At 33.8% G+C, this 144,179-nt stretch overlaps 4 protein-coding genes across 10 annotated transcripts in view; 1 reads left to right on the forward strand and 3 right to left on the reverse strand.

Moving 5' to 3' along the window:
• LOC111051911 (multivesicular body subunit 12B) overlaps nucleotides 1-19,936 on the reverse strand; it is a 52,282-nt gene extending 32,346 nt beyond the window's left edge. Inside the window, exon 1 of the mRNA XM_039432740.1 lies at nucleotides 19,459-19,936. Coding sequence (XP_039288674.1) covers nucleotides 19,459-19,557 — 99 coding nt within the window. The 5' untranslated portion in view covers nucleotides 19,558-19,936. The remainder of the gene's footprint in view (nucleotides 1-19,458) is intronic.
• LOC111052303 (craniofacial development protein 2-like) lies at nucleotides 13,726-15,521 on the forward strand. 2 transcript variants are annotated; one of them, XM_039432739.1, is made up of 2 exons: nucleotides 13,726-15,056; nucleotides 15,388-15,521. In XM_039432739.1, the coding sequence occupies exons 1-2, from the start codon at nucleotides 13,983-13,985 to the stop codon at nucleotides 15,403-15,405; spliced, it is 1,092 nt and encodes a 363-aa protein (XP_039288673.1). In that variant the 5' UTR covers nucleotides 13,726-13,982; the 3' UTR covers nucleotides 15,406-15,521. The 2 variants fall into 2 exon arrangements, with proteins under 2 accessions (XP_039288673.1, XP_022194631.2); XM_022338939.2 differs by having other exon boundaries at nucleotides 13,726-15,059; nucleotides 15,391-15,518.
• Nucleotides 19,937-25,849: 5,913 nt separating the features above from the next.
• On the reverse strand, nucleotides 25,850-70,147 carry LOC111062900 (protein ovarian tumor locus). 3 transcript variants are annotated; one of them, XM_022350593.2, is made up of 15 exons: nucleotides 69,666-70,147; nucleotides 65,656-65,784; nucleotides 58,298-58,381; nucleotides 56,946-57,043; nucleotides 55,073-55,227; nucleotides 52,053-52,176; nucleotides 51,343-51,497; nucleotides 49,097-49,256; nucleotides 47,159-47,491; nucleotides 40,676-40,763; nucleotides 37,252-37,456; nucleotides 33,831-33,871; nucleotides 31,411-31,582; nucleotides 29,268-29,426; nucleotides 25,850-27,509 (listed from the first exon to the last, which is right to left on the reverse strand). In XM_022350593.2, exons 2-15 carry the CDS (start codon nucleotides 65,782-65,784, stop codon nucleotides 27,142-27,144), a joined length of 2,271 nt encoding a protein of 756 aa, XP_022206285.2. In that variant the 5' UTR covers nucleotides 69,666-70,147; the 3' UTR covers nucleotides 25,850-27,141. The 3 variants fall into 3 exon arrangements, with proteins under 3 accessions (XP_022206285.2, XP_039288675.1, XP_022206298.2); XM_039432741.1 differs by lacking the exon at nucleotides 69,666-70,147 and adding an exon at nucleotides 67,782-67,805; XM_022350606.2 differs by lacking the exon at nucleotides 29,268-29,426.
• A 1,372-nt stretch (nucleotides 70,148-71,519) lies between these two features.
• Nucleotides 71,520-94,183, reverse strand: LOC111062920 (thymosin beta). 4 transcript variants are annotated; one of them, XM_022350614.2, is made up of 7 exons: nucleotides 93,764-93,953; nucleotides 85,644-85,833; nucleotides 82,087-82,200; nucleotides 79,055-79,168; nucleotides 77,136-77,249; nucleotides 73,865-73,978; nucleotides 71,520-72,712 (listed from the first exon to the last, which is right to left on the reverse strand). In XM_022350614.2, exons 2-7 carry the CDS (start codon nucleotides 85,792-85,794, stop codon nucleotides 72,687-72,689), a joined length of 633 nt encoding a protein of 210 aa, XP_022206306.1. In that variant the 5' UTR covers nucleotides 85,795-85,833; nucleotides 93,764-93,953; the 3' UTR covers nucleotides 71,520-72,686. The 4 variants fall into 4 exon arrangements, with proteins under 4 accessions (XP_022206306.1, XP_022206311.1, XP_022206319.1 ...); XM_022350619.2 differs by lacking the exon at nucleotides 82,087-82,200 and having other exon boundaries at nucleotides 93,764-94,183; XM_022350627.2 differs by lacking the exon at nucleotides 77,136-77,249 and having other exon boundaries at nucleotides 93,764-93,940.
• Between the last annotated feature and the right edge of the window lie 49,996 nt (nucleotides 94,184-144,179).

A 144,179-nucleotide genomic window follows, 5' to 3' on the forward strand; every position in this document is an offset into this window, starting at 1 on the left:
GCACTTTCAATGTTATCTGTTATATCCTGAAAAAGGACGAAGGAGTGAGTCAATTTCGTTGTCCAACGAACTTGACCTGTAAAATGTTCGAAGAATACGTGTTCAAATTTGAAGCTGATTGATCTATTCTTTCCTAAGTCAAAAGTGAGAACTCGCTAACGCTCGTTCAATTAAAATATGTGTCTATCAAATTGCAATATTTGTAATTTTGCAATATATACTCAAGCACAATCAATCTTTTTCATGGATGATGAAATTATATCACAAATTGAATCTTCAACATTTCAACCTATAATTCATACCTTGAACTCATCATAAAAGGAACAATGTTCATCATCACATTTTACGGAGTGCTGAATCTTTTGTTCCAGAATGGATGTATTATTACACAGACATAGGCCTACTAGGTGGTGGATGAACCGAGTAAAGTATTTTCCCACAACGATTAAAAATGAATCAACAGTAGCCGAGCCATTTTACTCTAACAATGTGATATCACGATCTACTGCTACACTGTTATAAGAAAAAAGAAAAATAATGAAGAATCGAATTGAGAAAACTTCTTTCTTCAATTTGATATCTTGACAAGGTCAACTTTATTAGAAAAGTAGTGACACACGATTTCGTTTCTATTTTCCAATGCTTTACAAAATGCAATTTCCATTTTGAACACTGCTCACCATTCATCACTACCTGACAAGAGACCGTCACAATCCTGATTACAAGAATAACTCGGCCATTTTCGATTACATAATGAACTATCTACCTACAAGAATGGAAACAGATCAACAAGAAGATGCGCTTCAATTGAGTTCTGTTGGTAATTTCTCAATGTCATTTCTGTTGTGTAATTTGGAACCTTTGTCAAATAGCTGGAAAATAGCGTAATGTATTATAATGGAAACTTCTGCGACTGATTCGACTTTTCTGAAGCATCAATAATTATTGTATGATAAAAACAACTGTCAATTTATCTTGTAAATATAATGCAAACATTGTTTGATAATGCGAGAAATCAATTCCGAATAAATTCTATTCTCCGTAATGATGATGATACAGACATTAACTAAAATACATTATAAGAATTTAGTAAAACTTTATTTTCATAATCTTCAATTTGCATCCAGTAATGTTATCACAACACATCCATTTTTAGTGTGGACTCGCATTGTTTTTCTGTAATAAATTATTGATTAACAGTTTATCATGACATGATGTGGCATATGAGTTCGTAGGAATTATTGATTTAAGAAAAATTGATCTGCAATTATATCAATATTGAATTTGTCTGTATCCGTCCAACAGTAGTTATCTAGTAGTCTGGTGAATGGAATACTGCACTCTATCAAGAGAGTCAAGCCAGTTCTATTTATAAGTAGGTTTAGAATATTATTTTTCCTTCATCAAAAACCTTCTTACAATCAAATTATTATTTGAAAAATATAATAGTGAATAGTAAAGGTGAGAGTATCAATAATAGTTTTACCTGCACTAGAGGAGAAGTGAAAAACTCAATTTTGCATAGAGATTCGTGTATTAGAATTTAATAGCGGGCCTGATTCAAATTAAGAAGAAATTTATTGAATTTTTATTCAATTATAATATATATATATATATATATATATATATATATATATATAAAGTATCATACTATTTCGATCTGGAGTATCCAGACTTCTTAAAAGCTCATTGATGTCAGCTATCATATCTGTTATAATCTCAAGTATTGAATTGATAAGAGATGGTCATTTACAAGTGCTCATTTCTTTTCATGATGGCAAACTAAACATCTACTAACATATTAAGCATAAGCAGATGATACACAGAATGCATGCTGCATAGTCTAGGCTAGATTACCAACACTTGAAATATTGTGTTTTAAATATGAGAACGTTAACCTTTTAAAATTATTGTGTGATTGAAGATCAACTCCATTAGCAAATAACCTGGCCCCTCAGAATCCAAAATTTGATAAATGATTGGAAATTGGAATTCCATTCCATTCAATTTGTGCCTAATCGTCTTTAAAACGATAATTGAATTCTGTGATCAAATGTTGAAATATTGGTCGATTTTTTTATCACTGTGCCAAATGATTTTAGAAGATGAAAATGTTCCAGCGTTTGATTCCTTTCTTGATTTTTCCACAGCCTCAATATATTCGTTTCAAAGATTTGAATGGATAAATAAATTTGTGAGACAACCAGAATTCTAATCTGTAACTTTATACTCACATCAGTCCATAGAAGAGTTCAGTAAAGTTCAATGGTTCTACAATAATGATTTTTGTTTGTGTGACTCATAGCGATTGTGGGCCGTTCTGATATGGCTAGACAAGGGGGTCCTGATAAGGTACGGATCACGGCCGTATCTTTCACTGGAACTAGAGCAACAGTATGTTCGAGGAAATCACTGAGCTGATCAACTAATCATTTCTATCGCTTCCAGAAAATACCGAGTGGAATAATACGTGTAAATAAGTACCTACTTCATACACTTTACTTTTTATAATGATAATTTTAAAAGCATCCTTCATTTACAAATTTGCATACAGAAGCACTGTGGCATGACCCACCTCAACGGAGAAAGTTATTGTTAAAAAGCAAACATATATAGCACAGACAAAAGCTGTCAGTCACTAAACAGTAACAGAGTTCCGTTAGCTATTTTTAGTAACAGAGAGAATTTAACACGCTAAAGATCACTGAGCTAAAATCGCACATGGTGGTCACTACTCACTCACTCTTTTCTGTCTCTCTTTCATTCACCTCTCTCTCTCCCTCTCTCTCTCTCCCCACCCACTCTCTCTTCTAAATCTATCATATTTCCACAGTTTCTATACTTATGCAACAGCGAGGACACTTATTAGCTTACTTATCTAGTTTCCAGTTGTTCCATTTCATTGAGCTATTAGTTACCCAACAAATAACATTATCAATCCCCGTTGTTATTATCTTGTATAATGTTTCAAAATATTATTAATGAGCTGTACTATCTAAATAAGTGACCAATACAAATAAAGTCCATCCATTAAACAAGCAGACAAACAAAGGAAAGATAACGTGCCATTATAATAAAGATATTCACTTCCGTATCCGTTCACTTGCTTATTGAGGAAAGCGACGACAACTGAGTCATAGCAATTTGCGAAGTTGCCGTGCCTCCTATATTCACAACAATGAAAGCTTGATACAGTTATTCGGGAATGTAATAATCTTATTAGAACGGTTACAGCAATTTTGCCTACTTTAGTCAATTGTTTCCTCGAAAAAATGAAAGAGAAACTTCACATGAGTGATCCAGACTTCTGAGTGAATTTTCTTCCTGGAAAGCAATACATTTTCCAAGGTGTTCATGTTTCTTCTATAGTATTAGGATTTTAACAGTATCAATTGGGAATGTTTTAATTTTAATTGAGAATAGAGAGTGGGATGAATATTTTTGTTGAATTAAACTCATCTCCCACCTTATCTCGAAAGAGACCGTTTGATTCTTCTACTACTTTATCAACATTCACCACGAGTTTTTCCACCTAGTCTCGTTTTTTTCAATAGGTCCCTTCCTTACTTTCTTTTACTTATACTTCTGTTCTCCTTCTTAAGATTTTCACTCAAACTTCATTCATTTTGACCATCTTCTTCTTTCTCCTCTACTTATTTTTTATCTTTAATCCTTTAATCTATCTTTCTTCTTGTTCTTTTCCTACAATTTCCTTTCCACTACTACTCTTCCTCATTCTTTACTTTTTTTCAATGGAGCTTCCCTCTCATGAGTATTTGTTTGCTTTCAAACTATGTTACTTAGATAAAACTGTGATTTAATTAAAAGCTTCATGATAACAGTTCCCTAAAAAGCTTATTGAAAAAGGTCATAAAAGCTTCCAAAGTAGAAATAGATGTTTCATTTTTTATTACTTGAACCTTGCCTTTTTTGGATGAAAAAAGTCAATAGTCATAGTCAACGCACTTGACTATTCAAAATAAATACGGTAATGATCATTATAGACTATTGAATAAAAGGTTCAATTATACCTTTTATTTTATCCTATTGTATCAATAGAATCAGTTTCAATAATAGGATCTGTAAATAATTTTGATCACATGATCTTAGATAATCGATCGTAGATTAGCTATTACATCATTATTCAATAGAATGAGCTGGTTATCAACATTCAGCATAATGAATTACTGAAAAAGTCCACAATATCTCAGCATAGGAAAAAGTCTTTTGTTTATAGGAGAATCTCTCAATAACTTACAAGTCTCTCAATTGAATAATAATATAATAGGCCTAACACTGATTCAGTTACACCAAGATATATTAAAATAATATAATATAGCTCGCCATTTGAAATTAATTTCCAGATCAAAGTTGATATAAAGCTGCACCTTTTACAGACAGAGGACAATAAATTTTCATTAGCCTAATGATTATTGTATTGTATGCCATATTGTACAAAAATCAACTCACTCTTAAGATAGGGGACTATTTATTCATTTATTTATTTATTCATCACATTGTGTAAAAATACTTAAAATGAGGAAAGGCACAACAGGCTCATGCCCAAAACTGTCCCATTTCCAATTTATACTATACTGTCCAAATCAAAATGTTGGTTATGTCACTTTCACTTTTAAAAATACAATTTACGCTCTTCAGTAATTATCATGTATAACTACGCTGTTCTTTGGAAATGCTCGTTTTTGTTTTTGTGAGTATTTATTTCTAAGTATTGCTAGTTTTATGACCAAGATAGAAAAGTAGGCTAAAGATTCTTTCATTGATCTGTGATTTGTGATATAAATCTACTTGAGATCTGCCAAGTAATCAAGTCAACAAACACAGCAGACTCTCATAATAAATTTAGTATGTATAACATTGAACATTCTATACTCTGACTTATAAGAAGCCTTTCATTATATTCCATTTGCCATCTCTCCCTGATAAAAGACATTTCACAGAGCTGAGCAAGGCAAATTAAATTTGAAACCGACAGAAATTCCGCTCAAATGATCCGTTACGGAAAAGGATCCGCTGAAAACCAGTTACAAGCCGAAACAGTGACGTAGTATTCTTGCGTCACTTACAATACTATCCGTGCTCAGTGCTCAGTCACTGGAAGCTGGTGAATGATTGTGAGTGTTGTGATTGTGAAGCATGATTAATCTTGATAGATAATCGGGAAATCCACACTGCCGAATAAAATGCAACTGAAGGTTACAGACAGCCTTCAAACCATCTGGTAGTTAACTATTCTGTTGTTAGGTACTTGGCTCGTACCGCAATAGCTTAATATTCTAATAGTTCAAAGATAGATGATACAACAACAGAAAATACAAATTCTACTACGTGAGAATTACTACGAAGTCTACTACATCTACATCATTGAGAAGATAAACTCATTTCTCTGAAAATCATAATTATTATGGTAGGATTTGATTGGTCTTTTTCTTGAAGTAAAACATGATTGAGTATACATACAGACAGTATAAACTCTATCCTTCAGGATACTTGAAGGAATGCCCTCCTATATGTGTGATTAGGCTACTGCCCTCTATTGAGTAATGCAGAGAATAACAATGAGAAGAAACATCTGCTTGGAAGCTAATATATTCAACCCGATTGTAAGTCAGAATAGAAATATACGATCAATTATCAAATAATAAGAAGATCGAAGGTCATTATTATTAGAAAATTATTTCATTATTCATCATTATTGTGTTGAATAATGCTACTATTTCACACTTTTTGGGATATACGAATCCGACGGAGGAAGTTAATGCTCAAGGAATCAAAATTTAACTAGGTAGGTCAAATTGTGATAAATATTCAAAATATATTTAACTATGGCAACTAGTGCAGCACAACTCCATCTCGGCTAGGGAATAGACTGGAAATACCCACTCCCCAGACGTGTCTATTGCCTTAATTAAGTCATGAATCACATGTTAGCGTGCCCCTGAAATTAATCAACAGAGAGCCTTGGAACGTTAATAAATCCTCAACAGTAGTATCGTTCAAATATATCATGGATGATCATGAACAACCACGGTAGTATTTTTATAAAATTATTTTTCAATAATAAAAAACTAAAATTCCTAGACACTACACATATTACTCTAAAAAACACTTTGTTTGAATTATTACTGATAACGTACAAAAAATATTATCACACAGAATAGTATGTTATTCTCTCAGTTAAAGGGATATCTTGTTCATTCATTAAAAAATTAATTAATTTTTTTATTTGTTGCTTCAAAGGCAGAGTAAATATTTTCCAATGAAAGACTTATTCTCACAATTTTAGAAAACATGAATTTGAGAAGTGCTCAGTGAAAATATGACCTCTAGTGATGTACAGTAAAATGCAAACCATTAAATAACAAGAAAGAACACACTAATAAGAATGTTAATTCCTTAAGATCACCAGAGCTTCATGTTTATAGAATATTTATATTATGGTAAAATGTTTTTATGGAATAGTTACAGATACATTGAAGTATGCTCTCGGAATATATTGAAGGATTGAAGATTGTTTACCCCAGCACAAGATTAAAATAGATTCGTTAAATCTACCAGTCCTTTTCCTGCATTATGCACAAGTCGGAAAAATGAAAAAGAGATGGGGATTAACAAGTTATTGATTAGTTGAAAGTTTATGGGATCGAGGTGTATACTCTCACGAGCTTTCCGACTTTTAACTGGAGAAATTAAAAGTTTACAAACGTTTTTCAAAGAAAAAATATTGAAACAAAAAAAATACAGTTATAATTTAATCAAATTCTAACACATAAATAATATAAACATAATTCGGATTTCTTGTTCAATAGTTAATTAGATATTGAAGAAGTGATCTGTATGGGGATGTTTCACAGAGACAAGTTCTCACAGAGACAAGTAGTGTTTTTGAACGATATTAGTGTCACAGAGACAAGTTTCACAGGAGCAAGTACTTCTATAAATGGCAGTCTCACAGGAACAAGTTCCCACAGAGACAAGCAGTTTCATAGAGACAAGGTCTCCGTCCAAACTTGTAGCACTATAAATGGCAGTCTCAAAGAAGCAAGTTCTCACTGGAACAAGGTGTCTCACAGAAGCAAGTACAGTGTCGTAGAGACAAGGTAGCGAATGTAGGAAGAAGTTAGGCGTGTTGCCTACATCTGAACTTGAAGGCACTCCATCATTTGTTCTAGTAAATTAAATGTCTGCTGTTTTTTAATCATGTAGGTATATGATTATGATTAAAGGTTTATCATATAAGATAGGGATGGGTTGGTAACCTATTAGAATTAGATAGAAGATAGATAGAATTATGAAGATAACTTAAATAAATAAATTGAGTTCTATGCAAATGTAATATATTTCTACCAAACTCCAAGATAACTATTCCAATATATCTAATAAGTATATATTAGGCCTTCAACAGCTGATTTTTTACTAAGTTACATTGAGATATTAACCTTCTAGTCGTGACCCTGGGTCCGAGGGACCCAGCAATTCTTTTTTGAGTTATAATTTTGCTTCCGTTCACTTTACTGTATTTTGTGATCCATGTAAATTCATGTTAGTAGACACTTAAACTTGATGTAGAGTGTTAGTGCTCTGTGACTTGTTTTCGTGAAATGATGCTTTTGGGTCATGACTAACGTAACTTTTTTCATTTTTTTCAAATGCACATTTTCATGCAATAGTGATTGGATTCAAGCAGTCAACATGTACATTTTGAATAGAGACTTCGAGAAATGACAAATTGACCTCTAGATCTCTATTTTCAATGACATTAGTGATGATAAGAATAAATTCATAGTTCAAGATAAGTATACTGACCCTGAGTAGGATGATAGTGAAACCTATGAACTTCAAGTGATCCTAGGAGTACTAAACCTCCCCTAAAAGTAAGCTTTATATGACATTATATATTTTTCATGTTTCTAGTAGTGTTTCATGTATGTTTTAGGATTTATAGTAGTATTCATCACTATAATTTCATAAGTTTTGAAAATATTGTGCAACATGAACTTGAGGGTAGGGTAAAAACTACCCTAAGAGTGGACCTTCCAATTTTTCTCCCATCTTTCTTGTAGTGTTGCATGTGAGATCCATAATTGTATTCATCACTATCGTTTTTTGTTGACTTTATATAAAATAATAGCCGAACATTTCTTTCTACCACCTTAAAAATGCAAGGTTTTATAAATTTATTTTTAAAATTATAATAAAGATCGATTTCTGCTTTACATTAGTGCTCGTTGCGTTCATCAATAACCCTTGGACATATTAGAATCATGGAATAACATTATATCTTGAAATATATTGAGATATTCAATATGAAAGAAGCGGGTCCCTGGGACCCAGTGTCACGACTAACGTCGGAAAAAATAGGGTCAGGACTAGAAGGTTAATTGCATGCGTTATTGTATGCAATTGAAAATCCACTCGACAGCTGATTTATGAAGAATTATTCTATTCTGATTTTTACTGTAATATTGGCGTTCGAAGGAGACTTTTCCTATTGTATTAACCTTAAAATGCAAAATTTTCAAAATTCTTGTATGTACGTCAAGGCACAATTTAAAAAGAAATATACCTGTCAAATTTCATGGAAATCTATTGCTGCGTTTCGCCGTAATTGCGGAACATATAAACATGAAGAGAAATGCAAAACCGTTGACTTGAATCTTAGGACTCACTTCGCTCGGTCAATAAATCGAAATTTTAAGAAACCACAAATATCCTGGATGAAAAGGGGAATTAATTGTTATGTAGATTTGAATCTAAATGTCTAGGATCCACTAAATTCATCATTTTTTCTCCACAGGAGAAACGTTTAAAGCTGGCATTAAAATGATGTCACCACATTATTTACATATGTAAATTATATATTTATATATGTATGTCACATGGATTGGAGGAGAATTGTTTGTTGATTGAAGGAAGATTCTATTTTACTATTAAAATAAATCATAATTTAATTTACTTATCCACTTCGAGATTTACATAGTGATAATAAGTAGGAAATGAAATGTATAGCAAACACTTCAGTTGCTATGTAGGCCTACAGTATTGTATTCTGTAGTGTCTTATTTTTTACTAAAGTGATGAAGTATCGGAAAATACTATTATTCAGCATTGTTATGTATTATTTTCAATGTCTTTTTTTCTCTATCTTTTCAATAATTTAAAATTTTTTACCATTATTTTAAATAAGTAGATAACTTAACTATTGTTTGTTTTTAATCATATTATTTGTATTATTTTTTTGTATTGTTATAATACTTGATAGAGAGTTGAGTGTAAGAGAGGGTCGACTGCGCTCTCTAAGAAAAATAAAGGCAGTCATTCTATTCTATCCATGTCATCATAATATATATTTATATATATTAAAAAACAGATGACATCCAATTTATTAGAACAAATGGAATGGCTTCATCTTCATGTGTAGGCAAACACACCACACCAACCTTGATCCTGTGAGACTCTGGACAAGTTACATAGGTATGGCATCAGGGACAGTGCATGGAGCATGGTGGCAGACTATCTAAGCAACAGGAGGCAGGTTGTGTCGGTGATGGGTGCCAATTCAGAGGAAAGGAGAGTGGTAATCCCGTCCTGTCTCCAAACCTATGGATTGGGGTACAGTTAAGATTTAATTCACGAAAACGTCGACAACCCCAAAAGTAAGTCTTTAATTTGCACTAACCTTGGAACTGGCGAGGAAGTGGACTGTATCTCGTGTGTAGAAGTTACTGCTGACGATATCCTGTCTTTATGCGTAGGCCTATATGATATTGCACATATATCACGAAACGAAACGAGGTAATTGCGTTCAACTCGAACGCCACGGAACGGGAGACATGGAACGAAAAACGATGCTGACTTCTCGAGCACAATTCTTGAAGTGGTGGGTGGAAAGATAAACGGGAAGGATGAAGGAGGGGTGAGGGAGATAGGGTGAGGGAGAATTCTAGTCTGCTGTTTGCTGATGATACTACCATAAGGTAGTAAGGTAAGACCAGTGCACCCCTGTTGGTAAGGGCAGTGGACCCCTGGAAGCTAGATGCTGTGCACAGGAGCTGTTTTCCGTGGCTAAAGAGTGGTTTGCTGCAAACAAGCTCAAGTTGAACGAGGCCAAGACACAGGAGATGCTTTGTATTCTAAGCACCCACACTCCAGGGGATGAAGCAGACATTTTGCTTGGCTTTGGAATTGATGCCAAATTAAGTTGGGAGCTGCATATTGACCAGGTACTTATAGTACTGATAGTTCCAGGTTGGAGACTGTCTAGAGAAATCTTCCTGTTCAGAAAGCTGAGAAGCCTCCTGAGTCTTAAAGAGACTTCTAATGATGTATCATGCGGTGTTTGGCAGTCGCTATTACAGTGTCAATGATTTCCTTGGGGATAGCTTTGAGGGACTGTGATGCCACGCCATCTTGATTAACAAGTTTAAAGTTTTTTTATTTTTTTGACGCGATCCATCCGGGAACACCTGGCTAACGATCAAGACTTTGGATATATTGGACTCTCATAACTTGTCTCCGATTGGCTGATAATCAGTTGTTGGTTAAATCAAAGGACGATTCTGAGAGTCGGCCAACAATCTGTAGTTTTAAGAACATCCATTCGGTGAACATTCTGTGTGTCGTGTAGTCGCATTTGATGTGTGTGAAAACGACCATTGGAATCAAAGTTTTTCTCCATATAAGTTAGTGGGAAGTTGATTTAAGAGAAATGTGGAATAATAATAATGACTAAAAAATGGAATAGAATACATTTTAATACACTTGCAAAAAAGCTTATGAAAGACAATATCAAGATATTCATCCATTCTCATGGATGTATCCTTTGCCATTGTGATTTCTCCGTTTTCAACGTGTCTGGGTGTGTGTGTGTGTGTGTGTGTGTGGTGTGTGTGTGTGTGTGTGTGTGTGTGTGTGTGTGTGGGTTTGTGTGTGTCTTATAATATTATTTAACTAGCCATCAGGCTCGCTTCGCTTGCCATATCCGTCTAGCCAGGGGGCTCCGCCCCCTGGACCCCTGACTGGATCGTCCAAAAATGAGATCAGCGGGCACGCTTAGCTCGCCTGCATGTAGACCTCAGCGGGCTCGATTCGCTCGCCTGCATGTAGACCTCAGCGGAACCTCTGTAACGAATTATGGACCCCCAACTGGATCGTCCAAAAATTAGATCAGCGGGCTTGCTTCTCTCGCCTGCATGTAGACCTCAGCGGAACCTCTGTACCGAGTTTGAACATATTATGTCAATTTGATCTCAAAAAACACCTGTTTCTATATTGGCGTATCTTTGGCGAACAAAATTCTTCCACCTCAGCTAAACCTGTGTACTGAATTTTTTGAAATATATTTCCATGAATTATTTAAAAAGGTGAGGAAATGCAGAAAAGCTGAGAAAAAGCTAATTGAGGGCGTATCTTTGGCGTTATTTCAAATTCCTTCTAACACAACATTATTGCACCCCAGCTGAGCTGTTGTAGTAAATTTGAACATTTTCTGTTTATTTGTTCTCGATAAAGCTGAGAAAACGCTAAAAAACGCAGATTTTGGGCGTATCTTTGGAAATTTTTCCAAATCCGTTCTTATTGCGCCTCTAAAAGGCCAACTGAACACACCTACCAAATTTGAAATATTATGTCATATTTTTATCATATGTTAGGACGATCCAGTCGGGGGTCCAGACTAAACGTCTGGCTAAACGGATATGGTGAGTAAAGCGAGCCTGACGGCTAGTAATATAATATTCCCAGGAATAGCTCTGATTGAAGTAGCAGTACCCAATCAATTTTTCCCCGATAAATCAGGACCTCCTAAATAGGTATTTAGGAGGTACTGGATAAATTGGTATTTAGGAGGTCCTGCTTAAATGCATTTCAATCTTCAACTTGGTGCCAACCTAACAAAGTCAACTCAACTTGACAACCTGACAAAATTTTTAATTCACTTACTAGAACAACTGTTTCGAAGAGGTACTCTCTCTAGATTATAGTTCTATATTAACATATAGTATGGACATTTTCAATTATAATTTTAAGATATTTGAATAAGAAGAATATACATGCTAAAAGACGAACTTTAAACCCTTAAAAACCACCCTAGGGTTAAAATATCGCCAAAAGATTTCTTAGTGCGCCTCTAAAGGGCCAACTGAAAATACCTAACAAATTTGAACGTTTTTGGTCCGGTAGATTTTTAGTTCTGCGAGTGAGTGAGTCAGTCAGTCATTCAGTGAGTGAGTGCCATTTCGCTTTTATAAATATAGATTAAGATAACATAAAATACTATCAGTAGAATAAAACATATTATACAGTTCTGAACTCATTGACCCACGAACAGGCCTAATAGGCCTATGTGGGCAATTATTATTTCATTATTAGGGTTCAGAAATTTTGCTATGCAGTGCAATAATATTGTAATCAGATGTTAGACTAAACTATAATAGTCTGAAGCACTTTATTTATAACACTATTTAAAGATACCAATCTTTATTATTCTAATAAAATGTACCTATAACTATTATATCTTTATTACTACTAGTAGTTCTGTGAACAGTAGACCTCGCGCAGTTATAACGACGTCCCAAACCATAAGCACTTCCACACTGATACACTAACCATTTATTTGATCAGATCATGCTTACACAAGATTTAATTATCTCATATTTATAACACTTTCCAGAATTTAGCGCGAGAAAACCAGAAGACATCTGGGCGCCCAGACGAGCTGTTATAAGTTCTTTGCATCCTATTTTCAATAGTGCATAAAAATTGCATTCAATGAGGCATGCAATTTATAGTCTACACAGCTGTTAATTTTTTACCAAGTTACATTGAGATATTGAATTGCATGCGTCATGGCATGCAATTTATAGTCAACTCGACTGCTGATTTATGATGAATAATTCTATAGTCTCATTTTTACGGTAATATTGGCGTATGAAGGAGGCTCCTTTTTCCTTTTATATTATCCTTGAAATGCAAAATTTCCAAAAACCTTGTATATACGTCGACGCACAATTTAAAAAATCTGGTGTGGTACACTCACACAACTTTCCTTGCTCATATTTGAAACTACGATCAGACTTCTGTATAATATGTTTATATATAATTGTTTTCGGAGTATAAGAATAAGAATAAGAATGAGAATGTTTATTTCGCCAAAATTACATAATAGTTACAAAACATGAATGATTTGGCACAGCCAGCAAAGTTAAACTTGTGCGCTAGCTGTGAGTTCATAAAGCAAACAGTACGAAGTAGCCTATAGCAATACTGAAAAATGGAAAAAAATATATATACCTATGTAATAATAATATTATAGTAATGCTTCTTATAAATAATACAATGATAAGGATTGAATAATTTCGTGTTAAAACCAATTATACAGGTGATAACCAAAAACAAGACATACAGCCTACATTTAAATCTTCTAAATGCAAACTAATGAAGAAGAATACAATAAAAAATGAAATTTACAGTTGTGAGCACATCCCAGTGCTTAATCAATTTTCATAAATAATACAAAAGATAGAAAGACATTCAAAACTCAAAAGAATCATGAATAGATTTATTAACATTTAGGCATTGTAAAATATATATTCTGCTCAACCCATACATTTATTTCCTTGATAAGTGCTTTAGCCCCTCCTAGGGAGTACAACACCTTGTCGTTGGTGGAGGGGCTTGCGTACTCCTGCGACCCAGAGAGCTATGCCGGCGGTAGTGTAACTACCAGCAGGGCCACCCAAGCCGGACAGGTCGAAGGGTAGGAGGCAGACAAAGAAGTACTCCAAAGAAGGCGTCGTTGGGCTAATCCCCCACACGCTGGATAACCTCGGATTCAGAGAAATCAAATCAGCCTCGGAACAGGACCGGACTCAAGGACAAATAAAAGGAACAAGACTAAAATCAGATTCGGAACATGGAACGTGACTACTTTGAATGGAAAGGAGGTGGAATTGGTGGAGGAGATGAGAAAATACAGGGTGCAACTGATGGGACTGAGTGAGACGAAAAGGAAGGGCCAAGGGCAAGTGCAATTGGACGGAGGTTATTGTTTGAGATATTCAGGAGTGGATAAGACAAGACGAGCAGGAGAGGGAGTTGGAGTGGTGGTGTCAGGTGAGCTGGAAGGAAAAGTGACTGGATGGAAGGCGGTAAGCTCAAGGATTATGTATGTGGACTTGGAGATGGAAGAGACTGTTACAGTAATTCAAGTCTATGCCCCAACAGAAGATTACGACATTGCAGATAAAGAAGCATTCTATGAAGAATTACAGAAGGAAATGGATAAGGCACGAGACAGAAGTAGGCATGTTATCATAATGGGAGACTGGAATGGAAGAATAGGGAGTGAAGTGAACAGAGGACAAGGCTGTATGGGAAGGTTTGCTGGGGATAGAATCTTGAATGATAATGGAGAAAGGATCATAGACTTTTGCCTGGAAAACAACCTTATGATTGGAAACACTTTTTACAACCACAAAAAGATACACCAAATTACATATTCAGCTTTGGGTAGACAGGCAGAGAGTGTAATTGACTACATGGTGTACACAAGAAACACAAACTATGCTGTATGCGATGTGAAGGTCATAAGGGGGGCAGAGCTGGCAACTGACCATAAATTGCTTGTGCTGGACACAAACTTCAGTATCCCTAAGGCAAGGAAAACCAAGGCATATGTAAAGGTCAAAGTTGAGGAACTGAGGAAGCCTGGAGTTAGGGATGAGTTTTCCAGAAAAATGGAAGAGGAATTGACATGGCAAAATGAGGAATTGGAAAGAAAAGGGATAGAAGATATATGGAATGCACTTAAAACTACAATAAAAAGAGTTGCAGAGCAGGCATGTGGCAGTAGACAAATTAAAGGGCAGGGTAAGAAACGTACAAAATGGTGGAATGATGAGGTGAAGATCATGGTTAGATACAAAAAGGAAGCATGGAAAAGATATCTCCAAACAAGAACAGAGGAAGACAGAAGAGCATATGTGGAAAAACGGAACCAAGTGAAAGAGACTGTGAGACGGGCTAAAGCTGAAACTTGGGAGGAATTTGGCAAGGAATTAGAGGAAAATTTTCGTTTCAATAATAGAATTTTCTGGAATACAATTAGAGGCCTGAGACGAAAAATGGGTAAAAAGATAAGGAATATTGCCAATGAAGAAGGGAAGGTGATATCAGAGCCCAAGGAAATATTAGCCACGTGGAGACTGCATTATGAAAAGAAGTTTGGATGGGAGGGGGATGAAGGTGAGGAAGTGCGGGATGGAGGAAGAGCAGAGGCACAAGAGGAGAATGATGAGATAAGCATGCGGGAAGTGGAAGAGGCAATAAAGGATATGAAGATTGGAAAGGCACCAGGGATGGATGAAGTGGCCCCAGAATATATAAAATATGGAGGATCTGGAGTCAAGCGGTATCTATGGCAACTATTCAGAAAAGTTTGGAACAGCAATGAGGTCCCCAAAGATTGGGAGAAGAACATAATAATCCCAATTTATAAAAAAGGAAGAACTGTAGAATGTGACAACTACCGTGCAATCTGTCTATCTTCAGTGGTACTAAAGATATATTCCAGGATAATTGAAAAAAGACTAAGGAGAGAAGTGGAGGAAAGACTGGAAGAGGAGCAGAGTGCATTTAGAAAGGACAGACAAACCCAGGACCACATATGTACAATTAGAAGGGTGATGGAGATATATATGGAGGAAGGAAAAGACCTATTTATGGCATTCTTAGACCTGAAAGCTGCATTTGATTCGGTCCCAAGAAGAGAAATATGGAGTGCCATGAGAGAGTTGGAAGTCAGCGACAGATTGATAGGAGCAGTACAAACGTTGTATAGGAAAACGGTTGGAGTGGTAAGGATAGATGGGGAGGTATCTCAGGAATTTGATATGAGAAAGGGTATGAAACAAGGAGATAGCCTCAGCCCCCTGCTCTTTATAATCTTTATGAACAGCATACTAAAGTATTGCAAAAGAAACACCCCAAAAATGAAAGTGGGTCATAAAAATCTTAGACCAGTATACTTACAGGCCTTGGTATTCGCAGATGATATTGTTCTGATGGAAGACAGTACAAGGAAACTCCAGAAGGCAGTTGACGTATGGGAAAAGGTTTTGTCAAGAAGATCAATGGAGGTGAATACGAGCAAAAGCAAGATTATGAGGGTAGCGGTGGGAGAGAGAGAGAGCTGTGGAATAACATGCAAAGGAAAGGCCCTGGATGAGGTAGACCAGTACGAGTATCTGGGAGCAATTATCTGTGCAGATGGAAAACTAGATAGAGAAATTGCAAACAGAGTGAAAAAAGCAATGAATGTATATTTCCAGCTGAACAGCACCGTGGTTGGCAAAAGAGAGTTAAATATGACGACAAAGAAAAGAATATTTAATTGTGTGTTTGCTCCAACTCTCATTTATGGCAGTGAAAGCTGGGTAACCCTCAAGAAACACTGGAGTAAGGTTACTGCAGCAGAAATGAGGTACCACAGAAGAGCAATAGGAAAGACAAGACATGATAGATGGCGAAATGAGAGAGTGAGAGGAGAAGTGGGAAGAAGAGCACTGATGGAAGACATAAAAGAAAGGCAACTCAAATGGTTTGGACACCTCACTAGAATGCAAGAATGTCGACAGTAAAGGAAGTGGTGGAGGCTAGGAGGGAAGGAAAGAGACGGAGAGGTAGACCTAGGATGAACTGGGAAGGCTATCTGGAGGAATTGGGGAGGGAGAGAGGCAAGACAATGAGAGATATGAGAAGAATGGCTGAGGATAGGACTGCATGGAGGAGATGGACCGAGTCTGGTACCCCTACGCTGTAACGGCAGAGGGGGTCAAGAAAAAGAAGAAGAAGATAAGTGCTTTAGTAATTTTTGAATTAATTAGTTTTATCGGAATTTTGTTTGAAAATATATTGCAAAGATAGGTGAATTGGTGTCGACAAACTACTAGTTTTATTAAGTTGATATTGAAATTATTTAATGCTAATGAACGAGTTTGGTACGGTATATTTCTAATTTCTAGATTACTTCTATTCTTATTTAAGTGCAAAACAATCCTAGTTACATACATCTGTCTTAGTGTGGGAACACTTAATTCTTCAAAAAGTTTCTTGCTTGGGTATCGTCTTGGTTTACCCAGTGCTGCCCTTATAAGATGCTTTTGTAGTGTGAAGACTTTATTAAAGTGACAATCATATGCACCACCCCAAGCTTCAATCGCATATTGAAACAGCGAGAGTACTTTTTCCTTTGTGTAAACTGTGAAATTCGATGATTTTTTTAGTCGTCATTTTTTTAAAGTCGTCGAAACAGCTGTTCTACAGATGAAATAACTCGACTTTGTGTTCTTTTTATGAACTGCGCTACCTACCTACCCCATGCACGAGAAGGAGGTTACTAAGTTTATTTCTCAAGGATGGGGTGGACCCCCCATTAGTTTCCCAGAAAGAAGACTCATGCCAGTTGATAGAGCTGATAAATAACTATAGGCCTACAGGGTATGAATTTGAAAAATATCGGTCCAGTTATTTTTGAGAAAATCGTGGAAAACATGGTTTTTTAGTAATTATCCGCCATTTTTCTCAAGAATATTACGGAGCTCCTGAAATTTTCCCAGAAATAAGACTCATTTCAGTTGATAGGGCTTATAAATAGCTATCCATGGTATAAATTTGAAGAAAATCGTTTGAGCCGTTTTCGAGAAAACCGTGAAAAACATGGTTTTTTAGTAATTATCCGCCATTTTTTCCGCCATCTTGAATTCAATTTTATTGAATTTCTTATTGTCAGATCCTCATGGTATAAGGACCTTAAGTTTAAGATTTCAAGTCAATCGGTTAATTAGGAATGGAGTTATCGTGTTCACAGACACACACATACACACACACACACACACACCACACACACACACACACACACACACAGACCAACACCCAAAAATCATGTTTTTGGACTCAGGGGACCTTGAAACGTATAGAAAACTTGAAATTAGGGTACCTTAATTTTTTTTGGAAAGCAATACCGGTACTTTCCTTACCTATGGTAGCCTAATAGGGCAAGGAAAGTAAAAAGGAACATACCTGTCAAATTTCATGAAAATCTATTACCGCGTTTCGCCGTAAATGCGCAACATAAAAACATATAAACATTAAGAGAAATGCCAAACCGTCGACTTGAATCTTAGACCTCACTTCGCTCGGTCAATTATATAATATAATTATTGTATCACTCCTTTTGTCATGATGTCTTAAGTTTTATTTCAAATAATTATTATGTTGTGCTGCATGCATTTTACGCCCTTTCAAGATAATATAATCATGTATCAAATTTGGTGAAATAAACTCAATTCAAATTCAATTCAAATTTATCCTGAATTATCATTAAGATGTTATTGAATAAGACCATAAATTTGGGAGTCGCGGAGTCTCATGAAATCGTTCGGATGAAGGGCCAAGTCTCAACTTATTTTATACAGACTATAGAGGGAAAACTATCAATTTTGAATGTTTAACCTCATATGGTAGCATCTCCTTCAAGTCTACTGACCAAAAACTGGTTGAAACTTTGTCACTGCTAAGTTTTGTCCATTTCAAAAATGAGTTTTTGTTTTTAATTAATGTTAAATTAATAGTGGGGAAAATTGATACAGTACTCTTGAAACACAACACAATAAATAAAGAGATAGGTCAACTGGCCTTGCACAGAGGAGAATAGAAACCGGTGAATTTATAAATGCCTACTGTTTCATTACCAACTAAATTTTATTTTACGATTGAGTAGGCACTATCTTTAATTTTAAGACTGAGTTGTGACCTGCCAAGTTTACAGCGCAAACTCTGATATCACATATCTACCGGCATTACAAAAACTACAAATTTTTCATTCTTTTACATAGAATAACAAATATGTGCCAATACTCATAGAAAAATATGTATTTCTTTTAAGGTGCCATCCTAGGACATGGGATTAAAATAACACTACATTTGAATAATTTGATAAAAAAAAGTTGGATAGAAAATTCCATGTCCATTGTTTCTTTAAACATTTTTTGGATTCTATTGCAGGCCTAATTACAGTACCTATTAATATTCCTATTTAAAAACTTATAGCAAGTAAACTTATTGTATTCCCTACTGATTAATAAAATGCTAGTTTAGGTAATTGACAAAAGATTGAAAGATAAATAAGTTTATGGCTCATGAGTAGGCCTATTGAAAGTTCATGGATTCTAAATAATTCATAAACTCATAAATAATTACTTTATGACGCCGGCATCATTTCAGAAAAGTATAGGCACAATTTAATTATTAAATTACATTTACAGTTATAATTTGATGATAGGTATACAATTGTTTAAAATTATATTCTTACAATACCATCAGCAAAATGGCTTCATTTTCATGAAGATAGTGTGAATCTAGTAACCTAAAATAACTTACAACATAGAATCCTGGTGGACATTTCGACTGATCCTCCACTACGCAAATTGAAGTAATTGGTTTATCATCAGGAAAAGATTTTAAGACTTGCTGCATCATTTTGAAAGGATTTTGAGAGTTCACAATATTTTAACCTCACGAAAATCTAACTACCTATTCTTTGTCAGTAGCCGTTCAAATATGATATGACTAGAATGTACTAATAATTGGTTGTATGTGAGCACAACACTAGTTAAAAAGCACAAAGAATCGACTACATTGGAAAATGAAAATAAATATTTTACACAGGCCGAAAAATAATAACATCCATTTAAAAATTAAACTTAATCCTCCCTCACTGACAACAACACTGACTCACTGACACTCTGACAGACTGAACCATTCATTCGTTTCCATCCCATCCATTGCCAAGTTCGACAGTTCAAAATTCCACAGCAGTTCGATTTTAACCAGTACATCAAAACCTCACACACAGAGTACCTAATCTATCGACTCGGTAACGGCAACGGTCAGCTGTATCGCTGTATGCGACCGAGTATCGATCAGCTGATTGCGCGACAGTAAGATTCAGCTTGCGATATTCGACTCACATCGTAAAATAGATGCTAATCTCTACAAGGTAACAGAAAAGGTTAAAGAGTTTAGTTTTTTATTTCATGACTATATGTTGATATAACTCGTAATGTCTCATCACAGTGCTTAGTAACCGCTACATTCAAAGAATTGTTGGTTTGAAACGTTACCTATAGTGAGGTCCACGTTATAATGGCAGTGGATGAAGATAGGAGAATATCAATGCCGATTCTCTGAATCAATTAATATTATTTCTACACTGTCAAAAACATAATTGACATCGTTGTGGACCTAGAAAAGGATAGTACCACCGGCTTTGTCGAATGATAGACAAGGATAGCAATTCCAAAGTTGAACAATTACTATAACGGGTAATAACATGAATTGGGAATATCTGGAACTCAAAATATCTTGCAGCTAGCCGGAATTGGAAATATATGGAACTCCGAATATGTTGACAGGCGGAACTGCGAATATCGTGCAGGCCGGCGTAACTCAAAATATCTTGTCAGCTGTGGAATTGGAAGTATGTGGAATTAGAAATATATCGAACTCAAAATATCGATCGTTATTAGCGAGACTGTGTTTATGTGGGATGAAACAAATTTATCGCAAAACAAATGAAGGGTTCTATAGTTAACCTAAAATAAATTCATCAACAGTCATCAGTCTTGTTTGAAACAGAAACAGAGTTTTGAAAACTTGCATAATATGTACATGACTATTATTTTATAAACCAATATAATTTTAATATATAATGAGCTATGAATTACCCTAAGTGGGTAACTATAGTGAGGTCCACGTTATAATGGCAGTGGAAAAGGATAGGAGAACAGTGTTTGTGATTCTCTGCCTTGACAGATTATATTTCTACATTGTTGAATAGATATTTCCAATTCCGCCATCTGACAAACAAATAATTTGAGTTCCAGATACTCCCAATTCCGCCTAGCAACATATTTCGAGTTCCAGATATTTCCAATTCCGCTGTCTGACAAATATTTGGAGTTCCACCCAGCAACAGTTTTCAAGCATACGACATTTAACATTGATATTTTGAGTTCCAGATATTTCCAATTCCGCGGCCCCATTATAACGTGGATCTCACTATACGCATGCGTATTACGGTGCTGTTTTAGGATCAGATGGTCTTTTTCTTATACTACTTTAAAACGGTGTACACACGTACGTTTGCCTCGGGTGAGCATACGTGTATGGGCTCGCATTCGCACGTGTGGACACTGTTCGCTGAGGCATGTGGGCGAACCGGAACCCTGTCGGTATTTTGGCGTGCTCAAAGGCGCCTCGGGCGAGCATTGAATGTACGTGTGGACGCGATTTTGCCATACGGCATACGGGTGAGGCAAAACGTAAACATTGAAGGCGTCATAACCTAATTCCAATGAATGAATGAATTAGGTTAATGATTGACAAATCAAATTGTGATCCAATAACTAATTGTAAATTGTGGGATTTTTGTAATTTTGTAGGATATGTGGATTGTCAAATATTTAAATAGAAACATGCATGGAATAAATAATAATTTGTATCATGATTAACAAATTTAGAACTGCATAATTTAAGGGAAAAAGCTTCTCTAAAGGGTTCCTACAAGAAAGTATAGCTCAAATATTATTTTACTGTGGCTATCAAATCATCTTGTGTTTGTTTCATGTTATCAATCAGAGTTGTTAATTAAAATTGTAATCTTCAATATGATATTATACGTTTTAGATAGCTAGGCTATCTATAGAGAGATTTATTCAAACTTTGAACTAGTATTCCCTTAAAGGTAAATCTTGAAGCTAATCTTTTGGAGAATCCTGTTTTGTCATGTGTATGAGCAGAGTTATTTTAAAATGGGCAGCAATTTAGTATTTGATTCAATTTATGGCTAATTTCCTTAGAGAAGACTGTCAATTTTGTGAGACAGTGTTAAGTGCTTTGATTAGGTCATCAAAACTTCTGGAATTATTGTAGAAATTTTCTTTTTTTGAGATTCAGAATAGATATTGGAAACCAACAAATGAATCGCCAAATGTCAAGAATCTCAAAGTTAGAGCCAATCGTTCTTGTGGAGCTATTCAAATCAAATCAAAAATCAACTTATTCCCAAAAAGTTTTTACAAATCAAATAACATTTTACATTAATTTGTACTTAGTATATAAGGAATCTCCCTACAAGACTGCACGTCTGTGTGTAGGGGGGAGTTCAGGAACAGTCTCTATTTACAATTATTGAATAGTTACCGTAATTACAATTATGTTCATTTTCATACATTTTAAAAATAGAAAACAATAATACTACTAATAGTAATAATATTAATAAGAATGAAGACTTCCAACTGTGCATGGACTGCGGTGCTTGGGGTCCAGGAAAATCCAAGAAATTGATGAGAAAAGACAAGAGAAAGAGTATTTTTTTTTAAAGGGAAGGTGAAAAAAAAGAAATATATATATATATATATATATATATATATATATATATATATATATATATATGAATAGTCAAAGGAGACTGAAAAAAAAGACTTCATGTAATTGAAAATAAAGAATTGTAAATGAAAGTTTCAAACTAATGTTTAGGTTACGGATGGTTGATCACTGTGCATAACGGGATTGGAGCAATCGTTCGGCCATCTCCCAGCCAATACGGTATAGCCACCTATCCACCCTCTTCCTGTACACCAGCAAACTGATGTGTACTGATGTGTACAAACTGATGATTGATTCCCTCATGATGATATCATTCTTGTTTAGATAACTAGTTGAATTAGATTCAGTATATTAACAAGATAATGTTTTGACAACCTAATAAAGTTTGAACTGTCAATCTTATGTCATGTAGCAATTTATTTCCTTACTTTAACTCTAATATTGGCGTATGAAAAAGGCTCCTTGTTCCTTTTATATTATCTTTGAAATGCAAAATTTCCAAAAACCTTGTATATACGTCGACGCGCAATTAAAAAAGGAACATACCTGTTAAATTTCATGAAAATCTTTTACCACGTTTCGCCGTAAATGCGCAACATATAAAGATTAAGAGAAATGCCAAACCGTCGACTTGAATCATAGACCTCACTTCGTTCGGTTAAAAAAGCTTGGCATCAGCTGATTAAAAGTGAATTTCTCACTTCGCGGCGCGTATATCTGTACGCACCTTTACACAGAACTCTATTTTCTGGTTGGGAGGAGCGTTGGCACCACTGTATTACTATTTTCCGCCAAAATTTAATTAGATCCCTACCTCTCAGAGAAAAATAATTTTCATTCCCAAGACAAAATTTTATTTTTACTGTTATTCTAGAACAAAACTTTATTTAAAAAAATAATTTTTTAAATTTTATTTTCGATTTTATATAATCAATGTTTGCTGTCAAAATAACTACTGTAAGAAAGACCAGTGACCAGAATGGCACATGAAAAACAAATAATTTGACTTTGAATACCGTACTTAAATTACGACATGTCAGTAATTTCCTGACTGCTATGTCGTAATGTAAGTATTAAAAAGTGATTATTAACAAGCAGTTCGTAATGGAAAAAACATTGAAGAGAAATAATTTGACTTTTTATACGTTTATTCAAATTGTTACAAGACAAATATAATAACCAGATAGTATTTATAATATAATTCCACTTATACCAAAACATTAATACACAACACTATAACTAGAGAAAATAAGGTGAACATGTATAAAAAATAATGAAAATTGTACTCTTTCAACTTTGCAAATGAATTTGATACTCTTCTACAAATATTTCAATTAGAAAAAAATATAATGATAATACACTAATCCTAATGTACCCCAAACATTAATCTGTGACAACATATTGAGAAGCTGGACGTATGTATAGGTAGGCTAGGCTAAATATTGAAACTACCTAAACATAAAATCTTTCAACATGTAAGAGCTGGACACATGACTAATGTAAGAATAAAGTCGTCTTTAGCAGAACAACATTTGATAAGCAATGCCAACTGTTACTTATAAAATAAAAAACAAAATAAGATCACCTGACTATCAAAATAATGAAAACAAAATATTTTAAACTGATAAAAGAAACATGAATACTCTTTCTGAATCCTCAACCCTTCAACTCTATATTCAATTTAATATTATCACATTCGCTGTTTGTAACACATTGCATAATTATTGTCCATATGAAGGTACTTGCAAGAATAAGGCAAGGTACTAAGAAGTATTAGTGCCGTTTAAATTTTCATCGTGATTAATTCCACGAGAACCAATAAGAGAAGCCGTCTTATAAAAAGGACTTCTCTGATTGGTTCTCGTGAAATTAATCTCTGTTAAAATTCAACCAGCTTTTGTGCAACCGGGCTTTAGAGTTGATAATAATAATAATGTACCCAGCTATAATACAGAATAAGTTCTACATTGTAGGAATGTAATTTAAGAATGAGAAATTTCAATGATACACATGTGACAAATGTATTTAAACACTTCATTACAATGAAAAATGTAATTAAAAAATTACAGACTCAAACGTTACATTATTGTACAGTCTTATATTACTATCATATTGGAGCAAATTATTTGGCTCAATAGAAAGAGAACAACGAATAAAGAATGTTTAGAAAGGAAGTTAGTTCCTAACTTGCAAACTAAAAATATACCATACATTTTAGTTTGGATCATTTTATAAGTGACAAATCAAACCGTTACCTGTGATATTCGTTTTACAGGTAAATTTTGTGAATCCCAGGGAGGGGGGTGAAACGGCTTGCTTTATCATGGTGATGTGCAAGAACAAGTGTTTTACTAACAAAGCTACGAAAAATCAGACTTTCTATGCTAAGTTTGTGAATACCTTCAATAAAAGTAAACTTAATAAATTTACACATGAAAAAATCAACAAAATACACTTACAGTCAAAAACTAAATCATATTATACTTCTTCAACAACAAATAAATCTAACTAATGGGAAAAACAAGGACGTAATGAAAGGCATGACAAAGGAAATTCAGCTGAAATGTTGACTAATTATAATAATTCTTTGTCATTAATCAGTCATCAATATAAAGAAAACTAAAAAATCTGAGGTATCAACATAACTTTAGCTTAGAAGTTATCAACTTGCTATTGGTCTACTTACTTATTAGATAAATTATATAATAATAGACTAGAATATAAAGTTCTAGATTAAGGTAATTGATGAGTTGACTAAGCCTTAACTTGAGAGATCTAATTGTTTGGATGGTATACTCATTTATTCTACTGTACAGCTTAATCCTCTAAAAATGAATTTAATCTAATTTAAGGCACTTGAATATCACACAGTGTCTTAATGAATTTTCATTAATCAGGCGTGAATTGATACCTACTGATAAATTCATACCTACTAATGAGGTGGGAAAAGCTTTAGATTGTTAAGTGATGAAATAACATATTTTTTATTCAATATCTAATCAAAAGGAATTTGCTGATATTGAGTAGACTATATTATTAAGCCTATGGAATAGACTCACTAATTTAGCACCAATCAAACATTACAATTTATATTCCTAAAACTGAAGAATAAACACATACTGAGTTAATTGAAGATAATTACTATTTGCTAATGGAAGCATTTCAATAATTATTTATGATTGTCGTTTCAGATTAAAAAGTAGTAAAAAGGCTACCAGAATTAACTCAATAGGATAGAATCATTCAACGGATGGTATTCGAATATACACAAATTATCTAACAAAAACAATTTTCTAAGAACGTATTGCAACTTCAAAATGGGTTGATAAGACTTGTTTAAAACTGCAACAATTATATTTCAAAGAATATCAGATTTCAAAAACGCTGTGGCTACAGTTACGGTAACCGTAGCTCGTATCGAGTTCCGGTAAACATTTGAGCATGCGCGGCTACCGCTATTTACATGTGCATTGTGGTGCTTGTGGTTTTTGGTCACATGGTTATGATTTCTAAGTAACTAACTAACTTCATTATTAACTAACTTATTTCTAACTAACTTCATTGAAACGATAGGTTATCATAGCCATGTCACCAAAAACCATCAACACCACAATGCACATGTAAATAGCGGTAGCCGCGCCTGCGCAAATGTTTACCGGAACGCTAATGGAGTTACGGTTACCGTAACTGTAGCCACAGCGTTTCAAAAAGTGTGCATGCTATTGTAACATGATATAGATGCAATGATACGTGCTTGTTTTATTCTATTTTGTAGATTATAGGTAGCCTACTATTAGGTAATGCTACAGAGAAAATTTTCTTGTGCTGTATTTTCTCTATGGTAATACATTGTTCCATTATGTAACATTTGATTTGAACTGTATTTACAAACAGGAGATTTTATATTAAACAACTCAGTGGTTGACATAATATCAATTATATTCATAAAATATGAACACATCCAGAGAATGTGTTTTCGATAGTTAGTTATTGATGTGTGTTTATATTCCTGGTCAATAATTGTAGTGTAGCTTTCCTATCATCAGTTAACACGTTAATATTTCTGTGCTTTTTCCTTTGACTGGGCTAATTCCTAGACAAGACTAATTAAGTAATTAGTAATGGATAAATGTTACAATAATTGTTTGAAATTTTGATCAATTTTACTGATTAACTATTTCTCTCCACCCTAAATATATCTGCTTAAGTATGATTATAATCATTATACTCCACATCAAACTAAAGGTAGATTACTAAATGTTTAGTCTACTTGAATAAAAATATAACTCAATAATATAATTATTATAATTATCTGATCAAAATATACTAATGTGATTGGAATACATGAGGCTCAATGGTTCGATTGTAGTTTTGAAATTATAATAAAAAGCAATATTCTGCTTTCGAACTATACCCATATGTCAATCTATCCTGAATAATAATAAAAACTATTACTCCAGAATGAGATCTCATGAAACTGACATGACATTGGTAGGAAGAGAGTCATCGTAGCTAATTAGGAACTAGTTACATAACATTTAGGAAGTACTGTATAAGAATGAAAATGCTTATCTAGTGTTAATTCTGTAAGATACATGGTCCACATTCACATAGCTGGTATGTGACAGTCTTAACTCATTCAACAGGACCTCCTAATGTTAATGAAAAGCCTCATTAGTACTCTAAAGTGGCCGGTTGCACATAGGGCTGATAGTAGACGCCTTCAGCAGTCACGTAAGAAGTATGAGGCTGATAGAAGGTAGTCGGGTAGATGGCAGAGGCGTCATACATAGAGTAGTCATAGTAGGGCTCGACCGGGTGAAAGTAGACCGGAGCAGTGGGAGGGGGCAGAGGCGAGTAGCTGGACTGGACTGGCACAAAGTGGGACGGCGACAAAGTGGACGGCGTAAAAGTGGCCGCAGCCGGGCTCACCGTCGCTGGCGGCACTGTCGGAGTGGCGCACGGCTGCGGCTGCGGCTGCGTCACAACGGACGGACTGCGGTGTCGGTCGTCGGTGCTCATGGATGGTTGTTGGTTGGTTACTGCAACACACCATTCAAAAACAATATTAATCAAAATTATTTTTTGTTACGTTATTCAAAATTAATTTTTTTGATATCGATTGGAATGGGTAAGGTGAAAAATGTAGCACAGGATAGAATAAATCCTATAGTTTTCAATAAATATAGAAAGTGCTTGATACTTGGAATTATTGTAAAATTCACTTGATAAAATATCAAGAGTACAATAAATAGTGGAATTTTACTTGATACTTGGTAAAATTTTAAAATGTCAAGTAAAAAATGAATACATCGCTCCTGGAAAGCAAGAAATGTATGATTTCTGAATAATGCTGGTGAGTTAAAAATAATTTATTAAAAAATATAACTTCTAGTGTTATCAATAATAGAAAAATAGAACTTCTAGTGCTATCAATAATTATTGTAAATGGTACTGTCTACTGAGGAGCGATGGTTTTTTTATAGATAAACTATGGTGGAATTCACTATTTTTACAAATATGAGATTCCGAATTTACAACCATTAACAGTGGTAGAATTGACTATTCGTGCAAAATCAAGATTCCGAATTTACAAACTGAGGAAAACGAACAGAAAATTATAATTAAATTCCTCAATAGCTAGATGCCATAAAGACAAAACCCTCCACAGAGGAATAAATGAGAATTACAAGTTTTTAAAAATAATTATCGGCCAGCAATGCACAAAGATGTAACTGACCGAGTTTGTACATAAATATGAGACTTGCTAAAACTGTCAGATTAAAAATCTGTGGATCTCTTTATCCTCAGTTGCACAATTCTTATCACTCTGCACAACCTCATATAATGAAACAAGACGTACTAGTTTACATTGATACACTAGACACAAGACGCTTCTTGCTTTTTGAAAAAGAATGATGACCAAACATCCAGTTTGTTACTCATTTATTCAAGTATGTTTCTCTGAACACACAAATTAAACCAGATGATTAATTGATTGATTAGCTGCCTTTATTAAAGACGGGCAGAAGTGAATTATACTTCAGACATATGGAGAAATCCTATTATATTAAGCGAGCAATTTCTGTATTTATATATCTGGTTATTTATGTTTTACTGATCTCGAAAGCGGCTCTAACGATTTTCACGAAATTTGGAACGTAGTAGTTTTTTATATAAAGATTCGATTGCACTAGGTCTCATTCTTTGGAAAACTCGCTGAACAACATTAAAAGGATAATTTATCCTTGGAAAACAGATGATAATTTCGTCGTCTCTCAATAACAGAAGATGCATGTGCCTGTGTGGGAGAGAGACAGAATTATTTCCAGCTGTGTAATCATAATCAATCAGCGAGAAATTTTATTTAGCTAGACAATTCAATCTATTTAATCAACATAATCTTATTTGTTGACATGACATGATAATCCTCCTTAACTAGAGTATATCATAATTTTCAAACTTGATCATTATTTGACAATTTCAAGTGATTAGTGAGTGTTATTTTGTTATTCAATTTGGTTTGTAAATAATCTAAATTATAATTTTTTTGTTTTCAAATGTTTGAACTGACAATTAAACCGGAATTCAAGTGTATGGAACATAACCTACTTTCTGGACTATTTATAGTGTATAAAACAAAATTCGGGAAAGAAACAGTTTTGGGCTGTGCCTTTTAGTACTTCCCCAAACATTTTAAAGAATTGTGTTCGGTTCAAAAGTCAATAAATAAATAACGAGCGAAGCTCGGTGCCCCGATATTAATTAATAAGAAGAGGAACTTCAAGATTTATTCTTACTTTGCGGAGGTGACGCGCAAACATTCTGCTGATCATTTTTCCTCTTGTTCTTGAAACGAGGAGCTACCGGCTGATTTTGTGGAGGAGAAACATACCCCGAGGAGTCCGGCTCATTGGCGGCTTGTGCTGGAGGGCCAACTACAGTTATAGGCACTGCTTCTGAAAACCATCAATTGAGCATATTGATAAAATAATACAACATTTCCTTACTAATATTATTTACTTTATTCAACTATTATTTTTATTAATGCTTAAACTTGTGATTGTTTACTTCTATATTTGAACAATAGCATAGAGAAAAGATAGTATAAGAAGATGTAGGGCGTTTATGTACCAAAATTTCACTGTTAACTCAAGCTGATAGTCCTAGTAGTTCTTCTTCGTGGAGCTATGTGACGCTGGTAGTCTCTCATACTGTGCCATTCTTTGTCATTCTATTATACTGCAATGCTATAGTATAACAATGTTGTTGTTTGGTACCACTCCATAAAGAATAGAGCTTGAGACACATTCCCACATCAGAGACACGTCTTAAAGTTAGTGATGATGAAAATGAGCAACGCCTTAATGATGTTATTTTTTGTTCATAGAAAAGTCAAGTATGTTTAGTGGAGTGTCCTTCACTTGCGAAACATCTGTTTATATAATAATATCTTTATTGAAATTCTTCTCATATTACAATATCGGGGGACCGAACTTCTCTCTGGAGTACAAAAGAAGAAATTATAATATATTAATAGTTTATACAGAAAGGTTCTATCTAATCACAGTAGATTGAGATTAATTCCTAGAGGAATACAAAAATTCCTCTCATAAAGGCCCGGTTGCACAAAAGACGGTTAAATTTTACTCCTGATTAATTTCACGTGAACCAAATCAGAGAAGACCATTTAAAAAAGATGGCTTCTCTGATTGGTTCTACTGGAATTAATCAGGATCAAGATTTAAAGGGCTTTTGTGCAACCGGCACCTGATTGAATGATTACAAAAGTTCAATAGCTGAGTCATAATTTTGTCTCAGTCCCACACACATGCACTCGCTCACTCACTTCAATCATCAACAGACGACGAAATTATCAGCTGTTTTTCCAAGGATGAATAATACCGTAATTATTATTTTAATGTCCTTCAGCGAGTTTTCCCAGGGATGAGACCTAGTGCAATCGAGTTTTTATATTATATGAACCTATTATGTTCTGAATTTCGTGAGAATCGTTAGAGCCGTTTTCGAGATACGGTGACATAGAACATATAAACATCTAAATATTATACAAACATATAAACAGAAATTTCTCGTTTAATAGTAGTATCGGGGTACCGAGCTTCGCTCGTTATTTACTTATTGATAAACAAAACACATTTCTTTAAAATGATTTGGGAAGGACTAATATGCAATGCCAAAAACTGTTGTTCCCCGAATTTTGATTTATACACTATAATTAGTCCAAAAAGTAGGTTATGTTCCATACACTAAATTCAGGTCCAATTTCCAATCCAAACAGAAAAGTACCAATTTATACTGTTTACAAACCAAATTCAATAAAAAATAACACTCACTAATCATTTAAAACTGTAAAATAATGATTAACTTTAAAAATTATGATATACTCTTATTTAGAATGATATACCATGTCATGTCAACAAATAATCAGATTATTTTGATCAAGTCAATTAAAATTTCTATATTAATATTTCTCGTGAGGTAAGCTGATTGATTACACAGCTGGAAATAATTCTGTTTCTCTCCCACACACGCATATTCTGTTATCGACAGACGACGAAATTATCATCTGTTTTTCCAAGGATGAATAACTATCATCCTTTTCATGTCCTTCAGCGAGTTTTCCCAGGAATGAGACCTAGTGCAATAGAATTTTTATATCATAAACCTACTATGTTCCAAATTTCGTGAAAATGGTTAGAGCCGTTTTGGAGATCCGTTGAACATAAATAACCAGATATAAATATACAGAAATTGCTCGCTTGATATAATAGGATAGGATGCCATGTATAAAATGGAAAAATCAACATAAATTACACCATAATTCACATCATAATAATGATTTTTCAATACCTTTTTTTCAAATTAAAGTAAAATTTTCTTATTGAATAGATGTAATTTTCATGAAAATCGTGAACTGACCGGCGGCAGGGTAGACGGCAGGAGCCGGTTGTGCTTGCGCAGGCTCATAGTTGACGTAGGAGACAGCTGACATGGAGGGGTCTGCTATGTAGGGAGTGGGTGGGGGCACATAACAGTGAGTGGTGGCTGCTCTGGCCGCAGGCTGCTGCATCATGTAGTTCATGCGCGAATACTGCAAAACACACATCATCGGCCTACATTGCTTCTTCATTCACATCTAAGTTGTAGTATAATATTGAAGAGACCCATTGAAAGTATATACTCAATATATATTATAATTATATATGTACTAATTATTTAGCCTTTTTACAAGCGTTTTTAGAGTCAGTATATGATATGATGCTTTGTGCTGAGATAATAATGCAATTTCATTTATTATTAATAATCTTCATTTCATCTTCAAGTATAATCTTCAAAAATATTTTTTTCTCTTATATAGTGTGCAAGGAAGTTTAGTTTTTTGTGTAGAATAAGAATAAATTTGAATCATTCAATAATGTTAGTTATTGCAATCTAGTAAATGTTTTTGGTATTTTTTGTTTAATATCCCTCAAAAAGCTAAAAGCTAGAGGGATTAAAATATATATGTGAATTGCTTTTATTAAGATAGTGTATTGAAAATAAATTTAAATTGAAAAATTGAAATGATTAAATCAAGAATCAAACATAGCATGGAAAATTATTGTGATGTGATGAAATGTTCTATAGTGAGGTCCACGTTATAATGACAGTGAAGAAAGATAGGAGAAAAACGTTGCCAAGTCTCTCCATTTTGCCACTGACTGTACACAGCTGTTACTCAATTCATCCCATTAAATTTAATCTAATAATAATTATCATTTCCTTGATAAAATAATCAATTTAATGTCAAATAAATAAAGAAAATATATTTTTTCATAATTTGATTCAAAAATTTGCTTTCATACCTGAGATCAGAAATTAATTTTATACAAACCTGAAATGGCGGCTAATTTAAAAAGCTGTGATACAACAATCTGAATTCCAAAACAATAGAAACTAAGTTATTTGGTAGGTATTCTATTCCAATTTATTTTAAAAATAATAGAAAAATGGAAATCCTATTTAAAAATAAGTAATTTGAATGGATTAATTCTGAAATGAATATTGAATATTATTTATACCGGTACGAGTAGATCTAATCTATACGGGTAGGCTAAATGAAGCATGGATGAAGTCAAGGATGGTTAGTTATCAACTTTTAAAATATCATTTCAGGTATTTTAATTTGTGTTTCTCATACGGTAATGTTTAAAAATTATTTCATTGTTTTAAAAATACATTTTAAATCAATTATACAACTTGTGTACTCAAGTATTTTGATAGAATGAAGAAAAAAAATGGCGGCTGAGAATTGTTTGGTCAGTTTTGTACAGTTACTGTCAAAAGTGAATATAAAATATTCTGGCAAATGGACAACATTGCAAAGCGAGAGAGAGATAGTGTTATCTGTTTTGTTGTATGATAGAAAAGAACAGCAACAGTATTGTCAATCGTACACTGCCATTATAATGTGGACCTCACTTTTTTATAAGAATGAAATTTTGAACTATAATTTATTTATTAATGCAATTCGATTTATGAAACTATTAATATTCTTACAAGCCAATAAATTATTCGATTAAATTTATTTTTATTTACACACACACACATATATATATATATATATATATATGTAAATAATTGTAGAATATTTTAAGAATATTAATAGTTTCATAAATCGAATTGCATTAATAAATATATTATAGTTCAAAATTTCATTCTTATAAAAAAGTGAGGTCCACACACACACACACCACACACACACACACACACAACACACACACACACACACACACACACATATATATATATATATAAATATATAAAGCATATATATATATATAGGCTTATGCCCTAAATTAAAATATAGTTTACTATTTAATGAATTCTATAAAATAATAGTTTGCATACTTTTGATCGTTCTGTACATGAAATACAATTTGAAATAGGATTATTCGAGTTCGGATCTCAAATAATATAATATTGTCTTGTATATACATAAATAAGCGGAATTTGAATTTGAACACAATTGTCCATTCATGGAAAAGGATATGGAAGAATATTTTTCCCATCAACACTACTGAATGAGCATGATGATTATGGGAGATAATCAGAGGTTGATAAGCGTGCGTGAATGATAAAATACACATTTTCAAATATGAATGAGTTGAGTACCACCTTTTGATTAAGGTTGGAATGGAAGGTTTTCATTCATACCAGTTAGAGTTTACACATAATATTATTTCCTATTGTAATCATTACTTGTAAGATTGGTGCGTATCAATGGAGGATAAGAAAATAGATTAAATATAAACCTAGCAGAATACCAAAATGTTACAATTTACAACAGTCATACTTACATCCAATCCAACGTTGTAGTAGTATCTTAGAGTGGGCAGATCTAAAAAATAATAAATACTGTATTTAAGTGTGATTGAAATACAATACAAATTATTCTTGTACAATTTGGCTTAAATTTCTTGACAGCACTTATATGAAAAAAATCGTAAATGCTGGTTGACTGAGGAATGGAGTCAGAACTGTTCAGGTCGCACCTGAGACCTGATTAAGTTCAGGGCCTCTCACGTAACTTAATGACTAATTTCGACTAATGTTCGTTCACTCACTAACAATACATTTTCAAAGATAGAAGATTTTTTATTAGAAATTGCATTCAACCAACTTCTTGGACAGTTTTATTCTTCAAATTTTCTTCTGCTATTTAGTTCTTCGGTCAATGTTTGCAGTGACAATAGTCCTTAGTTATATTTATATAGCTGTGATTGGACATTTGAAATAAACAGTAATAACTTTTCAATTATCATATGAATATTTAAATTCAGATAAGTAGTCTATCTCAGTTGAGTGTGGTTCTGGATGTATTTTACTCCTGTTGCAAACAAGATGTTATTCAGCAAACAGTACTGTATTCAATTATCTATAATAATTAATTTTTCTTGTGTATGATTGTAAATATTAACTTTGTCATTGAATAAAACTACTTTATTTGATTTTATTTATTAATCAGCCGATTTGTTAACACTACTATTAACTGGATCATGATGGATATTGATGAATCGATATCACGTATGACTGTGCAGCGAAGAGACAAATACCTACAACATGTCTTTTAGTCCAGTCACTATATACATTACTGCTTGCAATATACATTATAGTTCTAATTTTCTAATATATTATTTGGATACAGGATAGAAGTCCAGAATCAATTTTTCATCCAAAATTTCCTTGTAATAGATACAGAGTGGCCCAAAAACCTCGTATTTTCGGTTCATTTTCCAGTTTTCATCTATTTTCGCCTAATCCAGTGAACGAAAAATTTGCTCTCGATTTTTTTAAGATTATAAAATTCTGAATAAAATGAGATCATTTGGAACTGTCTATCTCCAATGAATACCGAGTAATGATTTTTCAAAAATGAGTAAAATTTTAAGAAAAACCTTTGATGAATTTTAGTTTTTGATCAATAAAATCTTCTGATTGTTACCATTTAGATGTATAATTCAAAATCACTCTGGGCGTAATTTTGTGCTCTACAATCTGAGACCAGGTAGAGAGCTCTATCTTATATAGATTTTCAGGTACACCTGATAACAATGCTCCTTGTATTGTGAAAAACACCTGATTTTTAGCTTCAACAATCATCACCAACTGAATAGTACTCACAGTGATATTCCGCACGATGATATAAGTTCATGAGAATCACTCGTTAGATGCACTTCATTTTAGTATTTCCTAGTGGAGAGGCGCGATTGCGAATATTGGTAATTTTTCTGTGTATTGAAATACCGGTTGAAGTACTCTCAACAATAAATTTTCTATTTTTTGACCGAATTTGACTTATGATGCATGATTATGAACCGCCTTGACGAGCCGAGAAGAATCAAGCATAGTACGATGAGATCCGAGCATTGTGTCAAAATTATAAGTGTTTGAAATTTTTATCCTTGAGGTTTCCTTATGCGCGCCTCTCCACTAGGAAATACTAAAATGAAGTGCATCTAACGGGTGATTCTCATAGAACCTAATCTCATGAACTCATTTATCATTGTGCCAAATATCAATGTGAGGACAATGTAGTTGGTGATGATGGTTGAAGCTATTATGAATTATACATATAAATGGTAACAATCGGAAGATATTGTTAATCAAAAACTAAAAGTCATTAAAGTTGATTTTATCTTAACATTTTACTCATTTTTGAAAAAATCATAACTCAGTACTGATTGGAGATGGACAGTTCCAAATGATCTCATTCTATTCAGAATTTTATAATCTAAAAAAAGACGAGAGCAAATTCCGATCACTTGATTTAGCAAAAATAGATAAAAACTGGAAAATGAACAAAAAAAAAACGAGTTCTTTTGGCCAACCTGTATCTAGCACAAGGAAATTTTGCGTGAAAAAATTGGTTCTGGACTTCTCTCATGTATCCAACTAATATATTACAAAAATAGAACTACAATAATATTGTCAATATAGACATATAAAAGGGGGTGTGCTTGCAATATATATTATATATTGCAAGCACACCCCCTTTTGTATGTCTATATTGACTGGACTATTCAATGTTCATCCATTTCTAATCCTTATTCAAAAACTAATGATAGACTATGACAAACTATTCAAAAACTAATGAAGAACTATAAACGAAATACAGAACTAAATAATATGCAGTATGTACTAAATAAAGGCTCTATGCAGGTTTTGTTTGTATTTTGAGAAACATTGATAATGTTAATAGTGTCACAATGTAAAATAAGTGAAAACGAATTGTGACTATCTCGCGGCTTTTTGACAGAGCCCAAATATTACTGCATGGAGTTAATTGCTAGAGGCACTTTGAAGTTAGACATAGTAACTATAAAAGTTATTAAACATTTATCGGATTCTAATAAATTGAATAATAATCTGAATTCTAATGAAAGAAGCACCAATATCAACAATTATAATATGAGATTTGTTTGTATTATACACAAAATTAAATTTCAATATATCACATTAATGAGGTAATCGATTTTTCATTATTTATGATACAGATTGGATATTTTGAAATACATTGCTAATACATATTCTAATGATAATATTTTGTGTTGGTGTTGGTAGTATTGTTCATCTTACATTCCAACTGATGTAATTTTATTCATGAGTGCATTTGGGCTATGCCTGTAGCACTCATATATGTAAGTATCAATAAAAATGATATTTTTAAGAAATATTTTGAATTGATTGCTAGAGGCACTAGAGGAGTTAGACTAGTAACTATTAAAGTTATCACACATCTATCTGATTCTAATAATAACTGGTGAATAATAAATTATAATAATTAATATCAATCTTGCACTTTTATAACAATACTCAGGGCTTTCTTGTTTGACGGCACTGAGCCACATCCTCAACGTACAAGGAGTAGCTAGGTACTCCTAGCTCGAAACGCGTCCGCCAAACAAGAAAACCTTGAGTACTGTTGTAAAAATGTAAGATTAATATTAATTAATTAATTACAAGATATTAATATCAACAATTAAAGTAGGATGAAGACAAAAGAAGAGATACTAATAAATTGAATAATAATCTGAACTCTAATAAATGAAGCACCAATATTAACAATTATATTATGAGATTTGTTTTTATTATACACAAAATGAAATTTCATTATATCAAATTAGTGAGGTAATAGATTTATCATTATTCATAATATGGATTAGATATTTTGAAATACTAAAATATTTAGTAGAGTAGTAGCTGATTGAGAGCTCTTACCAGCCATGGGCAAGTCAGAACCATCGGGGTGCAGAGATCTGGCTGGAACGTAATTGACAGCACAATAGGCCGGAGTGCTCGGAGGCGGAATGTGATAGACATTGTTGGGGTTGGTGTTTACAGCATAATGTGCCACAGGGGGACACGAAGCCATGTTTACAGCTTGCTCACACTCGGGGTTCATTGAGCTGGATATTTCAGCACTCTGAAAATTAGATTAACAAAAATAGTTTTAAATAAAGTTATGGGATCGGAAAATTCTATCAATACTGCATAATACGTGTATACACACACTTACTCCTCAAGATTGATAAGTATTTATTATAATTGAATAAATATTATTATAATCTTTAAGAAATGAATGCCCAGTGATGAAAAATCAATTCTTATTGCTGTATGATGCGAATAAGAGCCTTTATTTGTACTGAGGCAATGAGATGAGGCAATGGATTGATTATGAATAAAATTAGATGCGCTTGGCGGTACTCGAATTCACGACTATTCCTCTCCAGTTTATATAGAAAAGGTATTTATCGCCTTATCTGACTAAGCTATCGCAGTTACACTGCAATGAAAACAGACCAATGTGGACCAATTAAGACAAAATGAGAGACTTCCACAGTTGCGAAATTCATTTATTATTTATTTATTCAGAATCATACAACTTCTAGAAAAGTACACACAGGCTGAATCCCAAAACGGTTCCAATTATAATTTATACAAGAGTCCAATCTAGGTTATATAACTCTCAAATTTCTGAGTTATACTCCAATTTACAATCAAAACAATAACATTTTTTGACTATACTGGCAATAATTGAACGTCAGACAAGTAGTGTCAACATTCGTTCACTTCCGAATTCAAACGATGAAAAGTAAAACTATTTTTGATTGTGATTTTTCAAATTTCATTTTGAAAGAATGTGAACGCTTGTTGAATGATCAAGAATATTTACAAATATAAATAAATTAATATTACATTACCATTTTAAAGTAATATACCATAAAACTTCCTAATTTTGGAAAACACACTGTTTTCCTAAAATAATAAGCTAAAAATATACGGATGATTGCAGTATTTAATAATAATTTTCATCGGCATTTATAAAATACAAAGAACCGTGAGAGATGCAACTCTCCAGCAAGCGAAGCAGACCAGATTACGGCGATTTGTGCGAAGTTATAAACATTATTTAGCATATAAAGTGACTAAAATATTCTGGAAAGTGACATTTTTGCTGAGAGGAAGAAGTATACCTACTAGCGGCGAATTATCCGAGCAGGCTGATAAAAGAGCAGAAAAATCATATTAATTTAGCTAAGACATAATGCGAACAATCAAGTAAATTTCGAAATATCAATATGACTGATGCCATGCAGTTTAGGGCGCAGCTTGCTATGCACTTGCCAACTATTCTACTCAAATCGTTATCGATTGTTCGAGAAATTTTGAATTTGAACAATTTTTTGGCGAGACAACGATTTTCTAAAAATATTGATATAATTTACGAAATACATTAATTTTAACATTAATTTAAGATACCTCGTAACAAATGATTTAATATACGGTAACAGAACAGTTGGATATATTCTAAAAAAGAAACTAAGTAGCAACAGAACAATAAGCCTTCTGTTCTCGTAAAACACGTCCGTTCACCACCGCTGCTCGGCTCTGACTGAGTCATTGTAGTCACTGAACTGGGAATTTCTCTAGTAGGCAACTCAATCATGATTGATAACAATATTTATTGCGGAGCATGGATTACCTGCTAGTCAATAGGCCCGCCCAATAAGGAAGCCCAATTAGGCTACTAATTATTTAGAATATTCTCATCTAATGGAATGAACTTAGGAAATAATTCAAGCAAACACAATAAATGGTTTGAATTTATCGTTTTAATAAGGAAATTAGCACTTCAAAAAATATTATTTACATGAGAGACATATATTATTCTGAATTGATTGATGAATCCACATTTGCTCCATAAAGTTTTTCATGATATTTCGATGACATTTTCGATGACATGATATTTTCGATGAGGAAAATATAAATTGATCTTTCACACTACCTCGGTACCGAGTTAAGTCGCGTGGTTCAACTTATTAGTAAAAACAAAACACAGCTCTGCAATAATAATATTATCTACTATCCTCAATAAGCGTCTAATGTGTTCTCAAAAAACATAATGGATCTGGAGTTCCTCATATCCTAACCATGAAATTTGTATTTCTCAGCAATGCCCATCAAAATTGATCGCTTCAATAGCGGGCTTAAGTAGATTATGTAGGCCTATATAAAATTTCGAAATAACACTTTACAAAAAACTAAAAGAAATACTTGTAGAGAATAAATTATGAGAATAACTACATCATGGACTTGACTTTAACAGAAGTAAGACACGACTACAACTAAACAAGGAGAAAATAATTAATTTATCCCTCCCGTACATATATAAACACTGTTCAGGCTGGTGAAAAAACTCAGTTTTATTATTTTAGAGCGACATAGAATTATACCCCTAATATTTATTTTTTATATAATTTCGTTTAGTGAAAGAACACTACTATTTTAAATGGCTTCGACAAGAAGTCATATCTAAACGTGAATGTTGATAAGCAGTATAGAATAAATCAGGACCTCCTAAATATTAGGAGGTCCTGAATAAATGCTATATCTTCATTCTTTTCTCCTTTCTTTCTTCCTTGTTAAAATGGTCGAAATTCGTTCCAGAACATGCTTTGAACTATTCAACGTTTTTCTAATGAAAAAATTTGTTGAATATGCAATGATTTTGTGAAACTTTTTCGAAATTTAAAAAAACACTGTATTATTTTTGCCTAAATTCAATAATGCAGCAAAAATCTCATGATTTTATAGTTTACAATAGTTTTAGATTATATTTATACAGCTGATTAGTCAAGCATTCATAAATGATACTCAAGATAAATGAATTGATTGATGCAAATCCAAGCAGTGGCGTATATAGATTTTTTTGGTGGGGGGGCAAGGTTAATGTTAGGTTAAGTAATTTCAAGTAAACACCTCATGATTCTAAATATCAGTTTTGCTGCTCGTCAAAAATCCTTTTCGTCAGAAATTCAGATTGCTGTACTTTTTTCTGTATTACTGTACTGACTTTTCTTCATATTCATTATTTCGGGGGCGGGGGAACGCCCCTGTATCCAATTATGATGAAAAGTATATGAACAGATTCAATTTCAACATCCATTAAATTGATTAACAGTACAATATTTCATAAAATTTATTCGGGATAATTATAGAAAATTATTCAATTGATGAATTGATTAGTGCATATATACAAGTCTGATGAAAAACATGAACAGATTCGATTTCTAAAAAATAATCGGGTAAACAAGATTTATTGATGTTGAGAAATTGGAAATTTAGATAATAAATAACTGACCTGAGTAGGGTAGAGATGCGCTTGCTGATAACCACCGTGGATTTCTTGTTGAAAGTCCAACTCCAACTCCTGCTCGTAGCTGTCAGAACTGTAAATGAAGGTTGCATCGGAAAGATACATTACAACATAAAATGGATCAATAACTTCTAAGATGATTTTTATTTATTCATCGATACACAAAACATGGAATAAATTATGAATCAAATTATTCAACAAATTATTTAATGATGGAATAAAGACAGCGATTCAATTTTATTCATTCAGTTGTTTTATCAATGATGTTCATTATTATAGTTTTCTAAAAAACTATTGTTCCATCGATATAATTATTATCAATTTTATTCGAGTAAATCGAAGTACGGTATTGCCATAGTTGAATAAAAATTAGCTGAGTTAGGAGTTGGATTATCTTGACAGCTTGGCAGAAAAAAAAGAAAAAAAGATGACTCAACAGATAAATAAATAGTGAAATAATAGAATAAATTGATGAAAGAAACTCAACAAGGGCTTAATACATGAATGAATGAGTAGTCATACTTGAACTTTCTTATTTATATTTCAAATATTAGTCCAGTCAATGAAGGGGAAAAGTTTGGAAGACAATTTTTGACCCCACAATTCTGTTCAGGGTAGTAAGGAGGTAAACATATAAAAAGTCCCCACCCCTACCCTCTGTGCTAAGGTGGTGGAGGTGGTTGAAAGGTAACATTTTTAATTTTATCGTATATAACTCGAAAACTATGCATATTACGGACATGACTAATCTATACAAAATTGAAGCTTACATCATTTCCTACAATATTCATGTAACAACTTTTTTTATATCTCCTCTAGTTTTTGAGATATGCGCTTTTGAAGGTGTGACATTTTTGAAAAATCACGTTTGACACCAATGATTTTCTATTTTTGCTCTTACTCGAACTTTTTAAAAATCGATGGGAAAATCCATGCTTATTATGAGCTCATAGAGCATTAAATTCTCTTTAATTTGATGTATAATTTCACGCTTTTACGAATTTCCTTACACCTTTTGCAGCAGCTTTAGTGTTGAGTGTGAAATCTCCAATTTGCAACAATAGACCAATTGACAAAGGAATTAATTTAGAGGGAATGTTTTAAACAAAATTTTTGACTTGAGAGAGTAAAATTGTTAAAATAACAGGTTTTTATCTAATGTTTTGCTCTTTCAGGGCTTATAACTTCCAACAATCGTGGAAATGAATGCTTATCGTAAGTTTTATCTATATAATATTATGACCTCATACTGGACCTTCAATTTTTAACTGTCGTACTTTTCAAACAATACTTGGGAAATTCATGGTAATAACAATTTCATTATAGTCTACATTCCTATGCACTATCATTGAGAAGTGTGGCTTCAACTATCTATAGCAGACGCATAGAATATTTTTGTTATTTCCCCATGAATAGTTTCCCACGCTCCAACGGCAGAATTACTCAGATTATATACGTATGTATACCTATAGTAAGCAATAAATGCTTCAATACGATTGCAGCATTATACATGTCGAAGCCAGCCTACAGTTGAATGCTCTCACACTACTGTTGTAGTTCGCGACTTGTACTTGATTGTAAAACGCTTAGTTAGGATGTAATTGTATAAGATCATTGTGCAAATTAATGAATAGCAGTGTAAGCACTAAATGGTGCTACCACCAGAGAGCATAGATTGTGATAGAGCTGCCTTCCCGTAGAGTGGAGCGTGCTCGACCCCCCAACTCTCTGGTTGGGTACCTCGCAATAGCCATCTCAAGGCTTTATATGGCAAGCGTTACGGAAATCGTCCACATCTTCAGTTGTTATAAGAATATCGCAACAAAATTAATTTCCATGTCTTCCTTACATGATCCCCTACAATTGATGTCATACTTTTTTATTTTAGCTGCAACTGTTTGGAAGTTATCAGTGTGCAAGCTAAAATGGTTCGATATTCAACGTTTGCATACATTTCTATTCTCTTCAATAGGCTATTATGCAATCTTTAAACAACAAAATGTTACTAATAAAAATTCTAGAACACAGGAAGACCTTCAAATTGATATGTAATCAATTACGTACTTAATGATCACAGAGCAATAGATTATGCATTCAAACGAAATTAATAGTCAGTGATGGATTAGCCTACTGTGACTCTGTTCTAAAACTACACTTGACCAATATTGCAATTATATTAGATCACAGAATACAATATGCTGTATTCTGTGATTATAGTTATAGAACTATGGAAATATATTGTAAGCTTAGTTACTTTTGATATTCCAGTTGTCTTCAGTTCCTGAAATATGATGTATTCTGGCCAGGTCACACTTAATTCGATCATTTTTTTCTTACAGGCTCTATTTACATATAAATTATTACATTCATTTTATACTTAACACACCATTTAAACTTCACAATACACACATAACTCTATAGGTATATATTTTCTGCATATAGTTGAATAAATAGACCATGTTTTAGGGTTTATTTGTTGTAAATAAACAAAGCACACAGCTTACAATTACACAACTTTCAATTAGCACAGTATCCAATGTCAGTATTTAATTTTCTTTTAATCCAACCCAGCATATATTTCTATTGTCCTTTAAAATGGATACGTTTTTTTCAGTTTCTGCCTGATTCTGTTCTGTTTCTGTTCTTGGATCTGTTGATTTTTGTCACGTAAAAATTTCCTTATTGAAAAATATATTTTCCCTATGGACTCAATGAGCCAATTTTTATGATTATACTCTCTCTTTCTATTGAGTGATTCTTCGAACGAACTGCTATTTTAACAACGTATTCAAAATCAAGCTGGTGTTGAATAGTGTAGAAAAAATACATAATATATATGCAGTACATATATATAAAAATCATGAATAATAGAGGAAAAAGTGTCTGTGAATGAATATCTCAACTCATCAAATCCATTGTACTATTGATAGTATAGTTTCAAGTAAAGATGATTTTATTATTTCGGCTCTTCAAAGCATTGGTATGTTGTTCTGTGACCACCAAGTGCGTATTATTATAAATCAAAGGAAAGGTCTTTTCCATAACATTTTTTAGTTGAACGCTTGCATAATATCATAGAATAAAATGGAAGTATGTGTAATCGATATTATATTATTTCGGTTTGTACACGGTTAACATGCAAACAGTGGCAGCAGCTACGATCACAAGATATATGACTTTAATTTTAGGTAATAATATGAGAAAGCCTTCGAGATAAAATTATGTTTCAATATTACCATTAGAACTAGAGATATGGACAGTTCGCGGACAACAAAACTTAAACGCTTGCAATATAAAGACTTGAGACGGCTAAGGCGAGGTATCCAACGAGAGAGTTGGGGGGTCAAGCACGCTCCCGCTGTGCATTCAGCTATAAGCAAGGCTGCTCTATTACATTCTATCCTCACTGGCTACCACAGCTTAATTAAGCTTACTGTGTTACACCAATCTCATATTTTCAATTCCATAAATGGATTAAATGAATAATCTTGACTAATATCGTAAATGTCATTAGATTTTGATAGATTTTTTCTCTCTTTCTATGCCACATATCAATAATACCGAACTTACAATGCAACGTAAATCTGAATATCTCAACATAGGACATAGCCATAGCCAACTCTAATACAAGGCCCCGGCCTACGATATTGCAACGTCGCAGCGTAGGCCTAGAATCTAATACATTATTGGTGAAAAAGATCAGCTGGTATTTTTTAAAATCGTTTTCACCAATCATGTATTAGATTCTAGGCCTACACTGCGACGTTGCAATATCGTAGGCCGGGGCCTTGTATTAAAGTGCGTACAGACTTTCGCTCTGCTCCGCAACCAAACGTCACTCCAGCAGAGCGATTGATGATCGACCGGCGAGCAACAGTCGTTCGACCGGGGAACGCGAGAAAATCTAACATCTTCCATAACGTTCATGATGGGTGCGTGGGCGGTGCGACTGTGGTTCGATGGTGGTACGAGGGAGAAGCGTGCTCGGTGCTGGTTGGAAGCGCGAATATGTGTACGCAGCTTTAGAGGTGGCTATGACATAGGTATTTAGATGAAAACGGTAGTGGTCATGAAATGTGTGCGCAGTGGCCATCCAGCTAGATTGCGTCATCGCCACCAACCGAGGTTTTTAACACCTATTGGCAATTTATGAAACTTATTTGTTAAAAACAGATGATCGGATATAAAATGACGTCAGCTACACTGGAAATTTATCACAAACATGCGCGTGACACCTACCGTCTTCTTTTATATACCGTGGTTATGATTAGGTTAACATAGTTGAACTGTGCCTAACTCTGTTGGTGCAATGCGCTTTGTATTACTTCCAAGTCAAATACGCAATCTGGGCTTGGGCTCTATTTAATCAGACCGCTGACAAAATCAACTTTTCACTCTACTTTGTTCAACCGATTTTATTTTCATCTATGGGCAATTACTCTTCTAGAAAAAATAATAGTAACGGTTTTTTCTCTCCTGCTTTGTCATAGAAAAGTAGTGAAACAAAATAGAGTTGAATTTCTATTAAAATAATTACTATAAGTAACAGCTGTCATGCTGTGAGGCTGATTATAATACACTAGAAGAAGGGAGAATCGTTAAATGAACTTGATGAATCTTTAATTAGATTCACAGAGTGTACTGATATATTTGATTTTCATTGGAAATTTAGTCATTTAGATTCTCTGGGAAACTGCAGTTGCAAGTGCTACTCGGTCATTCATCAGAGCATACGTAGTATTATAGACTTAACTTGACGAATTTTCAACAGTTTTACTGGGATTAGGGCATAAGTTCAACTGCATAATATTAGCCTGTCTCTCCCTCACCTTTACCAGGACAGGGAAGGCATGCTGTCTACCGCTGCCCCAGCATTAATCTTAATAAATTTGAAAACGCGTTAAACGTATATTGCAATTAGCAATCGCCGGGAGTCGTTGGAATTCTAGCAGGTGATTTCAATTGCGACACGTTATAAATGTTGTTTCTGGGTCTGTCGAGGAGCGCTATCTAGATATTTGAAGCGACGCAGGGTTTGTGCCGTGTATTGACAAGATTACACGGCCAGCCAGTGGCACCTGTATTGACCACTTTTTTTGTTAAACTTCCGCGTTTCTTCAATGCATCTTCTGTTATTCTGCAGTCCTCGGTTACCGATCACTATGCTATTTGCTTAAACCTCTTGAGCCGCCTAACACAGGTAGAGTCATTTTATTAAAACTGACTGGAAGGAAGTGAGAAATTCATTTTCTAGCCTAAATTGGGATAGAGTTATCGAACAATACAAAAGATATCTTCACTGCATCGGTAAAAACATAATTGCTGAAAAATCTCAAGAAGTTGAGGTTTCCTCCAGAAATTCTCAACTGAAACCATAAGTATAAATGCTATACGCCATTGCGATAAACTCAGGAAAAAACTTAATAGACAACCATTCAGTTATCCCATAAGAAATGAGTTTACTCAATAGAAATATGCTACATTCTACAATCAAACGAGCCAAGTATATCGATTACAAAAACAAAGTTGAAGAAGCGACTGGTAACACTAGAAAATTTTGGTCGGTTATATACGAAATCTCACGTCGTATAGATAATAGTAAGTTATTTCCTGTTAGTGCATTAATTCTATAATACCCAGAGTGCACCTGTAGTGAGAGATGAGGAACATGCCGTAGACTCTGAGTTTCAGCTGCAACCTGTTTGATGACAGGAGTTGGAGAAGGTGGACATGAGATTGAAATCAACTCCGGGTAGTGATGGGAATCCTCTAGAGTGAATAAATACAATATTGATGTATTTAATACATCCTATTCTACATATAGAAATATATTTTCTCCTGCATTTTAATTTCTTGTATAGGTTTTCTCTGTTATCTCTTAATTTTCTTTTTCTCAATGAGAAGTCACCGGGCTATCCGCTGGTCTTCATTATTAGGATGTTCCCTAACTTGAATGTTGGATTTTACTATTGAGTTGCATTTATTATTTATTTATACATTCTGTAATTCAACTACCTGGTATAGATACATATTAAGTATAATGTATACTAGTTTGATATACTACCAAAAGTTGCTTTATTTTTAGTTACCGAATTTATTTTAATTTGTAATTTTTTTAGAGTATAGTTAGTAGCATTTAGAATATTTTTATTGCTCATTTTGTTCAAGCTTATACAGACCTCGACAGGCTGACCGGAACTCACCCCTACACACAGATGTACAGTCTTTGTAGGGGTATTCCAAAATTTGTTGTAAATTGTATTCCATATTCGTGTATTACGTTTTTTGGTAAATGAATTTGAATTGAATTAAATTTGATAATTTCAGTGCACACTATTGTATGTGTGGACAATGTTGAAATGTGTTGACTGAGCTAGTATCGGGCATAATTATTATTATTATTCATTTATTCATTTAGATACAAAGAGAAAATAATTAAATTTTGAATAATAGTTGAATGCAACTGACCCGGCGGCAGAAGGTAAATAGTTGGATGACTGCATGGAATGCTGGTCGTCGTAGCTGACGCTGTTAGCATTCGGCTTCTTGGCGTCGGCTTCATTGGTCTCCTTGGCCTTCTGCCTGGCGCCATTCTTGGTGGGTTTCTTGGCTGCAGCTGCTGCAGCTGCAGGTGCCGGTGCAGTGCTCGAGTCAGGCGCCGTCTGCTGTTGGGCTAGCAGCGCCTGTTTGACGGCCTGCAGATGACGCAGCTGCTTGCAGGCGACCGTCTGCAGACATGACGGCTGCGGTTGCGGCGACGGCGGCGGCAACAGCTCCAGGCACTCATACGGCACTGTGATCCTGCACATTTTACAAACATACATCTCAATGCTAAACCTACTTGAATACTACACTCGCTTCAATCAATTTAATAACTAAACTTGTTCATAGCAAAACCTATTGAAATATGCGTTTTTAACCCAACATCTCCTGACATTGGCTTCCTGTATTTGTCTCTCATAAGACAAAGCCTATAACTATATCTTCCTCTAACTAGAACAGATCATTATCAACAAATATCATTGATTAATACTACATCTAGTAGTTGACTGTTGGTTGGAGATGGCTGTGATATGTAATAAGCATTACTATGTTAGAGTACAATCCTATCAAAAAGCTGCGAGAAAAGGAAACATGTACGAAAGGAAAAGTACGCTTTCCAATCAAATCCACTGGCTTTTTAACGTGAATATCTCTAAAACGAAAGTGTAATTCCTTATAAGCATATACTTATATTTTCACATGTACGTCACAGCAATCTACAATAAATTGCTTGCCCAGCAGGTTGACAACACTGTTAATGTAGTTCTGAAATGAGCAGTGCGCTGCAGAATGTGATGCAATGCAGTGCTTGCAATGCATAACTCAACGCATTCTAACGAAGCCTATGTTGGAATCATTCTCTTTCAACTGTTTTCAACTCGGGTGACAAGTTCAATGAGCGTAGGCCTACATGTGCCACATTGTCATTCTCCACGGAACAAGGCATTTGAGACGTAGGTAGCTGTGGCAATGATAATTCATTCGAGTACAGTTATGTGAAGCAGAATATTTATAGAGGAATACTTTGTTCGGCCCCTGTAGTCAGATTATGACATAAAAGGAGCTTCAATAATCCTTATTATATATGGGATTACTTTTTTTTAAATTAATGACAGCCACAGAAGCGTTTAATTGAGATAATACATGCGATTTGCGCCCAAACAAATGTCAATGGTCTTAAATGAGTGAAGGCTTTCCTTGTATTTTGAAAAAAAATACAAATACATTATATTTTGAATATTATATATATATATATATATATATAGAATTTTTTTATTTGCCAAAAACAAAATACAAAAAAGCTTTACAAAAAATAAATATAAGTATATATGCTACGTATATATATGCTACTGCACTTAAACCAAGATTTATTTAATTAGATATAATAACGAAATGATATCCTTTATATTATTAATAATAGTTATAAAATTAAGATTTAATTTATGTTCACATGCATAAGTACAGTAGGTGAGGCAAAAACACCGGCAAAAGGAAGATTCCTTGTGCGCCAGTGTGAGTCGTAAATCAGCTTAATCAGGGATGTAATATATATAAATTTGAATTTAGCGTATGAAGTGTTCGAAAATATAATTTATAATATAAAGTTGATTAGTGTATAAAAGTCAACGATTGGAAATAATTCAAGTTCAGCCATGCCTCTTTTTCTGTGCTTATTATTTCGGAAATTATTAAGTGGAAATTCACTTTCTAGTATATTTATGAGTTTATAAAATTTATGAAATTAGGGTCAAAAATGAAAAAGTATGTATTATTTGAAATAAAAGAGTGTGAAAATAGAATAAAATTTATATTATTATTTCAAAAAGAACCTGGATATTAGCTATAATCCACAGTTGAACTCACTTTTCGCCGAGCTCTTCGACAAAAATAAGTACTGGTCCTTTGTCTGGTTCCATTTCCTGTATGAAGCCGTGGTAGTTTTTGTCTTGGTCAAGTTTGACACGACACTTCACTCCAATGCACAACTCATTGGCCGTCCAAACTCGGTTTCCATATCTCAGACCTATAATCATATTATGAGGGTGTCAAAAACTGGACAATTGAAACTAAGACTTGAGGAAAAATAAAAAACTCAAGAATATGACTTGTTCAAATTCTGCTCTTATTAGTTCGCATACTTTTCATTTAATTCTTGTTAAAAATTGAGTATTAACATCTTCTTTCTATTCTCCCTTCAATGTATTTAGCAGACATGACAGTGACTTCTGTAATTTGTATTAATGTTTTGGAATTGTAATAATACATTTGCATGACAAATTTCTTATTGAAAATTCGCTAACAACATGAATTTCACTGAAAATCTCTCGTAAAATATGTTTATGGAGTTTATTCTTTTAATATATTTATAAAATCGATAGAAATCTGTAAGATCGAATGCATGCAATCTATATCTGTACCAGAATTTAATTTTATCATTCATATTTATTACTCTTTATTCATTAATTTGTTTAAAATACAGAAAACAGCAGAAGAACTTGAAGTATTATGTAATTGTTATTATTTTATTTTCAGTTAGGGATCTTTTGTTTTGTAACGTTGGCAAACTGCTTTGTAATGAAAACAAAAATTGAAATTATTATCAACCACTTTTATTAAATGATACTATATAAACAGGACCTGGTTTTGTGGCTGGTAAATCTAACCTTGATTTTTCACTATAATGAAAAATTTGTTATTGGAAAAATATCTTAGTTATGTAATATTCCATTTTGTAACGGACATGATATTAGCTTGTCTTAGTTTGTCTCAACTATGTGCACTTCTGCTTATCTCAAAAGAGATAAGGTTGTTTTTGAGTTGTTATCTCTTGGTGAAACTAATATATTATTTTCGAAGTAATCACAATGTGATTCATTCAAAACTAAATCTAAATTATTAATTACAGTAATTGTAAGGCAATATTGTTAGTATTGATAATTTATATCTCTTTTGAATTCCTGATTCTCTATTAAATTTTTTATTGCTCTGATTTTGTACTGATATTGTTTTGTGTGTTGTGATTTTTCTTGTAGACTGTGGCATTTTTTGTATGTATTGCTCAACATAGGAGGACATTGATAAGTCTTTCCTGTTGGTGTATTGTGTTATCTGGAGTGAGTGAATGTCGTATCTATAGAGTGAACTGAGCACTACTCAGATATTGATCCTTCTGATAAATCAAGGTATGGCAATGTCTATCCTTGAATTGTTGGCCATTTGGAATTGTTTGAATTTAGCAAAAGGACTTATAATAAAAAAAACAAAATTAATTCTTCTTTTCTGGTACCTATTTGATTTTGTTTCTATTTTGTAGCTTATGGTAGTTGAAAATAGCTATTGAACTAGATTGTAACTAGGAGGAATTTGTTAGTTTTTTGTATTATTTTAGAGCTCAGTTTCGTTCGTTAACTCAAGTTCGTTAAGTCTTAGGAAGGAACGATCGTAAAACTCAGTATTAATTAGTAATATTATTTCTTTTTGCATAACTTTGTCTATTTAAAATAATTTTGGTAATATTGATTTAATTGATAGTGATACTTTATTTGAAATTCAGTTATTACAAAACGTTTACTTGATTAGAATGCTCTTCAACTTGATTAGGTTTCATACTTGACTGTAGAATTTATTATCTCATGCAATTTCAAGAATGACATCCACTTTATATGCCACCATCTATAACTTACTTATTTAACTCTTACTTGATTCTGGGGCCTAATGCACGGTCCTAAGTCACATTTATTGGCCAAGCCCATTATGGGTATAAAATATAACATTTTTTTCTTGAAATTTTTTTCCATTCACTGTTTAATATTAGTTACTAGTTACAGTATCTTAATTCTTGTATCCTAGAACATTTTAATGCATTTATTTCATATGAGCCCTTTTTTCAGTGGCATCAGTATGTACAGAAAAATTGTACAATAAAAGGCTAATAATTATTAACAGTGTAACATGTAAAATGAAAAATAAATCTCACACATTTTACAGAGGATACATTACAATAATGTGACATAGAATTTTAATAATAGTATAAAGCCAAGATTTAAACAACAAGATTTTGTTTTGCGTTAGGAATTTATAGGCGACTGGAATTTAATCAAAATAGTTACCTTTCCTATAATCATTCCATGTATCATACTCAACGTTACGATAGATTTCTGGATCCAATGACTTTGCCACCTTATAAGGGAACGGTGTCACTCCTAATAAAAGTAGTTCTTTCACATTCAAACATGTGTCTCTCATTTCTAGACGCAGAGCCATACTGAAAAGTATACATAAAAACATTAAGTACAACTTGAGTGAAGTACAAATTCATTTATGTACATTTTTTTTTAAATCAGAGAGATTCAGGTTGCAATATTATTCAAAAAGCGAATTGTAAATTGAATTAAAAATCCCCTGCTTCAAACTGCATGAAAAAACATTGTTATAGATTGTAACAAGAATTTCCAAATCTAACAGGAGAATGCAAGGGTTATAAAAACACATTCAATCGATTATGAACGTTAAAAAGCTCATAGTTCTGCAAATACTACATAATCTGACAGTCATATTTGTTTATGATTTTGTATAATTGCATATGCTTTGAACAACAGTTTTGCTTTAAATAATTAAAATAATGATATGTGAATGGGTAGTGAATAGTTAACCGAACATATTGTTCAAAACTAAACTTTAGCTACAGGTTAATACTAATGATATGGAGCAATACAATAGTTGGAGTTGAATAAATTTAACTAGTGCACCAGAAAATGAATGAGTAAGGATCCAATACACCAAGAGTGCCAAGTCAAATACGAGTAATTGAAATACTTACCCACCAAATGACATACAAGTATCCCTTTGATATCTTGGTGCTTTATCGTGTAGCATTTTCTTCACTGCGAAATCCACTTCCACCAAACCGAATCCCCGTTTGTAGAGCTGTTCATACACCAAGGCTGTTGACAAATAGCACATATATTAACATTGATATCTTCAAGTTGACAAAGTTATACCCGAAGAAGGAATGGAAGGGTCACAATTAAATAAGCAGTAAAATATTATTGAGAGTAATTATAAAAAAAATTAATTTGGAATATGGGCGCATTAATTGTGAAAAAATTGTACATACCGTATCTGATATGAAAATAAACAACTTTAAATATATTAGAAATCACAGGAATCAATTTGTGAGTTATATTTATAGGTTTTCTCCTGTATATAATATTGGATAAATATTTTTTTTTTTTTTTTTTTTTGAGACACCAACAATAACATTCCTGTAAAATATTTCCTTGTCGACTGCGTTTACAACAAAGTTCTATATGAAATGGTCTTGATTACTAAGGTGAGCATTCTTTACATTTATGTAAATACTCTCTATAGTTTGTGTTAAATAAGTTGAGACTTTGCCCTCCATCCGAAGAAATTACAGGGTTGTCAAATCGTGTAAAATTGCAACTTTCTCAAATTTCCAATTCAACGTCAGAATTGGATGTAGAATATCATCTCCGATATCCTAGTAGTACTAAAAAGGCTTCAGGGTTGAAGGATTAAAAGGAAATTCAAATTTTATGATAAAATTGGAAACATCGCGAAGATTTGTTTTTCTTTTGAATATCACTTCTCTCAGAATCATGGGACGTCGTAATGCGTAATAATTTCATATCAAATTAACGGGGAGAATGTCTCCTTTCTATTGGTGTCTGGATCATTTTTATCCGACTTATAGTTATTTTTTACTTTCCTTGCCCTATTACCTTAGGTAAGGAAAGTATTGCTTTCCGAAAAAAATTAAGGTACCCCAATTTGTAAATTTCTAGACGTTTCAAGGTCCCCTGAGTCCAAAAAAGTGGTTTTTGGGTACTGGTCTGTATGTATGTATGTGTGTGTGTGTGTGTGTGTGTGTGTGTGTGTGTGTGTGTGTGTGTGTGTGTGTGTGTGTGTGTGTGTGTGTAGGTGTGTATATGAGTGTGTGTGTATGAGTGTATGTGCGTCTGTGTAAACGATATCTCAACTCCCAATTAACGGAATGACTTGAAATTTGGAACTTAAGGTCCTTACACTATAATTATCCGACACGAACAATTTCGATCCAATGCAATTCAAGATGGCGGCTAAAATAGCGAAAATGTTGTCAAAAACAGGGTTTTTCGCGATTTTCTCGAAAACGGTTCCAACGATTTTGATCAAATTAATACCTAAAATAGTTATTGATAAGCTCTATCAACTGCCACAAGTCCTATATCTGTAAAAATTTCAGGAGCTCCGCCCCATCTATGCAAAGTTTGATTTTAGATTCCCAATTATCAGGCTTCAGATACAATTTAAACAAATAATTTCGAGTGGAAAAGATTGAGCATGAGAATCTCTACAATTAATGTTTAATAACATTTTCACCTAAAATTGAAAATAAGCTCGAAATTCGAGAAAATGTGATTATTTCAATTGCTAACTGTTGATTCTATTTAATCATTCACTATGAGGAGATAGCAGACCTCGTGTGTTTCCAGCGTTATTGTCCTGTCACCAGCTGGCTCAGATCTTTGAATAGTAGTAGACTTGAGATGCGCGGGAACACTAGCGTCTGGTGATCAATTTTCATAACGGCAAGGAAAGTTGTGTGAGTGCGCCACACCAGATTTTTAATTAATGATTATGTTCGTCAATGTTGAGACATTTCGAGCAGAAATTGTTTCAAAAGATAAGTAGGTGGTGAAAGCTGAAAGTTTCTCAGAAATAATTGAAATTATTTCTCCAATTGTCAAAAGTAATCGGAAGATCGTTCTTTGGTCTCCAAGGAATTTTAAAGTTAGGAGAGCGGCTACATGGTATGCATTGTGTACCAAATTGTATGCTGAAGGCTGACAATTAACAATATACTAGCAGGAACCCGTGCTTCGCAAGGATCTATTTTCAAACTTGATAATCTGAAAACTTGACGTAATGAAATTTTGAAGAATTTAAAATAGGCCTATAACTATCCTTGGTTAATTAAGAATCTAGCCTATATGCAAAATTTCAAGTTAATCAATCCAGTAGTTCAGACGTGATGATGCTTCAAACATAATTTTCCTATCCCGTACGTGTATAAGCCAACTCTTTATTTTATTATAGATATGGTTAACGACTGCAAGAGATAGGAGTGTGGAACAGAATAGTTGTGAAACTATGATAGCGCCAGAAGTGGCTCAAACACAACATGAACTTTTTGAAAGTGATTTGAAAAAAAAGTTAAAACAACAGAACTGAAAGTTTTCAACCTGATCATTCTACCTCCATTTAGAGAGAGGCTTTTGTTTGAGACGAATGAAATCTTCTATCTTCTATATATATAAAAATGAATGTCTGCTTTTGTGTTTGTTCCCTATGACTTGAAAAATACTACTTGACATAACGGCATGAAACTTTGGGAATATGTTGTGTGAATATAACTAACGACAGGACACTAGTTTTTTCATGAGTGTACACACACGATCGTCATGCATGTTGTATCATCAGTGAGAGGCTTCGAACAGAAAACAGCTTTTGACAGCAGCTTTCAACATAAAATGAACAACCAATTACAATAAATAAACCACTGGTGTATTAAAAATTATATTTATACAAAAATAATTTTATCTCAAATGTAGCAGTGAAGAAAAACTGAACAACAAAAAATCGAAGTTACGAAACCTAACCTCGATTTTTTTCGAAGCCTTTTGCTGTGATGATACAACAATGTATTACGTAACGTGTGTACACATAATTATGTTCAACATTCGTGTAATGTCGTTAGTGGCTACGCTTACATATAGTAGGTCTAAATTCCAACTTTCTAATGTAACCAAAACATGACGGTTCCACCGTACTCACATTGACAATAGGCTGTATCGGAGATGTGTTCCTTGGTGTAGACAGAATCGTAGTGCCTCTCCTGAGAGACACAGAGCATTATTTTCTCGTCGTAGCCTCTGCCAGTGATGTCGTCAGCTGGCTTACCAACTTCTCGAAAAAGGAGGAAGTCACATCTAAAAAAATTAATAAGTTATTAATATTGATAAATGTGTCAATTATATCCCCGGGAGCTCCCAGCTTCTCTAACACATCTTCCTTCAATAGAAGAGCTGGAATTGATTCGCTGGAACATAATTCTATTATGGAGCAGCTGCAGAATATTTAGAAGAAATAAATATTAGTGCTCATAATGCAGTTTTTTAGTTACTTATTTGTCTGAAAACATTTTGATTTACCATATTTTATATTAACTTGATTCACCATATTCCAAATATACTTTTTAAACACTCTAGACATAAAAATTTGTTCATATTTGTTATTAATAATTGGACAAAAAATTGAATCCAAAATGAAGACAAAGGCCCGGTTGCACAAAAGCCGGTTAAATTTTAACCGAGATCAATTCCACGAGAACCAATAAGAGAAGCTGTATTTTCAAAAAAGCCTTCTCTGATTGGTTCTCGTGAAATAATCACGATTAAAATTTAACCGGCTTTTGTGCAACCGGGCCATACACTATTAATACAATTTACATTCGAGACACAGATGTTGAGGAATTCCTCCGTGAAAGAGATGTTGTCAGTTCCACCATAGAGAAACGATAGCATAAGTAGATATCCCATGGTATAGGGCGTTTATGTCGCAACTTTTACTGTTATCCCAAGCCGATAGTTCACGTAGTTCTTTCCTATGCAGCTGTGTGACGCTGATAGTCTCTCAAATTGTGCCGTTCATACACTATCACCCCAACAAAACAGTAAAAATTTACAATAATCGACAGTAATTGGCTTGAGATAACAGTAAAAGCTGCGGCATAAATTCCCTATACCATGGTATATCTACTTACGCAATTGTTTCTCTATGGTTCCACATAAGTATTATATTAATCATGTTTTAAGAAAAAAAAATGGTTTGTTTCCTATTAATTTGTATTTGAGAAATTCCTAAAATTAAGGTGTTGAGGACTAAATATAAAAATTGAGACTACCATAATTTTTTTCAATCTTACTTCTTTTAAACATTGTACTATAGTGAGAAACCAATTGACAACATTTATGCAGGTTATTATCCAAAGAGTAGAAGCAATGAAATAATAAATATAAAATTACTATCATGATGTTAGGATAAAACAGAACATATTGTTTATTGTATGAAATATCAAAGCAATACGAAAACAAATGTGTTTTGTTATGTTGTCAATTAGATTACATACTTTATACTCGCTAACCTGCAATTACCTGCTGCATTATCCCCAGGTAATACTAGATACCCGCTTTTGTGGTAATCACCCAGTTGCCAAAACTGCAGTTGTCAACACTGCCAACAACCTTCTTATATTACCTATCTCCTCAAAAGGAGCTGAGCCACTCACAAAGATCCTATGCATGCTATTCAAATGTGCAAACATCTAGTCCTTGGGGAGAAAAAATATTAATATTTGGCAGGTGGAGGAAAAACCAAGGTTTGCTTCTTGGCAATACAATTCCTTTACAGTGTTGTGACTATAGATTTGTTTCTGATATCTGACTCATTTTAATGTATTTGTTGTTGGTAATGTGGCGAAAATTTGTATATAAGACTCACCCGGGATGGTGTGTGGCGTCTACATGAAATCCCAGACTCGGCAAGCCGAAACTCATCTGGAAACTATCATGACCGTAGCTACTACTTGGCTTCGTGGCAGCATTCAGCCTACTATTAATATACCGTATTAGCCTTACACCGTACTTACTTGTATATCCTAGAAATAACGTCCAGTTCAAACTCTCCTGCCCATTCAGTGGAAATTCTCATTCTGTTCTCATACTCTTTCAAAGTACACGACAATTTCTGAAAAAAACAAATCACAACAGAAATCGTAAAAAATAGAGAATGCATTCATGATAGTCAATTCAAAATTGATTCAATGTGGCAATAATATAAGCAAATGTTATAAAATGTAGAGTACAATGAGCAGTGATACGAATTGAAAGCTTCATGTAAGATTGGTAAGTGTGGACTTGTGAGAAAAGAAAATTCAAAACAAATATCTAACTTTTTGCTAGATGTTTACATATAATATACAGAGTGAGTCATATGTAGACCTATGGGAACCCTTCATTAAATTGGAGACTGTTGTGGATATAATACTGTAACTTTCAGGATAAGTTGTTGGTCAAATACTCTACCTTTTGACGCACAACCGAATTTCAACCCCTCATATGAGGGGGTGACTTAGGGGTTGTAACTCTAATATTTTAAATGGTGGTACATTATTTTAGAGGCCTTCTCAAAACTAGAAAGATGACATCAATAAAAATGTTCTATGATACTTTTATCCAAAATGGCGGCTAATTAAAGTTTTAAAAGAAAGAGTTTTTAAAGAAAATTGATAAATTTTAATCAGCCGCAATTTTGGATACAAGTATCATAGAACATTTTTGTCGATGCCATCTTTTTTGTTTTAAAAAAGCCTTTAAAATGATGTACCACACAATGGGTGTTTACATTTAAACTATTCGAGTTTCAACCCCTAAGTCACCCCTTAAGAGGGGTTGAAATTCAGTTGTACGTCAAAAGGTAGAGTATTTGACCAATAACTTATCCCGAAAGTAACAGTATTATATCTACAACATTCACCAATATTTATTGAAGGGTTCCCATAGTTCTACATATGACTCACTCTGTATATTTACTTGAGGGTGGGTAAACTTGATTCATTTGAAATTTATAACAACAAATATTCAATTATTGAAGATTTATAGTTTCATACACAGGCTGAACCGATTCTACTGAAACGAGTTTATTAATACTGTTATTCTACATTAGGGTAACAAAGACTGTGAGATGTACGGTAGGTCTCAACATACCAAAACTAAAAATGATAAGAATTAAAGGTTCCAGATTTAACCTATTTACGTTATCATTGGAAGTATTTCAGCTTTAAATTCATTCTCTATCAAGACCTAAATAACAAGAGGAATAAGTGAAAAAAAATTGTACAACTGCAACAATATACTTTAAAGATATCCAATAATTCTCTTATGAAGAATTCAATAATTAATAAGTATAAAGTATTGCGAGGAACTTGAAAAGCATACTCACATCTTTGAACAAATCCTCAAATAGTAGAACATAGTCTACAACCTGTCGTCTAAGCTTCAAATGACAATGCTGGGTTAAGCCAAGCTGAAATTTGAATGATACATATAATCCAATCGACTTAAAATTTATGTACACAAAATCCTGTAGAATATATATGACAATAGAATTTGTGAGTAAGATCCAAGAAGAATGTTATTTGTAATTATTGGAAGAGACACATAATAAAACAATTTATCACTAAATTGTAAAATCAAAAGTTTCAATATATAACATTGATGCCATTTGATTATTTACTCCTGAGTTATTGAAAACACTCTAAAGAGCTAGCCTATATCTCCATGTTCTATGTAAACTGAACTAATGTACACCATGGATAATATGCAAGTATGAAACTATTATTGAAGCTTTTATTTTATTAAGCATAGCAACTCTCTTTTCTGGAAACGAAAACTGAAAATTCGCGTTACGATGGACAAATTTTTGAAACCAGACAAGTTTGATGGTGATCCGAATTCTCCAACAGCTCTACAAGAATGGAACTTCTGGCTAAAGACTTTTGAGAATTTCATCGCATCTTTTGACGAAGAAGACATCGATGATGAAAGTAAGTTGCGGTTGCTTACCAACTTTCTATCTCATTCTGTTTATAAACAATTGCCGACAAAAATTCATATACTTCGGCTATTGACGCACTAAAATCTGCATATGTAAAACCAATAAATGAAATATTCGCTAGACATAAATTGGCAACTAGAAAACAGTCTTCAGATGAGACAATTGACCAATATAACCAAGCTTTACAACAATTGAGTAAGAATTGTGGGTTTGCAGATGTTGATTCTGAAACTCATAGGAAAACATACATTCGTGATTCATTTATCCGGGGCCTCAGCTCTCATCAGATAAGACTGAGACTTTTGGAGTTTGACAAGCTAAATCTTGATGAAGCTATTGAAAAAGCACGTGCCTTGGAATCTGCCAGAAATCAATCAGCTTCTTACTCTTCTGAAATAACTCTTAATGTCACTTCAAATAATTCTTCAGAAAATTCATGTAAAGAAACAAATTTGTCAGCTGTAAAAACTGGAAGCTCAAATTTCAAAAATGTTATTTTTGTAGTCGTCAGCGATATAAAACACGTCAGCAGTGCTCTGCACTAAATGACTCATGCGAAAAATGCCAGAAAATAGATCATTGGAAAAATGTCTGCAAATCTACTAAAACTTCTTCATCTTCGGCGCTTATTGCAGCCTCTACTGTTCTTGAAAATGCTACAGTACAAGCTCAGGTAAACAACATCCCTACTTCTGCTTTGATAGATAGAGGAAGCTCTGAGACATTTATTTCACACTGTTTTGCTAAAAAATGTGGACTTGAAATGTACCCTACAACTGGTGCAGTGTCCATGGCTTCAACATCACTAAGAAAGAACATTTCCTTTTATTGTGTAGCTCATTTAGAATTTTCAGGTCAACATTACCCCAAAACAAAATTCAGTGTATTGCCTGATTTGTGTGCTAATGTTATTGTAGGACATGACTTACTTAATCAACACTCTGAACTTAGAGTTTCATTTGGAGGAACTAAACCCCCATTGACTATCAATTATCTGGCTCCAGCAAAGATAGAACCTCCACCACTTTTTGAGTTTTTAACTAAAGACATTAAACCTATAATTACTAAATCCCGAAAGCATTCTCTTGAAGACACTAGTTTCATGGAGAAAGAAATTGAGAAACTGCTAGCTGATGGAATTATTGAAGAAAGCAGGTCTCCCTGGAGAGCTCAAGCATTTGTAGTGAAGAACGAAAATCACAAAAAGCGAATGGTAATAGACTATTCTCAAACTATTAACCGATACACACATCTTGACGCATATCCCCTCCCTAGTCTTGAAGATATTGTTTCTAAGGTCTCAAAAAACTCTGTATTCACCATTATTGACTTGAAAAGCGCTTACCACCAGGTACCCCTACGGGAAAAAGATCGACCTTTCACTGCATTTGAGGCATGTGGCCGTTTGTATCAATTTCGAAGGCTTGCTTTTGGTCTGACAGATGGTGTACCGACTTTTCAGCGAGTCATTGATAATGTTATTAATAATGAAAAACTTGAAAAAACGTATGCATACCTGGATGATGTGACAATATGTGGTAAGAATCAGAAGGAACATGATTTGAATCTCAAAAAATTCTTAGATGCAGTACAAAAATATAATTTTACTATCAATACAGAAAAAAGCAAATATTCACTTACTTCAATAAGCTTGCTTGGCTATAAAATTGAAAATGGGACAATTTCTCCTGACCCTGAACGTCTGAAACCATTGCTCAATCTTCCACCCCCAGATAATAGAAATGCTCTTGAGCGAACAATTGGAATGTTTGCACACTATTCCAAATGGATATCCAATTATTCAGATAAAGCTAAACGGCTTCTTACAGCAAAGACCTTTCCTTTGACTTCTGAAGCTATAGCTGACTTCAATCAACTCAAAACTGAGATTTCTAAGGCAGTAGTTAGTACAATTGACGACTTTGAACCTTTTGTGGTTGAAACAGATGCATCTGATTTTTCAATTTCAGCTGTCCTATCACAGTGTGGACGTCCAGTAGCATTCTTTTCTCAGAAGCTGAATGATAGTGAGCGTGAACATTCATCCATTGAAAAAGAGGCTTTTGCTATTGTGTGTGCTCTTAAAAAGTGGAGACATTTCTTACTTGGAAGATTCTTCAAAATTATCACTGACCAGCGCTCTGTATCATTCATGTTTGATATGACTCATCAAAATAAAATAAAAAATGAAAAAATACAACGATGGCGATTGGAGATGTCATGCTACAATTACGAAATAATTTACAGACCAGGAAAGGACAACCAAGTAGCAGATGCACTTTCCAGAGTGTGTAATGCAACTCAAACCGATAAATTACACTCCCTACACTGTGACTTGTGTCACCCTGGAGTGACCAGAATGATTCATTGGGTAAGAACTCATAATTTACCCTATTCAGTTGAGGATGTCAGAAAAATGACTTCTTCATGTCAAACATGTAATGCCATAAAACCTCAATTTTTCAAGAAATTGAAATCTACTCTCATAAAGGCGACACATCCATTTGAAAGATTAAGCGTGGACTTTAAGGGTCCTCTTCCATCAAAAACTAAAAACAAATATTTGTTGACAATAATTGATGAGTACTCTAGGTTTCCGTTTGCATACCCTTGTCCGAATATGAATTCATCAACTGTAATTCAGTGCCTTGTGAACTTGTTCACCACATTTGGTTTACCTTCTTATGTACATACTGACAATGGAACCTCTTTCAAATCCAGAGAGCTGCAGGAATTCCTTCATAATCGAGGAGTAGCCACTTCCATGTCATCACCTTATAACGCACCAGGAAATGGCCAAATCGAACGAGAAAATGGTACAATTTGGCGCACAGTGTCTCTTACATTGAAGCATAGAAATTTGGATGTATCTGATTGGGAATCTGTGCTCCCAGATTCTCTACATTCTATTCGATCCCTATTGTGCACCGCTACTAATGAGACGCCACATGATAGGATGTTCCGACACTATAGACAATCATCTAATGGTATAGCACTTCCAACCTGGCTTGCCCCTTCAAACAAAGTCCTAATGAAAGTACCTATACGAAGAAGTAAATTCGATCCATTGGTCGAGGAGGTGGATATTCTTCAAATCAACCCACAATATGCCAAGGTACGGCTTAGTGATGGAAGAGAGACAACTGTATCATTGAAAAACCTTGCCCCTCGAGGAGAAGAGAGCATTCAAGAAGATAACGATAAAAATCAAGATGTTACAAATGCAGGATCAAGCCTTAGTGATCACGCAGAGCCTGAGAACAATCAAGAAAATTATCATGAAAATCAAGATGAAACAAATACAGGATTCCCCCTCAGTGATGAAGAAGAGCCTCCTGATGGCACCCTGCGAAGATCTTATAGAGAGCGCAAAATGCCTTCTTATTTGAAAGACTATTCATTGAATCCCTAAAGACGGGAAGAATGTGATGATATTGAATCATCATATGACTAGTGTTTCTTCTTATGTTTCTGTTATCAGATGTTGAACTATTTATTCTAATTTTGAATCTGTTATGAATTCATTACTGATCAATAAAGCCTAGAATGCAGAGGTTTTTCATTACATGGGTATAAACTTTCTCCTTCAAGAAACCCCATAAAAAGTAGTCACAAACAGTTAAATCTGGTGATCATGAAGTTTGTCATTTAGTAATTTGCTTGACATTATTTGCGAAATGAGGTTCAGCACCATCTTGTTGGAAGATTGCTTGATCCATTTCTGGTACCATCAAATGAGGCAATACTACTGAAACGTAGTGTGACATGGGTAGTATTTGATTACTTATTTATTGATTGATTTTTTCGTGTTTTAGATTTAAAATTTTATTCAGGAGAAAAGACTCTGATATTAGAATAATAATTTCCGTAGTTGGACTTTAGTGAGAAAATATATTATTTAGTGAGTAAGTAGTATTTTTGCAGCGACAATAAGATTCTGCTAACTTATGTCTAAACGACTCTGGGAACCAGCAAATTCAGGGATATTTGCTAGTTCTCACGGATGAGGCGGCTCCACGAGGCAAGGACAAGGCGGATGTTTGGTAGCCTGTAGATATTTTTACAGAGGAATACTGCAGACCTGGCAAGTACCCGCTTGCCGAATCTCGTGAGAACTGACTCTTCCAATAGGAGCAGTTAGGCCTTCTGGCACACTGACGTGGAGAGGGGGAAGTTTTCCGGACGGAAAACCTCCAGTCGTTAAACAACCGAGGTATCGAGCGGATCAAAATCCAAACCGTATTGCAAAGAGTTAAGTTATTTTTCCGGCATTATGATATACGTGAGTGTCCTGTGGTTTAGGATTACGGTGGGAGTGATAGCTGTGGGTAAGTGCCAAAATTTCTAGCTCCTTATAAAACATTTTCACCCGGCCGAGACCCTAATTAATAAAATCATTGTTGTAGTAAATTTCTAGTTAGCAGAATCTTATTGGAAGGTAGTTTTGTAGGAATAATATTTGGATAAAATGTACTTGTGATGATATTGAATCATCATATGACTAGTGTTTTTCTTCTTATGTTTCTGTTATCAGATGTTGAACCATTTATTCTAATTTTGAATCTGTTATGAATTCATTACTGATCAATAAAGCCTAGAATGCAGAGGTTTTTCATTACAATTTATTGATCAGTAATCTAAAATCATCAAATCAATTCATCTTATCAAAATACGAGTCAATCAATTTCTATTCTCTATTTCACAATTTCTATTCAACAACAAATGTATAATCTTCAAATCTTTTCTGGAAACGAAAACTGAAAATTCGCGTTACGATGGACAAATTTTTGAAACCAGACAAGTTTGATGGTGATCCGAATTCTCCAACAGCTCTACAAGAATGGAACTTCTGGCTAAAGACTTTTGAGAATTTCATCGCATCTTTTGACGAAGAAGACATCGATGATGAAAGTAAGTTGCGGTTGCTTACCAACTTTCTATCTCATTCTGTTTATCAAACAATTGCCGACAAAAATTCATATACTTCGGCTATTGACGCACTAAAATCTGCATATGTAAAACCAATAAATGAAATATTCGCTAGACATAAATTGGCAACTAGAAAACAGTCTTCAGATGAGACAATTGACCAATATAACCAAGCTTTACAACAACTGAGTAAGAATTGTGGATTTGCAGATGTTGATTCTGAAACTCATAGGAAAACATACATTCGTGATTCATTTATCCGGGGCCTCAGCTCTCATCAGATAAGACTGAGACTTTTGGAGTTTGACAAGCTAACTCTTGATGAAGCTATTGAAAAAGCACGTGCCTTGGAATCTGCCAGAAATCAATCAGCTTCTTACTCTTCTGAAATAATTCTTAATGCCACTTCAAATAATTCTTCAGAAAATTCATGTAAAGAAACAAATTTGTCAGCTGTAAAAACTGGAAGCTCAAGTTTTCAAAAATGTTATTTTTGTGGTCGTCAGCGACATAAAACACGTCAGCAGTGCCCTGCACTAAACGACTCATGCGAAAAATGCCAGAAAATAGGTCATTGGAAAAATGTCTGCAAATCTACTAAAACTTCTTCATCTTCGGCGCTTATTGCAGCCTCTACTGTTCTTGAAAATGCTACAGTACAAGCTCAGGTAAACAACATTCCTACTTCTGCTTTGATAGATACAGGAAGCTCTGAGACATTTATTTCACACTGTTTTGCTAAAAAATGTGGACTTGAAATGTACCCTACAACTGGTGCAGTGTCCATGGCTTCAACATCACTAAGAAAGAACATTTCCTTTTATTGTGTAGCTCATTTAGAATTTTCAGGTCAACATTACCCCAAAACAAAATTCAGTGTATTGCCTGATTTGTGTGCTAATGTTATTGTAGGACATGACTTACTTAATCAACACTCTGAACTTAGAGTTTCATTTGGAGGAACTAAACCCTCATTGACTATCAATTATCTGGCTCCAGCAAAGATAGAACCTCCACCACTTTTTGAGTTTTTAACTAAAGACATTAAACCTATAATTACTAAATCCCGAAAGCATTCTCTTAAAAACACTAGTCATATGATGATTCAATATCATCACAGTACTGCATATTTCATTCTTTAAATTTCAAGTAATTGACATAGTCTAATAAATGAGAAATTCTTTAGGTAATACAATGTTGTTGTCTATCCAGTTCCCATGACTCCCTTGTAGTAGTAATAAGATATCTTCAACCCCCATCAAGGGCGGTTACAGTAGTAAACAAATAAGATAATAACTCATGAAAGTAGTAAGCTAATTGGTAAAATTTTCAATATGCCGCCATTTTGTTTCTAAGAAGGTTAGGGACCTGAAATTTTCCCAGAATATTTTCAGAACCTACTTTGTAAACTGTGTAAAATTAAAAAAAAAATCGGTGCAAGAATAGGCACGTAATATGAAATTAAACGTATAAACCTCTTCGTGGGACACTCGGTACAATCACAATAAAAATGATCAAAACAATTTTTCCATCTCTTATGAAACTATAATATTTACTCGAGCACTAGCCTTAAGTTGCTTTGAGTTCACACATTAGCTTCAAATTTGCTTATTCAAATCAGTGAATAAGGTAACTTGATAGTGCAAATAAATATGCACTTGCTTTGTAATATGAATATGCTTTTAAATATACTACTAATTAGGCAAATTAAAAATGAACAATACCTACATTTTTTGGTTTTTATTGCTTTTAAATTTCTCTCAAGAACTAATGCATTGATTAATTCTGCAGCATGAAGTGATAGATTTACTGACCTGTTCAGCAACAGCCCTAAAGAGACAAGTGCTGTCTCGAGCTGTGTGCTTTCGATAGTAGTTCTGAGTTTCCAACCACAGATCCATTTGATCAGTGGGCTTCAGCCACATTTTTGTTCTATTAGTCATCTGCAATAAATTCATTGGGAGATTTCATTTATTTTACTGTACCTAAGTCTTATTTATTATATAATATTGATACTATAGGCTATGATAGGTATGTACTATATGCTCCTGATCGATAGTCAAAGTATTTACTTTAATTTTTTTACAAAATTAATCAGTTAACAAACCATGACATCATAAGGAATATCTACTTAGCATATGCACATGTTCTATTCACATATTGTTTGGAGGTGTGGGGTGGCGCATATGATACTTCAAAGAAAGTTTTCATTTTGCAAAAATTTTTAGTCAAAGCAGCCTTGGGCAAACCAAGGATCTATCCTAGTAGGGACGTTTTCCAAGAAATGAATGTTCTCACCATAAGACAGCAATATATGAAAAACTTAATCCTTTCTATTAATAAAACTAAACATTTACCAACAATCCGTGCTCTCAATTACAACACTCGTCCATCGATTACAATGAAATTCATGGTCAGATTCTCCAGACTTTCAGTAAGTAGAAGACAGTATGAACACAACTGCAATATGCTGATTAATATGATTCCCTTAAACTTTTTCACCCATAAAATAAACAAAAAACTTACAAAAGATATTGATGAATGGGTAAAAACTGGAATATTTTTCAAAATAGACTTTTAATCATAAAATTACACATAATAGATTGATTTGGTGAATACCTAAAATAAAATTGTGATTTTGTGAATTCCAACGAAGTTCTTTTTTTGTGTTTCAGTCAAGAAGAAAAAATCTTTCAATGATTTGAACTGAACTCATTGCTAGCGATCAGGCACGTGTCTCTGCTAGCAATTACTGCCGGTAAAATGAGTACAACTGGGATTTCAGTTATGTTATATGTAATTTATTTTTATTATTTCTAGAATAGAGTATATTCTGAATTTCTGTATGATGTACCCAATTATTATGTGAATTTGTAATTGTATAAATCTTGTATATATGGCAAATAAATTGAATTGAAAATTGAAATCAACCTTTCTATTGTATTTAAATTGTTCTAGCTTTCAACAAATCAGCATTAAAATACGAATACATAGACAGACAATTCTAGTTCAAATTAGAGCAATGTCTGTTTGGATCAAGTACAATTGGTTGAGCTAAATTAATTATGTTAATGATTATAGGTATGTGCTATATATGTTATGTATGTGCTGTATCTGCTATACAGACAATTCTAGTTCAAATTAGAGCAATGTCTGTTTGGATCAAGTACAATTGGTTGAGCTAAATTAATTATGTTAATGATTATAGGTATGTGCTATATATGTTATGTATGTGCTGTATCTGCTATACAGACAATTCTAGTTCAAATTAGAGCAATGCCTGTTTGGATCAAGTACAATTAGTTGAGCTAAATCAATTATGTTAATGATTATAGGTATGTGCTATATGTTATGTATGTGCTGTATCTGCTATACAGACAATTCTAGTTCAAATTAGAGCAATGTCTGTTTGGATCAAGTACAATTAGTTGAGCTAAATCAATTATGTTAATGATTATAGGTATGTGCTATATGTTATGTATGTGCTGTATCTGCTATACAGACAATTCTAGTTCAAATTAGAGCAATGCCTGTTTGGATCAAGTACAATTGGTTGAGCTAAATTAATTATGTTAATGATTATAGGTATGTGCTATATATGTTATGTATGTGCTGTATCTGCTATACAGACAATTCTAGTTCAAATTAGAGCAATGTCTGTTTGGATCAAGTACAATTAGTTGAGCTAAATTAATTATGTTAATGATTATAGGTATGTGCTATATGTCAGAGAAACTTCCTCGCTTCACTAACCACTCATCTTTTAAAACAAAAAGGTTTCTAGCAAGTCAAAAATTCAATGTTTTCGGCTCAAAATGTCCCGACATTGACGAATATAATCATTATTCGACAAAATAACTATAGCTAGGATGGAAAAGATCCAGACACTAATAGAAAGAAGACATTTTCCACGTTATTTTGATAGAAAATTCTTACTCACTGTGACACTCAATAATTTTGAGAAAAGTGATATTTTGCAATGTTTTTAATTCCATCAAAAAATTAATTTCCGCCCTCTAACCCTGAAACTGTTTCAGCATTACTGGAATATCGGGGATAATATTCTACAAATAACTCTGTAGTTGCCGAATTGGAAATTTTACACAATTTGGTAATGCTGTAATTTCCTTGGATAGAGGGCCAAGTCTCAACTTATTTTATACAAGCTGTATGGTCTCCATTCTGGTGGCTGACCACCAGATTTTGGTGACCTGAGCTGTTGGCTGGTGTCTGAGACTGTTGATGACTGATTGTAATTCAAGCCTTTAGTGAGGTACACGTTATAATGGCAGTGTTTGATTAGGAATTGTATTGCTATCCTTGTCTATCATTCAACACAGCGGATAGCGCTATCTCTTTCTCGCTTTGCTCTGTTGCCAGATTGTTTTTTAACAATGTAGAAATATAGTTAATCAACAAAATATTTAATAGGCTATTAATTATGGAATCATTGAAAAATTAATTTCTTGCTTGATAAAATATAATTGATTATTTTAAACAAGAATGAACAGTTAAATATTACATCAATAAACCGGTATCAGTTAGCCTCCATAGAAGGCCCTGACAAGACAGAGGATCGGCAACGTTGTTTTCCTATCTTTCTTCACTGCCATTTTTACGTGGAACTCACTATAATACAACACATTGGTTCGGACAAATTGAAATTAACTATAAAAATAACAGATTGCTATTTTAAATAACTTACTTACTATTCAATGGGACAGTATAAAAATGTAAACATTTGATACTGATGAATATGATACATATAATTGACTAGCAGTTAATCCGTGCTTCCCAAGGGTCTAATTAAAAACTGGACAAACTGAAAACTTGAGCTACTGAAATAGTGAAGATTTTAAAATAATATGGTCTACAACCATCCTCGGTAAATTTAGAATCTATCTGCAAAATTTCTAGATAATCAGTCCAGCAGTTCAGACGTGAATTTCTTATCCCGTAGGCCTACGTGTATTTATAAGCCAATTCTTTCATTTGGCCTATTATAATAATATAGAAACGGTATATAATATAGAGTACCATATTGATAGTTGCAATATACATAAAGCTGGAGCCGTCATATTGCAAATAATAATAGTCACTTGCACAAAAGCCGGTTAAATTTTAACCGTAATTAATTCCACGAGAGCCAATCAGAGAAGCAGTCTTATCAAAAAGACCTTCTAAATCACAAAAGCCGTCTTATCAAAAAGGCCTTCTCTGAGTGGTTCTCGTGAAATTAATCACGTTTAAAATTTAACCGGCTCCTTTGTGCAACCGGGCCTAAGCATAATCAAGCAGATACATGGGGTTTGGCGCCATGTGAAGGAACGGGTTGCTGGCTGATGCTGGTTGATACAAAGGCCAACTATTATTACCGTATTTATGATCTCTATAATAGGCTAATTATTACTGAAGGCGGTTCAAGAGATAATCAAGTATGAGGATGACAGAGTTAACTTGTTGCGCTAAAAAATTAAGAAACAGTGCCTAACCTTACTCAATTAACTCAGAAATACAAAATAAGAACTATTATTTGAATCAAAATAATCAAATTGAAAAATTTGCCAATTTTCTATTAAAAACCCACTCGATTTATTAGTTCTTATATTTTATGCCGTGGTTTATCTACCGTAATTGAATAAAATTAAATCTTTTTGAATTCAATATCTAATTTAAGCATGGCTTCTATTTCAGATAGAAATAAAATTTTTATCATTGCCATGATAAGATAGTGAATTTCAATATACGGTGATAAGTAATAGCCTATGAATTAAAAGTTGAAAAGTAAAAGTTACTTGATTAAAAGTAAATATGCTTGACTCACCTTCTTGCAAGTTTGTACCAGTTTCTCTTCCAAAAAGTTACAGACTCCAATACAATTTAAAATGATACGTTTCAAAACGTAAGTTGAATAATAATTATTCAATTAACCTGAATAACTTTAAAACTTTACTAAAAACATTGCAATTACTAGTAGAACTGTAAAAAAACATTTTTACGTAAATTGGCATTATACGTAAGTTACGGCTTCTTCATCATCACTGTCTGACTTGAGGATACCGTATGTATGAATTCCTGACATCCAGAAAACTCTGTTTACGTAGATTAACAGAACAAAAGTGATCAGAAGCTTCCAATATCAATATGAACTACAAACTACAACGATAAAAAGTAAAAATGAACACTAAATTGAAAATTTCATGTTGAGAAAAAAATGAACCAGTAAAGAAACTTTGTAAACTCGTGTACTCTCACGCTCACTGCATGTCTGCAACGCAAACACAGCAGACATCAGCTTTGCAAGTCTGCAAGTCAACGGCGACAATCCGGCGCCAGGCGCGCCACTATGATAAGGAATATGCCCAGTACTGACAGACGCACAGATTCGTGCAAGGGACTAAGCCCTGTACACACAAGCGTTTGCCTCGGATGAGGCACGCAGCTATTGGCGTGCGTACGCCCGTCAATATGTTGGGCGCCGATGCATGTGGGTGAACAAGAAAACCTGTCTGTATTTTCACAGAGAACGAAGGTATTTTTTCGTGCTCATGGGTGTCTCGGGTGAGGCTGCCTTGCACTTCAAGTTATTCAGGACGATTTTTGCCAAAAACGTAAAAACAGTAGTAACCAATGTACCTAGTATTCTAGGTACCTTGGTAGAAACCATAGCCCAATTTGAAAAAAAATTGTGATTCATGATTTAGTCAGCTGGAATTAATTGCATACTATTTCTGTAATTTTTCTGAAAATAAAATTGGGTAAATATCTGAATGATAACAATGATAGCAACAATACTGCCATTATAACGTGGACCTCACTATATGTTTTTTCGTGGAAATGGAACTGTTTAAAATTCCTCTTTTTTGTGCCACTCTGTTCCATACTGAATAAATCAATAATTAAACTTCTTATTTCTATACAGTTTTCAATTATTATTATAGACGAGTTTACTTTCAATATTTCTGGCTACATATTATCATATGAAGCGTTTAATTTAAAGAAAACTGTTAGTTCTCTAATAAATTTTAAAGCGAATAATTTTTTCATTTTGTGGGAATCTTATTTCAATGTCTAGCATGGCCCAGCCAACTATGAGCTTGCACCTGGGACAAGTCTTTTTTCACTTGAAAATGCCATGAGTGCTGAAACTAGTAGTGTTTATGTAAAAAAGTTTAAAAAAGGTACTAGTTATTTCTATAATTGAAAAATTCAAGTAGCCCTATTAGAATACTTTATTACATATTTTCTATTTGAGTTATATTTTAAAGCATTGATTGTAATGTTTTGGATATGATATGACGCCTGACTAGCTTTATGCCAAATGAACAATATAACAAAAATTTACTACAACTAATTTTTGTGCTTCTATAAATTTTCCGCCTTGGGCAGTCACCCTCTGAGCCAATTTGAAGACCGGGGCCTGACTCCCAGGAAAAATGTCCAGTAACCTTTGCTCATATGAGGTAAATCTGAAAATTATCTCTGATCTATTGAAAAATGAATTAAGCTACGGTAAAAATTATCAACTCCATCTACAGACCCATGAAAAATTGAATAGTATGAATGAATTTCAAATAATCAATTCAAGTGCAATAAAAAAACGATAACAGACACCGAATGAAAAAAAATGGATCAGGGTGTTGATCAGACTTTGTCTGATAAAGTAAATTATTTTTGATATTCTTATACTTTCTTATAGCTTTATTTTTACAACATTCGAAAGCAAAAAGCTGATAAAATGTCAATTATGATGCACGCTACTAAGGTAAATAATATTATTGATATACATTCTAGTGATCTTATATAGAGTAGGTATCTGATATTATCTATATGACTAAGAATAAATAATAATAATGAATGATGAAGCTCGAGTGTATGAATGATAAATTCTTGAAAAAGTTTAGAAAACAATTGACATGTTTGAAAAGTAGTCCATAATGAGAGACTCAACAGAAAGCAAAAAGTATGGAATGAAATGCAACTGAAGAGGAAAACGTAACTACTTTTTTTCATTAAGTACACATATAAAAATATCAACATTCAAGGAATGATTTATCAGTGAGAATGTTAGTCTGACTATAAAATATATTATTTGAAAAATTATACACATACAAAATAATTTCTTAGTTGACTAACTTTGTATAAATCTTGAACAGCCATAAACGTTAATAGAAATGTATCACCAGACATCTTTTAAAAGAACAAACAAGCATTTTACCAATGAATATTTATAAACAATTTGGATTTATACATTTATAGAAAAACGCATCTTTTATAATTGTAATTTAAATGAAGCTATTGCAAATCCATCAATTCTTCTCTAACAAACTAGGTATAGAAAGTAACTTTTCCCGAATATCCTGAGAACAATAGGATGGTTGGCTGTTTACTATAAAATTGTTAAGAAATTTTATCGGCAGAGAATGGCAACTTTCAAAAATACAAAATTTTTCCAAAGATATTTGCTCTTGGCAAATCCATCTCTTATTAAAGCAGATAGAAAATATTTTAGATTTTTGTCTTTTCAATTAGAAATTTGTATGATTGGTATTCAAGAGAGCATGACAGGAATCCATCCCTTATTATAATAAAGCTCTCAGTCAATCATATTCTATAAAAATATTTAGTTCATTATAAATGGTGAATAACGCTTGTTACATGATCATCAACAAGTTTACACTGGCCGGATGATATGATGGTAAAAGGAATCACTAGTATTCAATAAAAAATTTATAAGTAATAGTGTCAGTTCTTTTTGTCCATCTTCACTTGACAATGATCTATTTATATTTTAATAGCACTCGGAGATTACATCTCAATATTCGCACTCTTACGCGCTCCAGTCTTATGCTGCTTTCTCAGCATCGATTGCTGTGGGGGAAAACAAACAAATAATGAGAATACGGTAATCGAATACCAAAGCAACGTGGATCTATAGTATAATATAAAGCATTTCGGAATGACTATATAAATAATACACAATTAAGGATTCAATTCTCAAGAATCGTAACAATAATTGGTAGACTGCATGTACAGTAGTACCGTAATTAAAAATTCATTATTTTAAAATAGCCTACATATTTCTCAAGTAGTATATTGGCTATTGATTTCTACCAAGAATAAATCAAAAGTTGAAATAATTTATGCAATTCACTGTAACCAATATGATAGAAAGAATAAGCATTGAATAATAAATATATGTCAGATTGAAGTAGCATTACACTACAAGATGCAGACAACCCTTTGTTTGACCATACTTGCATGTTTTACATGAACTCTATTACACTTTCAACTGGTTAGTCTATTTGAAATGGCTCAATCGAAAATCTTCTCAAAATTTGTAGACTTGAAAGGTCGTATCGTATTAGGTTAGGCGTACACCAGTTAATCAAGACAAGACAAAACATGATCAGACACTTTTAGTCACAATACTTCACATAGCTGCTTATGACGCAACTCACACTGACTAGTCATTGCAATTAGACATGTATTCATAAGGAACTATTTGTGAAGTATTGTGACTGAAAGTGTCTGATCATGTCTTGTCTTGACTAACTGGCGTGCGCCTAGCCTTAGTGCCATACTTGAGCTATCGATAAAACTGAGAAAATCAGTGTTTGGGATTAAATTTATATTATCAGTTGAATAGAATGAAATCAGAATTGAAACGGTTTACGAACCCAAATCACAATAAGAGACTATAGGCTAAAGTAAATCTTCTTCAATAGGATACCACAAATCTTCATCTTTCTTTGTACTGTGCTATGTCCAAAATCCAATTTCCAATTAAATGGATTCAATTGCTAAGTATAGGCTACTTAGTTTTTTTGGAAATTATTATTACTTCACCTCATGGGGTCAAAACATAGTAACAGCTAAGGTAGCTTCAAGCTTATGAGTGTTGAAAATAATACATGTACCTACGCCGTTCAACTATTTCTTCACCCATATAATTCTTTACTTCAACCAGTAAAGGCATTCTATATACAGATTTCAAAAAATATATATATTGATGCTGCTTACCTTCTTTAGTGGGAAGAGGGTTCTTTTCTTGTGTTTCTGTGTGTTTCAATTTCTTGGTATCGAAATTCTCAATACCAGCGAATAACTGTTGTTGGCCCTTCTCTTGTTCGATGGCTGCAAACAGAAAAACATTCATATCAATATTGCATATATAGTTTATAACAAAACCTATAATAATAATACCTGGTTCAACATAGATTAATATTTTTTTATTTCTTACATATAATATGTATTATTATTATGTAATTGTAATATGAGTAGGCCAATGTCAATTAGGTGAAAAGGAGAATGTATTCAAGGTAGCAGTTTACTAGTCTTGAATGAGAATCCAACAAAAAGACTTACTTGGAATCAACAGTGATTGAAAATGGGATAGAACAAGTCATATATATCAAGTTTCAGAATTGAAATTGGAATTAATGAACTGTTCTTTCAACTAAAACCGGCTTCAGTTGAAGCAAGTTATTATCAACAGCTAGATGTGCCATTACTTTTCAAATAGACAGGCCTACTCCAGCACTAGATGGTTCTTTTATCTTGTTATAGAAAGAACTGTACTTAAAGGGTAATCATCACGTTTATGCTTCACATGAAACTAAATTACTAGTCATTTCACTTGTTCATGTTAAATTATGGTGATAAATAACTTCTCTTTCTCATTTCTATTTCACTCGGTAGCTACGGTAACTCACTAATGAGAAATTTCAAGATAGCATATTCATGTTAAAGATTATAACTTTCAGTATACATTACTTATTATTTTACCGGTGGAAATTATGCAAGAAAGCACTATAAATGTTGGATTATCGTAACACAAAAGATAAAAACCAAAATTTGTTGACAATATTTTAGACAATCAATGAGAGAGCTGTATGGAATAGAATCTCCTCAAAGCTATATTTTTCCCGCGCATCTCAAGTTTACTATTCGAAGATTTGAGCCAGCTGGTGACAGGGCAATAACACTGGAGACACACGAGGTCTGCTATCTCTTCATAGTGAATGATTTAATAGAATCAACAGTTGCCAACAGTTTGCATTTGGATAATCACATTTTCTCGAATTTCGAGCTTATTTTCAATTTTAGGTGAACATGTTACTGGACATTAATTGTAGAGATTTTCATGCTCAATCTTTTCCACTTGGATTTTTTTGTTTAAATTGTATCTGAAGCCTGATAATTGAGAATCTAAAATCAAACTTTGCATAGATGGGGCGGAGCTCCTGAAATTTTTACAGATATGGGACTTGTGGCAGTTGATAGAGCTTATCGATGACTATTTTAGGTATAGCTTTAATCAAAATCGTTGGAGCCGTTTTCGAGAAAATCGCGAAAAACACTGTTTTTGACAACATTTTCGCCACTTTAGCCGCCATCTTGAATCGCATTTGATCGAAATTGTTTGTGTCGGATCCTTATATTATAAGAACCTTACGTTCCAAATTTCAAGTAATTCCGTTAATTGGGAGATGAGATATCGTGTACACAGACGTACATACACTCATACACACACACACACACACACACACACACACACATACAGACCAATACCCAAAAACCACTTTTTTGGACTCAGGGGACCTTGAAACGTATAGAAATTTAGAAATTGGGGTACCTTAATTTTTTTCGGAAAGCAATACTTTCCTTACCTATGGTAATAGGGCAAGGAAAGTAAAAAACTAGATTAATTCCTAATGACAATTGTCCAGGTAGAATGCTCAGCAAATTTTCACCAAGATCTCCTAATCTCCATATCTTATAAAATACATTATTTTAGAGTTTCTTTGATATCAGTAGAAATTATGTAAGAGCTATGTACATGCAGGTAGTGTATGAGTTAATTTTGACAATTTCATCGTTCAAACGCTTGATATTAAAATTATACTAAACTATAGTTTAGTATTCAAATATATAAATAATATTTCAATGGCCAAGCTAGAATAGAAACAGTATCAACATTAAATTAACATGCATTGAGTCATTGTATTCATGCATAGCATTACATACATTAGTAAGATACTTATTATTTTGCCATGCATAGCTTTGGAAAAAGTGGTACAATAATTGTCGAAATATAATATTTAAAATCATTTAAAAAATCGAATGATTATTTTACAGATCCTTTTACAGGAAGTGAAAGAATTATTTTTATTGATGAATGCATACAGCATGGATGAGAAACTAGAAAATGTTTTCACCTTGTTTGCGACTGGTTCTAAACACATTTCGCTCGCTTTTTTTCAAGAAGAAAGAGGATTTTCCACCCAATTGCAAAAAGGTCTTCTAGTATACCGTGGTACCTCATAAAGAGACAGAGTTTTAGCCTATACAGTATCAGAGACAGAAAAGTCAAGTGAATTGAATAGCCAGAAAATCGAATCCCAGTATGAAGAGAATTTGACAACAAGACGATCAGGATATGATACGAAATGAAGAGATTCTAGAGGTATAAACGTACAGAATATTACATTTGAACTGGAAATTTGATATTTATAGCGGTTTATTCCTCTTGGTAGCTAGTCATGTAAATAAACACCATTCCTTTTCGGTCCTGAAAAGTATAGGCTTACAACAGCACCATATATAGGCTGCACATACAGAACTAAAGAAGATAGCAAGTCATCCGGGAGAATAAATCAATATCAAACTGTATTTTTTTAATAGAATAGTAGAATAGGCATAGTAGAGGAAAATTTGAAAAAATATCAGAGCAGAAACTGCAATGAACCAAATAAACATATATATGTATACCTATTTTTTATAGTATAATAGTAGAGGGAAATTTGAAAAAAAACAGAGCTCAAACTGCAGTGAACACAAGTACCCATTCATTCAATATATTCATAATAACACATATAATAATAATAAAATATACATTCAATATAGATATTATTTTTAAAATAATAACTGATCAATAAATTATTGAAATTTTCTTGATGGGATCAGATTAAAATTCGCAAGAAGGATACAAAAACTTCAGGAATGCTATTTGTAGATTATATATCTGCAGGTCTTCATGAGGTAAAAACTGTTTTAGAAAAACTTAAATTCTTTTATGGGAAAGTAGGAGCTCCCTCCCAAAACTTTTCAAAGTTATTGATCTTTTTTTTAATAACAATATGATTCAATCATTCACTACCATTACAAAATAATATTCATTGGAATAGAAACTCAAATTTCCAATTCAAATGTTCAAGTATTGATTCGAATTCCCAGCTCGAAAACCTCCCGAACATTTTCATTCACTTTGCACAATACAATTAAATTATACCTTTGGGATCAGGAAGTGTACATTTCTCGTGTATTTCGATGTGCTTCATTTTGTCCTTGTCAAAGTGTTCCACACCGTTGATCAAATGCTGGTGCAGTTTCTCTTGTTGAACAACTGTTTGTTGTGTTGTGAGAAGGGCAAGCAAACAGCACAGCAAATCATGCATTGAAACAAATTTCGAAAGCAATATTACATGCAATAAATGAGTCCACAATCACACTTCTACACAGAAATGCATATTAGAATCGGCATTAAATTTGTCAATGCAAAACCGTTTAATGTAAAAATACAAATAATAATAATAATAATAATATTTTTATTCAATGTTAATAACTATTAGCTTTTCGTTTAAAAATTCATCATTAAATATATTTTATCGTGGGTTAATTTGATGTAATTATGTTAGTTTATATTATTGTACAGTACATAGCCTATTATAGAGTACTATGGATGGATGAAATTTTTAAAAATGGTCAGCCAATAGGATGATTTTTCAATTGTGAGTTATTTCAATACAAACTCAAAGATTCATCAAATTACATTCAATTACAGACAGCCAATTTAAGTGGCCATTTGATGGTCATTCATTTCGATGGCCATACTTCCTGTCTATGTGAGATAAGAAATAATTTATTAGTGGTTTTATATCCTAAAACAAATGCACTATTCGTATTCCACTCTCGAAATTATTATAGCATTAGGGTGCATTTCAAGATGTGGACTTGATAATAAAAAATTATGAACATGATTCATTTGAAAAAGTAAAGAATTGGAATACCTTATACAATGCTACACAACAACAAAAAAGAGTAGGCCTACCGTGTACTGTAGTTGAAAATTGGACATTTGTTCTATTGGGATATTACAATTTTTTTTTCAATTTATATTGTAATATTTTGATGAATCAGTTTGATTAATTATTTAAAATCAACAATAGTAATACAGTAATCAGTAAAAAAATACCGGGTAATTAAATAAAAACTCCTAAGTTTAGACCAACATTACTAACAACGGGCTTGATACATGTGTGATGATTTAGGATAACTGTCAGAATTGTTCATTTGAAAGTGTTTCATGATCTTTGATTATTACATTCGCATTACAGTAGATGTTAACCACGCCCTGCATCACTCATGAATAACTTATCATCAGTCATTGACGCATTCTATAATAAATTATTGAGTCATTGACTATTCATGGATAATGAGTCGTCACATGAGAATAAATCAAAAGATTTATGATGATATGAGTCGAAAGTAATATGAATATAAAATACGGTACCGTAGGCTACTTTGTTCTGCACATTTTAGACGCAGATTAGTTGTAACATTGTACAATACAAATCATATAAATTCATCCAATAGCATGATTTGCCCAACATGAATTTACATTTTTTTTAATTTTTAATCAGAAATGTTGTCTAATATGAAAGACATTTTTGATGATACATTTTCAAGCTCCATTAAAACGAAGCTTCAATTATTATAATCATATGTCATCATGATTATTTTAACCAGAGATCATTGCAATATATATATTTTTTTAACTACTCTTACATATATGATTCTTTTAATTTATTACCAATGAATTTCTCGAAAAGGTTACTCAACAATCTAATGTAATAATTTTTTTATAATAATAATTTTTTTCAAGCAATAGCAGGCTACTAGGATTTTATATGTGCATTGAATGAAAAAATATCACCATACAGAATGTGTGTTTTCTTGTTTATGAGTTTAGAATATTAAAACAGGTCTAGACTATACATCAATAATTTATGCTACTAATAAGATTATTGGATAATTACTAGACTATAATATTAATACATGCATGATATAGACTTATATAGATATAGAGCAAACATACATAATAATTTGAAATTTCTCCTACTGTGAGTGAGCATTTAATAAATTACTCACCATCTTTGTCAGGTAGGACGATTTTCTCTTTCGTTTCAGCATGTTTCAATTTGCCTGTGTCAAACGCCTCTACACTATTTATTAATGCTTTCTGTGTCTTTTCAGCTGCTACATCTGTATAAACAATTATTTTCAAGAATTATTCTATTATGATCTGAATACAAACACATCATAAATCAATAGACAGTAGGAGATTCTAATCAATAGACAGTAGGAATTATATCCGAGAAAAAAGGTTTGAAAGAGAACAAAACAACAATCGATACCAAGAAAAGTTATTATTATAAATGCATTTTTACAACTCATTTCCTCCTAACAACTCTTTCCAATTTTATGATTGTCTCTCAATGTACGAGTAGCCCTGTAGTTACAATAACTTACTCAATGCTCAATAACTTTGTAACTTCGGAAATCATCATTTAAATTAATTCAGAATTAGATTCAGAGGTTCCCGTCAAGGTTAATATATCTACCCATTACAACACTATCTATTACTATCCATTACTATCTATATAACTAGGCTCACAACTAGATTTCACCAAGAAGAAAATTATTTTTAAATTATTGTACGTGACAGTCTTTGTTTCCCGACGACTTCCACACACAAATAGTTTTATATTTCATTCAAGTGTGTGAACGCTTTAATATGCTGAAACAGCACAATATTGAATATAATTTCAGTCATCACAAAATGTAATTCTAGGGTATTTTTAATTTTCCTAGCTATCATTTCATTGAAATATTGAAAATGAGAGTTCAATGCTTTACAAATAAGAACTATTTATACATTGAAGACGTATTAAATACGTCTCGCTCATTAAAGCGAGTCGACCAAAGAGAAATTCCACCATGAAGGAAAACATTTCCAGCACGTGAGAACACATCATGTGAGAAAATGCATTTGCTTACATGAACACATCGGTTTATAGATTGTTATAATTTACTACAGCATCACATACTACAGTATTCCCTATGGATCCATAAAATATTGAAAAAAGTGATATGAAGAAGGGTCAATGCTCAGCGCATCATGCAAGTACAGTCAGTTTCAAAAGTGGGTGTGACAGGAAGCACTTTGCGACTGTTAAGCAGCTCTTTGTCACTTGCCTATCAACAAACATGGTTTGTTATATGCTTCAATCAGTGTGTATTATATGTAAAACGTATATAGATACGCTCTACTCAATAGCGACTTGGACCCTCCATTGTTCCAACTTCAACCAAAGGAAATTGAGCAATCACTATCATCAAAAATAATACGCAATTACTGAAATTTAAATATTAAAATTAAGTGATTGATCAAAATACATAGTTTCATCAAGCACTCTTATTTTTCTAATGGTATGAAAGATTTGTTAGTTGATGTTTTCTCAAGCAACTTGAATTTGATGAAGATCACAAGGTACGGTATGTTATCGTAGGCATTGTAATTTGTTTTTGATTGACTTGGTTTTGAAGTGCTATTTGAACAGTGTCAGTTGAAACTAAAATTCATTTTAAACTGGTTTAAATCCATATAAAATATTTTTCGTTATAATGTGATTCATTTTGAGTTCAAGTTACCAGCTAATTTAATCCAGTCATGTTGAGTTTTATCGGTATTTATGAAAAGCAAGTTAGAAGCTCTATAAGAGCAACAATTTTATGAAGGAGATTTAGAAGCATTGAGGAGAATGAGAGAACAATGACATGAAGGAAATGGAAACGGATAGAATGGGAAAATCTATAAGTGGTTTCAGCTATATTAGCTATTAACAAAATAAGAACAGCTCTAGAGCATGCAAGCCATTCTGAAAAGGATTTTACATTTACATGTTACAATAAGATTGACAAAAATATACAAGCATTAGAAAATTGATTCTAAAAAGCAGAGACACTAGAGAGAAGAGAAGAACACTAGAGAGAAGAGAGTACACCATGCATTCGAGTTACAAAGAAATCATACCAGAGATATGCAGTAATCTTCTTAATCAGTAAATTGGAAGTGAATACTATATTTCTAATTCTTCAGTTATTAAGCCTTCGAGGGCTCGGCTTCGGTTAATTATAACCTTAGTCTTACACACATATACACAAGTTATTAACAATGCAAAATGAACAAAATTTGAGTCTAGAATGAAGTAATGTATCAAATAAAACGAAAAATTATTATTATTTTAGATTCAGTTTCTGAATATTTCACTTGGTCACGTTTATTTAAAACAAAAAATACAATATTGATACAGAAAAATATTTCAAGAATAACTGTAGAATTTGATTTATTTTCATTTTTCCCAATACCGTTATCAAGTATGTTTTATTGTTTCAAGAAACATCCAGTTGGAAAACTTTCTATTTTTAGGTTAGATCAGGTTTTATAGATTTTAAACGTTCCAGATTTTACAGCTCTTCTGTTTCAATTTATAATTTATAATTACTTTTCTTTCCATAGTTTAAAATACCAATTTAAAATGTCCACAGCATATTTCTGATCGTCAGTGAAATTTGTAAATTTATTGTGTAAAATCATTTGAGATCATTTATCCAAAGTTGCTACTAATAATAATAGTGGAGGTAGACTTATATGGCACGATAAAAAAACATAGATTACAAATACATGAATTGTTTCTTGTATCTTCAAGTCATTTGTATTTGAAAACGCCAAAGAACAAATTATAAAAATTAATTCATCATACTTGTTCAAGTGAACTATTTATTATCAGGGGACGAGAATTCTTGTAAGGAAATAAATGTAAATATACGAACGTTTTCCAACATTGAGACCAGCAACCAAGCTGCTATACTGAATGAATGCTAGCTGAAGTACAAACAAACTACTTGTTTTGCAAATTTTTAGTGGAATAGAGTGCATATTGTGAATTTTAATTAACAAAAACTGTAGATTGATTAGTAAAGCAAATCCTCCAATGCAAATATGAAGTATTCTTATTAGCATTGAAGGAGGTGAGGTACCGTAAGTTGTTTTTGGAAGATTTGAGGAGTACTTTATGGGTTCTTTGTTAATAATATTTTTTCATCTGTAATATTTTTACCTTGTGCATTGGGCAGAATAATTTTTTCGTGTGTGTTTGTCCTTTTTAGCATGTCGGCGTTGAAATTTTCTACTCCTTGTATGAGTGCACTGTGTTGCTTTTCCTGTTTTACATCTATTACCGGATGCAATAAAAATATAACAACTTTTTAAAACAAAACAAAAAGCATGCAGCAATAAAAAGTACAAAAGCTCAAACACATTCCACCACTTTCCTATAGTAACAAATACAATATAAACAATAAAAGCACTAAAATCGACAAAATTGATGATCATATTTTGGAACATACTGAACGGATGATTAGAATACTTTGGAAACTAAAAATTATGAAGAGAAATGCTTATTAGAGAATCTGATATAATAGATGGCTTGAGAACAAATCAAACTCCAATGTGAATGAGGTTCACATCAATAAGCATTGGTGAGGGAAAAATCACAGACAAAAAACATTATTATAAGCTGGAGCAGCTCTGTAACTTCTTTTGATCTTAAAAATTAGACTAACTTCTGTTTTAGATTGATAACGGTAATTTGTTTCAAATTAGAAAAAATCATCATCTGATATTCTTTAGAAATTGGTTTATTAATCATTTTAAGAGGTACAGTTCCTTCAAGATTGGATACGGTACTATTTAAGTCAAGTCCTTGATTCAGTTTCTAGAGCTTTCTAGAACTAGCCTAATTGGTTTGCAATAGATAAATCAGAGATTATAAGTTTATAAATTATAAAAAGGAGCAGCCATAGACTATAATGTATAGACAATTATCTTTATAAACTCAATTTTTATGAGTTAAATGAAAATATGCAATAAACATCAGTTGAGAATGTTAGAAGTTGAACTTTCTATATAACTGGAGACTATTTTCCAACTAATAAAGCAAATTCACGATCGTGAAAGTTAGGCAATACATAATTTAAGATCATTCTAGAGCAATAGACACTACTTAAATAGAATAAGCATGAATTATTACATTTTCAGATGCATTTATAAACATAGCTTAGCAGTATACAGTTTAACAGATTAAAAGCTAATACACATGAATGAAAACATGCGAGATAAGACAGAGAAGATGTTTTCAAAATCACATTGTGCATCCAAAGGAATAATTGTTCATGTTTTACCGAGAGTTTATGAAAAATCAAACACTAGTTTTTAGACCATGGGAAAAAGAGACTCGAATTTCGACGAATCTCTGTAACGATGTCAATATAATATATAGTAAATCGGAGTTGCATAAATTGAGCAGTTTGATAAGAAAATATCAATTTAGGAATGGCTTCATAATGAAGAACGTGGAACTATTGAAATCAATTCAAGCTTATATAAAATAGAATTATAGTAGGCTACCCTTTGAAATTAATGAAATAATAGAATAAGAATACACATTATAATTATTTTATTAATTTCTTAGGGTACTATAATTCTATATTATAAATAAAAGAAAGTAGCCCTGCATTCATACATTTTATAATTCAAGCTTATTTAGCCAATCAAGTCCCAAGTACACCATGTTTTGAAGCTTGTCTAAAATAAAATCAATTTTTTGTACGGTAGTTGTTTATCAGTTTGTGCTTCATTTAAAACTAATTTGGGATAAATGTCAATGTGAATACGGTAAGTTGAATCATTGAGAGAATAAGCTATTCTATCTTTTCTTATATTTTTTATATTACTATATATTATAACTTTTCTTCATGATTATATAATGATTTTTCGGTTGATTTTGCAAAGAAATTTTGCCGCTTGGCTAAGGTACGAAATGATTGTTGATGAATGGAAATAAATAATCTCTATTAGGTCTTTACTACCCTCTTTCAATTATAAAAGTCTTATTGTTGTCGCTTTATATGGGTTCTTGAGTTACCACACTCTTCGTTCCACTATCAACATATTTTCTCACTGCTATGAACACTTCAACGAGGACCATGTTATAGAATGTAATGCGCATTTTACCTCTACTGTAGGCTTAAGTATTTGATGCTACACAAGAGGATAAAACGAGGACATATTCAATTTGCATCTTTCTCTCTTGAAATTTATATTTATGAACCCTTGAAAGTACTTTGTTTAAATACTTGAATGACTTGAGCTATGAAAACAAATTAGTAAATATTTTATCATTTCAGTTACAAATTTTGAAGATATGATAGGCAGATAAGGATCATGGATTGTGATTGAAAAGAATCAGTTTTTAAAAGCATCCTGACAAAGATATTACAGCCAACTCAAGCAGGTAACTCATATAAGAAGAGAATGCATTCAGAATCCACAAGAAAATACTTAAAGGCCTATTTAGTTTTATTTGAAGTGAAAAAATCAAAATAAAAGCTATGCACCACACGTTGGAATTCTATCATATCTACAGTAATAATTGGTCGGCCACTTAAGCAGAGCTATACAGAGAAAGATAAAGTTTTCATAGGAATATGGAATTTAATGGACTAATGTTACACAAGCTTTCAACCTTATCTTGTAGTTCCAGCTGACAACTCATTTCCTGTATGCGTCATTCAATACAGTAGAAATGTCAATTCAAGAAGTATATTGAGAAGTAAAGAGAATAGTGATGAAATTCAGAGGAAAACACGTAGGAAATTGTATCGAATCAGAATTAGTCATTCAAGCTTCTGAAAGAGGTCGCAAATCTTTATGAATTCGATTTCGTAGTTGATTTATCGTATGAGAGCACATAATATCTTTCCTCATTGCTCAAGTTTTAAGAACTTGATGCAATTATTTATTGCATGATTTATTGGTGATTCTAGCTACCTATTGATTCAATGATTGTCTGAAGTGTATATTGAATTTATTAAAATGATGCTGAAGATGCATACTGTTAGAAAACAAAATGGATTCGGAATGAAACTTTTATTACTCTTGTTACAACCATGTTATATTCATAATAATTATAAATGTTAAATCCTTATTAGGAAATAATTCTATGTAAAATAATAAATGTTTTCCTTAGGGAAATAATCTGAACAATGTGAATTTTCGTTCATTTTCATTCGCTTATTTTCATAAATTGTTTGCATTACATAAGAGCTTAATTAAATAAAGAACTATTAAATTGTTCTAGCTACACTGATCTCCATTATACCTTGTTATAGAAAATTGTTATGCTTTTTGATATGTAAATAGGTAAATCCTAAGTATTGGACAAAACATCAAAAATGAATTTGAACTGGTCAAACAAACTGGTAAAAGAATAGATTCGGGCGAAATAATTTCCATTGGCAGTATTTGTAAATACAAAATTCATAAATTGAAGACTACTTATATCATTGAAGACTACCGGTATCATGAAGAAAAAAATCTCACTGAAGTTCATGGAGAGCATTATCATAAAAAACAAGATATTCCATATAAAATTTGAAAAAAAGGTTCCAAGAGATCTAATAGATCACCCACAGATATTATGATAAATTCTACAGAACTATGAAAACTGACAACGACACCTCCAAACAGCATGCAGTTCTACAACTATAAAAATACAAAGTGTTGTATTCTTTTTTAAACTTCCACAGTGTAGAAATTTCTACACTATCGACTCACCATCAGCTGTCGGGAGAATGTTCTTTTCCTGTGTTGATGCCCTCTTCATGTTGTCAGGATTGAATCCTTCCAATTGGCTCTTCAGGTCACATGCCACCTTGGGCAAGTCCTTCAGTGATGGACTGAGTGGGCATTCTGTGTTCGCTGACATGTTTGCTGATAGGAGATTGGTCGATTTGTCGCTAGAAAACTGAAATGAAAAACAAACTAACTATTTTAAGATGAAATGTAACTCTTACAAAACGAAATAAAAGCAATGGAGTGTAATATGGAGTAGTTTATGGTGCAGGCGCACTATAATCTAGACGTTACGAAAGTCACCTAGTAATCACATTAATTGTTTTCTATGGAACATGACACACCTGGCTTCTCACCAGAATCGCCATCATCCAGTCCACTAATACTGTTATCATTTTATATAACTTCTACTAAATAGGGTGCTACTACTGGTGGCAGTATTGGTAGATCGTTGCAGATATTGAGTACATATCCATAATGTCTTCACCATAAGTCAGTGGCCCAATGTGGCACGGGCCATAGCTTAACATAATATTTACGTATCTTATAATGATTACATACAGCCGTACCGCACCACAAATGCACGGCATACGTTTTAAAAAGGTATATTTTCATTAAAATTGGCATAAATTAATGGAAGTCAATATTGTCGTCTGATAAAATGAAGGCCATTTATATTCAGCAGCGCTGTTTGTTGTGCAAATTCCCTCATCACGTTCCTTGTTGGATGAAAGATGGAAGACAGTTCAATCGTTTGTCCTTGGTATCTTTAAACAGAAGATGTTGAAGTAATGTAATGTATCTTTCCTAGTTGAAATATCGCCAATAAATCTACCAGATAGTCCTTTCAAATGATCATAATCGTTAATCGATGAGAGCTTCATTGATATTGTGCAAAGTTCCACAGAATCAACTTCTATTTGGCAATTGATTATTGTAGGTACCGAGAATTTCGGTCCTAGAAAAAATATGTTGTGTTGTAAACGAACTTTATGATTAATATTAGACTATTATTAAACGAAAACACCAATTAAATGCTGTAATTGGTATTTTCGTTTAATAATAATTATTCATCACTTAGCATTTGAGCAAATGCAATTTCCAATTTATTTCCATCTGTAAACTTATGATGTTATGGAATGAATGTGACCCTAATTCATTGGTCTCATGTGAGGAGCAAAAACTTGAAACTTGATTATTGTTCTCTGAAAAACGTTTGAAAAATAAAAAAAATTCAATTAAAATGCCTTTTTGAATGAAAATTTCAAACAGTACAGTAGCTCGATAGTTCAATGGTTTAATCATAAATGACAATTTTTGGAGAATTTATTAATGATTCTCGAAATAATTATCCAAGTTCAGTAACTGAACAACATCTAAATTTATTTATTTGTAGAAATACAAACAGATGAATAAATAAATCTTGAGGAAGACGAACTCGATCGTTCATTTATACATTATTTTTACTGTGAAATAAATAATATTATATTTATTATACATTGTACTTCATATCGGCACTCTGCGTGAATAGATGTTATGATAATAATAGTACGTATGGCACATAGTAGTCTCACAACAAACAGCATAATGCGAATAGGCCTATGTCACCAACAATATTGTTACCGGTCATCAAGAATGATGAAAAAATTGCGGAAAAGATAAATGGCAAGAGCAATACAGTATCTTAAGAACTGTGCATTGATGTTTATAAGACGCGTCTCCCGTTACTACACACCTACTTGAACAGTTTCTATTCAGGTCAAGTTCTCATTGCATTCTATTTGTTTGACCGGCCGATACAATAATTTCGTCGATTCCACTCTATCCTCTTTCTTTCTTTTTCGCCCTTCTCTATCATTCTCTTTTTCTGCATTGTGCCTGCCCATCCGTTCTACTTTCACGGGCCGTTTCCTTTCGCACGAACTGCAATTTTCAGTTCACAGTACACAGATGAAAAGGAGCCCGCATTCGAGCAACGAAATTTAACTCTGTCGTTACTTTTCAGTCGCAATATGCTCCAATCAATCATTGATGCACACTCCACAGGCGAAGAAAGTTCAACTGAACGAATGAATTACTTTTAATTTTTTGCTCGATCACATGGGAGTAAATCATTTTAGAAAGCGCCTTTCCTGATGGGTCTCATCTAGTCACTTCCTTATTACCCATTGAGACACCCTGATGTTCACGATAAACTCATTCACAATAGAGTAATGAGTAGCCTCTTCCTCAATGACTGACGTCTAGGCTACTCCTTTAATCTAGCTGGAGGAAATGTAATGCTCGTATCCTTCATGGTAAAGCTGGTATCCTTCATGTAATGCTCTTCTTCATAGTGCTTTCCGTAAGCATTGTATTATTTTTACAATACTATATTATAATTTAATTAATATATTCTCATTATTCTATTAATAATCTAAAAGTTCAGTGGAAGAAGATGGAAACGATGCGGATAATAGCAAAGAATTCTGTACAGTGTACACTTTTGGAAAAAATTCTTGAATGAATACTTCAAGATTATCTTGGAAATACAATAAAATATTTTATAAAAATGAGTTTTCATCGATTTAATTCAAATTTAACATCAGATTTGCTATGGATGAGAGAGAGGATGACACGACAGGAAGGTTGCGGGTAATCATTCCTGTCAATCACCTACCATTTTAGTTCATTCTAACAGAGGCTACAATTATCAAAATTATTGGTTTAGGTTTTATTAGCAGTTAGCACTATGAGTACAACTCAACAATCTCATGAAATACACTAGTATTTCCGTATTCAGATTTTGATTATTCTTTTAAATTCATCCTTTCGTCTATGTTAAAAAGAGGTTATCATACCTCATACTATTATTTAACAGGCCTGTTAATTGGATTTTTAACTTAAAGAGTTTGTTTTGCTTGAGACAATTTGTTCTAATTGGTAACCCTCATGAGATTATAATTCAAAATTCTTATATAATTCTAGTAGTGTTGAGTGATTTTTGAGGGATTTCATTTCCAAACTGGGTGGAAAATGACGGAGCGTGAATCAAGCTAGATAGAATTAGCACGGATTATCGAAACCGCATTCTACTAGAGACTCCACAATGACAGGGACAGTGGGACAGGAAGGTATCGGCAGACCGCGTTTCCTTGCTTCAATTTCCGTTGTTGGTCGGCAGAGCCAAGAGCGACGCCATATTTCTGACTAAACTGGCCACACCGATGATTGTGTGGCCGCAAAATCCTATCTGAAACAGGATAATTCTCGATTTGGAATAACCTTATCGGACAACAATACTAGACCACTGCGGTGTGCGATTCCTGTTACTTATAGGTGTATTTCCGGTGCTATTGAGTATTGAGTCCACCTGGAACTCTATCTGAAACTAAGCCAATCACGGTCCTCATCAGTCATCACCCCCAAATAATGATATGCCTACATAAATATATAGGCAGCATCCTATGAAAAAAAATTATATACAAATAATAACCTCATTCTTTTTTTGAAACTTCTATTCATCAAAATTTGGGAGAAAGACAGTTTCAAGCTATACCTGTTATCTTCTCCCAATCATATTACTGTATAATATAATGCATTGAGATTGTCAATACATCGAATAAATAATAATAATAATAATAACTAAATAACGGTTTGCATGTCCGTATTTGGTCCTAAACACATTTTTAGTTAGATAAATCACCTAATAGTTTAAAATGCATCCAAACCTCAGAAATCTGCTATACTTTATTTAAAAAAACGCTCAGTAACCATTGCTGTTAGAAACAGTTCTCATTGGTTTTATCTAATTTTCAAGGCGAATTTGATAAGGAATATCATTTGATAAATCCTTACCCAAATGAACCGCTAAAAATTATAGAAATTTAAAACAAATTGGACAAAAAATATATATTTCTCAATCTTCATCTAGGTAAAAAAAAACATTACTGGAATTTCACGTTGAGACTCGTGTTTATTGGAAATTCCAAGGGTTTATCCCAGGAGTCAGAGCCACAATACCCAATTGCTGAGGTTAGATAAGCGCCATGCTCTCGGTTCCCACGTGGATGGGTGGCTGCTCGAGGTCTAAACTAAGTGATAATTTAAAATCACTTCCTAGGATTGAAACCCCCCAAAAATAATAATTGTACTTTCAATCATTTTTCATCATCATCATCATCGTCCCTCACTGCACATTTGTCTGTCATTTTCAATAGAAAGATCAAATTGATGAGTACAATAACAGAAAGTTTTTCAGAGTATTGGAGAATCTAAACAGTAAGTTAGTTTCCACTACAGTAACCAATGTTATGAATTATAGTTATGATATACAGCTTAATATCTCATACACAAAGGAAATTTGACGGTGGGAGTGATTGGGGATCCTATTCAATTTGAAAATACTACTTTACTATGACTTTAAAAAGCTGGTCTGCCATCTTGGATCCGCCATATTGAATGCAACTTTATTTTTTTGAATAGGAAAGTGGTCATGTGATACATGATTTCGACACGGAATTTCAAGAAAAAATTAATGGTGAAAGCCGCACATCGATATCTCAAACCGTTTAGAAGATATTCACATTATTAATCAATCAATTATGCTTCTCAATTGATGAATAAATTATTATTTTTAAGCTCTACTAACTCTCCATTTTTTCAACGGTTTCTTCTTTCTTTTTATTTAAATATTTTTCATCCTATACCCTTTTACCAACTTTCCGGAATCCAACCAATATAATATCGTTCTCTTCTAATCTTATTAGTTACGGTATAGCCTACTGAATTGTGAATATTTAATTAAGTGTGATATTATTTTATTTTCTCTTATTTTCTTTTTTAATTGAAATGTTACACTATCAAATATGTCACTAAGGCTCGATAAGACTGGAGTTTGTCTGTGAGCCTTTCTATGTTTCTATGGAATAAATAAATAAATAAAATGCAAATCTTAAATGAAATACATAAGTGGTATTGATTAATAATATGAATATCTTCTAAACGGTTTGAGATATCGATGTGCGGCTTTCACCATTAATTTTTACTTAAAATTCTGTATCGAAATCATGTATCACATGACCACTGTCCTAAAAAAATTGAAAAAAAAAGTTGCATTCAATATGGCGGACCAGATTTTTAAAGTCATAGTAAAGTAGTATTTTCAAATTGAGTAGGATCCCCAGTCACACCCACCGTCAAATTACCTTTGTGTATGAGATACTAAGCCGTTCTCGGACTTTTCACCCACCCTGTATAATTACTGTAGTGAAAACTAAATAAAATCCAGCTAGACCAGGAACTGAATGAGATCCTATGAATGAATCCTATGTGGTTGTATCGTTGTAGTGTACCTACGTAAACTATATTCTACAATAATTATTGAGGATATTAACAGAATTGATTCTATTGCAGTACCTACTAATATTGATAATTTGATGTTATCATATCTATAGAATTATAATAGGAGTTTACATAACCTCATTCAGACTATTTTTAAACTATCAAATTATGGAGAGAAACAGTTTTGGGTTTATCCTGTTGATTCTCTCCCAATTATTAATTTGATGTTGTGATTGTGGAATGAAAAAAATAGATACATTTATAATAATATCAAATAGATAACAAGTGGGCCCTGAAAACGGCTACTTTCTAATATAACTTGAAATGCTAATCAAAATTGTGTAACTTTTTAATTTTATATTGCAATGACAAGCTACTGTTATAATCAAAACTTACAATGGGTCAATAGTCCGATGAGTTGAAAGAGCTAACAACGTATGACTCACACTGCTTATTTGAATATTGCCCAATAGCTTTTGATGAATAAGCAGTCTGTTCTGTGCTTTCGCAACTATACATAGGCAACCAAAGGCACCGGTCACCGCGCCCGAAATATTAAACCATGTATGATTGTATAAAGTGGAAAAACAAAATATTATCTAATACAGAGTGTACAGTGTAATGTGTACGGTATTTATGGAACTAATAATGGTTGAAATAGGAGTAATTGTTCACCAAAAACTCCCTGACATCAAAAACCTGTTTAGGGTAAGAACAGGTGTTCTAACATCTGCTTATACTGGACTGCATGCAATGGTGGCATTGCAATAATATTTTAGACGTCGGAAAGTTTCTGCCATGAGTCATCCGAACCCATTTGGCTAATGACATGCTAATTAGCCAATCAGACATATGCTACAGATATCGTTGTGTTGTCGTTGTGTCGACTTTTGCTACGTTGCAGAAATTTTCGGACTTATTTTCCAATTCCTCATAAACAATGGACGTTATTGATGTCAATAATAATCATTAATCAGTTCTTGAATTGATTACATGCATTTCTATGGGAATAAAATGCACAGTTGTGTAGACTTTTGGGGGGATACGGCAGTTTCTGCCCCTCAATAATCACTCTGGGGGACAATGCATTTTTCAGTGCAATAGATCTATAATGTCAGTTGCATGAATTTACAATATGATTTTAATTTTTCTGGGGAAAGAAGAAGGATACATTTTCCTCAATTCCATAAAAAAATGATTTTTTTCAAATGTTGATGAGGGAAATATAACTAGTAGTTCTGTGAACAGTAGACCTCGCGCTCAGCGAGTTACATTGACATGTTGTTAAGTTTTCTCAAAAATTAATAAATAATTTATCAATTAAAAATGTCTAGAAAAAATCCTAAATAAACATAGAGCTTTCAGTCCTATATCGTACCGTGACGTGTCGTCCCGGAATGTGAGTGTGAGCGCTGTTATCAGGTCTGGCTGCAACTGTACAACGTTGATGGAAAGATACAATTTTCAAGATGTTCGATGTTTTTGAACGGGTAGTATTATAGTCAACTGTCTACTAACGTTAATGGAAAGATACATTTTCAAGATGTTCGATGTTTTTGAACGGGTAGTATTATAGTCCACTAGACAGCTGATTTATGATGAATAATTCTACAGTCTGATTTTTACGGTAATATTGGCGTATGAAGGAGGCTCCTTTTTCCTTTTATATTATTTTTGAAATGCAAAATTTCCAAAAACCTATACGTCGACGCGCAATTTCAAATTTCAAACCTGTCAAATTTCATGAAAATCTATTATCGCGTTTCGCCGTAAATGCGCAACATAAAAACATTTAAACATTAAGAGAAATGCCAAACCGTCGACTTGAATCTTAGACCTTACTTCGCTCGGTCAATTAGACATCACTTCGCTCGGTCAATAATATTGTAATTTACTTCTCACGTCACAGTACTCAGTTTTGATAGATGCTCCTCCTGGTTAACTATGCTTCAAAGCTTAACCGTCATAAAAAAATGCAGGGATACTTTGATTGCTCCCGCTCACAATTAGGGCCAAGCCACAAGAAGCGTTTTTCCAGGCACCAATCGGAGAGCTTCCTGACCTGCCAACTCTAAAAACGCCGTCAGAAAACGCTTAATATGGTCTCGCCCTTATAGTTTGGTAAAGAGAAGATTCATAATATCTATCAGATCAGATATCATACCAGTGAAAGAAGCTGCTATTCAAGACATACACCCACTCCCACCCAGAACTTATTCAATCAAATTTCTAAAACAATAGAATTTAAAACTAATACGGTACAGTAAGGAAGGTAATCAGTCCGTTCACTGTACGGGACAAACACGGAGAAAAATAAGATGATAAGGAAGGGTTGAACTCGTTGGCAATTGTACGATTTTGTTCTAAAAGCATTTGATATCCTTATCTTGCGGGCACTTTCGCTGGATATAATATACAGTAGTGACTTCGAACAGCACCTTTCTGTTTTAGTTGGATTATTTCGCATTAGATTATATTTTTAAAATTTCTTGCTGAATTTAGAGGTAGACTGCAGAGGACTGGTTCATCATGTTGAGAAGTTGAGGGTTAATAACCTCAAAAATAGCACAATTTGTTCAGTTTGATAGTTTTACTGCACTTATTTCCCACTTAATCTGGACTCTCCAAGAAAAAAAAGCACAAGTTTAGATGGAAAAAGATGAACAATAAGTCTGGATCGACGCATTCTTCCACAAGAATTTCATAATGAGCAAGCCGGCATAATGCATCACGCTCAACTCTCTGGTAAAATACAAAGGATATGAAGTCTCAAAACTCACCTTATTCAAAAGTGTCTGGATGATAACTGAAATTAAACTTCACAACTTGTTTGTCAACTAATTCAATTATTATTTCCAAACTACACGTCACTTTACTAACATGCAACTGAAGAACAACTGACTGGTTGACAGGAATGATCTCACGGCAGCAACACTACCAACGCTAAACTGATCCCCTCCACTCAGACCTCCTGCGATGACTCACCCAGCTCCCTCCACTATAGACAGCACACTTGAGAGCGGAAAATTTACAGAAATTGCACGGTGGAAATTTTAATTATTGTTTTGAATCTTAGATGAAATTATTTGTTTTTTTTTTCAAAAATATCATCCTCAGTAGTAAGTCTACTTGGTAATACGTGAAAAAAACATAATATTGATGATATTAATAGGCTGCATTGAAATTTCGTATTTGAATATAAAAATACAAATTTCAGATTGATTTTCATAGAGAAAAGTTGTTTTATTGAATAGACAAGTACACTCCCTGCTGTTTTTTAAGAGTCAGAAAATTTAATTGCCACTCGAAAATGTAATAATAATATTGGATTATTTATTGACATTCCGTTTGATGTTTTTATATTAATTTTACATTATTAGTATTTTTATTCACTATGAAAGCCCTAATTGATACCGCAGTTTTTATGGATTCATCGTTGGTTCCGTAAACTCATTCTTTTTTCGTAATTTCTCAATTCTTCATCAGATTTCAACTCATTCCTTACGAAATAGAATAAATGGGACTTGCAAATTTAAATCACAGTAGAATAATATTTTCGACTTTTTAGAAAAGAGGACAGTTTCCAGTTCACTAATTCACCAACGAACCTGTAGAACTTTTCCTCCACCACTAAGTTAACTAAATCCTAAATGTTATAGAACAGCATAATCTATTTTCATTTTGTGAGTAAAACAAAAAAATGTTTGAATCGATGATATTAAACATTTTCAACAATAAGCCAAAGTACTTTTGTGCCTTGAACGCATATAAATCAATGTCACGGTATAATGCAATTAACAATAGTTTATGTGAACAATAAAACGGTTTCTGATAATATTGTAGCCAAACACAGATCACTTTATTCCGTGCATAGATTTAGAATGCAAGCGATAGAGAATACAGGAGAAAGTCAAGCTAATTCTTGATTTCATTCAACACATCAACAGAATTTGAATTGCAGCCACTGATCAGATGTAGCCTATAAAGTAGAATACAATAATTTTTTATACACTTGAAACGAGACGAAGAGTTCCAAAGTACTGTGCCAGGTTATGATTTCAAAAATTATAAGGGAGTAAATTATTTCTCACTTTATAGTCGAATCTACAGTAATTACAACTGTGCCTCGATTTAGTATTCTGAAATCTCTCTCTCTCAACTCAACTATAACTATTTTAGAGCTATTTATTTATTCATTTATTGTACAAAACACTACAATCATAATATGGTTATGACCATGGACAAAAAAACTTGGCTGATCATGTACAAGTTTTCTCCCAATTTTTTATAAAAAGTTGAAGTTTGAAAATCTTGAATTTCGAAGGTTGACGTTATATGCATTACACTTGCATAAAAAAGTACCGTAATATGGACAACCACGGTAGATTAAAACTGAATAATTTTATCATCTATCAAAATTGAATGCTCTCCGTATAAGTCATAATCCTTATCCGTGACTGTATTTTGCACTCAATGTTGTGCTGGATGTAGGAAGTCGGTTGCTGCCACATATCTTCCCCGACCCCTCCCCACCAACTTATAATGCAGGCTGCATCCCTTTTCCAGTCGTCTGTCGTCTCGGTTCTCGGTCTCGGGTCTCAGAACCTCTGCTCTGAACGTGGTGTTGGGCTGTTGGCCACGTCTAGTGTGAGCGACAGAGAACACTAGACGAATTATTACGTGAGAGCAAGAGAGAAGGAATTAGAATCGTTCTCCTCTTTCCTCTCACTTTCGTTAGTCCGACAAATAATTGAACAGCCGGCTCACGTTTTTCCCCATTACACCATCCTGCAGAAAGAGACAGATATGGTTTGTTTTCATGTTACACTATCTTGACGACTGAGATAGAGATGGTTGGAAAGGAAATAAAACTGTTATTAGAAGAGGTCGAACCACATTTCCTACTACGGCTCTTTGATTCCACATCATGGAATTCCTCACATCTCATGTAATGTACAATATTGTCTGATAACTTGAATGAAAACTGCAATTCAATTCATCGCATTTTCCAAAGAGGTCTCAAGAGATTACCTTTGCACATGGCAGGAGTATCACACTTATCACAATATGTTGGCTAGAAAAGAAATAAGATAGAAAATGAATGATAGCTGGAATAATGTTCTCTTGGTCTTCTCAAAGTTTGCTAAAGTATACGTGAGTGTATGATTTCTCTATGGTAATTTCAAAGTGGGAAACAAATTCTACCCTTGATCTTCTACTGTGTTTAACTTTCCTTGTTGCTTCTCTGAACATTTCAATTATTGTAAATTGTATGGATATACTCTTCATTTTTCAATTTTAATAAGAACATTCTCATCTTTATTTGAAGATCATGTTTAATTTTGGTGAAATATAATATTAATCTGGTTGGAAATATAATTTTTACAACTAGTCTAGTTGTTGGAAACACTTTCCCTGCAACTACAGATAAAGTTTTTTGGCTCTCATCACATATATTACCATTTTTTTATTGAAAATAGAATACCGAATACTCTAGTATTTGCAGACACTGGTGAAGGACATGCGAGAAGCTTTCAACTGTGAAAATACTGTACCGTACTGTGAGGTGGAACTGAATGTAACAGTATCTAATGTACAGTTACCGGTTACAGGTACATGAGAAGTACTGTGAAATTAAAATAATAGTATACTCATAGTAGAGATAAATTATACGACATTAGAGATATGCAATAGCTATAATGATTGAACATGAAGAGCAACACGTTGTTGAGAATTAACGACAGTTTTGACTAAATTTCATGAGCACTTCAATATTTTTCAAGATGGAATTATAATAAATTGGTTAAGATGAGCACAAATATCTTTTGAAGAAAACTTAGGTTATTGGTTCTGTGAAATAGTCTTTAGCTGAATTTCGAGTGCTTGCGAGTGGTAATAGGATACATATAGATACATAGAATAATATGACTGTCCCAAGCGACTTGACTGTAGACCTTCAAGCATGCTAGACATATAGAAAAACCATCTCATGATATTTGAGAGAAGAAGTAAAATTGAAGGGTGGTAAAGTCAAAGCCGACTATTATTATTGATTAATGTCATGAATTACAATAATTTTCCAGATGATTCCGCTCCTAATCTATGAAATTTATTGGGAAAATCTTTGAGGACGTGCCGTTCATTCACCGTACATTCTTTCATGCCAGATTTCCAATCTGCAGCACCCACGCAAGGTTAATCTCCTTCTAAACGACCGAATAAAAAACAAGTTTCCAAGTTTGTTTGTTGAAACGACAGAGATTAATTGGAGACACGATGTCGATGACTAGGGGTCATTGACCCTGACAGAATTCAGTGAAAAACTGAAACAATTCAAAGCATTGTCTACAGAGAATCGGTGAAACAGTAATCAAATACAATGATTACAAACATCTCTAGTACATGGTATTCATTATCAAGCATTACAGGAATAGGACAGAATAGAGTTGAAATGAGAACTTAATAGTTGTGGGAAGTATAAAGGACGTTTTTACGAAGTGTGAAGTGCATCTTACAAGTGGTGGGTTTGTTAACAGTTTGGTGATGTCTGTTCAACATATGTGAAGTCTAGAGCTTAATGGTTTTCCTTTTTATCCCAAGGGTTCCTTTCAAATGTGGGAAGAGAAGATCTTTTCATGACAGATGACAATGAATGATAAAACAAATTATCCGAGATATATTTATCTAAACTCTAAAGAAATCATAGATGATCGAGTCCGGTTCACCAGTCCTATGTTATGAAAGAATATAATGCTTTAATAGAATTTTAAAGAGAATCTGAATAATGATTATTTGTGGAAGCAATAAATGTTGATGACTCACAACAATGAGCAATTTGTCGATAATGAGGTTAAAAACAATGATAAGCGGAAGCTACAATATTATCAAACCAACAATACTTTGAACAGAATATCGATGATTAGCCTATGTGATGTTTTGTCATGATAAAAATATGAGACAGTTGAAGCTATTTGGATGGTGGAGAACTCTATTTAATCAATGACAAATTTACGATTTCAAAATAATTCAGCACACAAAATTTGAATTTTAGAAAATTAGCAATAATCTAATGTATTTTAGTAGGCTACCAATGCACAATCTACAAGGTCTGCAGCCTACAATGCACCCCATATTTGTACCTGATCCTACCTCCAAGACAGAAGCTATCAGGATATTTTTTTATTATTATTTATCATTCAACCTACATAGGAACGAATAAATTCTGCATATTTAAGCTCTCTATTGTATTGCATCTATTTGGCATTTGGTTCAGCTCTCTTCCCACAGGTACCATTGGAGTGTCATTGCGATTTATTTATTATGATTTCAGTCTATTGTCGGAAGCAGGTGCTTTATTGGTGAATAGACATGAGATGAATAATATTAACGTATAACAATATTATCACATTCCAGGTTCCATAGAAAGACTAACAAGGATCTTCAGAGAGCACAAATACTGTTGAATCAGTTTCTAAATTGAATGAAAAATACTAAGAAATTGTCAAAAACAATTAGTCTTTTTCATTCAATATTAATAATTACCACAATATCAACTTCTCAACTACACAAAAAGTTTTTAAATTTTCATGTTGGAACTTCGGAAGAAACCAATAAATAAAAAATAAACAAAAGAGATGTAGCCTCATATTTTGGGATCATTGAATACCCAAATTTAGATGAACAGCTACAGAAACAAAGTTGAATATGGAGTTATCAAGTTTATTATGAACAATAATACGCATAACTAGCACGGAGTTATAAGGTAATAAGCTCATGAAATCAATTTCATTGAATCTGTGAATACAAGCACTTATGAGCGGACTCGAAACATGCTCGATTAAACTATAAAATGTCTTCCCAATCAATAGTTTTCGATCAAAGATAATCGTAAACGTTGAGAATAGTTTTATTCACTTGATTGCGTAAAATGAGGTAATTAATTGATCGGATCCGATGCTGATTATTTCTAATCTCTTGAAGAGCTACTATCGCTGAACAAAAATCAATGAGTTTTAGAAAGTAGAATTCCTGATAGACTTGGATATCTTGTGTACCTCCAGAATCAAAAATCAAATATAATTTATTCTTCAAAAAAAGTTCACAATACAGTACTGGACGTACAAACTGGTTCAATATTATCATTTACAGAACATATAATTCCAATAATGGAAGTTCAATAAAGTAGACTGAATTGAGCGAAGAAGTTAGTGTATTGAATTTCAAATGAAGGTTTTCTCTAGTAGGCTTTTGAGTTCATGCTATTTCATGAGTAATTTTTTCGCGAAATGAGCTCATCAAATGACTGAGCTCACTGTATGAACACTACTACCTCTTACCCCCTTCAACGCAGCTTTTGATATCACAGTTGTAAATCTTCTATCTCCTCGACCGCAATCACTAAACAAAACACTACTGACTGAGAAACTATGAGGATAAGTCACCATAGGTTAAATCAATAATTCATCACTTTTCGTTCTCACTACTTTACAATTCATGTAACTAAAGACATGAAGTTACGCACCATACTTGCTAGTACGGTACACGATGTCAAGGAGATCCACAGTGTTATGCAGGGGTTACGGCTAGCGCTATCCTAAAAGGCAGGGTTAGAGAAAGTTGGTTTGCCAGTTGATGTATGACGAGATGAATCATAACCTTTTTATCATCTCTCCATTTACAGTTTTAATTACATATGATGTGAGTGTCAAAGACAGCAATCAAATGCAGATCGTGTTGAAGAATCAAATCAAATATGTTGGGAGAGGAGGATGGTCCACCTCCACACATTGCTTAAATGAAATCTCTACTACCCACATAATGAGACATATTCGAAGTGAAACCAACTTCTTCATGCATTAGGAAATGGTTTCTATTTGGGATATTGCAATGTACATGTTACTATTTCCCAAAACAGATTGGGTCTCCAGAATTGGATAGTAAAGCGAAGTCGAATGAATGGGTGTAAGTGTGTACCATATACTGTTCAATTTATTGAGTGCTAATGTAGGTTATTAGAATATTTGAATTTTATAGAAGTTTAATGTGGAAAATTAGTCACACTTCAATTCAAAAGTTTCAACAACATATTTCACATTAATTAATTCATTTCGATTGATGAAGAATAAGGATAAGGAATCAGGAATCAAACTGTGAGCATCTTTGGAAAATTCTATTTTCAATTTATTTTATATGAAACTTTGCGCAGTAGAAAAATTAGTCTTCATCACAAAATACTTATAATAAAAAGTTAAACACTATTCCCTCGAACAATATAGTTCGATGTATACCATTTGATCTGGATAATGGTAGACGATATAAATAATGGGGCAGTCTAAGCTGGACTATATTGTGGAAGGTCATTTGAAAGGTAGAGTTCTATCTTCACAACATAATAACGAGCTTTAATTCACTTCGTTTTTTCAACAATCAGACCCACTGGCATCATGCAATGTGAAGTGGATGAGGTGGAATTGTTAGGCACGAACCCAACCGAACCAAAGATGGCAGCGGAAAGAGAAAATCAAACCTGTTTCGGAAATAAAAACAGACTCTTTATATTACAAACGCCACCACTCAGTTGAGGAAGGAGCTATTTTGAGAGATGAATCAGGTATATCTTGCTACTTAAATTTATTCCTGCATAATAGATTACATTTAGTTTGGTGTTAACACTTTTCATTACATAATAAAGTAAAAGCATTTTGATCCGGCTCGTTTTGAATTAGCAAGTTATGCGAAAACAACACAATATGAAATGTTACTCAAGAAATTGAACACCTGTTTGATTACAAATGAGTTTTAGATAGAGGATGTTGAAAATTCAATATTGCAAGTAGAATAATAAGATTTAGCCTTGGATATAATACATGGACTAAATGTAAGTTATTATGAATACAATATTATAGCTATACGCTATAACGTATTATGTGCTTCATAAAGTCTATTATGATAAAGATGTTTCAGAGTGAAGGACGTGGGGTAATTTGATTGAAGCATTAATAATTAATGGAATAGAATATTTTTTTATTAATTTATCAATATTGGAATTGTTAATAACAATCTTTTAATCAGTCTTTAAGAGATATGGGTATTGATTAGAATACAAGCATTCGAAAAGCGTAAAAGAAGAGAAAAGTTCTAGATAAAAAAATATATCCAAAGGTGTATTGTGTATCTGTGAGTAAAGTGTAAGGTGTAAGGTGTAATTACTAATATCGGGGCACCGAGCTTCGCTCGTTGTTTATTTATAAACTGTTGATAAACAGAGACTGCGAGACTGAACGCAGTAGAAATGGATTTTCTTCGAAGAAGTTGCTGTGTATCTCGGATGGATCGGGTCAGGAATTTGGAGATCAGGGAAAGAGTCGGGAAGCAGATTTCAACAGTGGATGATATCAAAAGAAGGCGCCTTGTATGGATGGGACACATGCAAAGGATGGATGATGAACGGTGGCCCAAAAGGATATTGAATTGGAATCCACCAGGAAGAAGGAAGAGGGGAAGACCACCTGAAACTTGGATGAAGCAAGACGTGAAGAGTGACATGCACGAGAGGAATTTGGCAGAGGGAGATTGGATGGATAGAGTGAGATGGCATGTGGGATGCGAGAGACGGCTTGAGCTGTTAATTGAACTCGCGATATATATATACATGATAAACAGAACACAATTCTTTAAAATGATTGGGGAAGGACTAACAGGCACAGCCCAAAACTGTTCCTTCCTCGAATTTTTATTTATACCGTACACTATAAATAATAGTCCAGAAAGTAGTTTATGTTCCATACACTTGAATTCAGGTTCAATTTTCAGTCCAAACATTTGAAAACAAAAAAGTTCTAATTTATATTATTTACAAAAAAAATGTTGTAACAAAATAACACTCAGTAATCACTTAAAATTGTCAAATAATGATTAACTCTGAAAATTATGATATTGTCTAGTTTAGAATGATTATCATGTCATGTCAACAATTCAGATTATTTTCATCAAGTCGATTAAAATTTCCAGATAATATTTCTCGCTGATTGATTGCACAGCTGGGAATAATTGTTTCTTTTTCCACAACGCATCTTCTGTCGACAGACGACGAAATTATCATCTGTTTTTCCAAGGATGAATAATTGTTATCCTTTTCATGTCCTTCAGCGAGTTTTCCCAGGGATGAGACCTAGTGCAATCGAATTTTTACATCATAAACCTACTATGATCCAAATTTCGTGAAAATCGTTAGAGCCGTTTTCGAGATCCGTTGAACACAAAAAAATAACCATATACATATCCACATAACCAGATATAAAAATAGCCAGATATATACAGAAATTATATACAGAGCCGTTTTCGAGATCCGTAGGATATGAATAACCAGATATCTATATAAATGAAAATCGAGTCTTAAATTTTGACATTCAATAACTTTTTTATGTGTGCTCCGAATTAATTGATGGTTTTTTTTAGTTGTGTATGTTATGTTCAGGAGCAGGTTTATGGCCTATCAAATTAATGATCCGATATCAGGACTCTTTCCTTCGGTCCTTCAAAGTTCACATGTAATCCTTAAGGTGCGTACAGATATACGCGCCGCGAACATGAGCAATTCAATTTTAATCAGCTGACTATAATATCTGTATTTTTACAGAAACGGTAAGATACAGATATAAAAAGCTTGGCATCAGCTGATTAAAAGTGAATTGCTCATGTTCGCAGTGCGTAAATCTGTACGCACCTTTATGGGAGAAGATTCGTGAGCTGACCACACTCAGAAATTAGAATCAGCTGTTATAATCATTACGTAATCCAACAGCCGTCGGTAGATTTGTTTTTTTTTGTTTCTACTGATTCACAAAATTTTAATTCTAATAAAAATGACGCGGTATGAACGACGTCCATACTTGGGTCGTAGAATTCGAAATGCTGTAAATTTAGAATATGCCGGGAAAATCAGCAGCAAGGAGATATACCATTCAATTTCCCAGCAAGCTGCATTCAACTATATCTAAAAATACAAACTGCTGCACAACTAACTAAGTACATAGGGAGTCCATATTGAGATAAAAAATTTAAATACTTATTGCTGGATAATTTTCATAAAAATATAGTGCATCAGATTAAGCTAAGGCTAAGCACACCTGAGGAGGCGCGGCTTGGTGATACAAAGTGTTGATCTTATGGAGATTGCCTTATCACACCGTTCCACGCCATGCCCGATTCAGTAGTGTGTGTGTGAGTTCTTCCATTCAAACCAATAAGCAAGAAGCACCTGGATGCAGAATGCCGCATCGCGCCTCCTCAGGTGTGCATCCAGCTAAAGTTTGTCATGAGATATATTAACTATTTGGCGGTACGAAGTTCGCCGGGCCAGCAAGTAAATAAATATGAATAACCAAATATAAAAATACAGAAATTGCTGGCTTAATATGAAATAGGATAATTTTCTCTACTAGAAGTACTTTGTATGAGTTGTATTGATCTCTCATCAATAATATTTTAATATTTTTGTTTTTGAGGTATCACAAGTAAACATCCAATTGTTCACAAGCAAAAATACTTGATAAATACAGAATAAATAACTGAACACATCAAAGCTCGAAAACTCTAAACAACAAGAAGTCTTCTTCACAAAAAGTAAAGAATATTCTGTATCAAATCAAGGTTTTGTGTGCACTGGGAATACAATAAACCTCTTTGAAAATGTTACTATCATCAATAGTTCATCAGTGGGCTATGGGAGCACAAAAACTTGCTCGGCAATTCAACCATTACTCATCAGTATGATTACGAATCAGGGAGAATCCCCCCAATAAATTGAGACATCACCAACTCCATTGAAACAGGGAAATGTGGTGGTAGCCGGTCAATAAGCTGTGCCTTCCTCCCATCAGATTTGCCAGGGGCCAACCATGTTCGTCATTAGAATATTCAAGTCGCAATAAAGCTGTCCGCAGAGAAACAAAAGAATGCAGATTCTGCTCGCTAATGCATTTAGTGGGAGTCTCCGTAGGGGTGCTGCTAGCAGGGGTGGATTAACTACAGAAAAAGGCTCGACAAACGAAGTAAGGGTGGATGCGTCTGGAATGTTTTCGATCTACCCTCGTAAATTTCGAGGGTGGACCTTATCGATGATGGATCAGCTGACTGGTGTGACGGAGCGGAGGGGGGATGGGTAGTCTGAGACTCGTGGCCTTGATGACTGGGGGTTGTAACACTGCGGAGGGGTTGATTTCTGTCTGTCAGCCAAGGGGCACTTCCCCCAACAACATCTAGTGACACATTATCCGGTGATAATGTAGCCAGGCGTGTCTTCCCTAAGCAGAGCTAATGAAGAGCAAATAACTGTTCTGATTTTCCACTAGTATACTAGTAGCCTATATTTTTCTCCTAGTTTAATACTGCTTTTGCTGTACGATTTGTATTTTCGCTTCTGCTGGATATTATCATAGACAAACAATAGCATTTGTTTGTTTATGATATTGTTTCTCTATGATATTATCCACATAAGCGTCCACTTGTGCTTGGGTATTAATTAATATAAGTACCTATTAATATCTAGTGACCTGGCTGGCTTGAATAAGAAGACATGAACGAATAACCATACCCTGACTAAGCAGCGATAGCTGACCGAAGTTGCAACATTCCAGACTACTCGGATAGGCCGGCCGGCCTATCAAAGTAGATTTGACGAATTTACGCCATTTTAAATGAATCTTGCTCGGAAACAAGTTAGATTAGAGGCATGGTGAGAGGTCTCGTTTCATCTGCATAGCAAGGCTGAATAAAACTTCTCACTTATTTCGTGTTTTCCTCAAAATTGCTGTCAAGTGATGCTACTAATAGATCTAAAAGGACAGTCAAAAGTGATATTTAATAATTTGCATTGATACGTAGTCAATCCAGTGACACGAAATATCTAATAAATTATCTATTTTCAAATCAATGTATCGATTTCTTATTGCAGAAGATGCTCACATTAGCTATGTACTTAGATAGAGGATCAAAGCTGAAAGTATTGAATGAAAACTCGAAACAGGTGAATGCAGATATTAGCTCGAGAGATGCAATTATCAATGTTTTACTAAGTGACGCCCAGCTTGATGTTGATAAAATTGCAAAATTGGAGTCTGAGCTGAAGCTGATGAGAAAGTGCACAAACTATATGTCTCCGAAATCGAAATTTGAGTTTTTAGAACCTAAACGTACTGCAAAGCCGAAAACTTGTGCTCCTTGTCCATTGGTTTTGTCTAAAAATAGATCTTCCGTGTTGGATGAGAAAGAACTGTCCATGCTACCTGATGCTAGGAGGAAAATTGTGACGCAGGCGCAGGTTCACCGATCTCCAACACCTAAAGATGAGAGACTTTCCAGACTTAGGCGTACCGGTGGCAGTACAAGGTCAATGAATATCCGTTTCTTTGAGGATAGTCAGGGAAGGGAGGTCTGCAGGAGCTTCAATACCGACAATCATGCAAAAGAAACAAATGAGCTGGATTACAACGATGTGAACGTCTACTTGGCTGGTTGTAACGATATCGCCTGTAACGAGAGAAAAGAGCTCCACTCAGCACTTCACAGCAAGCTTCAAGATCTTCAGAATCGACGTGCTAGAAATGTGGTTGTTTCCCCTGTGCCACGCAGACATGATCTTCCAAAGTGGTCGGCTATCAATAGAGAAATCGAGAGAGCTAATATTTTGAACCAGCATGAACCTTGCTCTAACTGCTTATTTTGCTTTTTTCCACTCACACCTGCAGTATGGAACTCTGTTATGGGGTAGCTATAGTGGGGCAAAAGATGTTTTCCTTTGCCAGAAAAGAACTCTACGTACAGTATTAAATCTAGGCATGAGAGAATCTTGTAGGCCGTTTTTTCAGCCAATGGTTTGCTGACTCTTCCTTGTATTTTTATGTTGGACTGTTCAATGTATGTGAAGAATAACCTTAGTCTTTCCAATTTAAGAGGAAACATCCATGAATATAACACAAGAGCTGTCATTCAGATTGATCCAAGTCGAGTTAGGCTAGCTAAGACGCAAAATATGTATTGCTATGTTGGTGTAAAAATGTTTAATGCTCTATCACCTGGAGTTGGAGATTATGAATGTAAAATATTCAAATATATTATAACAAAATGGTTGAAGGAGTGAGCATTTTACTTTGTTGAAGATATTTTAACTAGTGACTCTCATCCATAATATTATGAGTTTTAATTTTATTATAGTTTTTATAATGTAAGTTAATCTGACCTGTACTTGATCCTAGTATTAATATTGTGATATTTATGTCAAGTGACTTTTGTCTATGCAATTTTGTTTGTGACAGTAAAAAATTCTTGATTCTTGATACTTGATTCTTGTGAAGTTCAAGTTGATCTACATTGCATAGTACGTTTCATAGGGTGAAAACTTTGAAGTAGCGTACCTTTTTCAAGTTTTCGAAAGAATACTAGAGAATACGTCGAGAGTCAAAACCGCGCAATAACAGTAGTTATTTGCTTCAAAGAAACTTCACGGAACCCACTAGGAACTGGCTGATTCATCCAGTATCAATTTTAAACAAATTAGTCATTCATAGTTAGAAAGTACAGAATGCTTTGAATCATTCATTATCATTGCATGGTTGTCTACACTACACTCTACAGCCTTATAGGATGTGAATGATATTCAATGAAGATAATTCTACAATACGGTACTACATAGTATTGTGAGAACATGTAATAACTGATTCTGAATAGAGCATTGACGTTCAATAACGAGATGTCACCGCTCATGAACAGGTTCACAAATTGCGCAAACCGATGTTGAGGTATTTTTGTACTACAAACATGAGAAGATGAAAAGATGGATCTGTTGTATTCTATGTATACCTCCAAGACATTGCCATGAACATGTATGTGGCAAGTGAAATGAATTCGGTCATGCGTGATATTGTGTGTGTGCGTGTGAGTATTGTTGAATGTTTTGAAGCATGTCAGTGAGTACCCTGCAGCCTTATGGCTGAGTCATTCCATGTTCCCATGTGACCTCACTCAGGGAACCACCAACTATTAATTCAAGTGAAATATGAGCCCTTACATGTCTCACAGCTCTACGGCCTCATTTAGCTTTAATTTTAAATAGTGCAAGACCGGTATTAGATTATTCATGATGTTATTCGAAATGTCGACCATTTAGATAATCCATTGAGTCTATATTGGGACCAAGCTAGAACTTTGAACTTTAGTCAGAAGGAAAGTTAAACAGGGAAAGTTATTCTGATTCACCAAAGTGCTTTACACTTATTGTTCATTGTCCTGTTATGGCCGATAACATTTCACATTTGAAATAGAAATTTTTCAGTGTGAATAAGGTTGTTATCTACTAGGCAACCTAGCTAGTAGTCATTGAAAAGTGATTATTTAACGTGTATCACTCATGAATCATTTTGATATGTTATTGCCTTTGAAGGTATTAAAAGAAATCAAAACAAAACAAGATTTGGAATTCTTCATTTCACAATTTACTGAGGAGTAAAAAGCTCAAAGACTCAAATGAAGTTTCTTGTAGATTGGTACCTTAAAAATTGAAATGTCAAATAAAAATGAGCTGAAACTTTTTATTCTTTGGACTAAATGATCTAGGAGTAGAGGAAATGTCCAGACATAACCTGATGTCTATGTTGGCATCCTTCAATATAATATTCATAAGGCTATATGAGATTTAGTCTTTAATTATAACAGTTATGCATGGAAAAAATAATAGCAAGCCTAAATCAGATTCAAGGTTCCATTAACATGTGAATGAGTTCTACTTGTAAGGTTGATAGGAAAAAACTTAATTGTTTCATAACAGAACTCACTAAATAATATAGTATCTCAGTTTTTAGAAAATGTTTGTACCATCCCAATAAATAGTAAAGGAGGTCCAGTTCATCAAGTTACTTTGAAAGAATTCGAGTTGGTCAAGAAAAAATGAAAAATTCATTGTCTCTGCGTAGAAGGTGTGGACGTTGGATGACTGCGGCCCTCACCATGTATTTTGTATCTCACTCTGGAGAATGAGGGTCTGAATTCTGAGGAAGGCAGATTCAAAGAGAGCAAGTTATTTGATAAGAGGATTGAAAAGTATCAGGACTGAGCAGTGATTTTGTTAGGCTTCCCTGCAAATGAGATTCAACCTCCCTCTACCGGCATAACACAAAATGAGTATATGTGAGAAAAAAGAAAAAAAAACAAGACAGAACAGATTGGGAGAAAGGTCGTTCAAGTGAGAAAATGATTGAGAGCATCAGGAGAAAGAAGATAAGCAAGGAAGAAGATGAGAGACATTCCATAAATTCATTTTCTATTTTTCTGACCTGCGTGATATTCGTTTTGACACTTGACACAACTTTACTTTCAAGATATTCAAAGCATAGACTCATATCATACGTTCTCCAAATCGTTAGCTTTCAAAGTTTGGATGGATCATGAATAACAATATTGATTTTTTCACTTAAATGAACAGGACATTTTATTAACTTGTGTAAGATTTTATGATTACATGAAATCATTCAGATGTTCGATCAATATGTTTTTCGATGTAAAGTTGTATTATTTGAATATGAAAGCTTTATTAATTCTCTGCCTTGTCATTCGTTGATTCAAAAGTCTCATAAAATCTCATAAACATATAATCTTAAAATAGAGCTTTTCCATTAAATTGATTCCATACGTTTAGCAGTATGATAACTCCTTAACAGAAGATAACTTGTAAATGATAAATAGATTTGGTTATGGAAATATTATACTAATCGTGCAGCTCCTGGAACAGTGAAGAAATTGAAAAGAAGAGTGAATATATCTGATCTGACTGAAAATAGCTAAATTTATGGAACTTGATTGGGATATTTTTTACCCCCAACAAGGTAATTGTCTGCCTTTTGGAGCCATTTTATTGTGAGCTGTGACTACTGCTTCTGCTACATCTAGGCTATAACCTTACTTCTTCAACTTTTATTCCAGCATTCTATCAACTGAAAATTTCTCCATCGTTAGTAAACAGTACGAAAATAATTATTCGTCCAGCTCCATTGACAAGTGTAGCTACGGTACGCTACCATATTTTATTCAAGAATCTCAATTCTATAATAATATACTACTTGGTAATTCATCTCCATTCACAAGTAAAGTTACAAAGGAATTCCCTATACATTTTCTAGTTCTATTATCGGAAAGCCTGATTATGAGACCATAACATTGGAGGAGGTCGTTCTTTTTTCCCTTCATATAATTTTCCATTGATAGAATTACTATTTGCTAGAATTAACTTTCGACTTGAATAACAAAAATTTTCTAGAATTGGTCCAACAAGATGCTCGCCTCACTTGTTGCAAGATGTTGCCGGTCCATTCACGTGTTGGGGAGGAAGGGGGTGATGGGGCTGTGGCGGTGCGGCACTGACACAAGGGAGATCCCCAACAAGCCTCTCATTGAACAAGTAGTAGGCAGACGCAGACCGATCAATAAACGAAACCGAAAGCTACTCTCTCCCCCCTCCTGCGTTCTCACTAACACATGGGTTTGCCAAACTCAACTTCGCATCCCAAATCGGGTACATAGGGGGTGGGGGAGGGATACTGGAATAGCTTCCCCAATACTGTTTTGCAAAGGAGACTGGCTAGAACTGCACTTCACGAACTATAGCTACAGCTTTATTCATAATTACACATATTATATAACTGTATAGTTGTATCCGCTGCACACCCTTCCACCAAACATCATTAATGGGGATTTGCTACTAGTCAATATTGGACCCTTGGCTACTGTTGTTGAGAGGCTTGGAATGCTTTAGCGGAATGTTAATTTTGTTTAGACATTCAAGGATTTGGTAAACATCTGGAAGGTCTTTACAGTATCTCTTTATTTTAGCGAATCTTCTTGTCAAGTGGGATTTAAAGATGATTCAGAATTAATTTTAGATTAAAATCGATCTTTGTTTGATACAAACACTGGAAATACATTGATGTAATACATAATACATTGAAATACTATGCAAGTACTGCCTTTGAAAGCATTGCATGGTGGTTTTATTTATCTGCTCTGCTGGATGGTAAAGTAAAAGAGAATGCCTTTGCAATTCCTTTGCCTAAGGAATTACTTCCTCTTACAGGAGGGTTCACAAACATCTATTCTGCCAACGTGCAAACACTCCCATAAGAGCCTGCGGTATTTTTTTTCTGTCCAACAACGCAGACATTCATCGCAAAGCAGGGTTTAAGTAGGCCTACAGAGAATGCAACTTATAAAAATCTTCATGTCCAAAACATTGACTGAAGACCAAAATACTCATCATTGGTAATTTATTTGAATTAAGGAGGGGACAATACGACAATGAAAAAAAACTATTAAGTATAAAACATTGTCTGAAGACAAAAATACTCATCATTGGTAATTTCTGTGAATTAAATTGAACAGGAGGCAACAATAAATTGGAAAGGAAAATAAATCTCCATTATTATTTGATCTAGGTCCTGAAGAAAGTCAACAGTAAATTACAGCACAACTCTCCAAGCAGCGGCATTGAAAGCTGAGGACGAGTCATTGAAAGTAGTAGTCTATTCCACTCTTGATTATTTTCAGAGACCAATTCAATTGTCATTTGTCACCGAGTCACTGCTGTTATGATTGCAAATACAATGAACATCAAGATGAATCCTTGCATTACTCGAACCAATTTCTAAAAATGGAGCACATAACAAAGAGTACATAATTCACGAATCATTTTCTACATCTTCATTTCTTCTCAATAGAAGCATACTGGAGCATAGACGCCTCACGTTTCTTGATAGAGACAAAAGCATTGCAAAACTGTGGTTATTTGATGTGAACCGTATCGTTGGACTGAGTGCACGACGAACGCTCAACAACCTTGACTGAAGCCAGTCTCCTATGATCGCGACAGGAATAATATTCAAACGCGTATTGCCAAGCGCAACCAAATGGATGAGTTTTAGCTTTTAGCGCATTTTGTATGGTGGAAATTGGCGGGTTGCGTTCGTTCCGCAGTTGACAATCTGGAGAGACATCGTTTCGCGCCGATAATTCGGTTAGACGAGGAAGCGGAGGAATTTGAGAGTGAGTGGGCGACCAGATGGTGAGCAAAGTCACAGGACAAAACTAGTCCAAGGCTGAAGGCGGCCGCTCAACGCTAGAGACGCCTGCCATCTCGTATTTGCCGCTAACCTATTTACCTCAAATATTCGCTCACTATCATTTCAGACTTGAGATAATCATAATCAGCCGAGTTCAACCTTTGTTTCCAAATATCGTCTTGCAGAACAGAGTCAACCGGTTCATAAGGGTGGAGTAGGCTAGTAGCATAGGCACAGCCATGCTACCATTGGTGGTTGACCATTTACCACATCAGTAGTGCTTATTTGCTTATAATTAGTTGATTCAGTTGATGAAAAAAAACATCAATAGGGAGCATTATTGTAAGATGAATTACAACTCTGGGAATGAAAATTTTAACTGTAAATATGAACTGTTACACAGTAAATAAAAATTTTAACTCATGAGTTATTCCTCCTGTGAGAGTAGTCTGTTGAAATACGTACGGTATCAAATTACAATAACGAGTTGGCTTTTAGAGGTTCAACCCTTTACTTTCAGTACTTAAATAAAATATGTTATATCTACTAATATACTCATTATATTCAATAATACTAATATACTCAATATCATACCTTATATCTAAGTAGTGCTTATTTGCTTCTAATGTTAATTCAGTTGATGAAAAAAAACAATTGATACATTTTTTCAAATTCAGTTCTAATTTTAATGACGGATAATAATTGCTCAGGTCATTACTGAATCTTCCAAAATATTACTTGGTTCTCATTGATGTTGAAAATCCAGTGTAATAATCAATAGACACTCATTATCTAGATTCTAGAGACTTTAAAACTAATTATATGAAAAGGGAAAACAAAATGAGATCGAAAAAAGAATATTCAATACGATAAATACATTTTCAAATTCATAGATGTGAATAAGCCTCTTAAGGCAAAAGGTGGAACAGAACATGTATGTTCAACATGTTTCAACATAAAGTAAGGAAATTATTTCTATTATCTCTGGTTTCACCAAGCTCGGTCAAGACATTTGAATAAGGATAGGATCCATTTTACTTTGTGAAAGTGGTCGAATCAGGTACACTTTACAATGAGTGCACTGGAACATATGATTATTTCTATGCTAATAGTTACAACGGTATCGATAATTCCAGTGCAAACTTGTTAATCATACTTGACTTGACTATATATGTCTTGACCGGGCTTGGTGAAACCGGGCACTGGAGATTTATTTTCAAGGGGCAGGATAGGCTTCACTGTTGTCATGTCATAGTATGTTATATAATCTATGAATTACCATTCCTTACAGTGGATATATAGTATTATTTATCAATATTTATTTATTTCAATACTATTGCACCAAAATAACGGTTATTAAATTTTTGGAATATAGTTTCTTTCGAATTTCCTATAATATTCTAAATAGATAATTTTCATTGTATGTTAATGAATGTAGGCCTATCATGTTATGCTCATATTTTTGCTTTAAGACATAATTTGTTGATGGCATGCAATTGAAATAATATACAGAAGCTGATAATTGATGTCTTTCGAATATTTCCAAGAACAAGATGCACTTCCGCTGCAAGAAGCCAGGAAAATAAAGCGTCTTGTGAAAGAGCAAACAGAAACTGAATTTAATTGGAAGCGGATTAATTATTGTGGCTCATTTATCAAGTGAGCCGTACATTGAACTTGCAACTATCCTTTTTTGCGTTTTATTGTTCATTCTCTTTCATCTCCTCGCGCACTTTTTCACGGCAAACCAGATTCACATTCCTTCTTTCCTTGTAATTAGTGCACTCACTGGAGTGAAAATGAAAAGCGCTCATTAGAAGTTGAACCTACAGTCTGATACGTTATACGTTCCCTGAGTGCAGTCTACAATGGACTAGGAACAGGTTATCCACAAGACTAGTGCTTCACTGACAAGACTAGACACTAGACGAAATATTTTCACTATTCATTTATATCGAATTACAGCATACAAATCTTCAAAATGTGAAATAGTTTCAAAAAATTTGAAATCAAATATTGTTATATAATATTCAATAAATTCCGTGATTATTATTATACAGAGTTGGTAAAAATATTATGGAAACAGCGCAATATTTCTTTCACAAGGATATGTTTACAGTGGGTTCCATTGGGGATCCTATACGAAAATACGGTATTAAGAAACTACTTTTCTGTCGCTTCAAAAATTTTTCCGTTATTTTGAATCAAACTTCTTTTTTTATAGGAAAGTGGTCATATGATACAATGAATTCGTTACAGAATTTAAAAGAAAAAATGAATGGAAAGGATGAAAACCGCACATCGATATCTCAAATCGTTTCAAAGTTATTCACATTCAAAGATACTGATGTATCATACAAAAATTGAATGAGTTCCATACATTGAACATCTGACAGATCAAACTTTTCTGTTCAGCGTATGTGAATATCATACCGAGTAGATAGAATTAATAATTATGAGAGTAGGATTAATAAGAATAAAAATTGACTAATTATAATTATTCTACATAAATTTATATTTATATTCAACAAACAATCAAATATCTGGCGAAATCAAACAATAGTCCAATAATATTGAAACCGGTACTGAAAAATCAATACTTGATGTACTATGATCATATAATGATCATGCAGATGAGAAAAGTGAGAATTTCTAGTGATCAAACATCAATCCAATATAACCTTTAAGGTTTAAAGTTGTAAATAAAAAGTGTAAATAAAAGTTTAATAAAGTAGTGTAAAGGTGTAAGTGTAAAATGGCTCTGTTCACTTGAGAGGAAGTAACATTGTGTTCAACAGCTATAAATATAGGAATTGTCTTTCGAATTATCTTTTATTACTTTAATCTTATGGCTTCAAAGATTATGAGAGCATAGTATTGAGTTCCTTATTGTTCAATGAAACGAAAAAATAATTCTCAATGATTCATGCAATGAAACACAGAATTACATTCTCCCAGATTCAAGCTTAATTACAGCAGACATGAAAAGTTAATGATACTCTCTGATTAATTCCCAAGAAGCATGCAATTAGTCATTGAGCGAAATCACTTTATGCTGCTAAAAATTAGATTTTATTCAGTGAAGTTTTTATTCATGGACACATAAGAACCAAAGGCTTGCCAATATTAATGTAGTGCTCAATTCCGGATTTTATGGAATTCAATGAGATATAAATAGTCCTTATCTTACTATGGCTTTGCAGTACCGTAATGGTTCAAAACATGAGACTCATAATTCATTTTTCGTATATAGGCTAGTATTAAGTACCTCAGAGGATGAAATTTTCAATTCAATTCATCTGAGACTCATCCCAGAGTCTAATTGGAAGAAATGCTCTATCTCTCCAAGCTAATTGTGGCATTGGTACAGCGACAGAACAGCTATTTCAAGTAGAAAATCGCCGTTACATTGACTGAAAGACATCTCAATCAGTTTTATAAATTGAAATGAAAGCAAACACTCTCTGCTACAAAACAACAACGACGCAATTGACAGTTGAAAGACCTCGTTTGCGTCAATTGAATGGAATGTTCCAGCATTCGAGTTTGACTGACACTCGAATCTCTCCACTCTCCACAATGACAGCAGTAGCCGTGGCTTAAATCATGATATCAAACGAGATTAAAACAATAGGAGTCTGAGCACAATGGAAAGAAACTGTCGCGTAATTCTATCCCAAGAATTTGATGCTGTGACACCATATTTAATTCCTAGAGAAGAGAGAATTCCTATTTAGATAACCATTTTGGTGTCTAGCTGTCTAGCTGACTGATCATGGAGGACTAGGAAATTGAATTTATAATATTATGATTGTGTCTAATAATAGGCCTACTCTCTCTAGTATTTCTTATTTATTGTTTATGGTATAATAATATGTGTGTTGTGTCTAAGCTATCAATGATTGAAATAATAAATTGTGACAAATAATACAAATCATGCAATATTCTATTAGGTGATTACGTGGAACCATAGATAAAAGATAGCATAGAGAGATATCCCATCCCATGGTATAAGGCGTTAAGTTTGTGTATCTAGTTTCACTGTTATGTCAAGCCAAAAGCTGATTATTGGCGATTACTGTCGAATATTTTAGATTATTGGGGCGACACCATATTAGGCGTTTCAGACGGCGTTTTAAGAGTCAACAGCAAAAAGCTCTCTGATTGGCTGATTGGGATGGCACCTGAAAAAAACACCCAATATTGTTTCGTCATTACTGTCTTTTACGGGTGTATGAGCAGCACAGTATGTCAGACTACCAGCATCACATAGTGATAAATATGCTCCTGATATCTATCAAAATAACTTTTCTGGTAGCAAAATTAATAGAGGACCAGGTAGGCTGAGTCCTGAATACAACTCGTCCTACCAAAACAATAGGTAATGCGAATAATTGCAAAATCAAATAGTGAATAATTGTTATTTTTATTGTTGAATTAATTGTGATGTAAGTTTCAAAATACATAAGTTGAATGTGATGCCAATTGTAAAGACTTTTAAATTGTGAAAAAACAAATTCAAAAAATAAAATGATTTTGTATTCAAAATTTTGAATATTATTCAATGTCCTGAAATGACAAACTCTTTGATTGCCTTTGTAGGCACAGCTCATAAGTAAGATAAATCTATATAAGTAAATGAACAATAGCAGTATGAATGATAATGAATGAATGAAAATAGACAGATGAATGAATAAGAATGGATGATATTACAAATTTATGATGAATATACAATTACTCAACCTGAATATCTTGAGGATGTCGAAAGCTGTCGAAGATTGTAGGCATTTGTAAGAAATGCTCCGGCAATGGAAATCATCATCACCATACCGGCCAGAGAGTGGGAGGGTATATGTAACCCCAAAGTGGAATGCTAAATTGCACAGTCGACCAAGTGAGTGGGAGGGTATATGGAACCCCAAAGTGGATGCAATTTCGACTGTCAATAGAGACTGCAGACCTTTATCGGTAGATTCGATCGTAGGTAGAATTGTAGAACAGATTCGGTAGCAGATTGATTCGAGAGATGTAGAGAGAGATTGATTGAGTTTCCCAAAATCCAAACTGTGGACAGAGGAAAAGAAAATACCCTACGGTAAGAAAATATGTTGACTGTAGCTACAGCGCTCTGAACTACACAGAGTTCAGAGTACAAAGAGTTTGAAAACAAGAATATGAAATAAAGATTTGTAGAAACATCAAGCAATCTTGATGATCTTGGAATTTTGCAGAAATGCAATGGAATCAAAATTCTAAATTGACATCTTTTGAAAAAGATTGAAATAGATGAACAATGTAAAATTGGAAAGAGCTTTAAACTAAATTCTAAAAATTGAGTTCAGAAAAGCGTGTTCAAATTGAAAGTGAGGTTACACCTACCAGAAGTTTGAGATTCAAACACAATCCGTGAAGACATACAAGTTGTTTGATTGAATTAGGCCAATATTTATCGCAAATATGCCAATGAAACATGAAAGTACTGAATATTCAGCTGGAATAAATTCAAATTCGAAAATTGAAACAAGAGCTGGCCAATTCCCACATTCCGGAATCGAGTTGAAAACAAAGAAGCAGCACACCAGCACCACACAAACCGAGTGGAGCAAAACCTACCTACAACGGCTTCCACAAGTGAGAAATGCAAGAATAAAGATACAAATATTATTCAAAAGCAAGTGAAAAAGGACAAATTTGAAATTAATCAAATAATACTAGACAACAAATTGAAATTATTACAAAGATACAAATATTGAAAACAATGCAGACTAAATCTGCCAAACGTTGGCTATACTGGCAATGCGCTAAGTTCAAAGATCAAGGATGATGCAAATTGAGTTTTAACATAGACTGGGCCCCGTTTTGCAATTAGAAGAATTGTAAAACTAAGAAGAAAGAAAAAATATGTTAAAGAGATTTGCATCATTCGCTATCATCTAATGGCAGAGGTGCAACACTAGCAATAGAACGTTTGAAAACACCAGAGTCAGTTAGAACCTGGATGACTCTAACCTTGTCATCGGAGCCAGGGAAAACCTCTGTAATACGTCCAAGCTTCCAGAGTGTTGGTGGTGTCCCAGGATCCTTCAATAGCACAAGAGTGCCAACTTGAAGATTGGGTGATGAAGAAGACCATTTATGTCTTTTCTGAAGAGTAACTAAATATTCTTCAGACCATTGTTGCCAAAATTCCTTTGTGACTTCAGCAAGTCTATTCCAATGTGCAAGAAAATTCACATGTTTGAATTTCTGCTTATGAGAAGGCAAAGCATTGAGTGGGCGCGCAATGAGAAAATGCCCAGGTGACAAAAATTGAAGATCAAGAGGGTCCTCAGACAATGGAACAATAGGTGAAGAATTCAAAATAGCTTCAACTTGTGCAGAAAGAGTACACATTTCTTCAAAATTCCAAATATGTTTGAAAGCAATAATTTTATATATACTCTTGAAATTTCTTATTCCTCTCTCCCACAGACCACCATGATGAGGAGCTCTTGGGGGAATGAAATTCCATTGAATGTGCAAAGATGCAGCTGAATTTTGAAGTATTTGTTGATTGCTAGGCAAGTTGTGGAAGTCACCTAACTCTTTGAGATCATTATTTGCACCCACAAAAGTGGTAGCATTGTCTGAATATATATTCCTTGGAATACCTCGTCTTGAGATGAAACGGGTGAGAGCAGCCAGAAAGACTGAAGTGGACAGCTCTGATACTACTTCTATATGTACAGCACGAGTTATCATGCAAATGAAAAATGCAAAATAGGCTTTACCAAATGTCCGTGACTTTGGACCACCAATACGGAGACTAAAAGGTCCAGCATAGTCTAGACCAACATTCATGAATGGAAAATCAATATCTACACGCACAGAGGGCAATTGACCCATCAATTGTGCAGCTTGAGTATGAGTGAAACGAAAACACTTGATACACTTTCGCAGAACATTCTTAACAGTACCGTACGCCTTGTCGATGGTATCCAGAACCGTTGTCTGATTGCAGCCATGGTTGCTTGCACACCAGAATGACACAATTTGTTATGATGATAAAAAATCAGTGCCTTGGTGAATTTGTGATTGGCAGGAAGCAATATCTGATGCTTGAAATCAAAATCAATATTAGCATTAGCTAAACGTCCTCCTACTCTTATGAGGCCATCAGAGTGAATGAACGAAGACAAAGAATGAAACTTACTGGAGGCATTCAACTCATCATTTGCACGTAAAATTTCCAACTCCTTGTGGAATGCTTCAGCTTGAATGGCCTTCAATAGATGAATTTCAGCATCTTCAATTTCATCAACTGAAAGGGCGTCAGTACGGCGATCAGCAACTTTCTGACGAATGTTATGTAAAAAACGCAGAACATAAGCAGTGACACGAATAATTTTAAAACTATTGAAAAAACACGTTCAGAAATAATGGATAAAGGTGAAACAACTGCAGTATTCACAAGAACTGTATTGGGAGCTAGAATGAGCTCAGGTTCTTTAAGAAATCTTTTTTCCAATGAATGGAAACGTTTCATAGCTTGAGTCCTTGAATGACCAAGGGTGGCAAATGAATCCTTACGAGGTAAGGACACTTGGAAACGACCATCTTCATGCCTGATGGTATTTTATTTGTAGTGTGCTTCAATCCTAGCACACTCAGGAGAGACAGGAATAACTGAAGAGACTTCTTCCAGCTTCCAGAAGGTTTCCAACTGATTGGAGACTTCAGCTGTGGAGACAAAATTGGTAACAAATTTATTAGATGATTTTTTGAGTGACACTGATTTAGGTAATTGACAAGAGCCAAAAACAATCCAGCCAAGTTTTGTATTTTGTAGGATTGGAACATCAGGTGACACAATAATTTGATTGCCAGTCATGATTGCGGCATAAACGTCAATACCCAATAGGATATCAATTTTCTTAGATTTATGAAAATTTGGATCTGCAAGTCGAATATTGCTTGGAATCTTGTAATAGTTAAGATCAATTGTGACACGAGGAATACATGAGGCAAATTTCTCAACAACAATACATTCTTGTTGCGTTGACCAAGTATGATCAGATGATTTTATTAATACTGAGTGAACAACTGTAGATTTGGCTTGCATACTGGACACTCCATTAATCAGATTAGTTACATGACGAGAAGGAAGAGCTAATCTATCAGCCAACTCTTGAGTGATGAGTGAACAATCACTTCCTGTGTCCATTAAAGCATTATATGCAATCAATTCACCATTTGAACTAACAACCAGAACCTCTGCGGTAGGTAATACTTGAACTGATGACTTATTATTAGAAATGATGGATGAAGCAGCATGTGAAACAACTGTTGTTTCTGAATTATCAGATTGTGAGCTAACTGAATTTGATGCTGAAGATGAATGGGCACTAGAAACGGTGCACTCATTCTGAGACTGAATCACATTAGAAACAACATTCTTACCTCCTGAATTGCTAGTGAAGGAATCATGTAAAACAGTGTGATGTCGCTTATCACATTTTTGGCATCTCTTTGAAGAGCAGTTGTGATTGTCAGTGTAAGGATTAAGGCAATTGAAACACAACCCTTTCCTTTTGATTGCATCATAACGTTGATTGATGTGAATCTTTGAAAAATTGACACATTTGAAAATCCCATGAGATCGATCATTGCAAAATTGACAGGATACTGATGGCTGAAAATTATTCAGAGTATTATTTTGAGCAAAAGGACGAGTATTTTGCCTAACATTGGGTGCATTTGAAGTAGCTTGAATAAAAACCTTTTGATTAGTTGGTGGATTTGAGGGGCTATGAGATGAAATAGCATCCATTACCTTACATTGATTTTCAAGAAATTCCCACAGTTTATCCATAGTAGGGATTTCATTTATTTCAATGCGTTTTTCCCATTCACGCAAGATATTAGAGTCAAGTTGAGAAGTGATTTTTTGCATGTAAAGTAAATCTTTAATTTGAACATCCAATTTGAGCGCTTCTAAAGCATTAATGTGACATTTACAGTGATCAATGAAAGCTCTAAGAGATTTGGAACAATTTTTCTTGAGTGCTGGGGGTGATTCAATACCTCGAATGTGGGTACTTGCAATTAATCTAGGGTTATTGTACCTCTGTGTAAGCAGATTCCATGCAAGCTCAAAGTTTCCATTCCCTGGAGGAATATTCTGAATGCGTGCAAGGGCTTCACCACTGAGAGCTTTGCGCAAATAATACAGCTTTGTAGCTGGAGCCAAAGTTTGGTTTTCAATAACCATATTGGAAAAGGTATCACGGAATTCAAGCCATGAATCAAAGGAACCTGAAAATTCTGGTAACGGTACCATTGGTAATTGTAGACCTTGATAAATAGGCATAGTGGGTTGCAAAGGCAGAGAATTGACATTATTAGCAGTCACTGAAGCAGATGGCGATTGATTTGTGTTGATTACACTATTATGATCTACAGACCCCGGTGATTTGGGAACTGGAGAGGAGTTTGGTGACTGATGTTCCATTGCCGGTGCTTGAAATGTAGCAACTTGCTGCAGTGAATCATATTTTTTCAAAATTGTATTTACATTAGCAATTAACATTAAAAATTTTTCTGTGACAATTTGATGTTCATTGTCATCAATGTCATCTGAATCAAATTCCAGGCTTATCTCTTCATAACGCTGCTCAAAGTTGAGCAATTTAGTTTTGACTGCTAGTAGTTTTTGAAAATCATTTTCATCATTGATTTTAAAATTGAAATATTCAGTATAAAGCCAAGATAGATTTTCAATGATGCCACTTCTCACAGTGAGAAGGCTGTTTCGTTTGCCTTTAGGAGGCATATTGAAAATTGGAACGATACCTCAATTGAAAGTGTTCGACCTCCTCTTACACTGGATGGCTACTGGTGTTGTATCCAATTGTTGGGAACAATGACATAAGTGCTTGGTTGAATGTATCAGTATGAGCAACTCCATACAAATATTACCCTGGAACATACAGAAATAAACACTATGAATAAAAGTATAAGACAATAATCATTACACAATTGATGTAAAATAATGAATAAGAATAAATGCATTTTCTAAGCATATGTCAATATGAAGTATCCGGACCGGAGACGGCCAAACTTATAATGATAGATATGCTCCTGATATCTATCAAAATAACTTTTCTGGTAGCAAAATTAATAGAGGACCAGGTAGGCTGAGTCCTGAATACAACTCGTCCTACCAAAACAATAGGTAATGCGAATAATTGCAAAATCAAATAGTGAATAATTGTTATTTTTATTGTTGAATTAATTGTGATGTAAGTTTCAAAATACATAAGTTAAATGTGATGCCAATTGTAAAGACTTTTAAATTGTGAAAAAACAAATTCAAAAAATAAAATGATTTTGTATTCAAAATTTTGAATATTATTCAATGTCCTGAAATGACAAACTCTTTGATTGCCTTTGTAGGCACAGCTCATAAGTAAGATAAATCTATATAAGTAAATGAACAATAGCAGTATGAATGATAATGAATGAATGAAAATAGACAGATGAATGAATAAGAATGGATGATATTACAAATTTATGATGAATATACAATTACTCAACCTGAATATCTTGAGGATGTCGAAAGCTGTCGAAGATTGTAGGCATTTGTAAGAAATGCTCCGGCAATGGAAATCATCATCACCATACCGGCCAGAGAGTGGGAGGGTATATGTAACCCCAAAGTGGAATGCTAAATTGCACAGTCGACCAAGTGAGTGGGAGGGTATATGGAACCCCAAAGTGGATGCAATTTCGACTGTCAATAGAGACTGCAGACCTTTATCGGTAGATTCGATCGTAGGTAGAATTGTAGAACAGATTCGGTAGCAGAATGATTCAAGAGATGTAGAGAGAGATTGATTGAGTTTCCCAAAATCCAAACTGTGGACAGAGGAAAAGAAAATACCCTACGGTAAGAAAATATGTTGACTGTAGCAACAGCGCTCTGAACTACACAGAGTTCAGAGTACAAAGAGTTTGAAAACAAGAATATGAAATAAAGATTTGTAGAAACATCAAGCAATCTTGATGATCTTGGAATTTTGCAGAAATGCAATGGAATCAAAATTCTAAATTGACATCTTTTGAAAAAGATTGAAATAGATGAACAATGTAAAATTGGAAAGAGCTTTAAACTAAATTCTAAAAATTGAGTTCAGAAAAGCGTGTTCAAATTGAAAGTGAGGTTATACCTACCAGAAGTTTGAGATTCAAACACAATCCGTGAAGACATACAAGTTGTTTGATTGAATTAGGCCAATATTTATCGCAAATATGCCAATGAAACATGAAAGTACTGAATATTCAGCTGGAATAAATTCAAATTCGAAAATTGAAACAAGAGCTGGCCAATTCCCACATTCCGGAATCGAGTTGAAAACAAAGAAGCAGCACACCAGCACCACACAAACCGAGTGGAGCAAAACCTACCTACAACGGCTTCCACAAGTGAGAAATGCAAGAATAAAGATACAAATATTATTCAAAAGCAAGTGAAAAAGGACAAATTTGAAATTAATCAAATAATACTAGACAACAAATTGAAATTATTACAAAGATACAAATATTGAAAACAATGCAGACTAAATCTGCCAAACGCTGGCTATACTGGCAACGCGCTAAGTTCAAAGATCAAGGATGATGCAAATTGAGTTTTAACACATAGTTTCACGATAAAGAACTACGTGGACTATCTCCTGAACAGTGAAATTTGGAACGTAAAGCCCTATATCATGAGATATCTTCTTATGCTTACTCTATCGTAGAACTCTATGCATGCAAAGTCAAAATCTTCCCAAGTCAGTTTCCTGAACTATCCAGGCTTTCTAGTTTAGATCATTCTTATTTTATTCAAAATGTTTATTCACTCAAAGAAAGTTGAAACTATTTTTTCGCCCCACTTGGATGTAATGAGCTGGTTTTTGTGCGTCATATGGAGGCCGAAAATGGTTGTTTTCTGACCAGGCCGGTAAAAGTTTTACGGCCCTAGGGCTGTAAAATAACCTTGAAGTCAGCTGATTACAAAATGGAATCAGTTTATGCTTCTAGAATTGAATAAGTATTCTGCAATAAGATACTATCATTTTATTTGAATGAATGAAAAACAGATAAGATATATACCGTATTATAAACTATTCAAATTCAATTTTCAGGGTAGGATAGAACTTCTAACCTAAACTCCTGAAGTCAACGACAACAAGCATTGTTGACATCCAGATTGGCCAAATTTCAAGTGTGCTAAAACAGCTGATAAAAAAACTTTTCATTATTTGTGTTTATTATTCAAGAATCAAAAAATTTATAATAATATCATCTTATTGTCATTTGGAAGAATAAAAAGTATAAATTCAACCTCTTACATAATTGAACATAATCTTTTAGGTTATTTAGACAAATCAGAATAAAAAATAAAAATACCTGGACAATTTCCTGATATTCAGATTACCTCAGATTTGCTAGAGCTATGACCTTCCACTTTTGCTTTCGGAAAAGAATATATTAGAATATATTGTTTATTTCTCTGTGTGGCGAAAAATAACGTTCTCACCATGGGCAAAAATGTTTTTCCGGCTCTCAATCTTTTGAAAACCGATTTCGAGCCAGAAAAGTCTCATTTTCGGCCCTAGGTGCGAAATATACTATCCCGGAAACTTATTTAAACTCAGAACTAATTTGAAAACCATCATCTTGAAATCGCAATTTTCTGAGAATCGGAAAATTTTTGAAAAAATCACTAATATTGGATCACCTTATAATTTTTTGAAAGAAAAATAAACAAAATATTTCAACTAATTCCCGGTTGCAGAGTCATCACATAAATTTAAAATCGGGCATTTAACTTATTTATGAAGCCATAACTCCACTTTTCGTTGCACAGATGTCAAAGTAAACTGTAGCTCCCAAAAAACTAAAAACGCCCAATTAGACACATGATCTCGTTTCAGAGTCGTCAAAAAGTCTCCAATAGCTAATCTAAAAACGGCCAATTAAGTTATGGGCCCGAAGTCGTGCTGCTAAATCCAAAATATCGGGGCACCGAGCTTTGCTCGTTATTTTTAATATCGAGGGACCGACCTCTGGAGTGTAAAAGCATAGAAAATTTGTTCACTCATGTCCATTACGGTATTGACAGAATTTCCAGCTGTTTTTCCAAGGATGTATTTATCCTTTTAATGTCCTTCAGCGAGTTATCCCAGGGTTGAGACCTAGTGCAATCGAGTTTTCATATCATAAACCTACTTTGTTCCAAATTTCGTGAGAATTGTTAGAGACGTTTTCGAGATCCAGTCACATACAGATATTATATATATATATATATATAATATATATATATATATATAAATTGAAACAGGAGACACAAAACATAAATAGAAATCTATTTATGTTTTCTGTCTCCTGTTTCAATTTATATTACAAACTTTAAAGTATCTTCTGTTATATGTTATGTGCTTGTGAGACACAATTACATTGGAAACACTTGAAAACTTACATTAGAAATGGAAATTTTCGGGAACTGAGTTCCCTTCCTCAACCGAGCAGTGCGTGGTACAGTTTGAAATCCAACTGTCATGACCATAGAGTACGCACAGAGAGTCAATTGTAGCAGCAGAGACCACATATGGATGGAGAAAAAAAGGGTACAGAGTCAGTGGGGGTATTTAGGGTGCGGCTACAAATGGGAGATTTAAGATCTGAGTGGGTTATGAATAAGGAAAGGTGTAGCTTATGAATTGTTTGAAAAGTGGAGATTTAAAATTAGAAATCAAGAAAGACTTAGACTAAAATTGTAGAATTGAACTTGAATGAAATTTATTTTTCATTTTTATTGAACATTTAATATATATTTGAAAGCTGTGGAATTTATCATGATATGATCGAGTTTATTTAAATTTTATTAAACAGTAGGTGTAGAGTTGATAGCTATGGTACTATTGCTGTCTGTTGAGACCAGGACTGGAAGCAGCTCCAAGCATCCAAATAAAAGCCAATTCTTTTGTCTTGACATCTATGGAGGGGGCTGTGGGAGGGAGGGTGGCAAGGACTTTGACTTTGAAGCATTGGTCAAAGTTCTTGTTGTGCTCAGAGCCATGGGTAGGGATGGGCAGGGAAGTATTATTTTTAAAGGATGACCTGTGATTGTCGATCTGGAGGTTTAGGGCAGTGGTGGTTTCACCTATGTAGAAGGCAGGACAGAAGTTGCAGGAAAGGAGGTAGATGCAATTTTTGGAGATGCAATTACTGGATTGATGGATTTGGTGGGTGTAGTTGGTGATAGGACTGGTAGAGGAGATGGAAGAATCAGTGATAGGACAGGTTTTACAGCGGGGGCGCTTGCAAGGTAGGGTACCAGGTGGAGTTGGGATTTCATCAGAGGTGAGCGATTTGTTTTTACTGAAAATTTTCTTGAGGTTGGGTGGTTGCTCATAAATGAGGGCAGGTGGTTGCTGGAAAAGGTGTTTGGTAGAGGGATTGGAGGAGACGACACGGAACAGATCTTCAAGAATAGGTTTGAGGTTTATAGTAGTCTATAGTATTCCCTGCCTGCATTGTGACAAGATGTATGTAAGCAAACAAATAGAAGAATATCAGCCAGGATAGAGGATCACAAATTGAGCATAAAAATCAAACAATCCACTTCAGCCCTTTACAACCATGAAAAAAACACAGGTCACAAAATAGATTTAAAGAATTCAGAACAAATAGCCAACATTCAAGATTTTCGGGTTAGGATTGTAAGAGAGGCTCTAGAAATACAGAAACAAGGGAGCCTTAACAAATGAGATGACAGTACAAATATCTCTTCCCTTTGGAAAATCATTCTCAACACAGCACAAAAGCCAGACGCTTCTCCGGAAATTCTATTCACCCAGTAGCGCCAGGCCAAACACATGGAAGAAGGAGAGGGGAGGAGGTACTCCCTTTGACCACATCGAAGAACTTCCAAACACAAGCAGGAGTCAGTGTAGCTAAAACTGCGCTCCGAGGATGTCATTTTTTATAATGGTGAAACATCAGCAAGTAAGTGAAACTGCTTATTGGATGTACCCGGCTGATAAATTAGCATATATATATATATATATATATATATATATATATATATATATATATATATAATATATATATATATATAGAAATACGTGTTTTCAATCTATCTGTGTTGTGTGTATCCTGTTTCAATTCATTATATATATATATATATAATATATATATATTATATATTATATATTATATATTATATATATATTATATATATATACTAACTTCACTTCCTGGTTGATTGACAAAGTGGGCCCAGCCCCCGAAAATTCTCATTTAAATGTAAGTTTTTAAGTGTTTTTGATCTATCGGTGTCATGTGTATCCTGTTTATACTATATATATATATATATATATATATATATATATATATATAGTGTCTTTTGAAATTTTCCAAAAATTTCCCCATTTCCAATGTAAGTTTTTAAGTGTTTTCAATCTATTTATATTGTGAAAAATTGGAATTTTGAGGTTAGGCTATAATACTTACTGGTCGGCAACCTAAATAATCGATCAAGCCATGTAGTTTGAAATTTGGCCAGACACCTTTGGCAAATTTTTTGTTGTAAACAAATAGTATTCAACTAGAGGATTTGGTAACCACATGGCAACTTATTGTAAATGGAAAAACAACTTTAAAAGTTCATGAAAATTTATTATATTTAATGAGCATGTACAAAACACATAAAATAAATAAAAATATTGAGGAAGTATGTATATTCAGTGGGTGCATGGATACATTTATGAATTTTGGATGAACCAATCAAATTGCAGTAGTTGATGGGCGGCAATAACAAGCCGATTCAAATTTGATCATAGATATTTATATAAATGATAAGAATTTATAAGTTATCACTACTCAGTTTATGTATCGGATGTAATCTGAGTAATTATAGAATGTAATACCCAAGATATAGGTTATAACTTAGCAGATTGGCACAGACTATTTGATCTTTTTAATGGCGTAGTAACAGAATATTTAAGTGTATGCAAATTTGGAGGTCAGAAATATGATTGTAGAAAATAGAGGTGGATCAGAGCCCACTTGCTTGCCAGACGCCGCCATGGAATGCCACTAAATTTATAGAACACAAGTCCTTTTTGTTAAATTGTATGTTTGAAAGATTTAAAGTTTAAATTCATTAATTAATTTTTATAAGACTTTGTGATGCTGTATTAAAGCATAAGTCATTTAGATATTTATTTATTCCCTTGGAGAAGACAACTTCAACTACCAGAAAATCCAGGATGAAAGGAAACTTGGATCACCACCATCATCTTGTGAATTTCAGCATGTGAGTGATAATTATCAACAAATATATGAAATTAGGGCGCCCTCAGTGCTTCGAGTGAAATAAGATTTAAAAAGCTAGCTCGTCAGAAGATTATATAAATATTGAAATTATTATAAACTTGCACAAGTCTTAAAAAGTACAAAATGTATTCTATTAATCAAGAACTATATCAGATTTACATGTCTAAGGATGCACAGAGGAAAGAAATATTTAAATTTAATATTGTAATATATATATGCTCACTCAATTACTAATTTTATTAGCAAATTATAAGGATGTAAATGTGGCTCATGTTCACTGGATAAATTGATTTATCTAATTCCACCAGAGGCCGAACTTTAAGCCCTGATATATGTACTGAGGTATATACTGATATATATATATATATATATATATATAAATATTTGAGATTTGTGATTTATCAATTGATTATTATTCATTAATTTGGAAAGAAGATATATTTGAGATTTTTGTCAACAAGCAGCAGCAAGTCGATATCTGAGCTGCATAAAATAAATACATATGAATAATGATTCTAAAAGCACATGGTAAAGTTTCGTGCTAAAAAACTAGTGAGCTAATCTGTGATACTTTCTTTTTGATATATAATTTGTTCTTATTTTTATTGTTTTTGCTTGTTGCTCTATACATATCTATATTTATTTAAGAGCAGAGAATTGCGGGAGCTCCTGGGTGAGCCAGTAGGAATTTGGTATAATTTATATTCTAAGAACAACAACCAGGGCTATATATTTTGTTACTCATGCTCTATCGATTGCAGCCAAGCAGGGCAACCCATTATTGAAAAAAATAATGTGACAATATACGAGATACATTGAAACAGGATAGATTGAAAACACTCAAAAACTTACATATCAAACGAAAATTTCCAGGAGCTGGGCTCCCTTTGTCAATCAAACAGGAAGTGTTGCAGATTTGAATATTCCAACAGTCATGACCACAGAGCCGTGTTAGAGATGTTGTGTAGACCATAGAGCACAGACAGTGCAGTACAGATGGAGGGAGGCATACTGATTGAAGGTTTATTATGGGAGTAGTAATATGTGGGCCATTATAGGTTACAAGTGGGAGATTTCAAATTTGAATGGATTATGGATAACCACCTTCAATCAGTACACCTCCGTTCATCTGTACTGCACTGTCTGTGCTCTATGGTCTACACAACATCTCTACCACGTCTCTGTGGTCATGACCATTGGAATATTCAAATCTGCAACACTTCCTGTTTGATTGACAAAGGGGGCCCTGCTTCTGAAAATTTTCGTTTAAAATGTAAGTTTTTAAGTGTTTTTAATCTATCTGTGTCATGTGTATCCTGTTTCATTTTATATTATAAACTTTTTGGGAAACTTAGTTCCCTCCCTGAACCAAGCAGAGAGTGGTACAGTTTGAAATCCAACGGTTATGACCACAGAGCACCTCTGCTCGGTTGAGGAAGGGAACTCAGTTCACCAAAATTTTAAATTTTCAATGGAAGTCTTAGCTGTTTCAGCCAAGGATGAATTATCCTTTTAATGTCGTTCAGAAAGTTTTCCCAAGGATGACACCTAGTGCAATTGAATTTTTATATCATAAACCTATTAACCTACTATGTTCCAAATTTCGTGAGAATCATTAGAGCCGTTTTCAAAATCAGTTGAACATAAATAACCAGACAACCAGACATTATAACAATATATTTTGGGCACTTACCAAATTTACCTAGTAAAAGAAATTGTTAAGCTAGAAAATGTTATCACCAGCTATGGTACCAATTGACTAGAGATAATATAATAATGGCTCTCAAGGCTATGTTTATTAACAGCCAAATGAAAATAGAAGTCTTGTTATAATTGTTTAGTAATATAATAATAATAATGTCTGAGGCTAGGTTCTTTGACATAAGCTTGTCGGCGACCTTAGTAATCAGTCAAGCCATATATTTGAAAATTAGCCAGACACCTTATAGCAAATTAATTGCGTCTAGGTAGCATTCCCTAAGATGAGGATAAGAGGGTTTTGTAAACTAAGCATGCCAAAAATGATTAAGAAAACACAAAAATATTTATTATATCATTGAGCATGAACAAAAATAATAGAAAACAAAACAAAAAGATAAAGGAAACGAGATTTATTCTTATTGAGCACATTAATACATATTACAGTCTATGGATGTATCAATCATAATACAGTATTTGCTCGGTGCTAAAAATTATTTAATTCAAAATCCCCATGTGGTCTTTATTAAAATTATAGAAATTTGTTATTGTTATAGAATGCACGGAACAATGTAGTTGAGATAAAATAAGAGTTAAGGATAGAAATATTCAATTTTAAGATAGTGATATGTTATTGTATTATGAACTATTTGACAGTACTAGATTGCGTCATTGCAGTGTATTCAAAATCAGCCAATGGGAAAGGATATTTAAATTTGATGCAAATTAAAAAAGGAGGAAGTATTGTCGAAAGAGAATAGGGGAAGACCAACAGCCACTTGCTTGCCAGAGGTCACCAGGGACACCCACCAAATTATGAGAGCATTGGACTGAATCCCTTATTGTACATAAATTAATTTTTTGCCAAAGTTTAAGTTTTGATTTATATAATTAAAAATGAAATTCATATAACTCAGTGATGTTGCAGTATGACATGAGTTGTTAAATTTAAGTATTCTCACTGGAGAGGACGACAGCAGCCCACCAGAAAAGGCTTAGGACACCGAAATGAATCAAGGCCACCATCAAGAAGGTGAAAGATATACATGTGAGTTAAAAATTATTAAAGAGGGCCCTCAGTGCTACAAATCAATCACAATTACATAAAGCTAGCTTGTTGGAGGTTCATTTGAAAATCAAACTTGATATTGAAATTTGTGTAAATATTCAAACTTAAGGGAAAGTCCTATTAAGAACAATTTATGAGAATTTAATATTTAAGTATGCACAGAGTAAATATTTATTAATATTTGATTTTGTATATATTATGCTTACTCAATCAAACTTTTTCATCAGTTATTTATAAGAATTTTCTGAAGCTCATGTTCATAAAATAAATTATTTTATCCGAATTCCACCAGAGGCCAAACTAAAGCCCTGAGATATTTCTATATTCAATTTTTTTCATATTGTTGGAAGTAAGATATATAAATTTTATTTGACAAGCAATAGCAGGTTGACAACTGAGCTATAGAAATAGATAGAATATATGCTGATTAAAAAAGCATGAGATATAATATTATTTGATGCTAATGAGCAAAGTGAAACATTCTGTGAGCTAACTGTGATATTTTTACAATACATATTTTCTCATATTATTCTAATATCTATCGGTCCTATTTTTTATTATTGCTGGTTGACATTTTCATGCATGTTATATATTTTTATTTTTTTTAATGGTGTACCCTTCATTTATGATCCTGTCTTCATGCATGACCAATCTTGTTCTAGTCTATCCTAATTCTATTGTTGACAAACTATTTAAATTATCAACCAACTGTATTCTTCATCGAATAAGTTGGATAAATCAGTGATATACAGCATTGATTATTAAATCTTCAGAAATATCATGTTCTCAAGATTTATTTTTATTATTCAGAACCATTGCAGCCGATTTGGAAGAACCCAAGGGTTCTTCAAAATTAAGTATTAAGTTGCAGCAGCATTATAAATTGATAGAATTTATAAGGTATTCTGATAGAGTGTTGCCTTTGATTCTGCTTGGTATCATCTCACACTGCTGACCCCTTTGTCAGATGGTAGCAAGTGGTGTTGGTGTCAATAATACAGTAAAAATAATAATAGTATTCAAAAATCTTTTGCTCTACCGACTTCTGCCATCTGGGCACATGCAACGCCGGAAATAATGTAACACTCTGTTAAAGCTCAACTCACTGCATTGATTCAATTTGATATTTCTTATCATCGATGATGCTATTTCACATCGATCTACTCCCATTTCCAGCTGCTGCATATTTATCTTTCAAATTTCATGCTCTTAATGAACGCCTGCCACAGTTTTTATTTAGTATTAACTTTTTCATGGGCAATTTGCCTCCTTCACTATTCATAATTTATCTTAATTGATTCTAACACATGTCATTTTTTTCCTTTGTAGTTTATATCCATATTTTTTTTATCTTTGGTTGACTACTCCAAATTGTTTCCAGCTTGCTAGTCATGCTGTGCTGTTCCTGTTGAGGGCAACTTGGCAACCAATTTGTACAGGCTCAATTTCCTCTGCTAATTTCATCCATCAAATACATATTAATCCATCATCATGTGTCTCAAATTCCATAGTGATTATTCTCAACTATTGTGTTTTGAATTGTTGTGCTCCATTGTAGAATTGAAGACAGAACAATTCTCTTCAATCTGATGTGCTTACAAACTTTTTTAACCTCAAACTTCAATCTCCTCATGTAATTATTGCATACTTCAATTCAATTGTGAAGTTTCTACATTTTTTATGAACTTTATTACATACTTCCAATTTACAAATAATTTGATTACATTTCTTATCAATCTTGGACAATGTGTCATGAAGTATTGTTCACTTTGACTCTTTTGAATGGCTCCTACTTGTCTTCCTGTGGATTTCATCCTGCTGCCCCTCTTAGCATCCCTGGAGGATGTTCTTGCCGAGGCTGACCTCAGAACTGAACTGACTGGCACTGGTTTTCTCATGTGCAATGCTCATAACATTTTCGACCTTTTCAGAGTTGAGTATTCAGTCTAGTGTATATTAGGTAAACTATGTTCTTGGATTTGCAGATATCTATTATTATTATTATTTTTTAAATGACTGTTTCACTTCTGTCTTTTAAGGCCTCATTTGTGCATCCAAGCACATCACCTTTGCTAAGGCCATTTCTCATGCATCAAGTACCTCTGCCTTTCTAAGGCCACTATAGCTGTTAATCTGCAATTCCAAGATTCACTACAATTCCAAGATTTACTACAGTAGATACAAACTAAGAGTTTGGACGGACTTTTTTGCTCGAAATCCCCTCCCCCCTCTCACCCCTCGTCCATCTCACCTCCCCTTCCCCCGCCCGGAGGGCAAGGGGTGTTCTAAAAATAGATTTCCCCTTCCCCTTGACCAGTGGTGATGAGGGGGATGAAAAGAGAGAGATATATTGTTCTCTCTCTCTCTCTCTCCCCTTCCCCTTGCCCAGTGGAGATGAGGGGGATGAAAAGAGATATCTCTCTCTCTCCCCTTCCCCTTGCCCAGTGAAGATGAGGGGGATAAAAAGAGATATCTCTCACTCTCTCTCTCCCCTTCCCCTTGCCCGAGGGAAAAAATAATTTCCCTTTGAGAGGGAAAAATTCCCTTGCTGACAGATTAAAGTGAATCCTTCACTCTACATCTAATGCTATACTGACAGATTGAAGTGAATCCTTCACTCTACATCTATACTGACAGATTGAAGTGAATCCTTCACTCTACATCTATGCTGACAGATTGAAGTGAATCCTTCACTCTACATCTAATGCTATGCTGACAGATTGAAGTGAATCCTTCACTCTACATCTATACTGACAGATTGAAGTGAATGCTAGATGAGGGAAAAAATAATTTCCCTTTGAGTGGGAAAAATTCCCTTGCTGACAGATTGAAGTGAATCCTTTTCTCTAATGCTCTACTGACAGATTAAAGTGAATCCTTTTCTCTAATGCTATACTGACAGATTGAAGTGAATCCTTCTCTCTAATGCTATACTAGTGAATCCTTTTCTCTACATCTATTGCTTAATAATCTATTGCTATATACTGTACTAGTGAATCTCTACAATAATCTAAGTTCTATAATGGGTCATATTATGCTTGGTTTCCAACTGACAGTCAAGAGTTCAATCAAACTGTTTATGAATGTGTAAAAAATTGAGCTCTTTTGCTGTACAAACAAGCCAGTCGTTATTTTTTAAGTGTTTTCTCCGACAATATGTAAGTATAATTGGAATGAGCTAGCATATCTAAAAATACTTACACATTCTCAGACCTATTTCACTCGGGGGGAACTCAACGTCTATAGTTACCATGAAACTGCCTTAAGAAGATACAATTTCCGCTCACATTTAATTCCCATGAACGAGAATTAAAACTTCTGATGTTATTCTCATTCAAAACCACTGAATATTCTTTCGGCAACTTGATAGTATGTTTAAAGTCGCCTTCACTATCAACATCGATAATTTTAAGGTGAATTTCACCATTATTGGCAAATGTTACCTTTGTTAGCACAAACCAATCATAAGAATAGAATTCAAAACCCAAATCAAATAGAGGATTTGCTTCTACAGAGTACTCGTTGAAACTCTGCCAATCGAAATAGTTAGACAGCATGTTGACAGTTCGAGCGATTAGTCTAAAGTGATGCGTGACGTGACGCAGCAACTCCATTTTAGTTGTAATAACTTCGGCTACCTGATTTTCTGTAAGGTTGTGTTGTTTAGCCTCTATCCAGTTCATATGAAAACTCACCAGGGCATATGAGGACATAATATTGTGTGCTATCCTGTGGATGAATAAATTAAGATAATCTATGAATGGAGCCGAACACTGCAGTCTCATAACAGTGCCCTCTTCTGAATTTTTAATTGCCTCAGCTATTTCATCACGAACGCTTTTCACAGCGACTTCCATCTCGTTTTTCTTGATAAAATCTCCTATATCATTTTTAGTTGCATACTTTTCTGCAATTTGATTAATCAGAATAGCAATGGCATCTTTTGTAATGAATTGTTCAATACCGTCCATAATATTAGCTTTTATTGCACTCGCCATTTCAGATAATCATTTTTCAAACTCTTCCTTTGTTAATGAAGAACTAGTCAATTTCTGCAAAGTAGATTCTAAATATTGCTTATCAATTGGCGATGGGTGTGTTTCATTTACTTTAGTAAAAATCTCTGTACTAAGCTGTTTTAATTTAGTATTGAGATAGTTTCTGTCCAGCACCTCCAAATTCTTAATTTTATCCGATATGGCTTTTAATTTCTCATCTAAATAAGCTTTATCAACTTTATCGTTGTTAATACTCACCAACTGGGATGAAAAGCTGTCTGTTAAAGTTTTCACTTCTCCTAGAGCAAATTCTAAAGTTAGAGTTCTCTCTGCAATAGCTTTATCAATATTGGCAATAAAATTTTGTAATGTACTTAGAATATGTTCTCTTTCAATTATGCTCTCTCCGATATGTATTTTCCGAAACGAGTTTGGTTATTTGTGAATCTAAATAAAATTTCACAGCTTCGCTGATTCCTTGTTGATTTATCGATTCGATTATTTTCTGTGTTATTGAGTCAATATCACACGTAAGATTAGCAACAGCACCGCCAGCACTAGGTGTATCAATTCGACCGAATCGATGCAGAGTCATCGTAACACTAAACAATTAGTTTTGCTTCTTTTAGCTCTTCAATTATAGAGGCGATCTCAACATCATGTCCAGTGTTGCCAGAAGCTTTTGAGGAATAGAGTAAATTTAATCTTTCCACTAATTCGTCAAAATTATCAAAGTATTGATAAATTCTATCATGAGAATTATTTTTTGCAAATTTCAATAAACCCCACCCCTTCTTTTTACTAATTTTTTTACTGGGAAATAACTTTTGAATCATTTGCGATTTAATTCCCTGATTTCGTTTAACATAGCCTCTTCGATCTAAATGTATGCCTGTAAGTGTTAAGATTTTTTTATACTTATCCAGATCTCTCTGATTATAAAGATTCGAATTCGGTCTTGAACTGAATAATAACTCAAGTAGACCGTGTGTTAAACGAAATCTTTCATTATTAATATCTATATAACCGTCATCGAATATTACTTGCTGATTTCCAATATAATACATGTCATCTTTAGAATTGTATGAAATTCCATAACTAATTGAATTATTCAATTTTTCCGCATGAAACGTTTTTAGATATTGTGACAGCACATCATCGTTTTTACTAGAACCAAGTAAACTGTTTTCAAATTTAGTCGAGTTTAAAAGATTGTCTGTTGAACTCCCATAGCTTTTATCATAACTCAACTGTTCATCATCAATCTCCATGCTCTCCTCTTTTACCTCTTCCTTTTTTACACCATGATTAGAGTGAAAACTAGATTTGTTTTTTCCCAGTTCAATTATGGGCTCTATCAACGGCAAGAGCATTTTCCTATTGTATTCCTCCGATCGTTTTTCAAAATTAACTAAGCTTTTATGCTTGTCGCTGATTACTTTTCTCAATTTCTTAATCTTTTTGAATAAACCAACGTTCTTTCTATTCAGCTTCCTGCTGCATGTTTTAGACAACATGACTGAACAAAGAATTAATCTCTACTGAACGGTAAGAAACGTATTGAGCGAATCTCGGTTCTTGCCGCTATTAATTCCACACTCAGTCATAATAGTTACAAAATTATGAGGTTTACGATTCCAAACTTTATGACAAAGTTTAACGAAATCTTTATAAGAAATATCTCCTCCAACATGATCTCTGTGAATTAATTTCAGACTCAATAAATCTATCTTGAAGATTATAATCATATTTGCATTGTCCCTAGTGAAATGTTTCTGTGTAGCTCCATAACTCTGGATTAAATATGCAGTGTCAATATTATGATGTCGTCCCATAGTAAAATATTCTCTTATTTGAGGTACATGATTTAGTTGGGAGTCATCAAATATTACTAAAGAATATTCTGATATTTTGTTCGGGTGAGGTATAGATTCGGAATTGCTGTTTATATGAAATTCAACATCTTTCATTTTTGAAAAGACTTTTCTCAAAAACAAGTACTTATCTTGATACTCGCTCTTCGTATGCAAGTATATAGTTCTAAATCTCAACCTATTCTTTGAAAAAATTAAATTAAATAGCAAATTGGTCTTGCCACACCCTGAAGAGCCTATTATAAGGATCCTTGCATTATGAGGTAAGAACTTACCATTTTTACACCATGTTGGCATTCCTTTCTCTCTTATAACATTGTCGAAATTTACTATCGGGATCATGTTAGACACGTGTACAGCACGTGATCTGATAAGGAACTAATCATTTTTCGTAAGTTATCAGTGAGGGGGAGGAGGCTGTGTATAGCTTATCACAGCGGCAGGCGTTCGCTTGCTCCCCCACTGATAGAAGTTTCTCACTTCAACATATCGTTCCCTCTTTTTCTCGCACCCTCTTCACTAGAATGCATCTGTTCCCCCTTATCTAAGCCTTAGCAAATTACAAATCTTTGGATTAAAATGAGAAGCATTTTTGATAAAGAGCTATTATATTTACACCAAATCTTTGTCATATTTACACTGAATGTATTACAATAGATCATTTTTCATCTAATAGTTGACTTCTACTAATATAACTAAGCGTTGAAAATCCAATCCACTTAACAAACAATCCTTTTTTGTTGCGCTTTAATATTTTTTCAATCAGATATACTAGTATCTCCGATTCATTTAATTCTGTTTTTTTAATTTCTTCTCCGTAAAACCTACCACTAATTACTTCTCCGTTTAGATCTCGCAAGCTATACGTTACAGGTTGAGAAGGAAATATAGAATGAATTACAAAATACTCTGCACTCCAATTTATGTTATAAGATTTATCTAAAAGAACCCTTTTCTTTGAGATTCGTACAACATCTCCTAGCTTAAATTTCGGTTTTGAATATTTCAATTTATATCGTCTATTGAATGCAGAATTCAAAGACATTAAAACATGATTACAATCTTTTTTCCTCACATCTTTAGGTTTCATTCTAATTGAAGTGTGCATTGTTGCATTTTAATCACAAACCAAACTGTCTAGCTCTGATATCCAGTTTTCGGTTCCACGTTCAGTTAAATATCTATAAATTTTTGCTTTAATTGTTCTATTAAACCTTTCAACTATGGAGGCTTACTTATTGGTAAAAACATGATAATGTTTAATACTGTATCTATCTAATAACGCTTTAACTTTTGAATTAAAGAATTCTGTTCCCTGATCTGATTGAAACAACTTAACTCCCTTATTTCTAGAAATAATTGGCTCGAGCGCATCAAATACAGATTGACTTGACTTGTCTTTTAATGGTACACAATATGCGAATTTTGAAAAACAATTAATAACAGCTAAGATATACCTATAACCTTTATTAAAATGTGATAAACTGGTCATCTCAATGAGATCGGCTTGAAGCAAGTCTTTTTCACTTTTCAACTCATATTTGCAAGTGGGATAGTTGACGCGTGGTACACTATGAAGTTCTAATGCTATCTTAGATCTAATAATATTCATATTTACAACACGAAATCAGTGGTGTTGGATGCTTGTCATAGCACATACTGAGCAATCAGTTCACAGTTGGCACTCTATAATGTCCGAAAGGTAAAGTGTCTACACCGTTCTCAGCAATATATCTCTTATCGTCATGAGGACTCAAACAGATCTTCGCACATTCAATCTGATACATGGTGTGATTATAGGACCTCATCATATTCAATTTTTCAATGTGTTCACAATGTTCAATCAGCGATTTCTTATATAAATTGAAATTAAGTTTTCTACATTTCACTCCGGTCTGTACACCCTTTGCTACACATTTATTTACAGGTTCTTCATTCTTGTTACATACTAAATATTAGTAAACTTTGGATCGAAGCCCTACAAATTTATGGACAGGCCTCGACCCTGTCTCATCCTTGAACTTTCCTACAACTTTATTTCTCTCCATGGAAAAGCATGGGTGGTAAGGAGGGTAATTACTAGTGTCGAAAAGGTTCAAATTTTCTTTAATCAACTGATACACGTCTTCGACTTTTACGTTTAAAAGAAAACTATCTGTATCGGTCATACAGAGTTCTATGCGATCCCACGGTATAATTTTTTGTAATTTGCAATAGAAAAAATCGTACAAATGGAATTTACTCAACTCCAGTACGGAAAAGCCGGAATAGACAGGCTTGTTCATTTTTAGTTCCAACTTGCGAGAGAAAACCGTGATCACGTTCGGACTAATTATTTGCCAGCGTTTACATAACGGATTTGAAATGTACTTATCTAACCATTTTTCATCCGTGATAATTTTAACATTGATTTGCTTACGACTAGATTGAGTGGTCTTCCCGAAGATAAGATTGCAACAGGCCTTAAAGAAGGATATTTCAAATTTATTTTTCGCGTTCTGTCTATTCCGGATATTGAAGTCGATGTAGCTTTTCAGCCAGGGAGATTGAGAAAAGCTAATGACGCGATGCACTTTCAATAATTGCAAGCCGAGCTGAAGGTAGAGCTTTAAATTGACGTAGTGAACAATGTACTTTTCACAGTCAAAAAGTGTGTTCATGAGCTTTTTGGTTCCAGTTTGACCGTTCTCATTTGTTTGGTAGTTTGACAGCAATTCGCGCGGCAGTGTTAGGTGGAGAGGTGCGAGTGGGAAGCTGGCATGCTTATCATGTAACTCCTGGGGGTACTTGAGATCACATTCTATTATATATCCGGTTTCTGAATTGCTGTCCAAATTTGCGAAATCAAGCTTGGAAATTTCTTCCTCTGAGAGGAATTTGAAATTTCCAACAGGTAAGCTTCAGCTCATAGCTTCCGAGTATAAGCTGTTTGCATCGATATAAAGGAGATAATTACTCGGTTTTGAAGGGTCGTATGTTTCGGGTAGATGTTTGTTATTCGCTTCACAATAACGTTTACCGATGAATGACACCCCACCCCTCATCCCTGCCTCAAACATAAGATGTATGTCAGGATGAGTAATCAATTCTAGTTCGACTTTAGTGTGTTTCAACATACAATTCCAAGTAAAGTGCGCGAGGGAAAGAAAATGGGTGACATCAAGGCCATATGAGCTAAAAAGCATAGACCTCATGGATTCAAAAACTTCCGCTAATAGCATCACGTCCAAACATAATTAGAAATCGTGATATTCACCGAGTGATTTCAGCTTGAATGTAGAGAACACTCTTTGCGCATGCTCATATTCTTCGCGAGACAGAGGTGTATCAGTTAAATCATTATGAAAACATTTGATGGGAGGAAGCGATGTTTCCGCGAATTTTTCGGGACAACTCATGTATGAGTAAGGATATATTCGTTTTTTCAACAAGAGTTGTCTGTGTTCGCGTGGGGGGTCATGAAATACTGAAAATAAACGTTCAAATTTCTTCTCCATGTCTGTACTTTGCACTAAATTACGCACCAATACTTCCAAGGATTCGGACATAAACTTGTAGGAATCTAAAAAATTAATTTTGCCTACTGAAAGTGTCAAAAATCTCTCTGACGTATTTGCGATGCAGGAAATTTCTTTTTCACATTTACCGAGCACTTCCAGAATAAAATGCGAATCAAACCCGGAGAAATTGTGAAAATAACACGAAATGTACTCCGGAGTACGAGCCGATAAATTACAAGAAACGTGTGCCGCACATAGGTAATTTCCGGTTTCATGCGCGTGGTGACGACATTTAATATCGGTGTCTAAAAACGGTTCAGCACAAAGCCCGCAGTTTACTGAATTTTGAAATTCACGCTCTTGACTTTCGGATAAAGCTTGCATCGGAATTTCTCGTTTCATATCCTCATACAAAATGTCCCCAAGATCTGTAATTTCCTGAAGAAATTTCTCCATGATTTTTTTATCTAAACTACTCGATCTATGGAGTACAGGTCTGTAAGCGATTTCCCCATTCACATCGATAACAACAAAACAATAGCTGCAGGGAATATGTTGTGCTGATTTCTTTGTATAGCTATGGTTGATTTCATCCCAATCGGATTCATCATCATCATCATCTCTGATATTAACAACATAAGTTTCTAAATCTGCATAAATGGTGTACTTTTTCTTCAACGTCGCGCCTACTTTCTTGAATTTAATTGTCTCTCTGCATTTGGGATATGAAACTCACTGTGATTGAAACTTGGAACAAAGCTGTTCATGTTTCATCAAATTTGCTTTACCATCATAATTTTTGGATTTGGTCGATGTAAATCTATAGAAACAGAAATTGCAAACATGCACTTGTCCGTTGCATTTTGAAAGGTGGGAGAGAAGACGTGATAGCCCGTTTTTCCCGTTCGCGGTATTTACTAAACAGAAATGAGTCTTTCCTGCATCACCTTTTAGCATTAAAAGATTAATTTGGTGCTTACGAGTGCAGAAAATGCTTGTGCGGTAGGGAAAAAACTTTTTGTTGTCATACGCGATGACGTGAATTCCAATATCCAGATCTAGCATTTCAAATTTCTTAATATCGCGTGTCGTCACCGGGAAATTTACTCCTCGCGTATTAAGTGTGTGAGCAAACTTGCTCAAATACTTTACACTCAAGTCCGAGTTCCTTGGTTTCTGATGGAAATACACGAGCACTGACCATAAAAAGCATTTCTCGTCAGACAGATTTTTGACATCTATAATACAATTTTTGTTTTTAAGAAATTGCGGTGTTTGAATGAAACTGGATGTGAAGATTGGATTAAATTCAATCACGTTCACATCCAGTGACTTAATTTTCTTCAAAACCCAACCGCTGCCGTGTCGAACAAAGTTGTCAAATGATGACATGATTTTTCTCACAGCCAACATGAAATGATCGTTAAAATCTTCATAGTTCTCAAGCACGTTTAGCACTATGTTGGAGTAACTATGAAGATTTATTAGAGATGAGACATTCTCGCTAACATCATCATCCATCACCACTAATTTATACAACAAAACATTCAGCACGATGAACCACTTCACGTTCGCGTCATGGCGTGCTGCGTGCTCCCTAATTATATCGAAAACGCGCCGTTTCGATCTCTCGAGCACGTTTTCAATATTGATTTCCTCAGGATCGTTGATGGTTATGTGATGACGCACCGCTGCGGAATTGACACCGTGTAGTCTGCGTTCCCTCGACATGATGTTAGATTCTGAAAAACAAAAGAATAACGATCAGGATGACATAGAGTACAACAAAAAACATAAAACATAGAAGGCTGTGTGTGAAAATGATACCTCAAGATCACATAATGTTGTATGAAAGATTAAGATTATTATCTTTTGATAAAAGATGGTCGATATCTTCTCCGCATTTGTCCGCGGAAAACATGGCGAAAGAGGGATTTATATTCTCATCTGCACCAGACATTGTGCGATGTGTATTTTGTTCAATTTGTTTGGGAAAATGGGAAGAAAGTGACATACCAGCAATAGAACATGCAAGCTGCAGTCCGAACTGTAGAAGGAAAGATAATATAACAATTGAAGAGGAGAATTTCGATAATAATATTCTATGAGAATATGAAGAAAGATATTTAACTTTTAATCGTGTAGAAGATTCATCCGTTCAAGGAGAGTATTTTGAAAAGCATCATCTACATTGTGACTTTTGTAAATCATTATCCAATAAAGCAGAGTATTTTGCGAGAAATGGTTATTTTCATCGGCTGGCTCCACCTACCACCTGGGCTCCGCAGCATGCGGTGCTAACAATGGTGAGCAACAAGCAGAAGCAGGGGAAGAGGAGGCTGCTGTTTGAGGAGCCTGAGGTTAGCGGGGATGAGGAGGAGGAGCAGTCAATCTGCTCACAAACAAAGGTTAGTTCCAACAAATATTATTAACTTGTGTATGCACAGATTTTTTTTCCGTGATTGATTGTTAAAAAAATCTGTACACATACAAGTCTTTGATTATTTGATACGAATATTATTTGAACTGCTTAGAAATTGAATTATGAGATATTATTGTTTAAAGTAATCGATCATGCATAAATGTTAGCAATATTTCCTTGAACTGATTAGAAATTGATGCTAAGGAAATATCATTTGAACTGCTTAGAAATTGAATTATGAGATATTATTGTTTAAAGTAATCGATCATGCATAAATGTTAGCAATATTTCCTTGAAGTGATTAGAATGCTGAGCAAATATCATTTGAACTGCTTAGAAATTGAATTATGAGATATTATTGTTTAAAGTAATCGATCATGCATAAATGTTAGCAATATTTCCTTGAACTGATTAGAAATTGATGCTAAGGAAATATTATTTGAACTGCTTAGAAATTGAACTATGAGATATTATTGTTTAAAGTAATCGATCATGCATAAATTATTTGTTAGCAATATTTCCTTGAACTGATTAGAAATTGATGCTAAGGAAATATTATTTGAACTGCTTAGAAATTGAATTATGAGATATTATTGTTTAAAGTAATCGATCATGCATAAATGTTAGCAATATTTCCTTGAACTGATTAGAAATTGATGCTAAGGAAATATTATTTGAAATGATTAGAAATTGATGCTAAGGAAATATTATTTGTACCGAATAGAAATTGAATTATGAGATATTATTGTTTAAAGTAATCGATCATGCATAAATGTTAGCAATATTTTCTTGAACTGATTAGAAATTGATGCTAAGGAAATATTATTCGAAATGATTAGAAATTGATGCTAAGGAAATATTATTTGAAATGCTTAGAAATTGAATTATAAGATATCATTGTTTAAAGTAACCGATCATGCAACAATGTTAGCAATATTATTTCAATAACTGATATTACTCACTTTATGCAGAGAATGCCAATTCAATGATGGCAAGTTGAGACAATAATCGATCAATAATCTATCGATCTCTAGTATGATCTGTAACAAATAAGACACTAATCAAATATTTTTCAACAGAAACGAGCTGGAATGGACCATGACTCCTCACTTGCCCCACTAATAAAGGAGGTGGAGGGCGCAGGAGAGTTGGACTTTGTCCAACTCATAAACAATCCTCAGCCAAAACCGTGGATCCCGCTGAGGGAGTTAAAGGAGCGCACTCCCTACCCCATAGTTGGCGCGAGGGAACAGACAAACATTCACGGTCGTCGTGTAATTTTAAAAATTACCAATGTAGGAAGCAAATCTATGAGTGAGGTGTATTTACCTCAAAGATTTGCTTCCTGCATTGATGCAGGAAAAATACACCATTTTAACCTCAAGTGTAAAAATTATGTGTTGCTGGTAACACATAAGTCGCCAAATTGGTCGGATATAAAAATTGTTAAGCAATAACAATTTTTATATCTGTATACAATTTGTCGACCTATGTGTTACGAATTGTATAGTTGAATCTGTAAGTGAATCTGTGATAAATTGTAATATTGTTTTTATAAAAATTGTTTTCAATTCTTACCTGTTCTATTCACAATGAATGGTAGAAACACAGTAGAAATGGTGGTTCACCTGCTTACACTCTGTTGTGAATGGTATATAAATAAGGTGAGCGCTCCTTTTAAAGTTATAGCATGGCCCAATAGCCTTTACTGCTACACACACACACACACACACACACACACACACACACACACACACCACACACACACACACACACACACACACACACACCACACACACCACACACACACACACACACACACACCACACACCACACACACACACACACACACCACACACACACACACACACACACACACCACACACACACACACACACACCACACACACACACACACACACACACACACACACACACACACACACACACACACCACACACACACACACACACACACACACACCACACACACACCACACACACACACACACACACCACACACACACACACACACACACACACACACACACACACACACACACACACACACACACACACACACACACACACACACACACACACACACACACACACACACACACACACACACACACACACACACACACACACACAGCCGTACAGCCAAGCC

Source organism: Nilaparvata lugens, chromosome 7 (assembly GCF_014356525.2).
Source record: "Nilaparvata lugens isolate BPH chromosome 7, ASM1435652v1, whole genome shotgun sequence".
Lineage (NCBI taxonomy): Eukaryota > Metazoa > Arthropoda > Insecta > Hemiptera > Delphacidae > Nilaparvata > Nilaparvata lugens.

Excerpts from the sequence above, each read along its gene's own strand:
- LOC111052303 (XM_039432739.1), top strand. The coding sequence starts at position 13,983 with ATGAGAAAATACAGGGTGCAACTGATGGGACTGAGTGAGACGAAAAGG.
- LOC111062900 (XM_022350593.2), bottom strand. The coding sequence starts at position 65,784 with ATGACTAATAGAACAAAAATGTGGCTGAAGCCCACTGATCAAATGGAT. Across the intron at positions 37,457-40,675 it reads CGCATCTCTACCCTACTCAG|AGTGCTGAAATATCCAGCTC; the intron begins GTCAGTTATTTA and ends TCTAATTTTCAG. Across the intron at positions 33,872-37,251 it reads TTCTGACTTGCCCATGGCTG|ATCTGCCCACTCTAAGATAC; the intron begins GTAAGAGCTCTC and ends ATTATTTTTTAG.
- LOC111062920 (XM_022350614.2), bottom strand. The coding sequence starts at position 85,794 with ATGTCAGCGAACACAGAATGCCCACTCAGTCCATCACTGAAGGACTTG. Across the intron at positions 79,169-82,086 it reads TATTCTGCCCAATGCACAAG|ATGTAGCAGCTGAAAAGACA; the intron begins GTAAAAATATTA and ends TTGTTTATACAG. Across the intron at positions 72,713-73,864 it reads CCCTCTTCCCACTAAAGAAG|CAATCGATGCTGAGAAAGCA; the intron begins GTAAGCAGCATC and ends TTTCCCCCACAG.